The 109132-nt window shown below is 42.8% G+C and overlaps 1 protein-coding gene and 1 pseudogene across 2 annotated transcripts; both read left to right on the top strand.

The window, feature by feature from the left end:
• Nucleotides 1–14055: 14055 nt before the first annotated feature.
• RNF130 (ring finger protein 130) lies at nucleotides 14056–101058 on the top strand. 2 transcript variants are annotated; one of them, XM_064480181.1, is made up of 9 exons: nucleotides 14056–14341; nucleotides 40559–40753; nucleotides 55841–56091; nucleotides 78463–78534; nucleotides 80402–80484; nucleotides 88673–88769; nucleotides 90920–91124; nucleotides 94323–94416; nucleotides 100871–101058. In XM_064480181.1, the coding sequence occupies exons 1-9, from the start codon at nucleotides 14095–14097 to the stop codon at nucleotides 100884–100886; spliced, it is 1260 nt and encodes a 419-aa protein (XP_064336251.1). In that variant the 5' UTR covers nucleotides 14056–14094; the 3' UTR covers nucleotides 100887–101058. The 2 variants fall into 2 exon arrangements, with proteins under 2 accessions (XP_064336251.1, XP_064336252.1); XM_064480182.1 differs by lacking the exon at nucleotides 94323–94416.
• LOC116148491 (rab-like protein 2A) lies at nucleotides 73214–78534 on the top strand (annotated as a pseudogene).
• Nucleotides 101059–109132: the final 8074 nt, after the last annotated feature.

The following is a 109132-nucleotide window of genomic DNA, read 5'->3' as shown; positions in this document are numbered from 1 at the left end:
ACATTAGATAAGACTCCTGCAGGGAGTCGTCCGTGGGGACTGTCCCTGCCTCCTGGTCACACTGAGCCTGCCTGTCAGGAGCCGGGGCAAGTGGCACAGAAGGAGTTGGTGGCCTTGGAGACATACGATGGCAAGGCCAGGGCCAATGCCCACGGAGCTCTGGGAGTCCTGCGCAGGAGGAGGTTATCTCCAACCCCAGCCACAGGGAGACAGGACACTCTGGAGGGGGCTCCCAGCCCACCCTCAGGGCCCAGGCCTTGCAGGTCACCTGACTCCATCTCCTTATTCCCAAACAACTCAGTGCAGGGCCTGTAAGGGAACCCCAGAAGGCTGAGCTTCGGGAAGCAGCAGGTGAGGTAGAGGCCCCAGCCCCCTGCTTTATTTTCCCGCTGCATGCAACCCCTCACCCAGGCCCAGTCTCCCAGCTCTCTCTTGGAAGCCAGACCCCCAGTTCTTCCTCTCAGTCACGCCCTCCCAGCCGCGCCCCCTCTTGGCCACGCCCCTCCCGGCCTCTCCCCCTGGAGTTGCAGCAGCCCCCACCAGGCTGTGCGGAGCATGAAGAAAGATGTTGGAGAAGCTGTACAGGGCCTGCAGCACAAACTCCGGTGGTCGGACGGCAGGCAGGTCAGTGCGTGGCTGCGGAGGGGTGCCTACCCCCAGGCCCGCGGTGTCTCCTGTGTCCTAGCCCTGTGGCCTCGCAGTTGCTATTCCCACTGCCCGGCAGGCCGCCCCTCAGCCTGCTGTCTAGTCGGAGCAGCAGCCTCAGGGACGAAGGCCCCTCTCTGGGGAGGGTTCCCTGACGTGCATCCTCTTCCAACACGTCTGCTCCCTACAGCCTGCCAGCCCTGCGGCGGCCCGGTGCAGAGCAGGCTTCAGGTGAGGATGGTGACTTGAGGCCTGGGCTCACCCCCAGCTGGAGGGGGTCCAGGGAAGGAAGGAAGAAGGCAGCCCACGGCCAGCCTCGCAGAGAACACAGGACCCAGGGGCTCAGGCTGAGTGCACTTGTGTCAGGGTCATCCCGGAGGCCCTGGCCTCCACCTCTCTGAGCAGCCACTGGGAGCCAGGCCGCCGGTGCCCCAGCCAGGAGGAGGGCCTTCTCTCAGTAGCAATCCAGGTGGGCATCTCGCTGCGCCCTCTCCAGGCGCAGCCTCAGAGCCCAGAGAGGGATGGCGCTCTCCTCACAGCCACACAGATGGTTCCTTAGTCACGTCCAGGACTCATGGCCTTTCCCTGCAGAGGCCCCTTTGTCCTCCTGCTGTCCTGGCCTCAATCCCTACAGCCAGCTCAGATGACCCACAGGGGACACAGCAGGTGGAACCCTTGCCTGTAGGGCAGGTGTCAGCAGCACAGGAGGTGCCCAAGAGTGATGCCCATGAGGCCCAGCCTGGTGCCAGGTGACGCAGAACCCTGCCACACAGCACAGGGCCTGAAAAGCCGCCCAGCTCAGGCACCCAGCAGGCACCTGGGCCTCAGGGCTTCGGGATAGCCGGCAGCCCCACTGTGCCCAGGAGGCCAGGGGCGGGTCACCGCTGTGGTGTCTCCTTTGTTGCCTAGCGCTTTTTCTGTGAGCCCTCCAGGGAGGGAGCAGTGGGGATGAGGGAACAGGAAGACTTCCCTGACTGGGGTTTGCTCCAGAGACCCCTGGACCTGGCTGGGGTTCAGAATCAATTCATCTCACATGGGTGATCCGTGGGTCCTCTGAAGCCCCTGCACCCACATTACTTCCCCAGTCCCTCATTCCTTGTGGCCAGCGACTTATCCCAGGAACCTGGCCACATCCAAGCCTCTTTGGAGGCCTGTCTGTCCCACCTGACAGCCCTCCAGGGCAGGACCCCAGATAACCCCAGGGTGGTTCTCAAAGGTGTGTCCAAAGCTGTCCCAGGGTACAGCACAGACCCTTTCCCTAACAGCTCAGAGACAGCCAGCCACCAGCATGACCTCTCGCCCTTCAGATCCCTCAGGCAGGCATCAGACCTCAGGCCACTGGGCTCCCCATGCTGCAGGGCTCATGTGAGTTTCTCTAGGGAGGGGCACCCCGCCCACAGCACACCCCCAGCAATGCCTCCTCCTCCGGTCTCTAACTCTCCACCACTGATACACCCCATCCTTTGATCAAGGGGGCAGAAGCGGGCAACTCAGTCAAGAGCCACATTTGGGGTGTGCCTCAGCTGGAGGCTCCATTTCACCCCAAACTCAAATGCATCCACCATGATGTCAAGCCCCAGCCCTGCGCTTTTTGTACACAGCCTAACATATCCCACTAGATGGGTACTGTCGCCATCCCCCTTGGCAAGTGACAAAACGGAGGTTCAGAAGGCAAAGCCACTGCCCAAGGACACCCAGCTCACAGGGACATGCCTGCTTCTGAGGGTTCCAAGGAGCTAAGGGGCGGTCCAGCTGGCCTCTGGGTCTTCCCACAGCACGGACACGTGACACTCATCTTTCCTCCACCCCGGCCCTGTGAAGCCATCTGGTCCTGGACTTTTTTTTGCTGGGAGTTTGTTTATTACTGGTTCAATTTCAATACCAGTAATTGGTCTGGTCAGGCTAGCTATTTATTCCTGATTCAGTTTTGGAAGGTTTCATGTTTCCAGAACTTTTTCCATTTCTTCCAGCTTGCCCGATTTGTTGACAGACAACTCTTCATAGCATTCTCTTATGATTGTGTCCCTGTGACGTCAGCTGTAATGTCTCCTGTTTCATTTCTTATTTTGTTTATTTGGGTCTTCTCTCTTTTTCCCTTAATGAGCCAGGCTAAAGGCTTAACCATTTTATATTTTCAAAAAAAAAAAAAAAACGAGCTCTTGGTTTCGTTGATCTTTTTCTTTTCTTGGTCTCTTTTATTTATTTCTGCTCTGATCTTTATTATTTCCTTCCTGCTCTGCACCTCTGTGTACTATTCCCACACTGCCCCCTCACAGTCAATCCCCAGGTTCTGTCCAATCCACTTCCTTAACACTGTCTGTTCCTATCACTTCTACTCCTGCCAATCATCCATCATCCAACCATCCACCTAGTCGTGTCTCCCTCCCTCCCTTCTTACCATCTTCCCCAGTTCCTTGCTGGTCTCCTTGTCCTCGGGACACCCCAGGAGGAGCATGAGAGTGCCCTTCTGTGATGCTATGGCCAGCACCACAGGCTTTTGCTCTCCAATTTTGCCAAATTTCCAACAAAACTGTATTGAAAAAAACACAGGTGGCCAGTTCACAGGCAGTGGCTTCCTGGTTTAATTTTTTTAAATACTGAATTAAAATATTTATCTTATTTACTAAATTTTTTGGTGCCCCCTTAAAATCTGTCCCTGGGTTGCAGCCCTGTTGAGTTATCCACCTGGAATTTCACAGAGGTCAAGGCTGGAGCTGGTGCTGCATGGAGGCACCAGGGATGTACCCTCCTTCTAGCACCCCTAACCCAGCTCAGGCATGAATCTGCAGAGCAGGCAGTTCCAGCCACCCCAACCCTAAAGCCACGCTGGGCCTCCTGCACCATGAGTGCGAGGTGTCAGATGCGTCACTGAATGGTAAAGTCCCTCTGCCACCTTCCCCCGACCAGTTGCTCATAGATCTGTGTCCCTTTCTCCTCCATGATGCCTGGGATCTATCCCTTCCTCTCCATAAAGCAGCCGGCCCTAGGGACTGGCCTCAGCCCCGCTCACCTGGGGTTCTGAAGGGCATCAAGGGAACCGTGACCTCTCAGCTTAAGAGTTTCCCTATAATCAAAGTTGCCCAGATACCCACTGCTCAAAACAACCCCTTCCTGCAGCCAGACATGAGCTTCCTTCAGCCTGCTGCGTGGGCTGGGGGTGGAGCACCCACAATGCTTACACTCTGGAGGGGGACTAGGGCAAGGGCACACTCTACCCCCACACAAAATGTGAGATAGCGCCTCAAAATTCAGTCATCAAGATGAATAATATTTTAATGCAGTATTTTAAAAAATCAAAACTAAGGCAAAAAATCCATAGTGAACAAAATATCAACATATGAAAGACAGGATTTGATGTTCCCTTTTGCCTCAGAGCAGCAGAAGATTCCATCTTTGATTTTTTTTAAATATTACATTAAAAATGTTGTTTATGCTGACAGCTGAGGTTTGGGATCTCCTTCTTCTATTTGGTAACTGAAGTAAGTACTTCACTCGCTTTACCCTAGCCCTGGCCCTGGCGGGTACAATCAATAAATAAGCACAGTAATAATTTCAGAAAGTGATCAGAGCTCCAAGTGATAAGAACAGAAAGTGATAAGAACTTTCATTTCCAAGAGAAACAAAAATAGACATCCACGCAAGAACACGTACGTGAACATTTACAGCAGTGTACTCATAACAGCCAAAGAGCAAAAACAACCCAAAAGTCCATCAACTGACGAATGGATGAACAAAATGCAGTCAGTTCATACAATGGAATATTATTCAGCCATTAAAAAAGATTGAGGTATTGCTAGATGCTACAACATGGATGAACCTAGAAAATAATTCTCTCAGTGAAAAAAGTCAAACACAAAGGGCCACTGATTGTATGATTCCATTTATATGAAATGTCCAGAACAGGCAAATCCACAGAGAAAGGAAGGAGATTAATGGTTGCAGGGCTGGGGAGGGGGGTGAGGAGAGAATATGAATGAGCTTGGGATTCCTTTTTGGAGTGGTGGGTGTTATGGGACTGAGCAGTGACGGTGGCTGCAGAATTTTGTGAATACTCAAAAGCACTGACTGTATACTTTTTACATGGTGAATTTTATGTGATATTTTATATTATATTAATTATATCTCAAGTTACAGAAAAATTAAAGAAAGCAGGATGATGAAAAGATTCTGAATGGTAGGGTGTTAGGGCAACAGAGATGTCCTCTCTGAAGTGAGGACACTCGATGCGTCCTGAGTAACAAGGAGTCAACCTTGAGTGTTCCCGACAAAGGCACCAATTCAGACCAGGGTCCTGAGGCAGAAACAACTTGCAGTGGGGTCATTCATTCATTCATTCCACAAACAGTTGTTCAGCACCCACTCTGTGCTAGGCCCTGCTCCCTGGGGAAACAGCAGGGAGTAAAGCCCCCTATAAGGTGATGTCAGAATGTGAAAGCAGGGACAGTAGGGAAGCGGGGAGAGTTTGGGGTGGGAAGGGCTACATTGTATAGGGTGGTCAGAGGAAGTCTCACTGAGAAAGCGACATTTGAGCAGAGTGGCAGGTGGAATGATGGAGAGTGACAGCAGAGAGGTGGAGGGACCCAGACTGTGAGGGCCTGAGGCCATGAGAGGACTGGGGACTGGACTGTGAATGCACGGGAGCCGCTGGAGGGTGTTCGCAAAGGACATGGGTGGATTCGTCTCCAAAACATCAAGATTGCTCTGCCTGCCTCGGATTCCATGCTCCCAGCCCCCACATCAGCAAAGCTAGACAGCAAACTTTATTTAGCTGGTGGGTTTATTTTCTAAAGGAACCCTTCTGTCCCCAAGGTCCCAAATATGACACTGATTGGAGCTAAGCTGCTTTGGGTGTGGGGATGCCTCAAAACCCTGTGATGGACTGTGGCCAGGGTTCTCAAGCCCAGCAGCTTGGTTTTTTTAATAGAAGGATAGTCAGTTTACAATGTTGTGTCAGTTTCTGGCGTACAACGTAATAGTTCGGTCATACATATACATATATGTATTCCTTTTCGTATTCTTTTTCATTATGGGTTACTACAAAATATTGAATATAGTTCCCTGTGCTGTACAGTAGAAACTTGTTATTTATCTATTTTATAGATAGTAGTTAGTATCTGCAAATCTCGAACTTCCAATTTATTCCTTCCCACTCCCTCCCCACCACCTTTAACCATAAGTTTGTTTTCTATGTCTGTGAGTTTATTTGTGTTTTTTGAATAAGTTCATTTGTGTTATTTTTTTTAGATTCCACATATAAGTGATATCATACGGTATTTTTCTTCCTCTTTCTGGCTTACTTCACTTAGAATGACATTCTCCAGGTCCATCTATGTTGCTGCAAATGGCATTATTTTATTATTTTTTATGGCTAAGTAGTATTCCATCATAAAATATACCACACCTTCTTTATCCAGTCATCTGTTGATGGACATTTAGGTTGTTTCCATGTCTTAGCTATTGTAAGTAGTCCTGCTATGAACATTGGGGTGCAGGTGTCTTTTTGAATTAAGGTTCCCTCTGGATATATGTCCAGGAGTGGGATTGCTGGATCATATGGTAAGTCTATCAAATATTTATTTTTCACTCTTCCACATCCTCCATTCTCAGTCCATGGGGTTGGGTCAAGGGGACTCCACGTCTGCCTCCATGGGTGAGCATGTGGAAGGTGTGGCCAGTCAGAGCATTTATCCACTTGGTCACAATGGTTGGCTCAGTGGTGAACTCAGACCAATGAGACTCGGAATATGGAATGGAAAGTCCATTGAGAAAGACAAGAATTTCCTCTCCTACTATGCCCTTCTGAATCGTGGGATTCTGAGAAGACAGAATGGACCCCCTGGACCTGCTGGAGGTCATCTTGCATCCATACAAGGAGAGCCCACCTAAGAATGAATGAAGGCAATCAGGAAGAGAAGGCTGAGAGGGGGCCAGAGGAAGCCCCGCTCTGATGATGTCAATTTACTACTGCAGTCACTTGTGCCTGAGCTTAGACCAACCCCCATACATTCCATAAGTGACCAGATAAATTTTTCTCCACATTGAGCTGGATTTCTGATACCTGCCACTAACATGGCCCCAGTCAGTACATAGCACCCTATGCCTGCGGGGCTACCGGCCTGTTGAAGGGCCCTCCCCAAACGCCCTCTTCACTCATATCCCAAAGCTCAATTCCTTCTTCATTCTTAGAGTTGAGTCCCCTTAGTCAAGAGGCCTAATGTGGAAGTCTTTAAAAATGAGCAGGACAGGAGAGATGTCAGGATGCTGAGGCACCTAGAGGCTAGGCGCAGAGTGTTTCTGTCCCCACTTTCTCTATTTATGTCAGTTAGAGCTGCTGCCAAATGCAAATAATGGGACGTCTTCCAGCCGTGGTTTGAACAGAGAAGCATTAAAGAATGCAGGACATGGGCGCTTTCACCCTTGTTTTTCCACCACCCTTCGTGTGTGGCTTCCATCCTCATGACCCCATGTGGGCGGGAGAAAGAGGAAGATGTGGCAGCAGCAGACCTTCCCTCCCAACACACTAGCCAGAAAAGCATCTTGGCTAGAATGTGCCCTGAGGAAGGGATCTTTGATTGTGTGCTTGTGTATTCCAAGTTCCTAGAATTGCTGCTCAGTAAACATGAACAGAATGAATGAGTGAATGGATGGATGGATGGATGGGTGGATGGATGCCCCTACAGGAAAACTGAGTTTTTATCTCCTATAGCCCCTAGAGTGGAGTCAGACAAGAGGGGAGGGGTTGGAATGGTCAGCGGGTGATACCTTACAGCATCTGCCACCCATTCCCCACACTGGAGTGGTCTCCTGGCATTCCCTACGAGCCTTTATCCTCCACAGGTAGAATCTCTTGGCAAATTCCTTTTTTTCTGAAAGCAGATCTGAGCAGATATCTGAGCAGATCTGGATACCCCAACCCCAAACTTTCTTAGGAGATTCTTACCCACCATGGGACATATGTCTCACTGAGAGATGCGTTCTCCACGTTAAGGCAACATCTCCTAGGGCAAAAATGATTGGCAGGAAAGAGATGTAACTATGACTCCAGCAGGGGGACCGGGCTGGCCTCTTCTGCCTTCAATAACGACATTAAAAACCAAGCTGGCACAATTTTTAAACAAGGACTTATAGGAGTATTGCCAGCGTGTCCAATGCTGCCGCAATATCCCATATGCTGCAATGATGTGAGATTTATCTTTAGCAAAGACGCACACAGTCAATAGACCAGATTTATGTCTATTTTTCTCCCGAGGGCTGGGGACAGAATCATTAAACGCATGGAGAGTACTAGGCCTATAAAGGAGAGTTTGACTGAGGGTCGCCTGGAGCAAGCACCCCCAGCTCTCCCAGTCTCCCTACACTTGGCTCCACCTGCCACAATCCCACTATTGCTAGTAAGTTCCTCAGTGGTTTCTTAATGGCTCATAAGAGATAGCTTTTTGATCGAGAACACATTTTGCAAATAGAAAAAAATGGAAAGTAAAACCAATCACCCATCATCCTCCCAAACAAACCAAACTATTTTCATTTTGCCTGTTCCCTTCCAGGCCTTGTTCACACACGTGGACTTATGTCACAGACGACCAGAGATTTATTTTGTATTCTGCATCTGCACTCAACAATACATCATAAGCATTCCTCACATTGCTGCAGCTTATTTGATAGATTAATGGCTGCAGAATCATCCTCAAATGTATTGTACCATCATTTGCTTGACAAATACATGAGGTTATTTCCAACTTTTTGCCCCTATAATTAACGCTGTAATAAACATCCTTGTGCACAGTAGTTCTGTTTTACTCTTCTTGCCTTGAATGCTGGTTTAAAAGCAGCATGCAGGCTGGGGTCAGCTCTGGGCGGGCGGCTTGCACTGCGCTGCTCCACCTGAATCCGCAGACTGCTGGTCGGAGAAAAGTCGCTCCAGTCTCTCGGGTGACCACAGATGCGCTGGAGGCAGCACGGCCTCCCGGCTGGATGACATGTCTGAGAAGAGAGACTTGGAACCCCACTTTCTCCTTCTGGAAGAAACCAGCGCTGTTTACCTGGCAGGAAGTGGGACCAAGCAGCCTGCGTGGTTTTCCTGCAGCAGACAGAGCTCCCCTTGTCTCCGGGGCCACTGGGCCGTGCCAGCTCTTGGGACCATTCCTCCTCCACAGATGCCCACTGGGCAGACTGACGGTCAAGGTATCCAGCATTTCTAGGGTCGAGGTGTAGCCTCCCGACTCAAACTAGACCAGTCAGATGCTTTCTCCCAGGGGGATGCAATGCGGACTTAGCCCCACAGCCATTCCCTGATGAAGCCACCCCTCTGTTCCTGCTGCCCAGACTCCCAGAGCCACCTGCGTGCTGTCCTTTCTGGGCAGGCCTGGCCCTGCTGCCTCGCCTTCACCAGACTGAGCTGCCCTGCAGCCTTCCAAGAGTCTCTATCTGTATACATCTCTCCTGCTTGTGAACAGAGGTTCATTCCGGATACAGTGATGCCCCCTGTCAGGAGGGCCCTGAGTATCCCAGAGACCACCACTCCAGGTCAGCCCAAGGACCAGGAGGCAGACAGGAGGGCCGGCCTGCCCAGGCCAGCTCAGCCCAGCTGCCATCTCCTCTCTCAGCTCCTTCTGGCTCAGTCATTCGTCACTCTGACCAAATAAATCTTGACAAAAGTTGAGGCAGTGCCTTCGATCCTGATAAAAGACTTCTACCCCAGCAGCCTCAGCCCACTCAGCATTGGCCCCAGGCCTCACCCAAATTCCTGGACAGAGCCTCTGGCTTCCTGGCCTGGGCCACGTACCAGGAAATCCAGGTATCATCTGAATCCTTAGCCTGGCATCAACGTGCAGGAGTGAAATGAGTGAGGGTCCTGGAGCCCCCGGGCCCGGGCTTCCACTCTGGTGATGCCAATCACTCCTCATTAGTTGGGGCAACTTCACTGGGCAAAGAGCTCACTTCTCTGAGTATCAGTTTCCTCATCTGCAAAGTGGGCCTACAATCCCTATGTTTGAAAGTCCTCAGGAGAATTAAATTCCCGTCCCTGGACCATGACAGATTCCAAACCTGAGCGGTAGTGTCTCTCATCATGCCTCTGTCCATAGGAGTTCTCACAGCATCACTTCACATGACCCCAAGCCCACTCCCACAGACGGAGGACGGCCAGTGCTGCAGGCCCCTTCTCCCCACGTCCCATTACTTCCCTAACACCATGCCACCAGGAAAGGGGGGGGAACAGCTGCTTCCATCCTATAGTGGACCTCTCAAGGTAAGAGGAGCTGGGGACACTTCCATTTTTTGAGGTTCCTGGCACATTAAAAATGAGGAAAGTTTCAGTAATTGTGGTATAATTTAAGTATCTACACCAAAAAGTATGATACAATAGAATTCATGTTATTGATACAATAATTGTAGAAAATCCAACACATTTTCTGGTGAACTCCAAGTGGTACATTCTGTGGCAGGACACCAGCTCAAAGGTGCAGGACGAGCATCTACTTCTTAGATCTGCCGGAGCTGGGGCTGTAACCTCAAAGTCTGAATTTCTAGAAAAAGACATAACCAACCCCAATGCAGAAACATCATTGGATCCCATTCAGAGAAAACGGGGTAGGGCGGCATTTTTAGATATTAGAGAGCATTTGAATAGGGTGGGATATGGGCTGATTTTACAGAATTACTGTTCACTGTCTTGGTCATAGTAATATCACAGAACAGCTCAAAGAGATAAAAATGGTTCAGGAAAACCAATTAAAAATAAAAGGAATGGGTAAGCATTTATGACAAAGTGTGAACCATGGTTCAGCCCAAGTGGTGGGGTACAGGGGCTTCACTGTGTTGTCTTCTAACTTTTGTTTTACTTGAAGTTTTCAGTTAAGAAAGGCTAAAAGTTTTGGATTACCGACACAAATGTATTGTACATTTTTCTAAATAAAATGCTGTTAAGCTGTGCCCCTGCTTGCTGTAGGGTTCCTGGTGCCTGAGTGTGCAGGACACTGGCCAGCCTAAAGGTCTACCCCTTCGGGGACGACCTGTTCTGGGTGATGCCTGTGAGAGGGCAGCCACTGGAACTCTTCACAAGTCCCTGTGCCTCCAGCAAGAAGTCAGAGGGAAATGGGGGTGGCTGCAGTAGCTACAGCCTCCAGGTACCTATCATCCAGTTTGCATCTGTCAGAGCTAGAGAGGGAGAGGTCGTTAGGAACACTGCACACTGGGAAACTGACCCCAGAGGGGACAGGAGCTTGCTGAGGTCACACAGCTGACATGTAGTCAAGCAGGGATTTGAATCAGTGGCATTCTGGTAAACCACGCTCTGAAAAATAAGAAAAAGAAAGAAAGACAGAGGGAGGAAGGAAGACAGGGAAGGAGCCCTCATTTATAACGTCTACCAATTTCTGTGGTGTAAATATTACTCTACCATGGCTAATTTCAAGTTATTAATGGTTTGACAAATGGCTCTCAAAATTCCTGAACATTTCACAATCAATGCCATTGATTTCAGCCCAGTCCTGGGCATCTGTCTCTGAAGCCCCTATTCTTTTCTCTGTCAGCATTTCCTACACTTTGGTCCTTTGCACATCACTTTTAAAATTTTGCCACATCTGTGTTTCACATGACTACTATTTATTAAATATTTCTCTCTCCAATGCCTCAGTTTTTAAAGACAGGTGACATTACTAACATTGAAAGTGATAGCACTTGCTATCTAACGAAGAATAATGTTAAAATGAACATTTAATTATTAAAATAAAAACATTCTTTGCACTTCCTAAAATAGTGCAAAGAATGTTGCATGTACTGGCCCAAATAACCCAAAGGCTGCACTCTGGGAACCTGGGGGCTGTCCTTCCCCCTGTCTTCTGTAAAGGCCATCATGTGAAAGGAGCATGGCATGTCACTGGCCCTTCAAAAGGAGGAGACAGCAAATCTGATGTGAATGTAAAAATGTGCGGCCAGTATTTGGAAATGTCTCTTGTACAGTCTTTTTTTTTTAAAGTATTTACAACAGCTTTATATGTAATAGCTGTAATAGGAAACCACTCAAACATCTATCAACAGATGAATGGATAAACAAGTTGTGGTACGCCCCTACAATGAAATGCAGTAAAAGGAAATGTGCTATTGACACAACAATATGGATTGGTTCTCAAGATCATTGTGCAGAATTTTAAAATTAAGCAAAAAAAAAAAACCTACTGTATGATTCCATTTTTTTTCCCTTTTCAGTTCTCTTAGGTAGAATTATCACAGTCCAACCGCACACACACATTACAGTGCATGTAAGTACATGCAGACTGTACACTGCAACTTTTTTAGTTTACATATGTGTACTGATCATTGTTTCTAAGAACAGATTTGAGCTTTTGCTTTTTATACTTACATAGTTATCAAAGGAATAATGATTTCATTTATATTAAATTCTAGAAAATGCAAACTAATCTATAGAGAATGACAAAAAGAGGATGAATGTCTGAGAATGGGGGTGCAGAGAAGTTTGGATTAACAAGAGATGAGGCACTTTTGGAGTGATGGAGATATATGTTATCTTTTTTACGATTTAGTTTCACTTTATTTTATTTTGGGGGGTAGGTAATTAGGTTTACTTATTTATTTGCTTGTTTACATATTTTTGAGGAGGTACTGGGGATTGAACCCCAGAACTCATGCATGCTAAGCATTTGAGCTATACCCTCCCCCAATCTTCTTTTAAACACCTTTACTGTGGTATGTTTCCTGTAAAGTAAACTACACATATAATCGTTTCTCATGCCAGGGGGCATGGGCACCCCACACTTTGACAGACCCTTGTAAAGACAGGGGAGCAGGGAGCATGAGCTTCTCTAGGAGGGTCAGGCCAGGGCGTGTTAAGTGAGAGGAGCAGAATAAGGAGACCCCCACCAGGGAAGAGCCCTGTGGGACCTAAGTAGCCCAGGGCTGTTTGGAACGGGAATTCCAGGGCCTCAAGTGCCTGAGCATGAGTACCTTGGTTTCAAGGACTCCCTGCCCTATGGGAGGGGTCCAGCTGTGAGAGGGCCAGAGCAGAGCCCGCGTTAAGTACAGGGCCTAGGGAGGTGGCCTGGTTGCTTCCTGGATCCAAGTAAATAAAATCCAGTCTCAGTGAGCCACGACATGGACTGGCAGACTAGGGTAGTGGGGATGGAAGGGAAGGAGCTGGAGGGAGAAATCGTGAAGACTGTCGCTAAGAAGGCGGCAGTGGACATCGGATGTGTTGGCCGCACTGCATCCATACCCCTTCCCTGGAAACAGCGCCTCGGCTTTCCTTTGGGAGACAGCCTCTCTCTGGGATCCTCGGTACATTTGGTTGGGCAAGGCTGACTCCACCCCCTTTCCACTTTGGGAAGCAGGAGATCCAGGCCTCGCTGGTCAGCAGATGCCGTCCTTCTCCCCACCTCGTGGCAACAATCAGTATACCGCCCAGTATCACGGAAGCTTCTGAATTCAGCCGCACCCAAAGCTGCAATCATCCTTCCCTTTCATTTGTGCTTTAGAAGGGCGCACAGCCTGGCACGCTGTGTGTGTGTGTGTGTGGTGGGGCGACGCGGAGTCTCGCCACTATCTCCACCTCGTCCAGGGCCTCTGTAGGTTCCATCTAGTCTACAGAGATCTTCCCTAATTACTCAGAGGCCCTTAAAGATTCGGGTCTAGGGAGCCCCTGATATTTTTATACGCACAGAATTCTACCCCGTCCCCCCGACTCCGTGATATCAATTACATGACTTGGACTTGATCAGCTGAAATGTGAACTCACACAGATATTTAATTTTAAAACTGATTTCCAAGTTTTAGCCTTTTTTCTTTTGCATTCTCGTCTAAAACTTCTCCACAGGCCCTTGGAAAGCCTCCAGGCTCCGGCCCCTTGCGCATCACGCCTGACGTACAAACATGGCCGGACGCGGCGCTGGAGAGTGACCGGGAGGGCCCTCGTGCAGGCGGGCGGGAGCGGGCACGGCCTCGCACGCATGCGCACGTGGGCGGGGCTGCGCCCAGGCCTGCGCGCAACCACTCGGTGGCAGGGGGCGGGGCGGCGGCGAGCGCGCGCCTGAGGCGGCAGCCCGGCCAGCGGGACTTTTTGCGCCCAAGACCTTCTTGTGGGCGCATCTCCCACCCGCGTCGCGGCCCCGCGAAGTGTGCCCAGGTCGGTGGGACCGGCCCCGGGGTATGGAGAGGGCCCGCCCCCACAGCCGTGGAAGGACCTGGAGGAGACGAGCGCGCGAGGCCTGACCCGCCGTTCTCGCTGAGGGGCCCATGGGCGCGTCCCCGCGGCCGAGCCACCGACGTGAGAGCGCCGAGCGCCGCGGCCTCGGCGCCGAGAACGGCCGTGCTCGAGCCCGGCCCCGCGCCGGCCGCGCGCGCGCGCTCCCGCCGCAGCGCCGGCCGCGCCCGCCCCGCCTCTCGGCGCCGGCCCGGGAGCCCGGTCCGCGAGCGGCGGCGGCGGCTGCCGGAGGGACGATGCGCGGTTTGGCGCGGGCGGGCCCGGCCCGGCTCGCCGCGCTCGCGCTGCTGACCTGCAGCCTGTGGCCGGCGCGGGCTGACAACGCGAGCCAGGAATACTACACGGCGCTCATCAACGTGACGGTGCAGGAGCCCGGCCGGGGCTCCCCGCTCACGTTCCGCATCGACCGCGGGCGCTACGGGCTCGACTCGCCCAAGGCCGAGGTCCGCGGTCAGGTGCTGGCGCCGCTGCCTATCCACGGAGGTGAGTGCCCGGCGGGGCGGGGAGGGCGAGGCCGCGGCGGCGGCGGCGGGGCGGAGGTCCCCGGGCCCGGGAGCCGCAGCCTGGGGTGCGGGGGCGGCGGTCTCCCGCTGGTCGGCCCGCTCCGCGCCGCTTGGCCGCGGCCCCAGCTGGGGTCCAGCGCCCCGCCAGGAGCTCCCCTACCGGCCCGCTCCCGGAACGAGGCCCCCGACGCGCTCCTGGGTCCTGCCTGTCTTTTCGGAAAGTCTCGGAACGCTCCTTTCGGTCTCGGCAGCTTGTTTACGGGAAGGCGCCGAGCTGCGAGTGTGCAGGGGCCGCTCAGACAAAGGAGGTGGCGGGGAGCGCAGAACCGGCCCACGACGGATGAGGTCTTAACCTGCGTTCGGAACCCGCAGGATAGTTGCCGAAATCCCAGACCTAACGCGGCGTTGACTCTCGGATGGGGAGGCCGTTTTCTAACGTGGAAACGCGCCGTTTTCCCTCAGTGGCTAGTGGACGGGGATGGGAGAGGAAAACGGGCATCTTCCCTGCTGCTTTTGGCTCCTGTTCTGCCCCAGTCGCTTTACCGTAATTTGACGCCTGAAAATCTCACGCTGTGAAGAATCAAATACCAATTGGAACCTGTAGCCAAGTCTTCAGGTCAGCCGAGTCTACCGAAGGGAAAATTGGTTAAATTTTGAAGAGTTGTTTTTGAAGCCGTTTGATTTATCCACATGTCTTCCTATAAAGGCAGACTCTGTTTAACTATTTAATGTTAGACATGTATTTGTATGGATTTCTGGTCATATTTTAAAGGAAACTTTTCCCACCCTGGAGGATGATTTTGTTTGTTAGCCCACTGCGAACTTTTTGGGAAATATCTACCGACTTCTTCACCCCCACTCACCCTAAGAATGCTGAGAGGGGATTTTTTTTTAAACTACTATTCGTATTGAGATGACCTAAACTAGGCAACCTAAATAAGGCAACGGTGTTTGTTTTTATGCTCTAAAATATTGAAACATCATGCCCCTTCTGAGATCTGCATTGGAATGCTCAAGTGCTCAGCTGTTTTCTTCTTTAGGGCATTCTAGCTGAGGAAGAAGAATCAGATAAGGCTTTCACGGCAGCCTGTCCCCAGTTTACACCTGCCTTTTAAAAGTTCATTTTTATACCAGTAATCAGGTGCTTAGAGTACATTTCTCACCTCTACTTCGTTAAAAACGGCAGTTTGGGTCTCAACTTCCCCACAGAAATAACTTTGGCCTCTGGTTCATTCAGTAAATATTTGCCTGTTCTGTGCCAGTCACTGTGGTTGGGACACATAATGTTGCCAAACTAAGGCACTGACAATGGTAGTCTATTTTCTGGTGCGGAGATCTGTGAGGGTCACATGAAAGAGGAGGAAGAGGAAGAGAGAGAGGCAAGCTGTTCTGGAGCAAGAGCTGGCCCTGTGCAGTATTTTGAAATCTGTGGTTTGTCTTTGGGGCTTGGTTTCCCCTAGGCACCCCAAGGCCACCACCCTCACTTTTAGGTATTTCCCTCCCAAGTGGTCCATGTTGTGCAACTACTTGTTGCTTTGCCTGTCACTTCAGACAAAAGCCCCAACTGTCAGAGAGCTTGTTTTAGGTGTTTGGACAGAAGGGTGTTGGGAACTATGACGTGTGGGTGAAGGTTAGTTCTATTCCCCTGTCAGTGGCGAGGTAGCATTAAAGGATTGATTAAAGGTTCTGGTCATAAACTGACACTAGGAAAGTAATTCAGCCTCTTAGATTCATCTGCAGAATGGAGGGATGAAATGTTTACCCCATAAGGTTGCTGAGAGGCTTAAATGGTTCCTGCATTCTTAAAAGAGGAGACTTGTTAACCTGCGTGAATCTCTAAGTTGGTGGCGTTTTAGACATGGCATCAAGTGTGGACACACTGGGGCGGTGTGTGGGGACTGAGTCTGTGGTCCGTTCCCCGAGCGCCTGTCTTGTCTTCCTCTCCTCTGTTCTCTCGGAACTCATTTTGTATCGGCACAAACATGAGATTGCCCCAGATTTTCTCATGGTGTTGGTGATGAGATCCTACAGGTGGTTTGAGTCTGGCTTTGTGCTAAGGGGTCTGCACACATAGGTTCTTTTAGTCCAGCAAATACTAATTGAAAACCTGCGTACCAGCCACCATCCAAGGTACTGAGGAAGAGGGAGGGGCTCCAGCAGTGAACAAAACAGATAAAAATCTCTCCTCTTCCTGAAGCTCACATTCTAGTGGGGGTTTTTTTTTTGAGTCAGTTTTACCTGTAAATTGTTTCTCAGCCTATGAATTAACATGAAATCCAAGACATTTTTTTTTTGCTTTTGTAGCAGGAACTTAGGAAAGTATTTTAAAAACAAGAATGGTGGTAGAAATCTGCTAAAATCTTTCATGTTTAAGAAAATGGCTATGTCAATTATACCTCAATAAAAAAAGAAAGTGGCTTAAAACTGGAATATTTAGGTATTTCACCCTATATATTCTTGATTTAGTCAGTCTTAAGTGTTTGTATTTTTAGAAAGAATAATGCATTCCTCATGACTTTTGTGCTCTTATAATTTTAAATAGAAGGGAATTCTTAACATGTTTATTGAAGATTTCCTGTGTGTTGAAACTAAACAAAGTGATGTTCAAATTAACCAAAAAAAAGTTATGAGACAGAATTCTTGGCAAAAAAACAGCTATGGTCAGTAGGTGGGAAATTAATGAAAATTCATTTTGAGAACAAGTGTTTGGTAGAAATGAATGTAAAGACAAAATTACAGTTTTCTGAGAGCTTAACATGATGACTCATTTTAAATCCATGACTTGGTTTGTGAGAGTGAAAACCTTTCTTGTTATTTTGCGTTGTTACTATCAATTAGGCATGTATGAATCACTGAGCAAGATTTATTTGTCCTATACCTTTAAAGGATAAATTGGCAATATTTTCCTTAGATGCTGTGGTATTTTAAAAGTACGTTTTAGAAAGTGTTAAACTTTATAAAATATTTCATGAACAGGTGTTATATTTTGAAAATATATTCTTTGTCATTAAATAGAATGCATGTGTAAATGGAGATTTGTTTGTTTGGTGGTAACAAATTTCATATTTTTACTGACAAAGAATTCATTTTTAGAATGGGCTTTTGAAGGAACATGTATTTATGCACAGATCAGGGTTGCTTTCTTATTACTAGCTTACTCAAAGCATGAGCTTAGATCTGGAAACAAAAGTAAGCTGGTTAGTATTTACTGTGGAGCAGACTTTGTAAATGTGCTCTATGTGTGTGCACACTGACTTTTTGTTTGAGCCTAGGGTGGGGGTTGGGAGAGGAGAAGGCCGGGTGTTGATGATGTCATTTTGTATGCAGATGTGCTGGTGGGAAGAATTTGGTAACAGCCATTTTTTTGCTTTGCGTAGAAATTTTCAGGATTGGATATTTACAGCCTTGGAGAACAACTTAACCAAATAATAAACTTTTTTTGACCATCTTGCTGACTGTAGAGATGCAATAACATTTTTTTTAAGTCTTAGGTTTTTATGTTTAAAGAAGTGATTCAATCAAATGAATCCAATTAAACCTGAACTTGGTTTTTTTAATTCTGATAAAGAGTGAAGGCAATTGATGTGGAAACAAGACCTTGGATGAAAGGGGCCATGTAATGTTAGATATCATGGTGGTGAAGACGGGGCTACTGGATATAATTAGAGGTTTCAGAATATTCAGAGAAAAAGTAGATGTGATCCTGGAAGCAGAGAGTCTGAAAGGAAAAAGAATTCAGAAGGAGTTGGAGGCTCTAAAAACCAAATTTTGACATAAATTAGATAACCAAGCAAGAAGGTAAAGGAGATATATACAATAAATTATGTTTGTATTAAATTTTGACCGTTTAGAATTTAACAATTTAGAAAACGTTTTTGCATACTGTATTTTCCTTTGCTTTTAGACGTCCATTAGCATATAAATACTTGAATGTATTTTTTTAAATGTTTGATCTCCCCACCAAATCCTCATCCTGCTGTCATCCTATTTCTCTGTTTCTCTTTATGGCAAAGTGTTGGCTATACTCGCTGCCTTCAGTTTTTCCTCCTACTATTCTTCACATTGTGAGGGTCTTTGCTGTGCCAGTGATTTTGATAAAGGCACGGCATATTTAACTGAAATATTGGACTACAGGATCCTTAGGATCTCAATGTGAGGAATGGTGGGCAGCAACAACCTAAATAGTTAATAGGAATGAATATGTAGTATTGAATTTGGGTAAAAAAAATCAGCTGCCATGAAGGGGGTTGAGGAGGGATAAGGCTTAGAGCTGCATGTCACAGGACAGAGCCTGACCGGCTCAGTCTAATCTTGCGTGCGTTTGAGCGTCTGGATCCTTGACAGCACTTGTCCCACTTCACAGAAGTCACGCGCACACGCGCACCTTTCGTTCACGTTTAATTCTGAATATGAGTTTTAAGAGATGAGCAAACTGCAGTGCATTGTCTTGAATATTATAAAAGAGAAATCCTTCCTTTGAAGGAACATTAGATGGCTTCTAAGATCCCTGCATCTGAACAAGGTGTGACTGTAAAGTCCTAAGACACATCATTTTAAACAAACCTCTAGAATATAACTATTAATGAGACTGACAAGGGTTTAACTTCCAGAATACAGAAACAGCTCGTGCAGCTCAATAACAAAAAAGGAACACTCAATCAAAAACTGGGCAGAAGACCTAAATAGACATTTTTTCCACGAAGACATACAGTTGGCCAACAGGCACATGTAAAGATGCTCGGTATTGCTAATTATCAGAGAAATGCAAATCAGAATTACCCATTAAGAAGATTGTTCTTTTCACATCAGTCACATGGGTATGTGTGTGTGTACATAGGATATATACACACATATTGTGCAACAATGAAAACATAAATTTAAACACTTAAAATTTGTTTTGTGAGATTATCTTTTTGATTGAACAATTTAAAAATATGTGCAATGTAAACTGACTATAGCTCAATTTAAAAAATAATTTTTTAAATGTGCAATGTATCAAATCTTTGTCTTTTCTAAATAGATTTGAATTTTGACAATTGAAATTTTTTTTTGAGGCAGTATTCTTTTTTTAAGTGCTTGTGAACTTCCTTTGTGGATAATGCTCAAAGAAGTCCAGTAGTGTTTTGGGCCACATCCACATCAGGGGGATGCGTGGATAGTCCTCAGAGCTAGTTCTTTTAAGTATAGCAGTCTTGACTTATTTACAAAATGAAACTCTTTTTCAAGATCATCAACGTTTGTTTTATCATCCTTAGAGTAATTTTACGCACTAGACAGTCATTATTTCCCATAAATCGGACTAAGTATGGCTTTCTTTACTGTTGGAGGCAATTTTGAATAAAATAAAGGGGACCCTTTAAATGTCAAATGAAATAAGTTAAAAAGTCCTTAATAAGCACCTACTTTGTGCTTGTGTTATGCACGTTCTGTGGTGCGTGTGAAAGAGTTGGTATGTAATTCCTACCTGAGAGAACTTGGTCTTGTTGAAGAGCTCAGCCTTGTCTGGATGGCACAAATAAGACACACCGTTGTAGAAGATAGTTCAGGCTGTCTGCAGGCTCCAGCCAGGGGGCCAGCCACCCGTTACTGTAAACAGAGTTCATTGCAACACAGCCATGCCCATTCATTCCCATGTCTGTGGCTACTTTCAAGCTACGCCGGCAGAGTTGAGCGATTATTACAGAAGCCTTCTAAGCCTAAGCTCCTTTAAGAAAACTTTTGACAACCCCTGCTCTAAAGTTTCATTTATTACCTTAGTTTTTCCCATGAAAACTACATTATGGATTTATGGGTGAGAATTTAACTCCCAAGTTGTCCCAAACTCTGAGCTCCTGGAAATTAGGGACAATGTCTTCTTTGTTTCAGCTAAACACCTAGGACTGCCTGGCACTAGCAGGCCGCTGTAATATGTGATTTAATCCTGTGGTGCTTAGTCTGGTAGTGAAACTGATGGCAGGCGTCGTTGGAAGCTGTATGGTAGGATAGGGGATGGTGGGGTGTTGGTGGACAGAATGTACTATAGGGCCTCTGTTGTTATGCTCAATCACAAGTGGTACAGAGACCAGAGAAATGAAAAGTTACTTGGACTTGGAGTCTAGAGAGGTTCATTGAAAATGTGGAAGTTGAAGTCAAACTTGATTAGTTTTATTTCCAGCCATAATGGAGTAACAGACAGCAGCTTTACCTTCTTACCTCAAGTGCCTGGAAAACCTGACAGTTATGAAACGGCAACTTTAGAAATCGGCCAAAAAACAGCACAGGACAGTGTTCCCTGAGAGAAAGGGAGCAAACAGGAGCTCTGTGACTGCCTCGGCTTACCACCTGGAGAGCTGCTGCGGCAGCACAGGGAGGGGGAAATCCAGAAAGAGTCTGCTGGTCTCCCTGAAGCTGATGAGACAGAGTTCAGAGCTCAGGGAGGCCAGCGCAGCTGAATGGGCTTGAATGTGTGAGGAGGGAACTGCACAGAGAGCTGTAAGGGGTCCCCTCAGGCCTTTGGTTCGAGTACTGATCTGCACATTTGGCGAAGAACTGTCAGAAATTAGCAGGTGGAAGAATTCTTGGAGTTCACACAAAGCTGAGAATGGTTCATATTCTCACTAATCAGAGTAGGAAGACCTAATGCACAGGACGTGAAGCGAGGCCAAGTTAGCCCTGGAGGAAAACCTGTTCTGGACCCATCTCCCAAAGCTTAGCAGCAAACCCGAAAAGGATCGGATTGATGCCAAGTAACTGGTCCTGAAAAAAACCCCAACAGTCTTTGAAGGAATACAACAAAATCTAGCTCCCAGAACATGAAACCCAAGACTAACATTCAATCAAAAATTACCAGGCAAGCTAAGAAACAAAAAAATATGACCCATAACCAGACAGAAGACATCGGTAGAAGCAGGCCTGGAGGTGGGGCAAATGATGGAATTGCAGGTAAGGATGTTAAAACATATTATAAGTATACTCAGTTTGTTCAAGGAAGTAAAGAACATAAACACGTTAAGGAGAGAAATGGATCTGAAGAAGACCCACGTCAAACTTCTAGCAATAAACTCAAACCTGAAGGAGTGTAGGATTTGTTTTGACAGAGGAAAGAGGAGAAAAGGACACTGAAAGGAAGTTTCCTGCTGTGGAGCTCTTTGTTCATCCCCGGCAGTGATGTAGTTAACACGTAATTGGGTACATACTGTGTACCAAGAGTGATGCCAAGTACGGGGCATGGATTATCATGTAACCCTCGTAGCAGCTCCAGGTGGTACTCTATCCTTGTTCTGTGGGTGAGGTTTAAGGCACTCCAGTCTCTCACTTGGTGCTTCTTTTCTTTATAGCACCACACGTGATTGGAAGTTATGTATCTGATTCTGTTTGTTTCTGCAGGCAAAGATGCTTCTCTGTGTCCACTCTTGTATATTCAGTGCTTAGTGTGGAACCTGAAACATAGGAGGGTGGCACTGGGTAACTAGTGTAGGACGAATTGAAGAAAGTGAGGTGACCCACAAGCAGTGAGCCCGTGGGGATTCAGTGCCTCTGGGGCTTGATGTAGGTCTGTGGCTGCAGAGTCAGATTTCAACCACTTCTTTGTACTGCTTCCCGTGTGGGTTTAATGAATTCTGATCTATCCACCCAGTGGGATGTTACACAGCCATTAAAAGGGGTCGTTGTGATTCTGTCCTGCGGAAGTAAATACATAGTGATCGAACTGTGACTGTGTTAAATACGCTTACAGTGGGTAGGGACTCCAAGTAGTATGCAGGAGTAAAAACGATTGTGTTATGTTGATTGGATCGTGGGTGACGTTTCTCGTTTTCTTTTCTCTCTTTTTTTTTTTTTTTTGAATTGTTCATTTTTAATATGAAACTTTCTTCATAGGGGAAAAGTCATACTCTCTAAAGGGTATGTTCTCTACCCTTATACTCTGAAGGGTAAAGTAAGTCTCTACAGGTTGATTTTTTTTTTTAAGTTTATTTCCTAGCGTCAAGAAGAATGGAATGAATGCCAAGCAGTGGTTAGGATGAGTAGAAAACTGGAAGATACTAGGAATATATTGAAAAGGCATGTTTTCCCCCAGTATGAACAGAGGACTCTGAGACCAAGAATACTTGGTCCAAATGTGAAACGAGTGGAAACGTGGTGTGGTTTTGAGCAGCTAGTGGACGCTAGAGTGGGAAATGGAGTCCTGACTCGGCTTTTCTATAATATTTTTATGATGATGATACTGTTGCTTGTATTGTTTTTGCTGGTTTTCACCGTTTGAAATCAATCCATAGTTAAAGCGTGAAAACTTAATCACGGGCAGCCCCAGCTTTTCCAAAGTTCCCTTTTGCCACTTTGCTTTTATAAAACACCTACATTACTACCTATTTTTGCTAGCCGGAGGAAGTCTGAAGAGGATTTTCGCTTTTATGAAGAAAGGCAGGAAGCAAAAATAGCGTTCAGTGTTTGTCTTGTAGCCAGACGAGCTGGCATAGAGGCAGCGGCACCCAGACCCGTGAGTGCGGCCCCACCAAGCTCCTTCCCCGGGAACGACACTCACAGCTCAGCATCGAACTGCCGTGGCTGTGAACCTTGTCTGTGAGCATCTGTGTGCTATCTCGATTTATTTTGTGCATCCTTCAGGAGATTGTGGCCTAAGGTAATGGCTTCTTTCCTTTTCACCGTTTTGGTTTACAGGAGGTTTCACAGGAACACTCTACTTTTGTGTAGCAGGGAAACCTGTATAGTTGCAGAACAGAAAGGAAATGTTATCAACCTTAAGATTATATAATTAAAAATAGATGACAAAGCTGGAGAAATGGAAGAGAGAAAAGAGATGTTAGGGACAGGTGAGGGCTGGTATCTTTGTCTCATCTCACAGGTGAAGAGTCAAGAGATAGTCTGTAATTGCAGAAACTAGAAAAGTTTAACCACAGTGGAAAGTAAATCAGGAGAGAGGAAAGATGGAGATGTGTAAGTGAGCAGAATCCTAATTTGTGACATAAATTCACAGGGAATGGCTAAAGTTGAAAAGCCAGGAAATGATTGCTTTAAGCCTTTTCGGAACTGGTGGAAGGTGACCACTGGAAGAACTGTAAAACAGATCGTTGAAAGTGATTGCTTCTTCACAGCTACAGAAACAGTAAAAAGAGCGCGGTTGCCAGGGGTTTGGGGAGAGGGAGGGAAGGAGGGGTGAGTAGATGGAGCACAAGGGATTTTTAGAGCAAATGAAATTACTCTGTAGGACACTGTAGTGGCGGCTACATGTCATTGTGCATTTGTCAAAACCCATAGAATGTACAACATCAAGAGTGAGCCCTAATGTAAACTAATGATAATAATGTGCCCATGTTTGTTCATCGATTGTACCAAATACGCCACACTGATGAGGGATGTTGAGGGTAGGGGAGTATAATATAAATGTGCGGGTGGGGAGGGCTGTGTGGGAACTCTCTATATTTTCTGCTCAGTTCTGCTGTGAACCTGAAACTTCTCTGAAAAAATAGTCTTATTAATTAAAGTAATTAATTAATTAATTTTTTAAAAAACCTAAGATGGTTGACATTCTTCCATTAACCAGCACTTTTTGGGGAGGGGGGTGGGCATTTCAGTTTTCTGATTTACTTAATTGACTGCATTTAGCACATAATTCTTTGTCTTATCATAAAAGATATAATCACTTCTTTGGTGGAAAAAAGCAAATATATTGTGTTTACTTTGTTCCTGATTTGCTAGGTTGAGAACCTTGGCAAGGAAGGAGAAGAAGCAAGTCTTTATGGCTTGGCCATAGTGTGTTAGTCTTCTGTTGACACTGTAGTCAGTTACCTCACACTAAGTGGCTTAAAGCAACACAAATTATCTTACAGTCCTGGAAGTGGGAAGTCCTAAATGGGTCTCACCCGGCTAGAATCAAGGTGTTGGCAAGACTGCGTTCCTTCTGGAGGGTGTAAGGGAGAATCCGTTGCCTTGCTTTTTCTAGTTTCTAGGAGCCACCTACATTCCTCGGCTCACAGCCCTTTACTCTGTCTTCAGAATGAGCAGTGAGGCATCTTCAGAGCTTTCTGTGACTCTGACCTTCTGCCTCTCCCTTCCACAATTAGAAGACCCTGTGATTATATTGGGCCCAGTCACATAGTCCGAGTTATTGTCTTTATTTTAAAGTCAACTGATTACCGACCTTAATTCCCTCTTGTCATGTAACCTAATATATTCACAGGTCCCAGGGATTAGATGGGGACATCCTGGGCAGAGGGCATTCTTCCTCCTCCCACACACAGTGAGCCCGTGCAAGCATCCCACGATTACAGCGTTTTCTTCTGAGTGTCTACAAATTGTTCCTTTAATAATCATTCCTGAAATTTTGCTAAGGATTAATAGTACCCTAGCTAGTCCATAATTTGCACAGTCCATCTCTATCATTTTGTAAATATTGGTGTGCTGTTTACACAGGTTAGTTTTCTAATCTCTGTTCTGTGATTCCTCAAAGATCATTATCAGTGATGCAGTTTCTCATTTGCATGTTGTCACCAGGCTAATTCATCTGCATCAGAAATCCTAAACTCATGAGGGGCAACTGCTTCAGATGCCCATTCAGCAAATGATTATTAAACACCTGCTGTATGGCAGGCAGGACAGGAATGCATGCTGCGTGGTGCAGGAAGCAGGGTGAGTCAGCACCTATGTGTTGTCGCGTGGTGAAAACAGACCTTAAGCTGATAATGACAGCAGCAAATATTTAATCATTATTATTGGGGAGAGTATCAGGACGCTGAGCACGTGAGAGCATTAGCCCGGTCCAGGGCGGTCGGGGAAGGCTTCTCCTGAGGGATGAAGTTTAACCTGAGACTGAAACCTGAGCAGATACTAGGTTAAGAGGGGCGCAGAAAGGAAGGCCATTCCAGGCCACAGGAACATACGTGAAGACCACAGGCACAGAAGACCCTTGGTGTGCGTGAGGAACTGAAAGGAGCTCAGAGAATAAGGGGGAGAGGTGAAAGGTGGGTCAGTACTTCCCAGGCTGTGGTGGGACTTTGGACTTCACCTCAAGAGGAACAGAAAAATGTCGCAGGGTTGGTTGGCTTGTTTGTTTAATTTTTAATTATAGTAAAATATATTTAACACACAGTTTACCATCTTAACCACTTTTAAGTGTATGGTGCAGTGGTGCTGAGTGGATTCCCATGGTTGTACAGCCTCCAGAACACTTCTCACGCTGCAAACCGAAACCCCTTACACAACTCTGCGTTTCCTTTGCCCTCCAGCCCCTGGCAGCCACCCTGCTGTCTGTCTCTGTGAATCTGAGTACTCTAGAAACCTCATGTAAGTGGAATCATATAGTACTTGTCTTTTTACAACTGACTTACTTCATTTAGTGTAACGTCCTCAAGGTTCATCCATGTTGTAGCATGCTCCCCCAAACTGACTTACAGATTCAGTGTAACCCCAAGAAAATACCAGCTGGCTTTTTGCAGAAATTGACAGGCTGATCCGAAAATGTATATAGACCCAGAATATTCAAAACAGTCCTGAAAAAGAACAGAATTAGAGGGCTCATATTTCTTGATTTCAAAACTTACTACGAGACAGTGTGGTACTAGCTAAGATAGACATACGGATCAGTGGAACAGAACTGAGATCCAGAAATAAACCCTTATATTTATGGTCAGTTGGTTTTCAACAAAGGTACCAATATAGTTCAGTGGGGAAAAGAATTGCCTTTCAACAGAGGGTGCTGGGACAGCTGGATAGCCAAGAAGACAGAGGGAAAGGGAGGAGACGGAGAAGTGTATATTACCTGAGAAGTTAAGCGGTTCCCTGCCTCTGCCAGTGCTGAGGAGGATGGGACGCTGAGGGCTGGAAAGTATTCTTTGCATTTGGTGATGTAAACCAAAGTCACTGGAAATTTGGAAGAAAGCAACTATGGCATTTTAAAATTTGCAAATCCCAGGGCAAAGAAAACTGGGTAATTACAAATTATTTTAATGGGATGATAGAGTATTTGAAGAACCCAACATGAATACACTAAATGTAAACAGCAGTTTTGCTGAGATGAACTGAGAGTACGTAACAGGGAGACCTATCCTAAGGATATATTTGTTTTCTTATAATCTCTGCACCCATTTTCAGTGTCCTTTTAGCCTTGCTCTGATTGTCTTGAGTTCTCGGGTTATTCTCCTTTATAGGGAGAACAAAAGCAAAAAGGTTTTGAGAAATGTTTTCCTCCGTTGTCTTGTTAACCCCGAGTAGTGGACCTGTTTCTTTCCTATTCTTGCTCTGAAAAAACTTAAAAAAAAAAAAATCTTTTGGACAGGGGATAAGAGAAGCCCCTTTTCTTGTTCTTGTCATTATTGGCAACCTTCAGCTCTTTCTGAGCTTTTTAAAAGATTTTGGGAAAAAAAATTGTGGAGGGGGAAATTTCTGTAAGTCTATACTGTCACCCTGCATTTGCCTTTACTTTGTATAAGTCTTCCTTAAAGTTGAATTTATCTTGTGCATTCTTGTTGGTTTCTTCTTTTCTTTCTCATCAAGATTATTTGTAATTACCCAGCTTTCTTTTGCCCCGGGTTTTGCAAACTCTAAAATGCTAGGTTGCTTTCTTCCCAGGTCACTTCACAATCTGGGTCTGTGTTAGGTTCTGGGTAGCTAGACTGTGTTAGTGTCCTCTGGTTATCCCTAGCAGTTATCCTATGGAAGATGAACAGTAAAGCAGATCAGGAACTTGCTAGACATTTGGCTTTTAGCTGAGTGAGATTTTTGCAGTTTTGGAACCCCTGTCAGGACTCTTATCTTGTCTGCCAGTTTTGTGATCTGTTAAGAACTTTCCTGTTCACTCTGTTTGGCCAGTTGACCTTCATGTGTTGCCCCATCAAAGTCTCATTTCCTTCTCTCAGATATGTTCTTGAGTTCTTCTTTTCACTTGGATTTTCTTGAAGAACATACCTTATCTTGATGTAAAATAACTGCTTTAACACTTTCCCCTCCAAATAGTAGTTTCTTAGGTAAAGTATACTTTTCCATTATTACAGGCCAATCTTGAGACCCACTTCAACACATCTCATTGATTATTTTATATACTTAGGGTAAACTTTAAAGGTTTTTCTTATTTTTTATTGGTTTATGGACGTCTCGGATTATGAAAACTTTAAACTTCTGGTTCTCATTTGTTTTCTCATGTGAATAGACTCTCACTGTGTTATTTTTTTTCTAGTTGTCCTCCATAGGGACTGATTTCATGGCTTTTTTTTCATGTTCTCCTCTCTCCTTCAGTTTTGCTTGAAGTCCTTTGATCAGTGGTCAGTCAGCCTTTGGACAAATACTTCTGTTAGTGTGAGCTCCACTATTCCTAGCCCAATTTTTTTTTCCCCATGAAAATGAGTCATCTCTTTTAACTTGCATCTCATTAACAACACTTAACTACCACCTGGGAAATGTAAGGGCTAGTGGGGAACTATGAAATAGAATTATGCATAAAACAAGGACCCTAAGATGAAAAAAAATGCTTTTGCTATTGAGTTGTATGAGTTCTTTATATATGTTGCATATGAACTCCTTAGCAGATGTATGAATTGCAAATATTTTCTCTCGTTCCATTAGTTGCTTTTTTATTTTGTTGACGGTATCATTTGCTGAATAGAAGCTTTTTAGTTTGATGTAGTCTCACTTGTGTGTTTTGGTTTTTGTTGCCTTTGTTTTTGATGTCAAATCCAAAAAATCATATCCAAGACGAATGTCATGGAGCTTCCTGCCTATGCTTTCTTCTAGGAGTTCTGTGGTTTCAGGTCTGGCATTCAAGTCTTTCATCCATTTTGAGTTGGTTTTTGTGCATGGTGTATGAGAGTGGTCCGGTTTTGTTCTTTTGCATGGGGTTGTCCAGTTTTCCCCCACCATTTATTGAAGAGGCTGTTTCCTTCCCCCATCGTATATTCTTGGCTCCTTTTTAGTAAATTAACTGACCATGTACGTGTGGATTATCTCTGGGGTCTCTGTTCTGTTCCATCAATCTGTGTGTGTGTTTTTATGCCGGTATCCTAATGTTCTGATTACATACTTTGTAATGTAGTTTGAAATCAGAAGCATGGATGCCTCTAGCCTTGTTCTTCTTTTTCAAGATTACTTTGGCTATTTGGGATCTTTTGTGGTTCCATACAAATTTTAGTGTTATTGATTCTGTGAAAAATGTGGTTGGAATTTTTATAGGATTGCATTGAATCTGTAGATTGCTTTGGGTAGTGTGGACATTTTAACAATATTAACTCTTCCAATCCATGAACACAGAATACCTTTCCATTTATTTGTGTCTTTTTCAGTTTCTTTCATCAGTGTCTTAATAGTTTTAATTGTATAGGTGTTTCATCTCCTTGGTTAAGTTTATTCCTAGGTGTTTCATTCTTTTTGTTGCAATTGTAAATGGGATTGTTTCCTTAATTTCTCTCTCTGATAGTTTGTTATTAGTATATAGAAATGCAGCAGATTTTTTTTGTATGTTGAATTTTTATCCTGCAACTTTACTGAACTTGTTTATTCTAACAGCTTTTTGGTGGAGTCTTTGGGGTTTTCTATATATAATATCATGTTATCTACAAATAGAGACAGTTTTACTTCCTCCTTTCAGATTTGGATGCCTGTTTTTTTCCTTTTTCTTGACTAATTGCTACGACTATTACTTTCAGTACTATGTTGAATAAAAGTAGCAAGAGTGGGCATCCTTGTCTTGTTCCTGATCTTAAAGGAGAAGCTTTTAGTTTTTCACTGTTTATTATGTTAGCTGTGGGCTTGTCATTATGTTGAAATACATTACCTCTCTACCCACTTTACTTTGTGGAGAGTTTTTATCATAAGTAGATACTGGGTTTTATCATATGCTTTTTCTGCATCTGTGGAAATGATCATGTGATTTTGATCCTTCTTTTTGTTGATGTGGTGTATCGCATTGATTTGTGGATGATGGACCATCTCTGCATCCCTGATCACAGTGCACGTTCCTTTTAATATATTGTTGAATCCATCGTTCTTACATCTGAAATTACTTTCCAGGTAACCCGATCTTTGTCAACACTGTCTTTTTGTCAGAGTCATTAGTACTAAAAGTAGTAGTACCAGAAACAGGAAGTGATAAACAAATTAGAAGTGCTCCCACGCCTTTTACTTTTCTGCCCAAGAATTAATAATGCTTTCTGAAGTTGCAAACCCTCAGTTATAAAATGAAGAAGTTTTGGAGGTCTCGTGTATAGCATGGTGACTCATTAATAATGCTGTATCGTACACTTGAAATTGGGTATAATAGTAGATCGTAAGTGCTTGTGTGTCCACACACACACGGAAAGGTAACTGTATGGAGTGCTGGATGTGTTAATTGGCTTCAGTGTGTGTTCACTTCACAGTGTGTAGGTGTAACAGATGACTGTGCTGTACACCTTAGATGTGTACAGGTTTTGTTTGTTAATCATACCTCAGTGAAGCTAGAAGGGAAATAATGCCTTCAGGTGCTCCCCTGGGCCTTCGATGGGGCTCAGACATTTTTCTATACACCAACAGAATGGAGTCACAGTCAGTGGCTTTGCTCTGTTTGGGTGGGCTCTTGGTGACAGCCAAGAAAATGAACACTACTGACTGAGCTGGGTCTCTTTCTATCACTTCCCTGTTTTCAGGAATTTCAGCCTAACGGATTTAGGTAGATGATGACGCTAGCAGTAAGGAATTCCACGCAGATCACCTTTTGGGCCGGTGGGGGGAGGATAATGACTCCGAGATACTCAGTATTCATGGAGAAGTACCTAGCAGTTGAAAATTCAATACTGAAGCTCAAGAGAGGTTTAGATTTAGACGTCATCTACATATAGGTGATGGTTGAAGCCACGTGAATGGGTGAGATTGCCCACTGAGAAAAGAAGGCCTGGGGCAGAGCCTCAGTGAGCGCCTCGAGCAGAGAGGCCAGCAGTGGGAAAACGAGAGTGATCAGAGCCGTGGGAGGAAAGCCTGATGGGTGGGAGCCAGCGGAAAAGAGAGCCTCAAAAAGGTGTGCTCGGTGCCGTGATGCTTCTATGGAACGGGGAGGGAAGTGGGTTAAATAATTAGCACCTGCAAATGTCGTGCTCTGATACCATGACTGTATGAGGACCTAGCAGTGATTTTTTAAGTTACTTTGATTTTTAGCATCTCTCTTGAATGGAGTATTTGTTACATCCATTGTAATAGAAATTATTTCTGAACATGACTTTTCAAGTTAAGTGATTTGTATTAGCCATCATTTGAAATTACTCTTAAGATGCTTTTTATTATGTCTTGGAGAACATCCAACAGATAAATATATATAAATTCTAAGGATGTAAAAAATAATCAAAATCCATTTGAGATCTACAGTAACTGAGTATAGAAGACAAATGATAATGGAGAGCTATTGACAGTTAAACTTGCTGACAGTTCAGCTTTGTGTGACTCTTCTTGCAATGTTGATTGATATATCCAGCATTTTAGGTATACAGAATATATTTTATTGTTCCCTTCTTCCTTAAAATTCTATATTAAAAGGTAATTTATTGTAAAAGTTTCTTTCTTTAGAATATACCTGAAGAAGTAAAAATTTCCAATTAATAGAAAATTTTAAAAAACATTTATTTTACTTTTTTTAAGTCAGAAGTAAAAAGTATACACAGTAACATTTGAGCCTACACAATTAAAATGTTTCATTGAGCTGCTTCTCAACATAAGAAGCAGAAGATAATGGAACAATATCTTCAGCGTGCTGTCAGAAAAATAACCATGTGGATTTTTTTTAACCTCATTAAGCTATCATTCAAGAATGAGGGCAAGTTAAAGAAGTTTTCAGATATGTAAAGACAAGCGTAACCTAAAAAGTAAGTTTACCCTGAAATCTTAAATGAAAGAACTTCTAAAGGATGTAGAATAAGTAAGAAGGAGGAAACACAGAGGGGAAAAGTGGAATGTGAAGTGTGCTGTGATGGTTAATTTTATGTATCACCTTGGCTGGGCAGCAGAGGTCCCAGGTATTTGGTTAGACATCATTCTGGGTGTTTCTGTGAGGGTGCTTTTAGGCGAGATTGACATATAAATTGGTAGACCGAATAAAGCTGATTTCCCACTCCCACCCCCATTGTGGGTGGGCCTCAACCAATCAGTTGAAGGCCTGAATAAAACAAAAGGGCCGATTCTCCTCCAGCCTGACTGCCTTCAAACTGGACATTGATGTTTTCCTGCCTTCAGCCTCAACTGAAACATCATCTCATCCTGAGTCTCACTCCTTCCAACCTTTGGGCTGGAACTCCACCATCGGCCCTCCAGTGTGCTGACTTCCGATCCTAGGACCCGTCAGCCTCCATAATCACATGAGCCCGTTCCTTAATAAATCTCTTTATACACACACTTATCTTACTGGTCTGTTTCTCTGGAGAACCTTGACTGAAATAAGGACTGAGAAGCATCTGTAGGCAAAGTTTAACAAGCACTGGCTATGTGAAACATTGAGTATTAGGGAGGGGATAATTAGATGTAAGGTGCAACTGCGTAGCGGGCAATTACACATCAGAGGGAAGGAGATGGTCAGAGCTGCATTCTGAAGAGGGGTGAATGGTGGCCTGCCAGAAGACAGGTCCATGTCCTAATGCCTGGAACCTGTAGTTACACCTTGCAGGTGTAATTAAATTAGAGATCTTGAGATGAGATCATCCTTGATTATGTGGGTGGGTCCTAAATCCAATGATAAGTGTCTTTATAAGTGATGGAAGTGAAGAGGCAGACACAGAGGAGGCCATGTGAAGGCAGAGGCAGGAGTGATGCAGCCACAAGCCAAGGTCACCTGAAACTGCCAGAAGCTGGAAGAGGGAAGGAAGGATTCTCCACTGGGACCTGCATAGGGAACATGATCCTGCCAGCACCTTGGTTTCAGACTTCTAGCCTTCAGAACTATGAGAGAATTAATTTCTGTTGTTCAAGACCCCAAGTTTCTAGTACTTTGTTTTGATAGCTGTTTTAAGAGCCTTGTGTTCGTCAGGAAGAGGACAAAGATAGTGATTAAATGTCAACTTTTTATCAGGTATGCATGTTAGTATTTAAAAGGTACCTTCAAAAAAACAGAACTTGAGTATATTGATGGAAGAAGAGAGGGAAATAAAGACAGTTTGATCCATGCATGCGTTCAGAAGCAGAGAAGAGGAGAAGTATAAAGGAGCTTGAGAATAGTAAGAACAAACTAAAGTAGTAACAACTGATCTGAATGTGTACGTTAAACAAACTAAACCAGGCAGGTGAGACTCCCTTCTGCAGTCTAGTGAAAAAGAAACCTGTGGGCTGCTTCTCAGAATAGTGATGAGTACAAAAGTAAATGGGATTAAAGGAAACCAGGTATCCTGAAACACAAGTATCAGTGTATTCAAAATATTCGTAACATAGTAAAATGTGGGCTTTTTTTTTTAACATATAAAGTAACAAGCTCTAGGGCTGGATTAAATAACTTTAATTACTAGTATTTTGTGATACATGCAAAAATCAATGCAATTGCTATTAATTACAAATTATAGATGTCTTTTTGTCTCCATTGATAGATGAAGAAAATGCTAGATTTCAGTTAGTGTTTAGTGAAAGTAAAGACGATTTCCCTGGCATCCTGGATTCTAGCCGTGGATCCTTGTCACGAACCCTTGCTCTGGATGTTAGTCTTCAAGTGAAGCTGTCCTCTCCTGGAAAACTACCACTCTGCTCAGGTGTGGGAGGGAGGCAAAGCACTGGCGTCGCAGCTGCCTCCCTGTGTCAGGGGACTTTCCCAGGAAGCTTTCCCCTTAGGTCCGACCGTCCTGCTGGGCTTGAGTTGCCAGGTGTGGATCCTGGTGGGCTGAGTGCCCCTCAGCTGGGAGAAAGCCCCAATTCGAGCATTGCCGCTTGACTCTCACGAGAGCATGGGTGCTCCAAGTAACAAATCCCTGCTTAGACTGATTGCAAGTAAGGAGGACGTTAATCCCATCTCAGAACTGGAAGCGCCAAGGCAGGGCCACCTCCAGGCTTCAAGGATTCAACAGTTGGCGTGTTACCAACGATCTTGTCCCTTCCATCAGAGTTTCAACTTTACCCAGAGATTGAGCCCCTGTTTATCGTAAAATGGCTGCCAGCAGCAGCTGGAGTCACAGGTTTCCTGATTCACATCCTGTGGCTTCTCCTTCATATGTTACTTTTGTGTGGCTCATTTTGGTCTGTCTGCCTTCACCCTCCTAGGCTCAAGTAGGTGTCACTTGAGGCATATGACTGTGTAGAAGTGATGCCCGAATTAAATAAGGTCTTTGGTTTGGGGGTGGGGTTTTTTGGGGGGCAGCTAGTAGAATCTACCTCGAACCCCAAGTTGATCCCATGGCCTTGCCTGGAAATGGGGCAGAGCAGGCAGAAAACACATACATTGGAGAGTGACTGCCTTACCCTTGCCTGTGCCTCCCATGCCTCCTTCCACGTGAACCAGGAAAGACATTCCAGAATATCTGTGAGCTCACCAAGGCCAAGACCTGTCTCTGCGCAGAACGGGAGGGAGTGACTCTCCTCCCTGTGTGGAACTTTCCGTATTTCTCTCTTGAGTCTTAGCATTCTGATTTAGTTGTATGTGTTGGAAACTGTGGATTTATATAAGTAAAGTTTGAAGAATAGTTTCTCAGAAAAGGGCTGATTGGTATGAGAAGTTAGTAAGCATCGTTGTTCCAGTAAGTAAAAAAGTCTGCCCTCCACGTAGAGAGAATTCTAGCTCTGGAGAGTCTCAGGCCTGCGTCCAGATGGTTTGAGGGCTCAGGAGCATCAGCGGTGAAGAATCTGGTGGAGGGAGAGGAGTCAGTCAGGAAGACTAGGAAGGAGGGCCGTTGAGGAGGAGGAGGAAAGCCAGGAGGATGAGGGCTCTGGGAGCCAAGAGAGGAGGGTGTTCAGCTGGGACAGAGGTTGCGGAGAGGTCAATTTGGAGGAGGGTTAAGATTTTTTAGCGTCCTAGGATGTAGCAACACTGAGGTTATTGGTGCCTCTTACAGCTCTTTCAGTGGAGAGGCTGGATGCAGAGATTAAAATGGGATGAGTATAAAAAAGACTAAAATAATGCCATTTGCAGCAGCATGGATGGACCTAGAGAGCGTCATTCTAAGTGAAAGAAACCAGAAAGAGAAAGAAAAATACCATGTGATATCACTCATGTGTGGTATCCAAAAAAAAAAGGACACTGTAAACTCATCTACAAAACAGAAACAGACTCGCAGACTTAGTAAACAATCTTATGGTTAACAGGGAAAGGGGGTGGGAGGGTATAAATTTGGGAGTTTGAGATTTACAGATGTTAGCCACTGTATATAAAAATAGATTTTTAAAAAAAGTTTCTTTTGTATAGCACAGAGAACTATGTTCAATATCTTGTAATAACCTTTAATGAAAAAAATATGAAAATGATTATTTGTATATCCATGACTGGGATGTTGTGCTGTACACCAGAGATAGACACACTGTAATTGACTGTACTTCAATTAAAAAAAATATGACGAGTAATGGGTGGACACCGAGGAGATGAGAATAATGAATACAGGCAACTTATGACAACAGCAGAGTAAAGGGGGTCTTCTGAGAGATCTTTTTCCTTGTGTATTTTTAAGATGGAGGAAACGACCATGTTAAAATGAGAGGGAAAGAAAAATAGGGAATGATCATGAAAACAGGTCCTGAGAAATCAGGACAGTCTAGATCATTTTTGCAGGTGATAATGATAATAAATCCTGCCATTAAAAAATATAACAAATATCTGGGGTGGGGAGAGGGATTAAAAAATGGAACAAAGTTAATAGGGACATTGAAATTTACAAATAGGTTAACAGAAAATTAAGAGGAAGAGTAAACATTTTCAACAAGATGAAATAACTGATGATGGTAAAGTAATAAAAAGAAATCAGATGTTTAGATTTAAGTGAAAATGTAGAAGTAGTAAGAGAATCAAGTTTATCCATGGAACTAGATGAAGGGATGAAAGCTGGACACTTAAGTCCAGTGGCTGAACATATAAAATTAAGAAGTTGGAAACAAAAATAAAGAATTGTATTTTTTTCTTTGAATCATTAAATTAAAATGTAACGAACAGAAAATAAAGACAAGGTGGAAGCAAGAAATCTAAAGATGAAAGAGATTACAATTTAATGTGAAAATAGGAAAGCAAGTATCAGAATGTACTTGACAATGGAAACATCTAAATTTAGGGTAACTAGTTAGGCCCATTTTTATTTTTACTTCTTTTGTAAGAAACAGCTGACAGAACATTACGTGTCAGAACATTACCACAGGAAACAGAGGTCCCTGGCACAAGCCTTTTCTGCATATCAATTCTTGCTTAATCTCCCACTGTGTCACCCTCTTACTCCCTTCAGCAGGTAAATTAAGCACCTACTGTATGTCAGAGATGTTGGAGGACATGCTAGGTCTCACGCCCTAGCAGAGACTCAGAGCAAACAACCAGTTACAAATATAGTATGATAAATGCTAAAATAGATGTAATCTCAAGGTACCATGGAAACACAAGTAAAGCACCCAACTCAGCCTTAGGAGACCGGGAAGGCGTTCCAGAAAAGATAGTTTGGCATAACTCTGAGGCTTAGGAGGTAGTCAACAAAGGAGTGGTAGGATTGGCATTTCAAGTGGAGGAAGCGAGATACACAGCCTCTGGGAGCAAGAGTCACACTAGGGCAACTACACTGTGTGCCTAGAGAAGCCACTGACCTTCTGTCAGTGCCCCAGCCCCATGTGGCTGAGGGCATGGAAGGAAACATTACCCACACCACAACATATGGGGATCACTGCTTACTAGATGGGGTGTTGGCATTTTTAAGAAATGGGGTCTTATTAAGTGAAATGAATCAGAGTAGAGAGCTTCACACTGTTTACAATAGCCAAGTCATGGAAACAGCCTAATGTCCGTCAACTGACTGGATAAAGAAGTTATGGTGTGTTTATACAATGGAATACTACTCAGCCATTAAAAATGTTAAAATAATGCCATTTGCTGCAACATGGATGGGCCTGGAGATCATCATTCTAAGTGAAGTAAACCAGGAGAAAGAAAAATACCATATGATACCACTTGTATGTGGAATCTTAACCAAAAAAAGGACACAAATAAACCTGTTTACAAAATAGAGACTCAACAGACATAGAAAACAAACTTATGGTTACCAAGGTAGGGTGGGAAGGGATAAATTGGGAGTTCGAGATTTGCAGATACTTAGTATATATATGAAATAGGTAAATGACAAGTTTCTACTGTATAGCACAAGAAACTGTGTTGAATATCTTGTAGTCACCTATAATGGAAAAGAATATGAAAAGAAATATATGTATGACTGAAGCATTATGCCGTACACCAGAAATTAACATTGTAAACTGACTACTTCAATTAAAAAATTTTTTTTAATAAAAAATAACAAAATGGAGCGCTTCAGGCTGCTTTGGGGTGAGGAAGGGAGGTTTTATTTACTCATTTACTTACAGAACCCTTTAAACATTTGCCTTTCCTTTGTGCCAGAGTATTCTTCCTCTTTTCCCATTACAGATGGGATCTTCTTTTAAGAGCTTGGTTATTTTGAATTTGTATAGTGTTTTAGTTTCAATCATGTATCATTTTATTTGATTTTCACAAGAATTTGAGAGAAGTGCTTTATCTTTGTTCTGTTTTCTTATGCTAGTCACTTCTGCACCCCCTCCTTTCTGCCTGAGCTTTTTTCAAGGGCTTTAACTGCCAACTTCCACTAAATCTTTACCATTATGTTGCTCTTTTCCTTTCCTAAATTTCTCTTAAACTATAGTATCCTCTTTTTAATTTATATTTTTAAGTTTTTTTGGGGGGGAGGAGTGGTAATTAGGCTTATTTATTTACTTTTAGAGGAGGTAACTGGGGATTGAACCCAGGACCTTGTGCATACTAAGCATGTGCTTTTACCACTTGAGCTATATATATACCCTTCCCCTTCCTTTTGTAAATTCTAAGCACTCTTCATGTTGGCACTTGAAACTACCTTGTTGCTATTTAATTTCTGTGCTAGGCATGCCCCATTGATACATGTAGAGGTTCTTGAAGATTCAAGACCAAGGTTTTTGGTTCCATTGTATTTCTCTGGTATTCAGTATGTTGCTGGGCATGGAGGTTAATATTCATTCAGATGAGGATTCCATAATTGTTCCTGTACAGAATTGTTTGGTTCTTGTCAAGGAGTAAATAAAAGTCCCATTACTATTTCTGGACTCATCAAGAAAGGCCATATAGAAAGAAATTGAAGTTAAGTTTTTCTGTAATATACAATGTTTTCAGAATTACTGAGGTATAATTGACAAATAAAATTGTAAAATACTTTAATATTTTATATCACCTATAATTTCACATTTTCATTGTGGTTTTTAATGAAAAAAATTTTAGTGGTTCATAATTACACAGATCTTTTATGCCATACTACTGTCTTCACTGAATAAATTGCTTCAAGTATAAGCAACTGGTATTAAATTTTGAAGTAGTACCACTTAATCACAGTTATCAGTCCTCTTGGAAAGTTGTTTTAGAGCTGTTAACATTATTTTCATTGTTCAAGTTTTTCTTAATTATGGGAAAGAATAGATAAATAAAATAGCATATCATGGTATTGGTTATGAAAACCCCTTATTTTCTTTTTCTGAAAAATGAAAACTACCTCCTTGAGCAGGAACTTGAATTTCTTTTATTGCGTATAATGTTCTTACTGATACACATGTTTTCAGAGACCTGTGAACGATGATTTGGGTCAGTTGAGGGGAACAGGAACATTCTTTTGCTCATGCAGTCTGTTGTTGGAATTTGCTTTGATGATGCAGTTGCTCTCAGAATCTGTTCTTAGTGGGTGGGGATTCCTTTAGGAGAATTTTAAAGTCAGCTTTCAGTGTGTTTGATTTTGCTTTGTGGTTGCACCCCGTGATGTGTCTTTTCAGTCTCAGACATGGTGTGTTAGCGAACTGTTGTTCGTCTAAGTGGACAGGGATACTGTCACAGCAGCAGAGGGAGAATGAACCTTGGGAGTGGTAGCTGTCAGGAGCCAGGGGTGTGGGGCGGGGGTGTGCTGCTGGGCTGCGGGTAGATGTCACACACATGCCTGCAGAAGTCCCCATGGCACCAAACTGGATCACTCGGACAAGGTGGGACGACACTGCGAAAACTAAGGGCAGGAGAGTTCATTTTTCATGCTCTCCAACGGTAGAGGAATATTGTAGACTTTTTAACGTTTATAGCCCTGGTTAGGTAAGAACTGTATTTCAGTCTTTATAAATTAGTAAAAAAAACTGAAGATCAGAAAAATGACAGTTGCTCGGATGGTCTAGAATTTGAATTCCAGGTCTTGCTGATTCCGTTAACTGTGTTGTCTTCTCTTTACTATACCATGAACGTGTAGGGAATCATGGGGGGACAGGATAAGTCACAGGAAAATGAGTGAGCGTTTCACAGAAGACAAGTGTACAGATCTCTTTATATATTCTTGAAAGTTTTCCCAAGGCAGTGAGGTTATCATATCACATTGCCTAAATGCTTATGTTTTCAAACAGCATAATTATCTGTGAAACAGATACTATTGAAAGTAAACAGTCTGTTTCAGGATTTCAGAGTTTCGTTATGCCATGTCTGTCAATAGTTGACTACTAAAATCATGACATAGGCTTTTTTTCTCTGTTTAATTCGACTGAGAAAGGACTAAAGTTTCAGAGTGCAGAAACTGTTTAAGGAAAAGAATGAGTCAGAGTTGTCAACAATCATGACAAATTGTGAAATCGTTTATCCCCCACTTGCTATGTATTAGCAGACCTCTGGTAGCAAGTACTTTCATTGCCATCCATCCGTCACCACGATAGTCAGAGAATTGGGGGAAAGGTATTATTGAAGTGGAAACGATAGATGTAACATTTCTCTGAAGTTAGGGGCACCTCTGTGTTTTATAGTTTAAGTAGTCTAAATGTTTCATTTCTTTTGCCAAGCAGTGTGCTTCCAGGGGTGTAAAAGGCAACCATTGCCCCACTGGTGTTATCTTTTCATATACTTTATTATTGATTAGTATTTATTTAATATTTTCGTTGTTTATTTACATCTAGTAACACCCTTTTGTGGAGTGTTCCCCTTCCTCCCTCCGGCTCAGCCCTGGAAGTACTGGCAGTGACGGGCTCCAGGAGGCTCGGGCCCACCGTCCTCTGGCACCACGTACGCACAGTCTTCAGACTAACATTTTGACTTTCGTCCCCCTTCTGAACCGCCCTTCCCTTTTCATTTTAACCTGTTACAATTGTGAGGATGGGGAGTGGAAAGAGCAGCCAGGGGCAGCTTCCTAAGACTTGCTGAGTGCCGGAGCTACGGTTACCAAATTTGCAGAATCAAAAATCGAGGCGCTTGCCCTGACAAATTTAAGTGTACTTGAAACAAACTGTCCCTCCAAATATAGGATGGTGACCATGGAATTTGTTGTCCCAAGGGATAGTTTTGGTGTCTTTGTGTGTCTGGTTAGACAAGTGGATATAGTTAAATATGTATCCTAAAGTAGAATTGTAGAGTAATATGTGTCAGTAAATATAAATTAGAGGAGTAATCTGTTGATTCTAGGTTCATGTTATTCTGGCTAATTTAAGCTTCCAGACAGCGATCTGAACTTCTCTAATTTCCTTAGACTCTTAGAAGTTTGTTCAATCATATCTGAATTTCAACAATACCGCTTGACAACTGAACCGAAGATGAGTTTGCCTTCCTTGTTTACCCCAAGCAGAATCAGTCTCCTTGTGGTAATGGTGGGAGGTGGGGATCAAGAGATGAGTAAGTGCAAATGAGTGAGCAGAAGTCAGGGAACGTCAGTCACTTGGGTTTCTGGGCAGCTCTCCATGCTTGCCTTCTCTTCCTCGTCTCCACCAGCCTACACTGGATTTTATCACTCTTTGATATTTTTGTAAATCTATAAAGTCAGACAGTTTTTCACTCTTCCAGTTTGCATTGCAGGTAACATTTTAATGGAGCGTCTCTCTCCTTGTGCAGATATGGATTCAGAGTCACTGCACTGTCCTCTGTGGATGTATTTTATCGCTCTGCTGGCAGTGAGCAGCGGGAAGTGCTTGAGAGCTGTGTAGTATGCAGAGAGCAGTAGAGCGCTTTGATGAAGGCTTGATTGATTTTTTTTATCTTTACTTGAGAAAAAACTAATGTCTGTGTTTTTTACCCCCCTTTTCATCTGTTTAGTTGCTGATCATCTGGGCTGTGATCCTCAAACACGGTTCTTTGTCCCTCCCAACATCAAACAGTGGATTGCCTTGCTGCAGAGGGGAAACTGCACGTTTAAAGAGAAAATATCGCGGGCTGCTTTCCACAATGCGGTGGCTGTAGTCATCTACAATAATAAATCCAAAGAGGAGCCAGTCACCATGACTCATCCAGGTAAACCGGAAAAGGAGATGCTACATTTTGTTTTTCCTCCTAGAAATCATTGCTTTATAGGTAGGCATTCTACCTCTGCTGAAACCGTATCATTTCCAACATTATTCTATGATTGTATTTGTTTTTGGTATTACTGTTTGTTGAGTCTCATATATTTTTCCCTTTCGTTGTGCTTTTTTATCTTTTTTTTTTTTTTTTTTGAGTAATGACCATAAGAGCCTGTAAAACTTGAACTAATTAACTGGCTGTGATTGAATCCTTACTCATTTTACATTTCTGTATTTCACTTGATAACTTTGAAAAATAATATAGATTTAGAGTCACTCATCCAAGGTGTGTCGTGGGTTCTTAGGGACTGCCTGCTTGAGAGGGGTGCTTTTCATCTTGTCAGGGTAGATGTTGAAACTGACTTAGTAATTATTATTATAAGAGTAGTAATATTTCTTCATTTCTTTTGGAAGCATTTAGGATATTTCCAATATAACTTTTAATAACAATAGTTAGAGTTTATTGAGCACTTATTGTATATACGGCAGGCTCTGTGCTGTGAGCATTTTTGGTTTTTAATAGACTTTTTTTAAGACCAATTTTAGGTTCCCAGCAGAACCTGGGCCTTTTTCAGGCTGGCTTTTTTCACTTAGTATACATTTAGGTTTCCTCCCTGTCTTTTCCATGACTGATGGCTCATTTCTTTTGAGTGCTGTTTGTCTGGATGTACCAGTTTATTTATCCCATCGTCTACTTAAGGACACCTTGCTTGCTTCCAGGTTTTGGCAGTTATGAATAAAGCTGCTGTAAACATCCATGTGCAGGTTTTGTGTGGACATACATTTCTGACTCTTTTGGGTAAATACCAAGGAGCACATTTGCCGAGTTGTATGGTAAGAGGATGTTTAATTTTGTAAGAAACTGTCAGAGTGTCTTCCAGAGCGGCTGTACCGTTCTGCACTCCCACCAGCAGCGAGCGAGAGTTCCTGTTGCTCCTTATCCTCACCAGCATTTGGTGATGTCAGCTTTTGTATTGTGGCCATTGTAGTAGGTTGTTTTAACTTGTGTTTCCCTGGTGACGTGTGATGTGCAGGGGCCCCTTGTTTATGTATTTTCTTAGACAGTCCTCACCATGACTGTGTATGGGGTGGATGCTCTCCCACCTTGGCAGACTGGGAGACTGCAGCAGGTAGGGGCCAGGAGGAGAGAGGCTTAGATGCAGGGTTTTTGATACTCTTTCAGTTCATCAGTCTGTTTCTTAAGTTGAAACCTGGATAAAGTTTAATTCTGCATTCATAAAAATTTTAAGATTAATGAAATTTATCTTTAATGAATTAACTTTGTAATCATATAGTTAATATTTCAATAATCAATCTTAGACAGTTATCTTGCAAAGATCTGCTCACCCTAATTGAGGGTTATTGATACCCTTGTATTTTGATAGAATAATACAGACAGATTTATATTTTATTGATCTGTGACTTTTTTTTTCTTCCCTTCAAATTAAGCCTTTTAGAACTCAAATATGTTTCCCAAATTGCAGAAGTAACACATGCTCATTGTAGACAGACCGAAACTAAAGAAAAGCACAAAGAATAAAATAGAAAGATTTTCAGTATCCAGAGATTACTTTTTATTTCTTCAGGGAAACCAGAAGGAAATCAAGGGGCAGTCTGATTTTGCAGAACCTCGATGTGAAACACTGGATTCCAGACAGTGGTTTGCTGCTTAGGTCTCAGAGCGGGTGCCAGTCTGCTCTCCTCAGTTGTGTTAGAGGGGAGAAAAAACTTTTTGAAATTTTGGACCTAATCATTCCTTACTGATTTCTTCCTACTGAAAACATGAGGGAAAATGAACTCAAGGCCCCTGCAGTCTTCACAGTGCCTTTTTGTACCTCTTTGACAGTGCTGTCCCTTTTGCTTTTGTGTTGTCATTGTTTGCATGCTTAACTGGCAGCAGAGAGAAGACTGCACATTTCTGGAAGTTAAAATTTTTGCCTCATCTTTCTATCCTCTGCGGTAGTCATAGAGCAGAATACCTTGAACAAAATAAGTATGTGCTGCATGGAAATGATTTTGTGCAGACACTTAGCTTTGTTAAGCTTTCTTTGCATATAAGGATATATTTTATAACTAATTTTTAAATTCCACATTGTTAGTTGTAGGTATTTTATTTTCTTGCTTTGTCAACGAGGCTTCAGGAGCCTGCTCCTGTTTGTTCTAATGAATGCCCTTCATCTGGTGACTGAAGGACGTGTTTTCCCGGCGCAATGTCCGTGACATCATTGACAGGAAAGACCGCTCAATTTGTGGTTTTATTTGTTACCTCTAGTTAGCAGAATACATTCTTTGTAATGTAGTCAGCGGATATGTGGTAGTATAAAGGGGAAGTTATGGGCTCTTGCATAGTTTAAAATAATGCACATTTGTCTGAAAGTTAAGGATTTATTTTTCTGGTTTTTAAAAATTGATAAAGACTTTACTGTTTAACAGTCATAAATTGTGTCAGATCATTGTCAAGTTGGAGATCTCTTCTATAGTTTTATTTGTATGTCTGTGGACATCCTTTTCATTCTTAATAGGACAATGAGGTAATTTAGATAAACATGTAACCAAATAATAATGTTGCTTTTCTATCTTTATGTCAGTTAGCAGTGTCAAATGTTTCTTACTATTCCTTTAGCTGGTTGAATAGAATTAGTTAAATAACTTCACCGTTTTTCCACTGTATTCTCTTTTTTAAAAAACATATAGCTCTGTATTTATTATCTAACAATCAAAAGAAAAATATCACACTTCTGTAAAATACAGAATATTCACTTTGTGAATATTAAAAAGTCCCACTATGAAAACAAAGATGCATCACATTGCAAAATATCTTTAAATGTCCGTACTTTGGGCCACTTAATGCAAATCTGTTATTTCATTCCAAAAGCCCATCAGGAAAATGAATAATATAATAGTCATACTATTGTTATAACTGTTTAAAGTTTTTAGGTTCTGATTAAATATGGATTTAATCACCTCGGCAAAGATTGAGCCTGCAGTTTAAATGTACTGCCGTGGCAGGAAATAGAGTTTTAATTGTATGTATCTTTTTGCCTGAGTTTGTAAATCTCTCTTCTGTATCTTCCATATGATCCATACACTTTTTCAGAAATTCATGATTATCAAGAAAAGGCTAAAACTGAAACAAGTAAGCAGTAGCTTTTCTTAAATAATAGCTTTTAAAAAAAAAATGACTGCTGATGATTCTGATTTAAAACTTTTCCGTATGCTTAAATGTTTCCTTTCCTTCTCTGAACCCTAAGTGGAAGTGGGGAGCCCTCCCTGTGCCGGACACTTGGGGCAGGCCGCCTCCCAGCCTTGCTGTCTCACTCAGCCGTTGCAGGCTCAGTGCCCTGAGCAGGTTGCTTGGACTCAGCAATCGATTTGCCTTTCTGTCTTGCTTGTGCTTATCCCTTCTCTCCAGCAGCAGAAGAGGAGGACGCTAAAGTCATGTAAAGGGTCTGCATGGGTTTAGAATACTGGCTTAGAACTCAGTTCCGTCGGTTACAGGACGGAAGACATTCTTTACTTGATAGCTGTTCTTACTTTGATGACCTGGATTCACAGTTGCAAGCTCAGAGCTCGTCCCAGGAGCACAGCTGCTGAGGGAGATGATACAGCCTGGCTGTGCGTGTGAGAGGCCCGGGGAGGCTCCATGAGGCCTCCTGAGGTTCTTGAGTTGAGGGTTTTCAAGGGGGAGGGTGTGAGGGACATTGGGGCAGGGTCATTCTTTGCTCTGCAGGACTGTCCTCTGTGTTACGGAATACTTAGCCCCCAGGCCCATGCCTGCTAAATGCCAGGGGCTCCCTCCATGTTTGCAGCAATGTGAAATCCTTCCCCAGAGTTTGTAGGCAGACTGCCTAGGAGGGCTTTTCTGCCCCTATTAAGACCCACTGTCAGACTCGAAGTCCATGGATCCTTTATAAGAGGCATGAGAAGAGACCCTTTGTTGGCGAAGGTAATGGGAACAGCAAAACCGATGAAGGAAAAGGTGATAGGCTTTTGCATTTACCCACAGATCAGCATTTCTGGTGTTCTTTATTTCTTTCTATAGTTCCAAGTTCCATCTGGTGTCATTTCCCTTTCAATTCAGATCTTTTTTTTTTTATCATTTCTTGCAGTGAAGATCTGCTGGTGATGAATTCTCTCATCATTCACTTATCTGAAAGTGTCTTTTTTTTTGCCATCATTTTTCAAGGACATTGATATGGAATTCTGGGTTTCAGCACTTTAAAAGTGTTGTTTCTTTGTTATCTAGACTCTTTTTTTTCTGATGAGTTATTTCCATTTGTGGAATGAGTTGTTCCCTTTTGTAGCGTGAGTCTTTTTTTAATGAACTTTTTTTAGACCAGATTTACATTTACAGAAAAATTTCAAAGATAGTACAAAAAGTTCCCATAGACCCTACACTTAGTCTCCCCTGTTGTTAACATCCTGTATTAGTATGGTCGGTTTGTTAGAATTAATGAACCCACATTGATGCAGTATTATTAACTAAAGTCCATACTCTATTCAGATTTCCTTAGTCTTTATCTGACGTCTTTCTTCAGTGCTAGGATCCCATCCAGGATGGTCCAGGACAGTGAGTCATTCCATCTCCTTAGGCTCCTCTTGACTATGACAGTTTTGAGGACTTCTGTTCAGGTATTTTGTAGTGTCCTTCAGTGGGATTTGTTTGATGTGGTGTTCCCGATCAGACTGAGGATGTGGGTTTTGGAGAGGAAGACCAGACAGGTAAAGTGTCATTCTCATTGCATCACATCAGAGATGTGTGCCGTCACCTCGAATGACCACTGTTGACGTTAACCTTGGCCACCTGGCGGCTTGTCAGGCTCCTGCACTGTGAAGTTCCTCCTCTCTCCTCCACACAGCTTTCTGCAGGAGGAGGTCTCTGTGCACAGCCCGCACTTCAGGAGTGAGGAGTCAGGCTTCCCCTTCTCAGGATGGAGTATTACACGTTGACTTGGAATTATTCTGCATGGATGATTTGTCTCTTCTCTGTTAATGTGTTCAGTCATTTATATGTAGCAATACGAACTCATGGATATTTATTTTATACTTTGTCTTGAAATATGATACAACTTTGCTTATTTTTTTTTGCTCAAATTATTCCAGCTTTGGCCTTTGGGAACTCTTTCAATGGACTTCTGTGTCCTTTGACATATTACCATGGGTGTTGGGCTTTTGGTTTCTTGTTTGTTTTGCTTTTTGAGCACTTCCTTCCTTTCTGGTGCTCTGAGGTGCTCCAGGCTCGTCTCTTACATATTTCCTATCCTAGCTCTAGGATCAGCCATTTCTCCAAGGAGCCCGTAGGAGAATGATACGAGAAACCAAGCTCTGGGTATTAGGTGTACTTGTTACTATTGAGGTTTTGTTGCTCTGGGCCTTCTTAGTTGGCAGAGCAAGGAAATATATGTGTGTATACAGATAGCTGTGTATACACATGCCTGTAAATATTTCTATGTCTGTATTAAGCATGAGTTCACACTAGGTCTGTGACTCTAATCCGTTACCGCATGGATTATTCTAGTTTTCTCCCTTTGCTTATCTGTTAACTCCCATTCCAAAAGTGAGAAACCTGGCTGCCACCACCTACCATCCGTTTTCTTAATTGTTCCTAGTTCACTGAGCTCTCAGACTTAGAAGTTTCTCTTGAACGTAAATAACATATTGTAAGGCCTTTGGAGTGCTGGTGCTTGGTGTGAAAGCTCACGTAAGTTACTTTCATCTCAGCTTACATCTTCCCTGGCTAAGAAAAGAGAAAGAAGAATACCGTATGATATCACTCATATGTGGAATCTAAAAATAAAAAAAAGGGCACTGTGAACTCATCTACAAAATAGAAAGACACTCACAGACATAGTAAACAGTCTTATGTTTACTGGGGAAAGGGAGTGGAAAGGGATAAATATGGGAGTTTCCAATTTACAAATGTTGGCCACTATATATAAAAACAGATTTTTTTAAGAAGTTTCCTCTCTATAGCACAGAGACCTATGTTCAGTATCTTGTAATAACCTTTAATGAAAAAATATGAAAACGAATATATGTATGTATATGCATGACTGGGACATTGTGCTGTACACCAGAAATTGACACATTGTAACTGATGGTGCTTTAATTACAAAAAAAAATCTTCCCTGCTAGAATGCCTAACTCTGTACTTAACTTTTCTTTTTCCACCATTAAAATGTTTTTATCAAAAACCTATAGGAAAACATAAATACAAGTTTCTTAACTTGAAAATAACACAAAACTAGGTAGATCTTGGAACTTATAACAACAGAAGGAAGATATTCATTAAGTCATCCTGCACATGCGTTCAAAAAAATTAGTAACAAGGGTTTATGGAGACCTAGTTTAAGTAACAGTTCAAGTTGAGGACTCCTGGGGACCTTCAATCATGTAAGCCCAGCACGCGCTAACGTGTGCCATGGCTGCTAAAAGCTGTTGAGGGCTTAGCCTGTATCCCTGTGAACATAATGTTCAGATGAAGGGAGATGTTAGTCTCATGCGGCTCCTGATATTGGAAGCATTGTATTCACTCTTTATTGAAAGAATTGAACAAGACATTGAAAAATAATATCCAAAAAAAGAACAGGATGGAGAAAGTCTATAAGCAATGTTTTATCAAACACAATTTGGAATTTGAGCATCAAAATAAATAATGATAGTAAGTATTTCAGCCCATTAAATAAATGAGGAACCATGAGTTCATACTGATGGAATATTTATCTAGTCTCAGCGTACCTCTGCACAGAATACTTAATAATTACTAAGAGGGAAAAGAGTAACTTATCAGTGGAGATGCCTGGGGGCCATCACTTTTACCAGATGGTCAAAGTGAGCTTCACCAGCAATAGGATGTGTCAGAACTGTACCACCTGGTGGTAGCCACCAAGAAGAGCACAGCGTCACTTCTGTGATGTTGCTGCCCGAGGTGCACAACCTGAACCTAGCCACGAGGAAACGCCAGATGAACCCAGAGGGACGGGCATTCTGCAAGTAACTGGGCTGTAAACTTCACAAGTGTCAAGGCTGCGAGCATCAAGCCAAGTCTGAGAGACTGTTCCAGACTGATGGAGACTAGTGAGACGTGACTGTTAAATGCAACGCACGGTTCTGATCTGGACTGCTCTAATGGACATTATTGGGAAATTGGGGAAACGTGAATGGCCTCTCAGATTAGACAGTAATCATATATCAGTGTTAATTTCCTGATTTCGGTGGCTGTGCTCTGTTTATAAGTATTTGTTTGTTTGTAGAATACACACTTAATATTTGGGGTGATGTGGCATCATGCCAGTAACTTACTCTTGAGTGGTCTGGAGGAAAAGAGGTTTTATTTTATTTCCAACTTGTTAGTGTTACTTTTTAAAAAGTGGATTATTTGGGATTCTGGGAATAATTAGTATGGAGAAGAGACTGAAATGGAGTCCCAGGGAGGGTGTCTTTGACTGTCTGAAGAACTGTTGTGTGGAAGAGGAGTTTTCATCGATTCTGGAAGTGGTTCTTATATTTGGTGGCATTTTAGTTTATCGACGGGATTTTTTCCCTTCATGATATGTACAGTAATGATGGCATTTTACACAATCAGTGAAATACAGTTTATTTATTCAGTGGTGCTTCTCCAGAGAAGAGAACGGAGAGTCATGAATTGGCATTTAGGAATCAAGATTTTAGTTTTAAGAAAGACCGATTTAATGCTTAAAACTACCTGTGGATAGAACCAGCTACCTAAAAGAGTCAGTAATTTATAGAGAGGGTTCCTATAGTATGCTGAAGATGACCCCTGAGAACTCTTAACTAAAAGTTAGGTGACTCTCTGGTGTCTGGTGATGTCTTCCTAATATTTTGCCTCCCTACTTTTCTGCCTTCCTTCATGGAGGAAGAAAGTGGCTTTCTTTTCCATGCTGGTCTTTGCTCCTACCGTCTTCTCTTTTTTATGATGTGGAAATCACAGAGATGATCTGATGAGGGCATATGGGCAGGAGATAGTGTAAGGAAAAAAAGAAGCTGATATTGGGGTGCTGGGCATTGAGCCTCTGCTCTGCTTGTGTGAGGCTGACCAGCTTCCTGCCCAAGGAGTGAAGGACAGGGGTTCAGTAGCCCTTGTTCTTCCTGAGGACAGTCTGCAGGTCAGCGTCGTCCGGGATTATCGAGTGGCTCTAGAATGGCCTGGTGGCTCATACACTGAGCTCCCAGGTGTCAGCCTCGTGGCAGGAGGGTTAGATTCAGGCATCAGCACAATTTCAAGTTAGTCAGTGTCATGAACCTAGTAGGCATCGACTGGATACTGTGGTGCTGGTGTGGTTGTGAGTACTGCTGCTTTCAAACCGGGGCACCTCCACAGTGACAGAACATCACCTTCATTCTCGTGCTCCACGCCCTGTGTGCCTCCTTCACTCCCCTGCCTGCTGTCACTGTCAGGGGCCTGGACTCCTGGCTTGCCTACCCGCACACCGTCCTGAGCAACTTTGGAATCCATATGGGAAGTGAACACCCTGAACCTAAAATTCTTCACTCAGGGCCTTTGACCTTTCTGCCTCATGAGGACCCTGGACTCCTCCCTCCCTCTGGGCCTCATTATCTCCTGTAATTTTTACATCTCTTGAGTCTCAATTCCAGTGTCCTGTTCTCTGACTGTTGCTTCTTTGCTTTCTCTCCCTCTCCTGTCATTTGGTTTTGTTGAGCCTTCAGTTCCTCAGGCCCTATGTTTTCTCCTGATACCTTCCTCCAGGCTTCACTCTATCATTCTGCTTGGATCCCATGAGCCAGGATTTCCGTCTCTTTGATCAACAGTTCCATTTGGTCAATAAGAAGTGTCTATCATCATGTGACTATCAGGTACCTCTGTGTCCATCTGGCTCCCAAAATGCCCTGAATGTCAAGTTAAGGAGTTTGAACTTTTTTAGTTGACAGAAGGGACACATCAGAGGCTTTGAACAGAGAGATGACACGACAAATGTGTGTTTTAGAAAAAACCACTGGCAAATCTCAGCAGGAAGCCTGTAACAACCTGTCGTCCATGTCTGTCAGAACTGTTGCTGGATTCATTTCATAAAAGAACGCCGCGTATCTTTTTCCCCCCTTGAATTCTTTAAGGAGTCAGTGAGAGAAGAATGGGTACTAGGTGTGAAGTGAACGTATTGCAGAGAAGCATCTGAGAAGGACTTAAATTTAGTCAGTGGAAGCGAGAGTGAAGGCCTCCGACCACGAGTGAGCAGATTCACCCGCAGGCTCGCGGGGCTCGGCCAGTCTGTGCAGCCTGCCCGAGAGGGAGGTACAGAAACTCTCTGACTTACACCTGCCTGTCCCCGCAGCAGCGGCCATTCTAGAACTTAAAGACGCCTTAATCCCTTTCACTTAAAGTATGTGCTCTGCTTTACATAGAAAGAGGTCATTGAACTCTTTAGGAATAACGGATGTGCAGGCAGCCAGTGTGGGAATGCTGCATCCCCCAAAATCTTTCTTATGGGAAATTTCCTCAAATGATCTGAGAGCTTTAACATTCCTTAAAACATTGGCAGCTGATTTGAGCTTAGCAAACGAGCTCATCTGTTAAGGCTCAAATCCTGTGCTAAGTGGGGTTTTGCACAGGGATGCTATTTTCTAAAAAAAAAAAAAAAAAAAACAGGTAAGCTTAGAGTACAAAAGTGAAAAAGCTCACCGTCAGTTCACTTTCCCCACTTGTGACCTGGTACCTCAGACAGTGCGTTTGTTCTTTTCCAGCATCTGCCTTTATAGTTAAGGTGCCAGCTGCCCGGCTGAGCTGGGCTTGTCTTGAGAGTCTTCATTTCCAGGATGGGGGCCTGGTTCCTGATACTTCCCAGCCAGGGGGGGCTCACTGAGCTGCAGCTCGAATCCTCGTGGAGGCCTAGACTGATCAGCAGGTGCCTGAGTGTTCCCCGAGGTGATGGGAGGAATGAGAGAGAGGAAGCAACAGTCCCCGAGTTCTGTGGTAGGGGCTTTCTGGCTTCCTCCAGAGAATGCTTTCCTCTACTTCCTATGAATAGTAATAACACAAGTAGGATTGGCTCGGGAAACTGTAGCACTTACTGAGCATCTGCCGTGAAGCCTGCAGGTAACACACCATTTTTTGAAAGAAAAAACAAGTTCAGAGAGGTCAAGTGTCTTGCTGGAATTTGCACCTAGACATTCTGACTTCAGAGCCCAAAGGAGGTTAATTCTGAGGTCAATTTTGTTGTCTCCTGAAAACTGATTTTATAGTCAGGGTTATAGCAGTATTATTATATTTTTCCATTTATTCTTTTTTCCCAATTAAAAAAATAGAATATAATGTGTATGTGCAGTCAAACTGTAATAATTCTACCTAATAAACTGAAAAAGGAGGGGAAAAAATAGAATTGCTAGGTGTGGGGTGGGGGGGCTGTTGGTTACAGAAAAATTGCCCACCCATCATTTCTATTTATTTAATGGGAAAAAAGATAAGTAGAAAAATATGTTAATCCTTCTGATTACAGAACCACTTCACAAAATGGTGAAGAAATTACAGCATTAGAAAAATCACCATTTTGCAGACACTGCTGTGGTAACCGGTTCAGATGGGCATTAGCATGTTCTGAGAGCACTGCATGAAGGCTTGTGGGGGACTGGATATTTTGAAAGCATCACCCCACAGATTGCGTATTAATTAAAAGGAGAGAAGCATCCGTTTATAGTGGAGGAAAACGGCAGGAGCCAGGTGAGCCAAGTGATAAAATGCGCCCCCTCCGATGAAGTGAAAGCCCGGCGCATGCTTCCTGGCACAGCGCCGTGGGGGGCACCGCATCCCCCTGGTCCCGTTCCTGCCAGAAATGTTCCCTTTGGAGGCCTGGGCATAAGGAAGCGGTCAGACAAATCCAGATTGAGGGACATTTTTCAAACATGTGGCCCGAACTCCTCAGAAAGGTCAATGTCGTGAACTTACAGAAGTGACTGAGCGACCTGCTGTAGATCGGAGGGGACTAAGAAGACGAGACGGCCAAGCACAGGGCCCGCAAGGCCTGCCTGGGCGCTGGGCGCTGGGCGCTGGGCTCACCTGAGCAGCTCTGAAAGTCACTTCTCCGGGCAGAGGTGGTCGACTGTGGGCTGTACGTTGCAGAGCAGGGTTGTAGCAGAGTTCAGTTTCTTGAGCATTACAAATGAATCGTGTCCTTGTTCTTAGGAGATAATGCTGAAGTATTTAAGAAGGAAATGGCATGATGTTTGCAGTTTACTCTCAGTTGATTCAGAAATACACACGGAAAAGTTAACGTGTTACCAGTTGACAGATCTCAGTAAGAGGTGCATGAGTATTCATGTAGTATTGAAACTGTTCTGAAGGTTTGAAAATTCTCAAAAGAAGAAAGAACAGAGTTGTTTATTAGAGTGTCCAGGCTCAAGCAGGGGAAACGTAGATTCACATTAAAGAATAACAGTGGGGGAGGTTTTCAAGAAAATAAGTGAGAGCAGGGATCACAACTAGGTTTTTACTAGGTTTTCGCTTGTCTCTGGTAAATTCATCCTGGCAGCTGGGCGTGTTGAAATGCATGGGATTCTGAGGCCACATTCATGATTTATTAGGGTTGCTTGTCAAGAGCTTAGGACGTGAGAATGTTGATGGATATTCCAAATATTTGTCATCTTTCTTTGAATGTTTACATCATTACAGTCTAAATAGTTCTCAACTCTTTTATCAGTCGCTTATTGATCTAACCCTAATTTTATCCTGAGTTTATATTTTCTCTGACATTAATATCCCCCACCTCTGCCCCAGACACAGGACCAAAGCTTCACAAATCTTTAAAAGTCAAGTGTCTGGGGCATCCTTAAGTCGGGGTCTTTGAACCCAGGTCTGCTTTATGGAGGGAAAATGAGGAAGTCCATGAACCTCTCCTGAAGTTGGGGTGGGGAGGGCGTTCTTCTAGGAGGGAGAGTCTGGTTAAGTGGTTACGACCTTAGTGCCTTTGCTAGTATGCTGATGACACACTGTGATTAATGTCCATTTTGTTTGACCATCAGTGTCTCCATCTCCTTTCCTGTCGCTCTTCCCAGGCTCCTCCTTTGTACTAGTGTCACGAGACCCCCTGTGTTTGGCTTCTCCCTCTAGTCCCTTTAAGATTCTTCTTTGCCCCTTGAGGGTAGATGCAGTTTTCATGTAATCGAGATTGGGTGTAAGGGAACAGCCCTCCTGTGTACATCTTCTTTAACTACTCACACAGAAACCTTCACCTCTGACACTTCTGGTCTCTAAATGTGTGTGGGGTCTTCCCTACACCAGGCAGTTCTCAGCAACGCTAGAACACTAGCTGGGTGTCCTGTAATTCAATTTGATTCTGACACTGTCTTCATGGGGTTAACATCAGATCCCACAAGCGAAGGGCTCAGTCCCGCAAGACTCTCCCCCTCCCCCACCACTTCAGAAGCCGGTTGCAAGTCACAGGTTGTCACCTGTAGTTCTGACGCATGAGCTGTAAGTTGAGGTTCCCACAACCTCCTCCTCCGGTTCAAAAATTCGTTAGAATGGCTCACAGAACTGAGGGGGAAACTTAACATTTACTGGTTTATTATAAAGGATATAAAAGAATACAGATGAGGAGCTACATAGGGCAGAGTGTGTGAGAAGGGGCTCTCTGGCATGCTGCCCTCCCACCCCCCTACTTTTGGGATTTTTATGCAGGCTTCATGTAGGTACGATCGATCCTTAACTCAGTCTCCGCCATCTCCCCTCCCCAGGGGACTGGCAGATGGGGCTGACAGTTCCAAGCTTCTCATCATGGCTTAGTCATGCCAGACCCCATCCTGAAGCTACGTAGGAGCCCACCAAGATTCAGCTCACTGGAACAAAAGGCACTCTTGTCACCCAGGGAATCCCAGGAGACTTAGGAGCTCTGAGTTGGGAACCAGGGGCAAAGGCCTGATATTAGGACAAGATGTACTCCCAGTGCTGTCACTTAGGAAATTGCAAAGATTTTAGGAACTTTGTCCCAAGAACTAAGGACGGAAACCTATGTCTTTTCTAATTTCGCAGCAGGTAATTTTCTACTCTCTTTGAAAGGTGAATGTTAAGGAGCCTCTATGATAACATATGCTCAATAAATATTGAAGGGATGATTGAAATAATTAAATGCTTCTTTCCCACACAGCCTTCCCTTTGAGATTAGATGGCGCTCGTTTAGTGTTGTTTGAATGAATGAATTGCGTGGACTGGTCCCCTTGGCTACCTGTGCAGCTTTCCCAGCTCCTCTTCCAGCTTGAGTCTTCGAGAGGGAACCTCAGAGCTGATTTCTAAAACTGTCTGTACCTGGTGTGATTATAAAGCAACGAGACTGATTGTCATGTGTTGTTTGTGGGATCCGTCTCAGTTACTTTATAGCCATACCTCGTATCTTATACCGCAGATCACTGCCTGTTGAACAACATTTTAAAAGCATAAACTTGAGGTTTCTAAATGGAAATTTAAAATGGTTTAGCATTGTTTTATGGTTTTTTCCTAACTTACTGGTCAGAACACTTATATCTGAAAGATAAATAGATGTTAACTTTGTTGCTTCCTTTTAATTTTGCAGTTTTCTTTGTTTTTGGATTTTTAATCAGTATTCTGATAAATTGCCGATAAATGGCACAGTTTTGAATAAGATTATACAAAGGTATATGTTCCATTGGGTTAGATTTTTCATAAAACTTTTAATAATTAAATTTCTTTTCAATTGCATGTGGTCTTTTGATTGCACATTGTATGAGGACAGTCCTTTTAGTTAAATACAATAAATGAAACATATATATCAAATATTTAGTAATACTTATTCATTGAAGAAGTCTTTGATAGGACAAGTTTTGGCAGTTTTGTTCTGTTTTGGTGTTTTACATTTATATGTACAAACCTTATTCAAATGTAAATAAGTGATTATAATTTTTTCTTTCCCCAAATAAAATGTTTCTCCTCCTTCCTGACCCCCAGAGTCTTATGGGCTCTTTGAAGAAGGCGGTTGTCAAAAGTTGCATGTTGCCACAGGCAGCTGCACCTTCTGAAAGGGCAATCACTGACAGCTGGATGGGTCATAGAAAGGCTTCTCTTTTTGCTTAAAAGAAAATGGGAAATTATTCCCTTTGTACAAGGGGAAAGGGTTAGAAATTTCATGCTGTGCATAAGAGAGAGAGTCGCTTGCCTTTGCTGTATTACTGCTTCTGGAAATTATGTAAGTGGAAGAATCAGGGGGAGAACAATTTACAGACATTCTTACAATTCATTTAAGTGGTGAGTGGCTGTCGCAGAACCTCTGGACAGCTGTTAGACTCAGGCGTGACCAGTCCAGAACGTGAGGCTTGGGCATGTCTCAGGAGGGGTTTAATTTCCAGAAGCGTTCTGGGGTAAACTGGAAAGGAACCTTCCTCCAGTCTGGTCTACACATAGGACCAAAGTCAGTTTCAACTATTGGTGATTAAAGACGCCACAGCTTGGCACTTTGCTGTTACAGCTCTCTTACCAGATTTGTGTCCGAAGTCAACGATACTGTGAAACTGTATACTTTGTACCCCTTTCTATTCCTTGCACAAGCTCTGCACACAGTAGGTGCTCCATGAATGTTTGTAAGATTAATGCAAAAAGTACCAAATTTTGTACTACAAATAAGTTTTTCTCTTTTTCATAAGGAGTTGGGACCCACTAAAGAACATTTTAAGACGGAAAAGGCTTTACTGTGAAAACCTGCCATGATTTTATCATATTTCTGTTGCTGTATAATACAGTGTTGTGTGCTGTCTTTTATCACATTTGGCTGATTAATAATCTGTTTTTTTAAATATAGTTGTAAGACAAATTAACACGGCTCTTAACACGGCAGTCATTTCATGCTTTAAGTGTGTTTAAGTCTTAAGTAGTACACGGCAGATTTCTGTCCCCCTTGGTGCCAGCATACCCAGCTGCAGCTCCACTGCATTTGAAACGTTGAACCTGCAAACCCTTGTCGGTAGCAAACTGCAGAAGTTTTTCTAAGTAGCGCTTATGTATAGCTGATGTTCTGTAAGTTGTAAATGTCACTTGAGTATGTATATTTATTTTACGTTACAGGCACTGGAGATATTATTGCTGTCATGATTACGGAATTGAGGGGTAAGGATATTTTGAGTTATCTGGAGAAAAACATCTCTGTACAAATGACAATAGCTGTTGGAACCCGAATGCCGCCAAAGAACTTCAGCCGTGGCTCTCTGGTCTTCGTGTCAATATCCTTTATTGTTTTGATGATTATTTCTTCAGCCTGGCTTATATTCTACTTCATTCAGAAGATCAGGTACACGAACGCTCGGGACAGGAACCAGGTGAGCTCCAAGTACTCTGCAGTGACTGCTGCTTAGAACAGGTGTCACACTCACGCTGCACAGACGTGCTTTCATTTAAGAAAAGCTGTGACCCGTATTTTACTGTATTGAAAACATACCTACTTAAGTATTTTAAGGATATTTTAAATGCCTAAGTGGGGAAATTGTTCAGTTCATGGTGATCACTTGGAATATTCTAGGTAAATGTTTAGCTTAATACCATAATGTGATCTACCTAATGGTAGTAACTTGAAGAAATGTGACAAAGTTGCATTTTTAAGCTGGTAACATTTGTAAGTGACGGGAGAGTTGGGAGGGTGGGGGAGGGAGATTTTTCACTGTATACCTTTTTGTTTCACGTGAAAAATTTTCCCCATGTGAATTTTAAACTGTGTAATATCAATTCAGAAAAAAAATTATTAAAAAATAAATTATCTGTCCTATTTTAGGCTTAGCCATGGGGTGATGAGGAGGTAGGAAAGAACCAATAGAAGACATGCATCTAGATGGTCATCCTAGAAATTCCATTGACCAGCACAGCCTGATACTAGGTGAATGTCACACAGGACACAGGAATAAAGGCACAGGAAAGACAGCGTGCTGCCCTGGGGTAGAGGCCTCGCGGCCAGTGTTTCGGTCGGTCTGTTACTTTGATGGGCTGCAGACCCAGTATCTACCCTAGAGCCAGGGGTGAGGTGTTGGGTCTGTCCCAGTCCTAGGCTTCTCTCCTAGGGCCCTAAGAAGTGAATTTCTTAGTGGTTTGAAGCCAATTTTTATGTAACACCATCCTCTCCTCAAACAGTACATCCAGCTCCATGGGGATGGGAGATGGAGGGTAAATACTCATTATTCCTCCTTCTAGTGAAAGGAACACAGACTCTGGTATGGAACACCTCTGAATTCAGATCCTGACCTTAGCACCAATTTGCCGTAGTCCCTCTTGAACAGTTTTTTTAGTGTCTCAGCTTGTTTCTTCATCTGATAATAGATTTTAAAAAAAAATCTGAAGGCTATAATTTATTGAGCATTTATGTACCAGGCTCTGTGCAGCATCCTTTACTTCTTTAAAATTTTTTATTGTGATAATTTTTATTATTTATAATTTCAGACTTAACAGAAAGTTGCAAGAATAGTATGAAATACTCCCTTGCCCAGATTCTCTAGCTGTTACCATTTTACCATATTCCCTTTTCTGTGTGTATAGACTCTTTTGTAACCGTTTGAGAATAAGTTTGAAATAAGATGATAATTCCCTTGAGATCCATCTAAATACTTCATTGTGTATTTTCTAAAAGCAAGACATGCTCTTACATAACCACAGTATGATTATCAAAATAATGAAATTAGCATTAACACCATTATCTGATCTCCAGACCTTTTCTAAATGTTTAAAATTGTCTTCATAATGTCCTTTATTGCAGAGAAAACCCTGGATTGATCCAGTCAGATCGTATGTTGCATTCAGTTGTCTGATGTCTTTTAATCTGTTCCATGACATTGTCATTTTTGGAGAGTGCAGGCTGGTTGTTTTGGATTTGAGTTTGTCTGATGTCTGATGTTCCTTCATGAATAAATTGAGGTTATATGCATTTTTGTCAGGAACCACCAGTCCTTTATATATGCTTAATTATTACTTTGAGATAATTGTAAATTCACATGCGTTTGTAGGAAATAATACAGGGAAATCCCATATACGTTTCACCCATTTTCCCCTCAGTGGTAAAATCTGGAATAACTATAGTAAATATCACAGCCAGGATATCAGCATTGATGCAGTCCATTGGTCTTATTCAGGTTTCCCCAGTTAAACTTGCTGGTGTGTTGAGAATAGTTGTGTGTGGTTGCAGGTGACCACCACCACTGTCAACACACAGAGCAGTTCTCACAAGGATCCCTTGTGCAGATCCCTTTATAGTCACAGCCGCCTTTCTCTTACATTCCTACTCCTCACTGCGCTGAGCTGTTCCCCACTTGATCATTTTATTGTTTAAAGAATTCTATATACATGGGATCCTGTGGTACTTAACCTCTAGAGTTTGGATTTCTTCACCTAACATGATTCCCTTGAGAACCTTCCAAGTCGTTAGGTCTGTCAATAGTTTATTCCTTTTTATTGCTGGCTAATACTCTGTGGCTTGGATGTACCATAATTTGGTTAACCAAATTATTTCCAGTTTTTGGCTATTATAAATAAAGTGACCATGAACATTCATGTACAGGTTTTTGTGTGTACATTAGTTTTCATTTTCCTGGTGTAAATATTCTAGAGTGCAGTTTCTGGATTATTATGATAAGCATGTATTTAATTTTGTAAAACACTGCCATACTCTTTTCCCAAGTGGCTGTGCTGTTCTCCATTCCTGGTGGAAACGTTTCCCTGATAGAGTTCCTCTGTGTCCTTGACAGCGTTTGGTGTTGTCACTGTTTTTCATTTTAGCCATTCTGATAGGCCTATAGTAATACCGCTTTTGTGATTTTTGATTTGCTGTTCTTTAATGGCTATGGGCGTTTACCGTCTTTGGTGTGCTAAATGCCGCCTCTTCAGTGAAATGTTCATTCGTGTCTTTTGCCCACTTTCTACTGGGTTCTTTGTTTTTTGCTGTTGAGTTAAAGAGCTCTTTATACATTCTAAATAGAAGTCTTTAGTCAGAATTGTGGTTTGCAAATATTTTCTCCTAGTTCATCCCAGGGACTCTGGAAGAGCAGAATTCTTTAGTTTTGATAAAGCTTCATTCATCAGCTTTTCCTTTTAGGTATTGTGTGCTTTTGCTGTTAAGCCTCTTTGCCTAGCCCTAGATCATAAAGATTTTCTAATTTTTTTCTAAAAGTCTTAACATTTTACAATTACGTCCATGATCCATTTTGAATTAGTATTTGCATGAAGTGTGAGGTTTAGTTTGTGACTCATTTTTCGGCTTATGTTTGTCCAGTATTGCACCTTTGTCAAAACTCAGGCATGTCTGTGTGGGCATGTGTCTGGGTTTTCTGTTCTATCCTGCTGATCCCTGTGTCTGCACCTCTGTCCACACCACACTGCCTTTGATTATTGGCTATATGCTATGCCTTAGTATTGGGTAGAGTGATTCCTCCCATTTTATTCTTATTTTTTCAAGATTATTTTATCTATTCTAGGTCCTAGAGTCTTTTCATACAAACTTTAGAATAAGCTGTGTCTCTCCCCTACCCCCCCCAAAAGAAAAAAAAAAACCACTTTCTGGGATTTTGATGTGAATACATTAAATCTATTGATCAGTTTGGGGAGAATTGATATATTTACCATATTGAATCTTCCAGTTCATGAACTCTGAATGTTTTTCCATTTGTGTAGGTCTTTTTTAATTTCTTTCATCAGCATTTTATAGTTTTCAGCATACAGACTCTGTACATATTTTGTTAAGTTTATACCTAACAATTTTGTTTTGTTTGAAATGACTAAATAGTAATGTTATGGTAAATGGACTGTAAATGTGTTTTTAACTTCAGGTTTCACCTGTTCACTGTAAGAGTATCAAAATATGGTTGGATTTTGTATTCTGCCACCTTGGTAAACTCAGTTATTATTGTAAATTGCTTAGGATTTTCTGTATAGACAATCATGTTATCTGCAAATAGTGACCATTTTACTTCTTCCTTTCCAATCTGAATGCCTTATTTCTTTTTCTTGCCTTACTGAACTGGCTAGAACTTCCAGTACTATGTTGAATAGTAAGAGTGTGCATCCTTGGCCTGTGCGCAGTCTTAGAGGAGAGGACTCAATCTTTCATTGTCAAATATGTTGTTACTGTCACATTCTGTAGATGTTTATTACCAAGTTGAGGAACGTTTTATTTCTCGTTTGCTGAGAATTTTTCTCAGAAATGGGCGCTGGATTTTGTCAAATGCTTTTTATGCGTCAGTTGATGAGACTATATGATTTTTTGTTTTCTTCTTTAGCCTGTGGTGGATTGCATTCATTGATTTTTGAATGTTGAGCCAGACTTGCATACCTGGAATAAACTACACTTAGTCTAGTCTTGTATATCTGGAATAAATCCTACTTGGTCATGGAGTATAATTTTTTGCGCATTGCTGGATTCAGTTGGCTAGTACTTTGTTGAGGATTTTTATGTCTCAGTTCATGAGAGATACTACTCTGTAGTTTTGAGAGAGTTGCAAGAAGTTAATTTCTTTCATGGTTAAAAGACTATTCATATTGTCTGTTTCATCTTTATTGAATTTTGGTTATTTGTGGGTTTTGAGGAATTGGCCTGGTTTTTAGATGTCGTCATATTTATGAACATAAATTTGTTCATAGGATTTCCTTGTTCTTTGAATGCCTGCAGTGTCTGTGGTGATATTGCCTGTTCATTCCTGATTTTAATCATGTGTATCTTTTTATCTTTGTAAGTCTTCCTAGAAATTTCTCAATTTTATTAATTTTTTAAAAATGCAAGCTCTTTAAAAATTTCATTTCTTAAAGATAGGAACTTAGATTACTTTTCTCTTTCTAATGTAAGAGTTTATTGCCATTTCTCTCTCAGCACTACTTTAACTGTGTCCCGTCTACTTGGATACCCTGTATTTTCATTTTCATTCAGCTTTATGTATTTTCTTCCTCTGAGATGCATGTGTTATTTCGAAGCGTGTTGTTTAGTTTCCACTTGTTTGGAGATTTTGCTGTTGTCTTAGTGTTACTGATTTCTAGTTCAATTCTGCTGTGATCAGAGAAATACTCTGTATGATTTCAGTTCTTTTAGATTTGTTGAGACTTATTTCATGATCTAGGATCTGGTCTGTCTTGGTGAATGTTTTATAGGTGCCTGGGGAAAATGTGTATTCTGCTGTTGGGTGGAGTGTTTTATAGATAGATGTCAGATCAGTGCACTCAGCTTGCTTCTGAGGTGGGGGAGTGAAGGTCACTTTCCCAGTGGGCCTTGCTGAAACCATCGTGGGAGGAGGGGTGCAGTTTTCCCATTGGCATTTGGCTAGAGTAGGAAGGGTGCAGCGCACTCTCCCTGGCCCTTCGGCTAGGGGAAGCAGGCTGTGTGTGTGTCGGCGTGGGGGAGATGGCGGGGTTCTGTTCCTGTTGGCTGTTGCAGATTGGAGGCTTCTGCAGCACCTTGTCTGGGCTATGTGAGAGGCCGGGGAACTCACCTCTAGGCGTTCAAGTCTCAGAGTCCCTGGGCAGCCCACCTCTTCTTTCTACCTTTCGGAGATGCCCTGTGCTCGTCTGTTGTGTTATGTCCAGGGCTTTTCTGGATGTGAGCTAGAGGAAGTGGCAGGAGTGGGGCTACTCCATCATGGCCCAGCTGAGAGGCCCTGTAGCATCTCACGCAGTTTGTGACTCAGACACAGGGTTGAAGCGCTGAAGGGATATTAGATGAAAGTCTTAACTGACCTAAAAATAGGCCATTTCATAGAAAGGATTATTGGATATGCATGTACGAAATCAAATTTACAGCCTTCAAATAGGATGTACCAGTTTTATGAGATTTTTGACAAAATGTGTAGACGTGAAATCGAGTTCTGATGAAGTGAAGGAATAAAGGGTCAGATTAGCACTAACAGAAGAACAGCATTTGCGTATTTATCATCAGAGCACCTGACAGTAAATTCTGTCTGATGTCGTTTGAGGAAAGCAGGTGTCAGCTGAAGCTCTTTGGCTTCTTGAAGGACAGCAGCTCAGCCCTGGAGTGCTCCGCCCTCTCTAACCAGTGACGTTACCTTCGTTTTTAAATTTAAAGTTTTAACCGATATAATACATGAACGTGATTTTTAAAAATAAATCGCACCGCGAAGTCTGGTTCCTTGCCCAGTCTGTTCCTCTTCCTAAGTCTCGTTTCCCAGCAACAGATCTCCTCTTTCAACACTTTTATCTGTTCCTTCTGTTACTAACGTCATATAATGAAGCAGCATGCTATACGCCTTTGTTTTAATAAATTAAAGATGTTTTTAAAATATATTGCCATTATGACAGACTAAAAGTAAAATGATCATCAGTAGCCCTGAAAGGGTGTTCTTGACATGAAAACCCGGTAATAGTGAGTTGAACATAGCACAACTCAAGGACCTTGGAAAAAGCGAATGATTTGTCCCAGGAGCCTGCTCTTTGACGGTGGCGCTTTAATTAGCGCCCAGCGTGGGGCCTGTGTTGATGAAGGACTCAGCGCAGTCACCATCTGGCGCAGACCACCAGCGGGAACTGGCTTCCCAGCGTCTGTTTCGTGGCTGGCTGCGCACAGACTTCCAAAAGCATCCGTCTTCAGACTCCAGTGTAGCGGAACGTAGTGCTCTGACCTTTGTTCCTCCTTCCGTTTTTTCCTAAGGTTGAGAAGTGCTTGATGAAATTTTTATGTGGCTTAAAAAGCTTAGCTTATTAAAGTTTAATAAAAAGGTGGCAGCAACTCAACTGGTTGAAACCTCTGGCTATTTTAAAAGAGAAGTCAGAAGTATTAGCAAAGAAAAAACAAAGTTTAAGGAGAGACATTTCCTCCCACAAACTGTCATCGTGAAGCAGTTCTTTCTACCGAATATGCTACCGAAGAAAGCCGTTCGTTGCAAATATCTTTCTAATAAGCACAGCGTAATGTACAAAATTGACACGATTTTACACGTGAAATAAGAATCTAATGCTTTGGCTTTTTAGTTTATCTTCCTGAAAACCTGTTCGATTGTATCTTAAGTACAGTGTTCAGGTACAGATAGCTCAGATGTGGCTGATGATAAACCTAAACGTCACCTTACTAATGAGACAGTGATTGTTATTTCACACAAGAGGATAGATGTTTGGTGTGTTTAATTGAAAAGGTGCCTAAGGTTTTTCTGAGAAATGTAAAACTTTTTCACAATTACATAGTTAATAATGCACGCTTAATCTCAAAGTAGTCAAGTTTGATTCCCAAACCAGAACAGTAAAATTTATATTTTACTGTAGAGGAATAAGGCAGTATAAAAAAATTCCATAACCTAAGACTGCCGAGTTTAGAAGGTGGTCTTGTGAAAAATTCCCTGTGAAGATGTATATGGTTTCTAAGGTATTTAAAACTCATTAAAACTTCTTGCCAAAGTGTATGTACCATACTCTTATACTTTATAAATATCTCAAGGTTTCTGAAACGAAATATGCTTTTAAATATTTTGTTAATTTGTTTATTATGTTTACTAGGGATTAACAATTCCAGAAAAGGAAAACAGATCTTTGAGCCAAGAGTGTATTATTTTTACCACTTTTTAAAAATAGTGCAAGTTCTCTGTCTTCTTTTTCATGTCCTGCTATTATGATCAGTTTACATAAATAAATGCCACTTTCTGTATATGGTGACTATATGGCCTTCTAAACATTATGTCAGGAGCTTAAGGTTTTGTTCTTCTAACACAAACTGTGCTCTTGAGATCAGAGTTGTCTCTGAGACATTCAAGTCTGCATCCTTGGGGTTTAACTTAGGGCCTAGCATGTGTCACAGTGACTCAGTTAACACTTAAATGGACTAAAGAATGAGCTTACATTCTATTGGGAAGGCAGACAGATGTAATCAAAATACTGTGTGATTGTAAGAGCTACTCTTTTTGGACAGAGTGATAATACTAGAGTGATATCACAGAGGAGGTGGTGACATTTGAGCTGAATTCTAGAGGATGAATAAGACTTCATCAGACAGAGACTGGGAGGAAAGTCAGGCAAAGGGATCCTTTTCCACAGAGCTGTGGACGGATGAAAGGAGAGACGGAAGAGTCGAATGGCATCAGAAATAATAGGAAGGAGACCTGGGACTGAACTGGTCCTGGGTGAGTGTATTGACCCTGAAAGGTGAAGGGCTTGCCTCTCACACTGAACAGTTTAGACTGTACTTTCTAAGCAGTAAGGAATCATCAGAGGGTTTTTAGCAGCGGAGTGATACGAGATTTTTTTTTTCTGATAGAAGAGGCTTGAGGAAAGAAATTCTTAAAGAGGAAACTATTGAAGAGCAAAGGAAAATAATATTAATAAAGCAAGGTTATGTGGAGAGCCAGAGGGAGGGATTGGAGCACAGACAGACGGTTACCTTGGAAAAGTGTTGGGGATACGTCTTTTCAGACAAAAAGGAAAAAAAAGGTAGTAGTGATGAGAGAGTGAATGAAAGAGAGTGCAGACTACAAGACAGTTTCGATCAGGGGAAAACTGTATTTACAGCACCTGGATTTCACCAGTGTCTAAAAGAAGAAAACCGTGTTACCTGCTGATACAGACCTAATTCTGTTCCTGTGGGAGAGTTCTGATGACTGAGATGAGCTTCGTTAAAGTGACCTGCCCTCAGTAGCTGTGAACCACCTGGCTTTGAGCAGATTATTCCTGTTAGATTAAGCAGTGTGAGTTGTTTTAAATTGTTTTCTACCAATTTAAAACTTTTGGACACTCTGCATCCAAATATAGAATAGCGTTCACACTGATATGTCTTTAACCAAGTGAAAGAAAGTAATCTGGGCCCTGATGATCAGTGTCGCTTCACATTTTATAATACGCGAAGTCTTTTAAGCATTTATAATGGAAAAAGAACTGGACCAGAAGGTCAGGAGACCTGAGGTTCTGGTCCCACTTGTGCTAACTTCAGATGGATCACTGCAGCTCTCTCTGGCTTTGGGTTTCCTCCTTTGTGAAACAGTGCGTCCCTGTGATTTTGTCCCTGTAATGTTGTGTGCGTGGCGAGGTGGAAGCTTGAGTAGCTTTTGTTACCTAACGTCAGAGGTACGGGGCATGTGAGGGGGTGGGTAGAGCGTTGTGGGAAGTGCTTTGGAAGGCAGGGTTGTGAGCCTCAGGCTTCACTGTGCAGAACAGTCATGTGGGGGCACTCCCCCCCTTCCTTCTCCTTCACTTTTGAAAACTGCAAATTCCCAAGACACCTCCCAGCTCCAGTCTTTTGAGGAAGTCTGCATAGGACATACGTACCAGCTCTCAATCTGGGCAAGTACATAAAATGATTATGAAGATTCCATGAGTCAGTACATGTGCAGGGCTTACCACAGCACCCAGCACACGGTGTGGACTGGGTAAATCTTAGTTCCTATAAATATCAGTATTACTCATATTAGTAAGTACCCAAGGTAGATTTAAAGCCCCACAGACTACATCTTTACAGTGATTTAATAGCATGGTAGTCAGATAAGGGAATCTTAAAAAAATGATCTTCACAAAAGGAATCTGTGCTTCATCTTAGATATTTTAGAGTCAGCAGGACGTAAATTGTGTTAAAAACCAAGAGGGGAGGAAGGGTGACTTTTAGACTGATTCAAGTAAAAGAACAAAGTCATAGCTGAGGTGTACCTGTCACAAAATATGGGAAATGTTGAGGGAGGTATTTAAAGCTCCAGGGATGATTCAGAAGAAGGTAGTAACACAGAAGCCAAGTTCGAAGAAAAATATTACCATGAAGATATTTGACATTATTATCAAACACAAGGAAGAGTCTTTTTTACTTTGCCACAGGAGGCTTTGAAGTTCAGAAGTGGAAGGGATGATACATCCAAATATTTGTGGGAGCTCTCTGACTGCGCACCACCTCACCCTTCGTGCGCTCAGATCAGCTTGCTGAAGCTGAGCGGCTCCCAGCAGCACCTGCTGCCTGCCCGTCTCTGGTCTCACGCGATGCCTCTGTCACAGCTAGTCACCCAGCTAGGAAGCTGGGACAGCTTCTCTGTTCTCTTGCCCCCGTTATCAGTCAGTCATTGGGTTCTGTCAGTTTTACCTCCTAAATCTTTCTTACTTTGTTCCCTCCACTTGCCTGACTGTTAATTGCCTAATTCAAGCCCTACTTACCTTTCTGAAGCACTAGACTCCACTGGTCTCACTGGTTCCAGTCTCTCCTGTGTCACATACATTCTTCTCTGGAGGTCAGATCTAAATTCTCCAGAATTCAGATCTCATTCTGGAACTCTTCTCTTTAAAATTCTTACATAGAATCTGATCTCTGCAAGATGGAAGCAGTGGGTATTTTTTTTAATCTTCCCAAATCTCTTTTAAAAAAGAAAAATACAAAGAGCAACTAGGAAAAACCCACAACAGCATCTCCAGTGATACCAAGCAGGGCATCTCCAAGAGCTCCTGGAACAGGAGTGGTCAGGCCAGACAGGCCAGCAGCAGCAAGAGCTGCACGGTAACTCCAGGAAAGGTAGCCGAGGGAAGGCAAGGAGAGTCCTAAGAGCCAGAAACCCAGAAATCCGAAGGAGAGGGCTTCCTTCACCCAGAGGGCAAACTTCAGCAAATAAATCTGAGAACTGGTGAAATAGAGGCACACCACAGACTCTACTTTGAAAACAAGTTGGGGGAAGACCCTGGAAACCCATTAAGGATTCTCAGGGGACACAGGACGATGGGGCAGACTCAGCCCTTGAGGCAGTCAGTAACACACATGAGCACACGTGCGCATACATACACTCAGCCCAAAAGCCAGACTCTTAATAAATATGTAGACGTTTCAGCTAAAGTCAGGACAAAACAGAACTGCCCGTATTCTGTTCTTCTATTCAGTATCGTGCTGTAGGTTCTGTCCCAAGCAGTTAGATGACAAAAAGCAACAAGATGTATAAGACTTGGAAAAGTATCTCTATTTTCAGCTGATACAAATGTCAGTCTGAAAATTCCAAAGGAATCAATGGAACAGCTACTACGAACAGGGTATAAAATTAACATACAGAAGTAATCAAAAGGTATAATGGGAGGGAAGGCACCATTTACAACTGAATGAACAGATGGACGGGCCAATCTAGGTATGAACTTTCAAACTGTAAAACTTGTATGAGAAAAACTCCAAAACACTCCTGAAAGATGTAGGTATATACTTAAACAACTGGAAAAGACACACCTTCTTCCTATTGAATGTAAACATTCAATACATTAAAGACATCAGTTCTCCCTGAATTCTTTCACAAGTTTAACTTAATCCAATAAAATCACCTTCAGGTATTTTGGGGGGTTAGATAGAGTACTTACGAAATTCATTTAGAAGAGAGTTAAAAGTCCATGAATAAACAGAACAATAGAACAAGATGCAAAATCCAAAAATAGACAAAACTGCATATGGAAATTTAACACAAAACATCATCCCAAATTAGTGGGGGAAAGGTGAACTTTTTAATAAATGATTGTGGGACAACTGGAAAAAACCAAAATCAGATCCTTTCCTCAGCTGTGCACCAGGGTAAATTTCAAATGAATCAGAGATCTAGTTATAAACAGTAAAACTACAAGTGTTAAAAGAAAACATGGGCTGAATTTTCCTTTTTGATGGAGAATTTGTAAACCTTTGAATTATAGCTCAAAATTCAGTAGAATAACAAAAATAAATGATAAATTTGACTATCTTTAAAGGAAAAAATAAAATTTTTAGAATAAGTGACAGGCTAGAAAAAGATATTTACAATTCATATTATAGACAGAGGGCTAATGACACTAATATATAAAGAAGACCTCACCTCCAAAAAAAGACTGAAAATCTGATAGGAAAAAAAAAATAGGCAAAAAGATAAGTAGTTCACTAAAAAGAAATGCAAATAGTTAACAGATGTTCAGCTGAACCATAAGTTAAATGTAACTTAAAACCATACTGAGACACCATTTCTAATTTATCTGTTTGGGAAAAAAGAATTTCTTAAGGTTTGACAACATACTTGCTTTGACAGGGTTGTTGGGAAAACAAGCATTCTCATATGCTGATGGGAGCACAAAATGGTACAGTTCCTGCGGTGAGGAAGCGGGGATTTGTAGTTATCCTGCAAAAGGCATGTGCTCTTGTCCTTTGTCTCATTAGTAACCTCACCCGTGAGAATGTAGCCTGATGGTAAACTTGAAAAAGTGAAAAATGATGTATTTGTTATACAGCTCGTTGTGATACTATTTATAATAACAAAAGACTTAAACTGTTCAAATGTCCCTCAAGTCCTGTTTGCTTAAATAAAGTAGTGCTCTACACATGAAATACTCTAAATGCAACGGAGCAGTGTATAGATGTAAAAGAGAATGGTGTTCTAAAGATCTCTGTATGTGCTGTGGGGTGACCTCTTGGTGCAGAACAGTTTTAGTATACCAGTTTATTGTAAGAAAGAAGGGGGACTGTGAAAACCCATAAATGTGGATATACATATTACATAGCTATATGTATACACATATATGTGCTTTTATTTTCAAAAGGAAACAATATAAGGATAAAGCAAAAACTAACAAAGAATTATTATTTGGAGGAAAGAGAACAGGGTGGAGGAGACGAGATGGGAGTGATACCTCCTTGTCCTGGTTTTATAATTTTAACTTTGGAATCATTGATGTGTTTTAGGTAATATTTTTTAAAAAGAAATGAAATCATCAAAATTGAAAATAAATGGAACCTAAATATATTTCAAGATGGTGGCATAAGCACATGGACAAAGCAGTTGTTTTAGGGGACCTTTTTTTGGACAGTGTGTATCTGCTGGGGTACATTCTGAGGATAAAAAATGTCTAAGCTGCATTTAGTAGCCTTGTTGTTAGTATTGATTGTTATTTTGAAAGTATTATATGTAATTGTAGGATAAAGCAAGTAATTATGTTAATGGTATTAGAAACCAAAATTTTCAGAGTAAGAGAAAAACATATTAACATTAAAGAAATTAAATAATGACCATATAACCTTATTTTGAATTGGAAATATAAGTATGAACTCCCGGTTTGTTTTTCTTTTTCTAAAAAGTACAGAGCTCCTCTGTCCATAGCAATGACAGTCCAGTAACAATGAGTACCTCTGTTTATAGAAAAGTTCCAGCTAGTAAGTGAATGACAGAATTGGAAAATTATTTTATATCCTTAATAAGATAATGAATCTCAGCCCTCACCCCATTCCACCCTCAAACTGCTCGAAGGTTGTTTTTAAGTACCATTTCCCACTTTAAAAAAATAAATAAATAACAGGGATCCTTGGGGAAAAGGCTTTTTCCAGGTTTAAGGCAGCAGATGTGTAAGAGGGATATTGTACCAGAAAGCAAGGAAACTATTAAAGACTTCTGTCAAAGGACTTGAGTGCCCTCTTAAAGGAACTCCCCATATCCAACGATGAGACCAAGCAATCAGGGAGTGATTACTGCAGTTGATTGAAACTAGAGGTTGTTAGTGGACCAATTTGTTATTTTGAAAATCACTTAAAAATTGATTCATCTGTTTTTCTGTACAGATTATATTGCGTAGTGGCCAGCTAGTGGTTGAGGGAAACTTCTTTATAGAAGAATTCCAGCTAATAAGTGAATTACAGAACTAGGAAATCACCGCTTTGTGACCCTCCGGGAAGTGACGGGTTTATAGTGGTCAGCCGGGATGCTGAAATCAGGTGAAGGACTGATGGGCGCTTCGTAATGGATGGATCAAGCTCTGAGGACCATCAGGCCCTCCTCTCCCCCCGCGACTCGGCACCGCCGCTGATTCTGAATCTGCAGAGCAAGGCCGCAGCTGGAGGTTTAGCCCCGCCTACTTGTGGGCTGGGGCTTGTGAGACACTCTTTCACCTGGTTTTGTTGAAGGTGTTTGGGGACTTGACTTTTACCCTTAAAATTTCTCTGTGCATTTTTAGAAGGAAATTTGTTAAGATTTTGAAATTCACCCTGATAGCATCACCTTGTCCCTGTTGAAGCCCACTCCATCAGGCTTTTCTTCCTGTCCTTCCACTGAACAGCTCTTGCCAGGGCCACCATGACCTCCACTTCCATCTCCAGCAGTCAGGTCTTAGTTCTTTTTATACTTGGTCTCAAACTTCATGCATCTGTCGGTTCTCTCAGATCTACCTTCAGAATGTGTGCTATACACTAACACTGAACAATCCAGAAAGGAAATTAAGGAAACAGTTCCATTTACAATAACATCAAAAAGAATGAAGTACTTAAGAATAAACTTAACCAAGGAGTTAAAAGACTTATGCTGAAAACTACAGGATGTTGCTGAAACAAATTAAAGATGCAAATAAATGGAAAGTCATACTGTGTTCATGGATTGAAAGACTTAATAGTGTTAGGATGTCAATACCACCCAAAGTGATCTGCAAATTCAGTGCAGTCCCTATCAAAATCCTGATGACTTTTTTGCAGAGATTTAAAAAAAAAAATCTGTCTTAAAAATTCATACAGAATCTCAAGGGACCCAAATAGCCAAAACAACCTTGAAAAAGAAGAACAAATTTGGAGAAAGACAACTTTCTTTGAGTTAAGAAAAACAAACTTCTTTATTTAATAACTTACAACAAAGCTACAATAATCAAAACAGTGTGGTTGTGGCATGAAGATAATGGAATGTCATTTAGAGCCCAGAAATAGACCTTCACATATATGTTCAAATGATTTTTGACAAGGGTGCCAAGATCATTCAATGAGGAACAGACCGTCTTTTCAACAGATGGTACTGGGAAAACTGGATATCCACGTGCAAAAGAATGCAGTTGGATTATTACCTTACACCATGTACAAAAATTAATTTGAAATGGGTCAGAGACCTTAAGAGCTTAAACTATAAAACTATAAAATCATTGGGGAAATGCTTCATAACAGTGGATTTGGCAGTGATTTCTTGGATATGACACTGAAAGTACAAGTAATAAAAAATACAGATAAATTGGACTATATCAAAATTTGAAACTTCTGTCCATCAAAGAACACAGAAAAGAATGAAAAAGCAACCTACAGAATGGGAGAAAATATTTCCAAATCATGTATCTGACAAGGGGTTAATATCCAGATTATATAAAGAACACCTACAACTCAACAACGACAACAAAAACCCTGATTGTTTTAAATGGGCAAAGGACTTAAAAACACATTTCTCAAAAAGAGATCTTACAAATTGCCAATAAGCGCATGAAAAGATGCTCAACGTCACTAATTATTAGGGAACTTCCAATCGAAACCACAGTGAGATACCGCTTCACAACCATTAGAGCTAATGTCAAAAAAAAAAAAAAAACAAGCAAACGATAAATATTTGTGGATGAGGAGAAACTGGAGCCTTTATGCATTGCCTACAGGAATGTAAAGTGATGCAGCCACTGTGGAAGATGGCATAGCAATCCTCAAAGTGTTAAACGCAGAAACACCGTGTGAGCCAGCAGTTTCCCTCTGGGTATATACCCAGAAGAACTGAAAGCAGAATCTCAATGAGATTAGTTTATACCTTTGTTCAATAGCAACTGTGTTCATAGTAGCCACAGGTGGAAGCAATTTGGGTGTCCATCAGTGGGTGAGTGTATAAAGAAAATGTTTTATATATATAAATATACAATGGAATATTATTCAGCTTAAAAAGGGAGACAATTCTGACACATGCTCCAATGTGGATGAAGCTGGAGGACGTTATGCCAAGTGAAACAAACTAGTCACGAAAAGGCCAATACTGTGTGATCCCTGACTTACGTAAGGCACCTCAAGCATCAGACTCAGAGAGGGAACGTAGAATGTTGGCTGCCAGGGCCTGACGGCTAGGAGGAGGGAGTGCTGTTCAGTGGATGTAGAGTTCCAGTTTGGAGATTTGATGCATAAATACGTGAATGTACTTAACACTACTGAAGTGGACACTTAGAGGTGGTTAAGATGGTAGATTTTGTGTTATGTGTTTTTACCACGGTTAAAAACTTTTTAAATTTGTAAGATCTTTGTCTACATGAAGAAATATGATGACAGTGTATGGTGGGGTTATAAGTACGTATAAGTAAAATGGATGACAACAATAGCACAAAGGCTGAGAGGGAAGAAATGAACGAATGCTACTGGAAGGCTCTTACGCTGTATGTAAAGCGCTATATCACCTGAAATCAGACTGTGGTGAGTTAACGTATACTTAAACCCCAGGGTAACCACAAAATAACACGACAAAGAGTTGTAGCTAAAGCCAACAAAAGAGATAAATGGAATTTTTTTTTTAAATACTCAACCCTAAGGAAAACGGAAAAAGCAGGAAAGGGGAATAAAGAACAGGTGGGACAAACAGAGACAAATACCAAAATGATGAACATAAACGTAGTCATATCAATAACCACGGTGAAGTATATGGTCCAGACACCAATTAAAAGAGATTCACAGCATGGGTAAAAAGCAAGACCCAACCATACACTGCCTGCAAGAAACCTACTTTAAATATAAAAATACAGATGGATTAAAAGGATGAAGAAAGCTATAACATACCAACACAAATCAAAACAAAGCTGGAGTGGCTGATTAACATCAGGAGATTTCAGGGCAAACTGATTGCCAGGGATGAAAGTTACTTAATAATAAATGGGCAGTTCAAGAGGACATTACACTTAAACCTTTATGAACCTAATAACAAAACTTCAAAATATATGAAGCGAAAACTGATAGACCTGCAGTGAGAAATAGACAAGCCTGCAATTATAGTCAGATTTCATTACTCCTCTCTCAATAATTGAAAGAGTTAAGTAGACAGAAAATCATTGAGTATGTAAAACACATAGTCAACTAAGTTGACTTCATTGATGTTTATAGAACACTCCATCCAACAAAAGCAGAATATACATCCTTTTGAGGTGCTCTCTGGGACATAAAACAAGTCTCAAATTTTAAAAAGATATCAAGTCATGGGGAGAGGGTAGAGCTCAGTTGGTAGAGTGCTTGCTTAGCATGTGCAAGATCCTGGGTTCGATCCCCAGTACCTCCCCTTTAAAAAAAAAAAAAAAAAAGATTTAGAGTCATACAGAGTATGTTCTCTGATCTCATGGAATTAAGTTAGAAATCAATAACAGAAAAATCTCTGGAAAACCTCCAGATATTTAAAACTAACTTGTAAATAACCCATGAAATAAAGAAGAAATCAAAAGGGAAATTAGAAGGTCATTTGAACTTAAAGAAAATGAAAACACAGTATATCAAAATTTTAAAGATGCCACTAAAGCAGTTTCTGTATTAGAGAAGAAGGTCTGAAATTAATACTCTCAGCGTATACCTTAAGAAACTGGGGGGAGAAGACCAAATTAAACCAAAAGTAAGCAGAAGAAAGGTAATAAGAAATGTCAGAGCAGCAGTTGGTGAGCTAGAAAACAGGAAAACAGTAGAGAAAATCAGTCACACAAAGAAAATAAATTGATAAGCCTCTGGCCAAACTGATCAAGAGAAGAAGGGAAGGCACAAATTAGCAACATCCAAAATAAGAGATGACGTCACTACGGAACACAGGGGTAATGAGGAAACCTTGTGAACAACTTTATGCCCATAAATTGGACAACTTCTATGAAATGAATGAATTCCACGAAAGTCACTAGTGACCTCGTTCAAGATAAACAGATAAATTTAAGGAAGTTAAATTTGTAGTTTTAAACTTCCCCAAAAAGAAATCTTCATGTACAGGTGGTTTCTGGTGAGTTCTAAGAAAAATTTAAGGGAGAAATAATAATTCTGTACAAACTCCAGAAAATTTAAAAAAGCAGAAGTATTTCGCATTTCATTCTGTAAAGCCAGCATCATCCTGATACCAAAACCAGACAAAAACATTACAAAACAGAAAGCTACAGGCCAGAATAACTTCTGAAAATAGATTCAAAAATTCTAAACAAATTTTAACAAATCATATCCAACAATATACAGTAAGAATAATTCATCATGACCAGGTGGCATTTATCCCAAGAATGCGGGTTGATTTAACATTCAGAAATTAATCAATGTAACTTACCATATTAACAAATAAAGAAAACCATATGATGTCAGCAGATACAGGAAAAAAACAGTTACCAAATCCAGCATCTATTCCTGATTAAAAACTCTTAGCAGGGTGTCCCAGACAGTGCAGGGTCTTGGAGGGGGAGTAGGGGGCAGCTGGCCAAGCATGGGCTGACCTGCAGCATCCCCAGTCTCTCCGGGACGGCCTGAGTGGACAGGCCCCCAGACGGCCGGCTCAGCACGTGGGACTCACCTCTCTGAGGCCCTCTGTGGGCCCCGAGCCAGAGGAAGACCTGGCTGGGGGAATGATAGGCTTCTCCTGGCTGAGCCCCTCTACGTCTAGAAGCCAAGGGCCCAGGACAGAGCCAGACCCTGTGAGCTGAACCAAGAGAAGTATTAGGCTGATGACAACGTGAAGATCGTCTGCCTAGGGAGAGCACCATGGGCAAGTCCAGATTCATGGTGAGATTTCTCATAGATGGATTTCAGCAACATCAGCTGTCCACGTACACCCTGACCCTGTGTAATAACACGGCCATGGTGGACGGTAAGACCATCCTTGTGGACTTTGAGGACACAGCAGGCCAGGAGTGGTTCCAGAGCACACACACCTCCTACCACAGGGCCCTCGCCTGCATCATGGTGTTTGATGTGCAGAGGAAAGTCACCTACGGGAATCTGAGCACCTTGAGAAATGGAGCTTTGGAAGTTCATGCTGGAGATCCCATGCATCAGGTGGCCAGTAAAATTGATGGTGACCCAAAAAAGCTTCAGTTTTGCCTGGAAGTTCTCCCTGCCCCTGTACTTGGCCTCAGCTACTGATAGTACCGTCACAAAGCTTTTCAACGATGCACTGCAGTTACCTGTGTCTTAAAAAAGAGCACCCTGTACACTTCATGGACGAGGTTTTGCAGGAGTTTCAAAACTTTGGAAACAGGAGGAGGAGGATACACTCGACTGAGAAGCAGTGGGGCAGCAGTGAGAGCCCACTCCCTCCCCAGTCAGAGAGGGGATCTTCCTGCCGGCTTGTTGGGAGTGGAGGCTTTCCCTTCAGCAACTCAGTGGAGAAAGGACAGCCTTTTCAACAAATGGTGCTGGAACAGGTATATATCATATGGAAAAAAAAAAAAAAGAACTTGTGTGTCCATACCTTGCACCATATACAAAATTAACACAAAATGGCTCAGAGGCCTATATATAAAGCAATAAAACTTCTAGAAGAGAAATGGTGAGGGGGAAGTTTGTAACCTTGGGATAGGCAAAGATCGCTTAGATGTGACACCAGAGCACAGTCCACAAATGAAGAATTGATAAACTGACTTCGTTAAAAACTTCTGCCAGAGTGAGAAGACATATGCAAAGGGAGCTATGTCTAGAGTGTGTAAAGTACTCTCAAGCCAGTAACAGACAATTCAGTAGTGGGGCGGGCAGTGTGTAGCTCAAGCAGTAAGGCACATGCTTGGCACGCACGAGGTCCTGGGTTCAATCCCCAGGACCTCCTCTAAAAATAAATAAACAAGCCAACAGACCAACCTAATTCCCTCCCCTCCACCAAAAAGTAAAAAAAGTAAAAAAAAAAAAAAAGGAATTCAGTAGAGAAATGGGCCAGAGATTCTAACAGACACTTCGCCAGAGAAGATACACAGATGGCAAATGAGTACATGAAAAATGCTCAACACCATTGGTCCTTAGGGAAATGCAAAGTACAGCCCCAGTGAGGTACCACTGTGCACCTGTGGGAATGGTTACAATCAGATGATAAAGACTGGCCATACCATCTCTATCGAGTCACCTGTCTTTTTGAATTAGAGTTCCCTCTGGATATATGCCCAGGAGTGGGACTGCTGGATCATACGGTAACTCTATTTTTAGTTTTTTAAGGCACCTCAATATTGTCCTCCACAGTGGCTGCACAAGTTTACATTTCTCACCAGCAGAGTAGGAGGGTTCCCTTTTCTCCACACCCTCTGAAGCATTTATTATTTGTAGACTTTTTAATGATGGCCATTCTGACTGGTGTGAGTTGATGCCTCATTGTAGTTTTAATTTGCATTTCTCTGATTAGCGATAAAGAATCTGAAAAAATAAATAGGTACGTATATGTATAACTGAATCGCATTGCTGTATAACTGAAACTAATGCTGTAAATCAACTACACTTCAATAAAAAATAATAATTAAAAACAACAACAAAAAGACTGGCTATACCAAGTGTTGGCGAAGGGGTAGGGTTTTCATACACTGCTGGTGGAAATGTAGAATGCTACACTCACTTCCAAAAACACTTTGGCAATCTCTTTAAAAAGTAACACACGCCTGTCATGTTAGCCAGCCTTCATAGCCGTTGGCCCCAGAAAAAAGAAAGTGTGTGTCCTTACAAAGACCTGTACACTGTTTGTAGAAGTAAAGAATGTTATTTTTAGCTTTATTCATTACAGCCAAAACTGGAACACAATACAGATGTCCCATCAACAGGAAAAAGGATAAGTAAATTGTGGCATATATGTATATATATATATAGAGAGAGAGAGAGAGAATATGTACATCTAATATATACACATATATTAATATGTAATATGAGATATAATAGTGATATGTAATAGTGAGCTATTACATAGCATGAGAAAGAAATGAACTGTTGATGCATGCAGCAACATGGATTAATCTCAAGATAATTGTGCCGAGTGAGAGAAAGCAGGCACAGCATAGCACACGCACCATCATTCCATTTATATAAAGCTCCGCAAAACACAAACTGCAGTAGCAGAAGGCAGATCGTGGGGGATGAAGCAGAAGGGAGGCCAGAAGAAGGGACTAGGAAAGGGGCACAAAGGAATTCGGTAATCATGGTGGTTTCATGGGTCAAGTTAAACATCACATTGTACCCGTTATGCAGTTTAAGTCTATTATATCTCTCTAAGGCTGTTTGAAAAAATATATGTGTGTATATGATAGAGGGGACTCGGATTAAAAGCATCTGGAGACCTAGAAACCAAATCCCATGTTTGGACTTCGTATCCTGATTCGAGCAAGCTGACTATCAAGTGAAGTTCTGGGGACAGCTGGGGAAATAGTCTGAGTATTAGATTATGTTGATGATTGTTAATTTTGTCTCGTTAGACAATGGCACCAAACAAAAACCCGTATCTGTAAGACATAGTTCACTTTGGGTGGCGATGGGTGAAATCATACAGTGCTTGTGATATGCTTTGAAATCCTCTAGCACAGTAAAGGGGGGGGTGGAAATTCATGAGGACTATAGGTAAAATACTGATCATTGAAGCTTGATGATGAATACAGCTAGAGGTTCATTATATTTTTTTCTTTTGTGTGCTTTAAAATTCCTCCTAAAATTTCACGTCGTTTTTGTTTTTGTGTTTTCCTCGGGATAGAGTGCAAGGTCTCCCTTTGTTTCAGCCTCCACCGTAGTCCTTCGCCCTCACCGTCTGCCTCCCGTCACGGTTTGAGGTCTGTTATGTGCAGGGTGGCCCTCTGTCCCAGGATGTCTGGGGCAGTCATGGTCAGCACCTGTTGCTCCAGTGTAATTATTGTAGGGCTCTCTGACTCTCAGAGCATCTAACTTGGACGATTAAATGTCACTCTACTTATGTCAAACTGTTAATTACCTTCACCTACCTGTGCTTCACACCCACTTGTCTTTACTGGATTATTCCTTTGTCCAGAATCCCCATTTCTACCTCAGTGAGTTCCTTGCCTAACTCCTTCCTACTCACTTTTCCTAGCTAGCTAAGCTCAGGCTTCGTTTACTCAAAGCCTTCCCTGGCACTCCTCCTCCGCCCTGCCCCGCCCCACCTTACCAGGGTGCCTCCTTTGTGCTGCCACACCGCTCGGGCATGCTCTGCTGTACAGCACTCAATTAAAATATGTTTACTAGTCTGTGCTCCAATTCAGTTAGCGTTTCAACGTCTTTTCATCTTTGGGGTCCTTGGTGTCTTAACAGTGCTGGCGGTGTCTGCAAAATGCTAGATGAATTCAGCCTTAGCGATTTCCTGACCGAACCCTCTCAGATAAATGAGAAAAACCCAGGCCTGGGAAGGTAAATGCACCTTCCTGAGATCCCAAAGCAGTAGCAGGGTCAGAAGGAGAGCTCACAACTGCATCCCTTCTCCCACACATGGTGATGTGACAAGCAATTTTAAGGGCGCATTTGATGTTGTCCTTTCACAAAGACGGAGCTTATGTATCTAATGGTGGTCGTCCTTGGAGCAGAACAGAATAGCTGTCGGGACCCTGGTAGCAGCTCTGACATGTACAAGAATTAGATGTTGACAGTGCTGTAATATTTCAAATGCTTATTAAATACAAAATGCAGTGGGGATTATGACACCTGGCTTTTTCACTGTGTACATTTACTCACCAGAATGCTAAACCTAGGGGGAAACTGCCAGTTTTTCTGATTTTTTAATTGTTTTTTAAGAATCTTCTCACGTGATATGACATGGAAAGTAACGTAGGGTAATAGGGACTTCGTGCATTTAATTTTCTTAAAATACAGGACATCATCTAAAGTACACAGACGTTAACTAGGCTTATTGTGGTCGTTTCAGAATATACACAAACGCTGAATCATTATGTTGTACACCTGAAACTAATGTAATGTGTATATCAATTACTTTAATTTTTTAAATGTAATAAAATAATTGTCAGCTGTAATATCAAGAAAAGAAGAAGAAGAACGCCGAGAGATCTTGCATTTTAATGTCTGTTTTTCTTTGCAATTTTCATAGCGTCGCCTTGGAGATGCAGCCAAGAAAGCCATCAGCAAATTGACAACCAGAACCGTAAAAAAGGGTGACAAGGTACAGTGGTGAAATCACTCTCGATGCTGTACAGACAGCGAAGCGTTTTGCCTTTGAATCGGGAGGGAGGGGATGTGCCCTGACCGTTTACTTGGGTCTTGTCTGTTGGATTATCCTTCTTCAAGCGTGCTAGCTGAGCTCTGTTCTAACCAGCTTCTCTTTGAAGTCTTGTTCTTGGCATGCCTGCCATGTGGAGGCCCTCTGTTCAGTTCCCTGATTTTCCTGGACTTAAGTGCTCTTGTCATTATAGCTTCACTGGACTACTTACAGGTTCCCTAGCTGTGGTGTCCAGCAGTTTTCTTTCGCTGAAGCCTGGCATCCTTCGGGGAAGAGCTCTCCGTAGCCAGGAACGTGCGTTCTCTGCCTGTGCTTCCCGCGAACTCGCCTCTGTCTGGTGTTTTGGTTCTTCACCGGTTCACTAGAGAACTGGCGGCCCACATTTCAAGGGAGTGGTGGTTAGCAAAGTGTTCTCCGTACGGTGGGCTAAGCAGGTTGAAAGAACACAACATGGGGCCTGGTGGCTTTGGGGACCAAATCAGAGCAGCAGTGATAGCAAGAGGCTACCTGTGGCCGAGACCACCGGCTCGAATTCCCCAGTCGGATCTCAAGTTGCAGTAGAGCCCTGCTTCTGCTCTCTAAGGACAGCATAGCAGCGGGACGTCAGACCCTGTGCTCAAGGTTATCTAGAGTGAAAACACTGCACCTCTGAAGGGATAGAACCAAAATTGTCTTCTGCCCCAAAACCAACTCTGATTTTTTTTTAACAAGGAGCCCTGGAGGGATAATTACAAGTGATTCTCCATCCTCTTAAGTTTTACCACGGTTTTGACTTTTCTCATTTTCCTTCCCACTGCCGTGACACCCCACATCTGGTTTTCCATGACACAGAAGGTTGGAAGCATTTTCAGTGAACTTCATGGTACACTGGGGAAAGAAGAAAGTAAAAATCCTTACAGAAATATAGGCAGCGTTGGAACAGCTGCACTTTAACCTCGGAGGAGGGGTCACCCGTATAAACGCTTTCTTGACCTGGTGGCCTTCAGCTGCCACATGAATCTGAATGTCCACAGAGCTGGTCTGACCTAACCATCCTGCTTTGTCCCCTGTGCTAACACGGAACCCTCTTTCCTTATTAAAGCCAACGCTGCTAGTTTGTGCCTCCTAGACCCATCGAGAGTTGTCCCACTGCGTTTCAGTCCAAGGGTGGTGATGTGGCAGTCAGTCTTGCCTTTTCTGGCTCAGGCTCCTGGTGGTGCTCCATTTTATGACAGCTCTGGGGAAGCCTGCCTCAGCCCAGAGGAGGACGGAAGTCAGTGACCCTGGGTGACCAGACACCTGGCTGACTCCTCCTGACTCTTGATAAAGACCTGGTATAGAGTTGAGTCCATGATGGTTCCCCACCCCAAATCTGTGACCAGACACACAGCTCCCATCCTTGGAGGGGGGTGGTCTCTGGATAACGGTCTTTTGGGGGCTCTCCATCTTTTCTGTCAGCACTTAGCTATGTGGTCCAGTGAGCCTCCTGATGAGAATCCAGTGAAACCTGCCCAGACTGGAACAGTGATGCAGCAGAGTGAGAAGACAGGAGGGTCCAAGGGGACAGCTGATTTGAATCTTGAAAAAAAAATTAGCGTCTTGTTCTAAGACATTTCACAAACAGAATTAGTATTAATTGTTACACCATAGTAAAAGCAAAATAGGTATGATTTGGGCCAATACAGTTAAGCAAATAGAAACATACTACATTTTTGTTTACAACCTTCCCTTTATAATCACCTGTGTATCATCGTTGCCACAGGAGGACTCTTGGCCGCTCAGGCACCTCTGGCTGCAGCGTGTGACTTCTGTTCTGTGCCTTTCATTTCAGGAGACAGACCCAGACTTCGATCACTGCGCAGTCTGCATAGAGAGCTATAAGCAGAACGATGTTGTCCGGATCCTCCCCTGCAAGTACGTCACCTTTTCTTTGTTTAAAAAAGAGCGATACTAATGTGACTCGTATGCCTCCCTCGTTTTTGAGAGCCACCTCACCCACGGCTTTTCTGGCAGCGGGGGGCCCGGCTACGCAGGCAGCGAGCTGGACCACCGCAGCAGGAACTGACTGCGGAGCCTTCTCTAGTGGAGAAGCGGGCACAGCCGGCGGGCACATCAGGGGCTTGAAGGCATGGAGGTCGGGAATTTTTTTATTTCTGTGACTTGTGTGGGTTTCAGAACTAGCCACTGTTCCTCTTCTTTTATTTTATTTTTTTTATTGAGGTATAGTCAGTTTACAATGTGGTGACAATTTCTGATGTGCAGCACAATGCTTCAGTCATACATGAGTATATATATATTCATTTTCAGGTTCTTTTCCACTGTGAGCTACTGCTATACAGTATAAACCTGTTTATCTGTTTTATTTATACCACTCAGTAGCTGCAAATTTCGCACTCCCATTTTATCCCTTCCTACCCCTGCCCCACCCCCAGGCAACCACAAGTCTGTTTTCTATGTCTGTGAGTCTGTTTCTGTTTTATATATAAGTTCATTTGTCTTTTTTTTTTTTAGATTCCACATATGAGTGATATCATATGGTATATTTCTTTCTCTTTCTGGCTTACTTCACTTAGAATGACAATCTGCGGGTCCATCCATGTTGCTGCAAATGGCATTATTTTATCATTTTTATGGCTGAGTAGTATTCCATTGCATAAATACACCACGACAACTTTATCCAGTCATCTGTTGATGGACATTTAGGCTGTTTCCATGTCTTGGCTATTGTAAATAGTGCTGCTGTGAACATTGGGGTGCAGGTGTCTTTTTGAATTACGGTTCCCTCTGGATATATGCCCAGGAGTGGGATTACTGGGTCATATGGTTCTCTTCTTTTAAATCAGAGTACATCACTAGGCCCTCCAGTAAAGCCCCAGAGGTGTTCGCTTGGCACTGGGTACCAGAACTCTAGGGCTTGACTTAAATATTTCCATGAACCTGTGCTGTGTAAAGTGGGGGGCACTGGTGTGTTGCTGTGTACCTGCCCTACGTCAGGTACTCTGCTCTGTTCGGTTTACATTTACTCTGTCCTGTAAGAGGGTCCGTGTTTCTCTCCCCGTTGTCCATCCAGTGAAGGATGGTGAAGTCCATAATGGATCTGCCGGGGTCACACAATTCAGAAATGGCTGGGCCAGTACAGAGGTCTGCCTTTGTATTATTTTTGCTTTTTACGTGGGGCCACGTCCCTCCCTCCAAACGGAGGTATTCGCCTGTAGTTTGGTGCCCTAAAAAGAGCAGATGTTCTTTATAAGCGCGTGGATGTCTGACACGGTGCTGTCCCAGGCTGGGGAGTATGAAACAATAAGATGCACAGTTATGAGCAGTGGCTGGAAAACCATGAAGTCACCTGCGGAGGAGCCTCAGACAAGAGACTTTTCCTCTTCTTTCTCCCCTCGCCTTTAAACACGTCCACACCACTCCCGCCTTCCAGTAACGCGGAACGTGTGAGTGAGCCAGACATCCGGTGGTCGTGGTCTCCGTGAGGCTGCTGGTATTATCTTATTTATTCACAAAGTCATGTATTTACAGCCTAGAGAGAGCTTTAAAAAAATCGTTGAACTTAAGAATAATTTCATATACTAAAACAGAAAACCAAAATTCTAGAAGTCAGGTCATTCTAGTTTACATATAAAGGGAAATCTATAAAACTCAATGTACGCTGTTCTATAGAAAACTAAATTGTGTAATTACCAGTTTTTCCAGTCTTAAAGCATGAGGCTAAAGGAAATACAGTTGACCCTTGAACGACGTGGGTTTGACCTGCACCTGGAATTTTGTCAGTGGTAAATTCTGCAGTCCTGCGTGGTCAGCAGTTGGCTGGATCTGCAGATGCAGAACCGTGGATACGGAGCGCTGATTACAAAGTTGTATGTTCATTTTCAGCTGCATGGGCTGTCAGCACCCCTGACCCCCCACATTGTTCAAAGGTCAACCCTACAAATCAGGAGAACGATCAAGAGGAAACATTATAAAGCATAATCAGCTTTCACTTGCTTTTACAAAGTGTTTTTACCTGCACAGATGTCTTCCGGCACTGGAATGACTAGGAATAAGCCAAGTCTTTCCAAAGTGCCTTCCTGTCTCAGTCCAGGGTCCCCTGGCACCACCTGGGCAGTGAAGGCCCCCACTGCCAGCGGTGGTTATTTGCAGGCGCCAGCGTCTCCCTCGGGGGGGCTCCTGCTGGAAACAGACTGTGCTGGGACGTTTGCTGCCTGTTCTCTCTGACCCTCAAGCATTGGGTTTTGGAAAGTTTCATTCTTGGTTCTATTTTTTCCTTCCAAACCCGACTTTGCCTCAGAATCAGTGGGGAGCCCTGGGCGTGTTTATTTCTCATTAAGTGCCTGGGTGACTGATGCTGCAAGGCCCCACCGTCTGTTGAAGTGCAGAGCTCTGCTTGGTCGTAGCCCTTTTGGTGGCTGCACCTCCCCGCAGAGGAGTGGCCTCAGCCTTCATGTTCATGGTCCGCTTTTGAGTATTAGGATTTGGCAAACTTGACAGTGTTTCTTTGCACTTGTAGTTAGGGCACTGCTCACCTGGCTGACTTGAGTTCCGAGATCCTGGTCTGGACTGTCCATGCCCACTGCCCTGACACCCCTCTGCTTCAGGGCAGGCGGCAGCTTTCTCCGTGTTGCACACCCTGCCCTGCACACATTTCCCCTCCCTGAAATTGTGACAGCAGCGGGATTCTCAGGTGTGGTGAAAACCAACTGGGCGCGTTGTGCAGCGTTTTGTGTGACCCAAGTTGACAGCTTCTGACCTAGAGCAGACTCTCCCCGTGGGCACAGTTGACATTTGGTACCAGATAATTCTTCGTTGGGCATGTTCGGGGGCTGCCTGTGCATTGCAGGTTATAGTATCCTTGGCCCCACTCACTAGATGCCAGTAGCGCCCCACACACACAGCTGTGACCCCCACGGATGTCTCCTGACCTAGAGGAGGGCTCCACTTAAATTCTCATCTTTACTCCAAATCTTCCCAAGCCTGTTTTCCAGGGGTGGCTGCCTCTTGCTGCTACTTGCTCTGTTCCTCTGCCTGAGATACCCTGCCCTTCCTCTTTGATCTGCAGGTCTTTTTAGCCGTGCAAGGTGTGACTCTGCTACGTCTTCCTTCAGCTCTGGTTCCTCCCTGAGACGCGGAGCAGACCTCCAGCCAGGCCTGGAGTGCCACCCCGAGCCCCTCCGTCCCCCTGGCTGGCTCTCCCCATCCCCTAGCGGCGCTGCCAGCGGTGTCCCTTCTCCTTCCACACCTTCACGTGTCCCTTTCTTCCTCACTCTCATCAGATAGCGTCACCACCCACTTCACAGAGAAAAGAATGGCTCTTGGACACCTGAGCTCCTCTCAGCCTGATGACCCCAGGCCCTCGTGTGTGCCTGCCCCACACCCGCGCCTGCAGCCTTCCCTCACGTCGCAGTGAAGGAGACAGTCTCCGTGGTTCTGGTGTGCTCCTTCCACCTGGGCCTCCGCGTGCCGACACCTTCCCTCCCTTGGGGACTGTGCTCTGCTGGATCTGTGTTCCCTCCAGCTTTTATTCTTTCAGCACTTCATCGTGCTCAAGCATTTTCTGTCCAGTTTTCATAACTGTCTTTCAAACCCACCTCCAGAGCTGTACCACCCACAGCCTCTCCCCTTCACAGCCAGAGCCCAGAGCGGGTCTGCACCCAGTGTCCGTTCTCCCCTGGCTCAGGAAAGAAGAAAAGCCCGCGTGCCTCTGTGTGTCTGTCCCTGCTTCTGTTTAACGAGCCTGTCCGGAGGCTGGGCCGAGACTTCCCGCAGATAGCACACCCATCGGGGACTGCTGGCTTCTTGTTGCATGACCTTTGCTTTTCACCTTCTGTCACATTAATTTACTGTGGACAGATGGCAGCTGGCATCGCTTTGGGACCTCCTACTTGTGTCAGTTGATTACAGTTGATCATCCTTTGGACGTTAGGCAACACAGGTTAGAAACTAAAAAAACTATCACCTTATTTAGACCTCTTATATTTAAAGGTCAGCCACAAAATATTTTTAGTAGTCAAAAGTACTTTTCAGAAGTAGAGTGCTGGCTTGGATAAGGCTTTGTCTAAGATGCCACTTCGGGAGCTAAAAGGGTCAGTCATTTGTCTGCTGGCAGAGGCGTCACCGTGATGCCCCCGCCTCGGAGCAAGGGTCTGCTGCCAGTCCCAGCTCGGGCGGGGAGAGTTCTTGTCTCTGACCTTTGATAATCCTGGATCCTTTTACGTTTGCCAGCTCCTCGCACAGCACCAAGAGGCTGCAGAGCTGTGAAAAGCACTCACCTTCAGTGTAGGCTCCTCTCCCCGCTCCCCCCACCCCCCCACCAGTGTCCTGATCACTCTAGTTTACAGCATGTGTGGGAAGTAGGGAAGGGCGAGGGCAGCCTATTTCCATGTAACTGGTTTTGTTCCTTTTGTTTGTTTGGGTTTTTTTTGTTTCTTGGTTTCTTTTTTGGCGGGGGGAGGTAATAGGGTTTTTAAAATTTTATTCATTTATTTATTTTAGAGGCGGTACCGGGGATTGAACCCAGGACCTCGTGCTTGCTAAGCACGCGCTGTACCTCTTGAGCTACACCCTCCTGCCCCCTCCTCCGGGTCTGTTCCTTTTATGTCCCATACGTTTCACATTCTGTATCCCGAAGTATTTCTCGTGGGAATAAAGGACTTTTGTTGAAGCTCTGATGAGCTTGTCCTTTTCATGCTTCACCATTCATCAGCACATCACCCCCTTTCCACCCCTGTACACCGCTTGGCCCAACATATGCCGTGCCCTTTTCTGCTTTTATGCGCGTTTTTATTGTTTTGAGCCTTTTATAACAGCGGGAAGGGACTTCTTTCCAAGGTCTGGCTGGCCCCAGGTGCCACCCTCTGAGGCGTCCGTGGATGCCTGAGGTATGTCTGCAAGCTGGGAAGAGGTCACTGGTGCTGGGCATGCTCGGGGACTCTGACCATTCATCAGGGCATCGTGTGGAACGTTGACGTTACTTTGCCTGAATTTGTGTTTAATGATACTTCCGTTTGCATGTCCCTGGTGCTTTTTCTTCTCTTTTTTTTTTTCCTTTTTCAGTTTTATTAGGTAGAATTATTACAGTCCAACTGCACACACACATGGTATTGCATGTAAATACATGTAGACTGTACACTGCACCTTTTTTTTAGTTTACGTATGTGTACTGATCATTGTTCCTAAGAACAGTTTCGAGCTTTAGCTTTTTAAACTTACATAGTTATCAAAGGAATAAAGCCAACTATAAAATAAGAATCAACAGAATGTGGTGATCCAGTCATAAAGGACAGTCAGATGTGCTGACACATATTCAAGGAATCAGTCATCTTAGTTGTACATGATAAGTAGTTCATTTGTGTGCTTTTTCAAAGGATCACACTTACGGTTTTTCGCTTGCTGCCCCAGACAGCCTCACGAGGGGGGTGGCACACCGCCTTCCCCACCACGCCTTGCCCCCCCTCTGCCTGCAGCTTTCAGACGAGACAGCTGGGAGTGAGGGCAGCAAGTCGAGGCTCAGACAGCTGTAGGAGCAGGACTCCGCTTAGAAGGAGGGGAAGGCCATGTTGAGCCCGGTAAAACGGGAGAGCGGAGGAGACAGAAGCAGGAGTGGAGAAAGTGGGTGATGAAGAGAGGTGTCAGTGAGCGCAGGGAGCCGGTCAGCGCATCCCGTCACGACCGGAGGGAGGGGGATGTGATGGGCTTGGGTCAGAAGGGCCAGCGGGTGAAGACGACAGCCGCTGGGTTTTGTTTGCAGAAGAGAGAGATGTGCTGTGGGAATCAGACTGATGGTCTCTGGGCCAGGTGCCGGAGCTGGACTGTCGAGAGTCAAAGATGGCTCTGGCGGGGGGCGCAGGGGGAGCGAGGGCGGCTTACTGGCCGGGGCTAGGAAAGCCATGGGGTGGACAGAGAGTCCAAAGAAAAGGGTTTTTTGGGTTTTTCTTTCGGATTTTGAGTTAGGTAAAGAAGGGAGACTTTCTCAGTTTGTCCCTGAAGAACAGTTAGTCTCCGTTTTCCTTCGTGTTGGCGCCCCCGCAGCAGGGCACCAGACCCTTTCTTTTGGATCAGCACACCTGCAAGGGGACGGCTAAGAGCCCCAGCATAAGAGAGATGCATCCATGACGAAGTTGAAAGGAACAGGTGAACAGAGAACAGCAGCTTACGCGGCTTTGAACGTTAAATACGGGATTATACCGTTTTGCTCTCTGAATAACCAGTAACAGGAAACAAGGCACGACGGTAAGGAAAGGGGAGGTGGGAGCGCTGGCGAGGGCGGGCAGGCGAAGGCAGGCTCCACGCCAGGCCGCCGCTGCAGCTTAGCCGGGGGTCTCTGCAAGCGGCCGATCCAGGCCAGCCGCCCCTCGCCAGAGTGGCCACATCAGTGATCACACGACCTTCTCTCTCCTGCCACTGGTCAGCTGGCTGCACTCCGTCGTCCAGACTGCCTAAAACTGGCTTGGAGCACCTTCCCAGCCGCCCATCCCCATCCCACACTGATCAAACCCTCAGTGGTCCGTGGGCCTCCCAAAAACGTATGCCAGATACTAGAGGGGGCGCCCCTGTAATGGGGAGGGTCTGTCATTTATGTCAGACCTAAGGGAGTCTGCGTCTCCAGGAAGGACTGAAGGCCTCGTTCTAGTCTTGGTTAGACTACAGCCAACACTGGGCACAGTCCCCAGCCGGCTGGGGAGCTACGCCGTCTCTGAGAACACCCTCGGTGGAGGTCCTGGGGCAAGGAGCCTTCTGCCTTAGAGCACTCTCATTCACGGATGTGAGGAACGGGCAATGGACGTGACAATGCCTCATGTGTACTAAGTCAGTTTAGGTCTTGCCTATGATTTGGTGACTTTCACCCATTAAATAAAAACTTTCAGGTTTAAATAAAGGCCTTCAGGGATGATGAGATCTGGTTCACTGCGTTATCTACGAGTTTCAGTACTAGACTGATACATTTAGTTGTCAGGGTCTTTCTTCTTACCCCAAAGAAATGGGCATAAGGCCACCAGGTGACATTGGGTGGGTACGTATGTGTTGTTGGGGTCGAAGCTATAAACCCAAATGTTTCTTCCAAATCCCAATTAAAACTGAGTTTTCTAGGTCTTTTGCTTTTTAAGATCAAAACTGCTCTTTAAAACAGGTATATATAACTACTTGTAAGCTATATACGAATTACAAATTAAGAGGCGTACCATGGTTCAATTTGATGTTTTTCTCAAATTTTCTTGTATCTTATGCCAAGACTCTGATGATAGCTCCTCCAAAGGTGCCCAGCTGTCCTGGCGCCTGCCTCGGTCCCTGCTGGGCCAGGACCCTGGGGCTTCCGTGCGGTTTCATTTCGGCTACTCAGAACTGCCATGGGGAGGTAGTGAGAGTGAGAAATGACTTCCACAGCTCCCTCAGAGTCTTTTCTCCATTCCAGAGGGCACCAGCTCCTTTTTTAAGAATGCAGAACCCTCCACGACTTACTTCCACCCACAAGGGTGTGAATTCCTTCTCCCCTGAGTAAGAGCGAAACCCCCCCATCCTCTCTCTCCGTTCATTTCAGCTGAAAACGGCTCGCTGAATGTTAGCTGATTCTTAAACACAGTTTATCCCTAAAAACAGCCCCTACCACCCTGGAACTTTACAAACATTTAACATCGGTTGCTTACAAGCCTTTTTAAACACTGTTTTAAATGACATTTAAACAGAGGTCCATGAAACTAGTAATTACATGGAGAACTCTTCCAACTCCTGGTTAGTATCTTTTTGAAACTCCATTTTTCTGCTTTTGCTGTTGTAGAAAACAACTGATGTATAAGGTATAATTCATTTTCTTCATCCTTAATAAATTTCTGCATTTCCTCAAATCTCTTTTGGAATTGGGCAGAAGAAAAATACTTCTTACCAGTTCTCATTTATGCGATTCTTTCAGTGTATGACGTTGGGTTCAGGAGATTTTCTTCCAGGTACGTTGCAATACATCCCCAACATTTGTCTCTTAGGGCCTGTGAGTATGTCCTAATGGGGAAGGAAACAGAGTGACTAAAAATTCCATTTCTTTGCATTTTGGCCTAAGAGTTTTTCAGTATATAATTTGTCATACAGTTCTCCACTTTTTTTACAGGCATGTTTTCCACAAATCCTGCGTGGATCCCTGGCTTAGCGAACACTGTACCTGTCCTATGTGCAAACTTAATATTTTGAAGGCCCTGGGAATTGTGGTATGTTTCCTGTTTTGTGAATACTTTCGTGTAGTGTTATCTCTAAGCATGGCACTGACATGGACGAGTGGATGGTTCAGAGTCCCACAAGGACACACTGACTTCCTTTGCTGTATAGCCTTGTGAGCCTAGCACTGACTTTTTTCCCCACGTCACTTAAAGTCCAGCCCACTTTGGAGAACTCCTGGCAGAGAAGGTGAAACACTGCTGGTCCACTTCAAAGCGTGCGTCTATTGGGTGGTGAGGGTGTGGTGGAGAACTGAGACAGAGAGAAGGAGACCATTTTCCTTCATTCCAGTATCTTTTTTTTTTTTTTTAAGGAATTTAGAATATAGACTTTTACACTGGCCAATAATAGTTTTTCTGAGGTCAGCATGATGTAAGATGAGGTCATCACTTATGTTCCTTCGTCTTGAATGTGGTTTTGCTCCCCTGGGCATGGGTCACTGCAGGCCGTGACCTGATCAGTGCCAGCCCCAGGCAGACCTCCAACAGCCTGGCGGGGGCCTTGGGCGGGGGCCGTGTGGAGCAGCACTGCAGCCCTGGCCGGGCGGGTCAGCCGCTGACCAGCCAAGGACCTTGGAGGCTCCCTACGGTTCCTTCCTTGAGAGGAGTATGTATCCAGGATTATTGCTTTTTAGAGGCAAAGGAAGTATTTTCTGGTCTCAAAAAAAGACTGAACAATCTTGTAGAGCAAAACATTTGTTTTGACCCAACAGATGAATTTCCTCACTGTAGCCTTGCAGATCAAAGTAGTCCTATCTGAAAAGTGCCCTCAGATGGCTGTTGAGGTGTGATCCAGTTGGGCAGTGACGCTGATCCTCCATCTCCAGAGATCAGGTCGGCGATGCTGTGTTTAGCACAGTGTGCCTCCGCCTCTTCACCACCGACACTTTGGACTAGACAGTCCCTTCTGGGGGGCCGTCCTGTAGACTGTCCAGCAGCGTCCCTGGCGTCTACTAGTAAATGCCAGTTTCACAACGCCCTGGCCACACAATCAGAAATGTCTCTGGGCCCGGCCAGGTGTCCCCTGTCCACCCCCACGCGAGGGGTGTATCGTAGAGCATCTGCCATAATGCCTGGTGCGTAGCAGACACTTGGGGAGATACTAACTTAACTGCTTCTGTTGCCTCCAGCCTTCTTGGCTGTTGTTTTGTTATTTAAGTCCTATTCTTTGAAGGACCAAGACATACTCTTTCCTTCTGTTTTTAATGAAAATTGTTCTGAAATGTATTATAAACTGCCATGGTTCCTTAAATATGAAAAACGTAGCAAGCCCTCTTCTAAATGAGTGTCATTATTAGCCTCGGTTATCACACCGTGCTGAGATTCTTTAAATTTGGGGTGACAAAGAACAGAACTGTTTTGCCCAGGAGGCCACTGCCCTGGGTTTGGCTGGCTGTCACCTCTCTGTAAGCATAAGCTTCTCTCAGCCACCCTTCCCAGCTCTGCTCCTAGTACGCTGTCTGCCGTTGGCTGAAAGCACCGACGGTTGCTAAGGAAACCAGGTATCCATGCTGTTAAATCAGAAGACTAGCATCCATTCACTTTTTCGCTGGTAAGCTTTGGCTCCACGGCAGCTCTGTACCCCTCCTTCAGAATTAGATGCTTGGGTTTTGCAACAGATAGTTTTCTCAGAGTTCAAGACTCTTTCGATGTTGATTGGCTCTTGGTTGTATGCATTACTTATATTCAAAAGTAGGAGATATTTAAAAACTTGACTACCAGATGGACGGGGCATTACAGAGAAGTTAGTAGGATGAAAGGGGTATTTACTGTTACCTGCGTTAACATAAGAGCCAAAGTGATACACCGAACTGTTTGTCAGCTTTATAATAATGATAATGAATCACTTTGCCTGTGAGCCTTGTCCATAAGGGGTTGTCATTTCTTTATAAAGATGAAGTATCCAATTTTCTCAGTTCTGCAATGAATTTTGGTTTTCCTTTGTACCATTTTTGGGGAGAAATCATGTTTCTTTTAAAGAAAAACTCTTGGATGAGAGTGGAAAGTGTAGATGAAGAGAAATGAGAGGAAATCACATAGAAAAAACTCGGTAAAGTGTTTTCAACAGGGATGTTGAACTTTAAGAATTTTATAAAAGGAATTCTTAATCTTACAAGTACTTTTAATCTGGAAATGTTTTGCAGCCAAATTTGCCGTGTACTGATAACGTAGCATTTGACATGGAGAGGCTCACCAGAACCCAAGCAGTTAACCGGAGATCAGCCCTAGGTGACCTCGCCAGTGACAACTCCCTTGGCCTCGAGCCACTTCGAACTTCGGGGATCTCACCTCTTCCTCAGGACGGGGAGCTCACTCCTAGAACGGGAGAGATCAACATTGCAGTGACAAGTAAGTGGGCCCTGTGCCCAGGACACGGGACGGCTTTGCTGCTGGTGTTCAGTGTGTGGTGGAGAGCTGAGGCCGTCACCAGGGCCAGTGGTGGCGTCTGTAATGGAGAAGGGAATGGGGACTTGCTAAAGCAGATAATTTGGAACAAGGAAGCTTTCTTTATAATAAGAAGTGTGTGTATTTATGTGTCATGAATAGGAATAACTGCCATTTGATGAGTGGTTGATCAGAGGTCTGTCTTAGTAGCTGTTTATAAGCCTGATTTGAAATGCAGACAGGGATGTGATGTTGAGTATCAGCAGCAGCTCAGGTGTGTGGTGTCGCTGTGAGCTCAGCGCTCTCTAGTTCCCAGGTGGCAGGCAACTCAGTGAAAAACAAATCCAAAATTTGAACCTGAAAATTCACAACTTTAGAAACAGCTGAGATGGCCGGTTGCTGCTCACTGTATTTTACACTTTTTATGAAGTTTGGTATCTTGGCACTTACCTCTTTGGTATAATTGGACAAGAGGTAGGGGAGAAGCCAAAAGATAATCTGCCCTAAAAATGTTCTGGGCTGGTTATGAACGTCATGATTGTTGAACTGTTGACAAGAAGGAAAGTAATACGAGTGTTTTGATGGCCTTGCCTAAGTGTGAGTGGGCTGGCGGGCGTGCGAGTGGGCCTCGGGGACGCTCCCCCGGGACAAGCAGCTGGTTTCAGTTCCATTCTCTACATGTTGCTTCCATCTAACCACCTCTCACCCGTCTTCCTCGCCACCTCTCTGGTGCTGCCTCTCGGTGCTGTTGCCTGCCTGTAGCTTCGAGCCCTAACCCTGGTGGGACTCCTCTCAACTCTGCAAGTCAGGAAAACAGATAAAGCTGTTCCCGGAGTTTCCCGAACCTAGTAAGACTCATGTGGTCTGTTCAGTCTAACCAACCAAAAGGTGTTAGAAAATGAGTTCCCAGGTTTTAGTGTCTCGCTTGTCTAAACTCAAGGAGACCTCACTCAGTTGTAAAGCAAGTAAAAGTAGTCTTTGACACAATTTGACTCATTTCTTACCATTTCCCAGAGATTTGTTTGTTTAACAGCATCTCATGTTTTCCTGTTTTGGCATTTAGGAATTACGGGTGAGATTTTTAAAACCTGATCTAGCAGTAACAAAGGAGCCAGAGGGTGTCTGTTCGCTCCTGCGTTTCGGGAGGCCCTTCGTTGGTTGACATTTATTGAGCACCTGCTACTACATTAAGTGCTGATCCTATTACATTTTATATATAAGTGTCCTTTCAAAACCTTATGCCTTGATTAAAATATTACTTCGTGCATCAAATTAATCACCATTAGCAGACTTTATGCACATTAATCAGTGAATTTCATGTGGTTGCACTAGACCAGTGCTCCCTCGACTTCAGTCTCCAGCCCTGTGGTGCCCTGGTAGCTACCGTGCTTCTAGCCAGCGTCCACTGTGTGCAAGGCACTGTGCTAAACACCCCCGGGAGGACGGGGGCCACCGAGACCCCGGCCGCCGTGGGTCGCTGCTGATGTACCCCTGGGCCGCTGGGTATTATTCTAACGGTGTTTAGTCTAACTTTTTGGTCACACTGATTTTTATAGCTGAAATGCTACGCAGGTATGGATGCTACATTCACAATCAGAAACAGACATAATTGAAGTCCTAAAAGTTAGTCTGCTCATCACGTATAAAAGTCTAAGAAGAGAAAAATAAAGACTGCTGTGTCAAGGGTCTTGATGTCAATGACTAGTCATCTCTTAATTTTTTCTTAAATGCCAGTGTACATTTTTTTCCTAACTTAAAATACATGTGGGTGAAAATGGTGGATTCTGCATGGGTTCTTGAGTGTTTATTTTGACTTAAATAAAAACCTTATATGTTCACGCTGCTGATGAGGAATTTGCATTCCAAGAAGCAGCAGCTGCACTGTTACCTAAAAAGAAAGAGTTTGCTATGCATTTTCACGACATAAAGCAAAGTGGACAGACAAATGCTCACAGAACAACTCGGCATCCTGGAGTCCTGAAGACCAGTTCTTCCTCTTCTGAAGACCGCCACCTTTACAGTCCAGTAGAAGTGTGATGCCCTTTTTCTGGGAGTTCCCAGGCACACACAGTGTTGCACAGAGGCAGGATTCGTGGAACCAGCCTGAGAAGCACCCACGTTACGCACAGCTTTCACATACAGACATTTGGCATTCCAAGTAGGAATGTCTTCTCTCTGCGTTAGCGCAGGTGTGTGGGGCATTTCGCTGTGTGACGCTTTGTCAGACCAGCCCTAGCTCGTGTGTACTCTAGGAAATATTTTATAGTTAAGACTTTTTAGGCACTCAGATTGGCTCTCGGGTTATTTTTGAGGTTCTCAATAAATACTGTATCTGATCCATTACCTTGACAGTACAGACTCTGAAAAGTTAAGGGAAAACATGAACTGATTTCCTGGATCTAGAGAGAAACAAGACAAAAACCCTTAGAGTTCTGTGTACCAGGGGTTTTCAGCTCTTCGATGGGCCATGGACCTTGTGACTCACCTGCCCTTCCTACCCCTGCTTCACAAAGCCAGAGCAGCCAGTGCTGCTTCCCCGCCGTGGGCTGGTGAGGTAGTCCTCTTCTGGGCAGGAGACACCAATAAGAGGCCCTTTTTAAGGAAAGACTGCAAGTACCCACTCGTAACAGAAGAGAAAGTAGACGTGAACGCCACGGGAGGCCGGCCTGCGGACTGCTTGGAATATCACAAGATCTTTGGGAACCGCTGCTCCATATTCCTAAAGCCTTTCTCTAAGAATGAGTGACACAGCCATGCAGCAGTGACCAAATGAAGAAGGAAAGGATAACTATAAATATAGCTGGTCTATTTTGCTGTTATTTAAATTAACAGTTTAAAAAATCTCATGTCCATGAGCAATTTTATATATATTTTTTTACTGCACACTTTTGGTGGCCACGCTTCTCACAAACCTCAGGACGTCAGCGGGAAGAAATGTCTGGGCCGTGCTATCCTTTCTCCCTCGCAGCTTTCACCTCTACTTCCACTAACCTTCTGCACTTAGTAGCTCTCTGGCAAACCTCCTCCTGCTTCACTTCCTTGGGCCAGTCTTGGCTTACACCTCCGTTGACGTCTGCTTCGTTGCATTTGAGGGAAATGTTGGCATCGATTTGACTTAAGCCTTCTCCCCAGAGTGACTTCCTCCCTTTCCTTTGTCAACAGAAGAATGGTTTATTATTGCCAGCTTTGGTCTCCTCAGTGCTCTCACGCTCTGCTACATGATCATCAGAGCCACAGCTAGCTTGAATGCTAATGAGTAAGTAACAAATTGTTTTTTTGGATTGCATGTGCCAGATGACCCCCCAGAAAGTATGTTAGAGTAATTTTCATAAAAATCATGAGAACTGACGTCCACCAGTTTCACACTGATCCAGATGCGATCATACCTAGCAAAATAATTTCTTTCACAAATGTATATTTTCAGTCCGTAACACTGGTTGGGAGTTGACCTTGCTCAGCAGCAACCGCTCGGTTGAGAAAGGGTCTTGGGGCTGTCCTTGGCCACAAACTTAGAGTAAATCAACAATGGAACAAACGCCAGGGGACCCAGTACGGTCAGAGGAGGCAGAGAACGCCCCTTCCGGGCCGCTGGCAGGAGAAGCCCCACGGTCCTGGGTGCTCATCACACTTACCTGGAGGCTTGTGGCTTTTGGTGGATGCTAGCACCTGGGCCTATGCACAAAGGAACACGGATGTTTAACCTGTGAGAAAGAAGCAATCGGGAAGACCTGCTGTTTCCAAATATTAGAAAGAATGTCGGGGTGGGTGGAAATAAGCGTAAACTATATTTCCATAGGGGAAATTGAGGACCTAAGGGTAGGTTCCAGGAAGGCCGAGTTTCACTGCAGTGAAAGGAAGAATGCCTGTTAGCAAGGCTGCTTACCGTTGAGGTGGTTTGCTGTGGGGGCAGGGAGTGCCCGGGACTGGGAATGCAGGCGGGAGCTGGGTGTCGCTTGTCGGGGCTGCCGTAGGTGAGGCGTTTTTTAGAGGATGGAAAATTGGGCTGGATGACTGTTAAGGTCCATTTTGATTCAGTGGTTTTCCAAGAGTAGCTTTCTACAGGGTATGATATAGAAAAGGTTTTTGGTTTTGTTTGTTTTGTTTTAAATTTGGGGCATTTACTGTAGGATATTATTCAGTCCTTTCTTTCAACCATTATTCATGAAAACTGATTCAAGATGAAAGCATCCCTGGGACACGGCCCAAATCTGAACTTAAATCGGTGGAATCCATGTGCTCTCTCTGTTCACTTATGTCCTGGCATTTTAATTGATTAATGACAACCACCCACGCTCATGTAGTTGATTTAACTGAATGCTCATAGTCCAGGCAAGTAACCTCCACTCCATTGACGTGATTTTATTACCTCGAACCTGATCTGCTGGCTAGATGTTTATGTAAGAAGTACCCTTTGACATCCCTGACATATCACGTATTGAGGATGTCTTGGTCCGTGGACATTCCTCAGCCTTCAGATGAGTAGTCTCTGCCTCATCCAGCAGGTCGACAGCTAGTTGCTTCTGTTGGGCCCCCCGATGAGGTTTTACTTGGACATGACACAGCGTTAATTGCTCAGGTTCCAGAGTCAGACGTGCCTGGATGTGACTCCCCGCTCCTCTGTGTTTACTTGTGAGAACTGGGCGGCTGTATTTACCTGAAGCTTGTTTTAGTTGTCCATAAAACGGGAATAACGGCGGGAGTGCATCACAGGGTCGTTGTGAGAATTAGCACATAAAGTGCTTAGCACAGTGCCTCGTACATATTATGTGCTCAATAAATGTTAGGCAAAACAATTCCTCTGAGAGTCTTTCAGAGTTCTGTGAAGATGGCCATCTGCCTTTATCATTTGGCAAGTGAATTTCATTTTCTCCCATGAAATAGACTCATGGGAGCTTGTGACTACCTGTGATTCAAACCACAATTCAGAGGGAAATATTTGTTTCACCTGCAGTCACTTTGCTTACTCCCATGCTGATCCATCAGACTAGATGAGGGGCTTACAGCCAGCCCACTTCCTAAAAATTTCACAAATGACTGAAAACTAGTCACAGCAAGTAGCTGCTCACTGGGCACTTTTACAGAATTATTAAGTCATTTACTAGTCAACCTTGCTGCCTGCCAGTGGCAGCAGAATCTGCCAGGTGCTCAGTTCATGTATCAGACATTTTAGACAACGTTCAACAGGCTTGTTACCCATTATGAATTGGAGTTCGGTGCGTAAGTGCCTGCGTGACTCAGAATCTATGTCATAGGTCTCAGATCCATGTCTCAGTCCAACTCTTCTCTAATCAGCCTTTGTAAAGGTTTGAACTGCAGTTGTTTACTTGAATATTATTTCTGTGCATTCAGTCAAAACCACGCTGAAGGACAACTTCCATGATCCCATTTAGAGAGAGAAATTGAGAGAGAATGAGAGTGTGTGTCTGTGTGTACTCATGTGGATGCATGAAAACATGGTCACCAAAACATTAATGGTGGTTATCTTAGTACAGTTTTGCGTGATGTTTTCCTCTCCTGTTGTGCTTTTATGTGTTGGTTTTTCTTTTGTAACCTGAATTACTTAATTTTTTAAAGGGCATTTTAATTGGGATAAAAGAAAGTTAATAGCCACTCTTACTCAATATCTCTTTCCCAAAAGTGATGAAAAATTCCTATGCGATTTTAATTCCAGCGAAAATTTTATTTCAGCAAATAAATTTATAATTATTCTTCATTAATGAATTCTTTTAAATCTATCTTATTTCCCTTTTTGCCTTTACTGAAAAATTAGAATGAGATTGCCTTTTCAGTTTCATTGCTCTGCTTCGGTTTTCTAAATAACCTCGTCCATTTGTAAGATAATCTTCTGTATAAATAGATTCCGTCTTTTCACAAGTCAATGATCTGTTTGGAAGTCAATAGTAAATTCCACCTCTGTGCATCCTACCTACCATTACAGTTTACTTTTCTGACAGTGTTACGCTGAGCCCGTGTGTTGCGATGTCAGCGAGACCTTATCCCAGGCTAGTCACTGGAGAAACCCCGGGGCAAGAGAAGCAGCCTGGAGCCAGCAGGTCCAGGCTCCGCGGGCTGGTGGGCAGCTGCTCTGCTGGGGCTGGAAGCCCGCCCATCTGCCGCCCGCGCGCTGCACGTGTCCCCAGGGCTTGATGCCATTGGCTTGATTCAGAAGCCAATCAGAAGTCCCCGTATCTGGGGCCACGCCCCTTCTGTTGTGACGAAATGCTATTTAAGAACTCGACCATGACTAGCTGACTTTTTTAATACTGCAAACAAATCTCGTGACTTTTGAGACTTTGCCAATATAAAGGGGCTAGTAGTCAAAGAAGCAGATAGAAGCAAGGTAAATATATTTACATGTATTAGCTCCCCGTCTGTTTATTTCTTGGCTCCTAAGTAAGCAAGGTTATTGAACTCCAGTTCCTAACCGACGTTTTCTGCTCTACTTCATTCCTCAAATAAACCTTGTTAACCCCAACATTTACCAGCTTATATTTATATAAATCTACTTTCCCCTCAGCATAACAAAAGTAAATATTTTCATCATTGCTTTTATTTGAGGAACAAGTTGTCAGATTCGCGGATGACGAAGGAGAGGTTTTGAGTTGAATGGGAGGTTCAGCTAGGTGTCCTTCACAGCCCTTTCTCAGCTCCCAGATTCTGATGCATAGAAACCATGTTCTGAGATTTGCAGGAGTGTAGCCCAGGCGTTCAAGATGCAGAATAGTCCCCTAAGGGGAAAATGAGTCTGATGCGGTTAACCTGATGAAGTAGCTGGAACAAATGTGAGATCCTCTGGCATAGCCAGGGACCAGGAAGCCCCAGCTCTGCAGCAGGACGCCGCACTTGCGTTGTCTGCACCGGTCTTCTTGTAGAGCTGTCCCCCTCTGAGATTTTGTGGTGGAAATGTAGGGGCCAGCCCAGAGGAATGGGTGTCTGTTATTCTCTGCTGAGTATTTCTGACTTGTTCTGCTCAGACTCTTTTGAAAGGAACATCGACATATTTCAGTATAAAAGGGTCTGAAAATGTAATCATTTGATACCTTAGGAATGCTTACCTTAGAAATGAGGGGAGTGGGGTGATATGAGAGGTGTTTCCAGGTATTTGAAGGATTTTCAGAGGTGAGAACAGCTACTATTTGCTGCAGGCCTACCAAGAGGGTACTCCTGTGTTGGGCTCTGTTACTGCCCACGTTGCCCCATTTAGTGCCCGTGGTCGTCCCACGGTGGCTGACCGGCGCATGCAGAGGGTGATGCCTGCTGTGAGGTTCTGGAGCTCGGGGGGTAGATTTCCTCCTAATGTAGGAAGGAACTTCCTCCAGTCGGAGCTGTTCACCCACGACATGGGCCATCTTGAAAGCTGACAAGCCTGCCAGGACCTGCCTGTTCACACAGAGGCCGCCAGGCTGCAGCTGTTCAGAGGCAGGCCCAGGGTCAGGTGGAAGGAAGTCTGACCCCTCCCAGTCCCACGAGTCCCTCCTGTCCTGAATGGTCCCAGAGCCCAAGGAGAGAGGCTGCCTCTTTTAGAACCTTCAGTGTCAAAAGCGTTTTTAAAACTTTTTTTGCAGCCACCTCCTGCTGTAAGAAAGACACTTTACGCTGTGGCCCAGCACTCCCGCATGTGTACCTGAAACAGAAGTTTCACAGGTTCCCTCACTACCTGCAGTATCTCTGACCTCTCTTCCCTGTGCTCTGTTGCTCACACTGATTTTATAATCCATTAGTAGGTTGCAGCCTGCACTTTGAGAAACACTGATCTAAAGAATTTTGAATTTTGAATTCTCAGCCGGGTACCTCTGCTCACACGGGCACCCTTGCCTGGCTGTTCACTCTCCTGAGACAGCCTTTTTTGTAGCAACACCAGCAGAGATGTGCCCCCAGTTTGATCATGAATCCTCTTCTCCCTCTTAGCATCTTCCCCTTTTAGCCACTCTGAGCCTGAGAGATACACACAGAGGAGCAGCCCTAGGCCAGAGGGGCCAAGGGACCCCCAAGAAATGCCACAGGAAGAAGGGCGTGGGGCTCACTCCCAGTGTCTCTAGTCCCAGCTCTTTCCTTCACACTGCTTGTTTCTGACTGCTCCAGGGGGCCGTTTAAGGGCTCCAAATAATGTGGCTGAAGAAGACAAATTTGCTTTTCTAAAAATGTGATGACAGAAGGAAGATTAAAGCAATGGGCCTTTTGATTGAACTTCTGTACTGGCTTTGACAGTAGTCATTACTTTTTCTGAAGTACCTTTAATGTTTGATTGCATTATAATTTCTTAGAAAGGCAGCAAAAAAAGCAAGATGTAAAAATCTTGATTTGCTCATTCAAAGTCCTTATATCTAAGATCCAGTTTTTCTGAGCAAATATTATAAAAAACCATGTATTTTCTTAAATATGAGCTACAATAAAGTGTAGAGCTTTACCTGAAGCTGCTGTGAGCAGCCTTCATGCCTGGCCGTTCATTCATTAGGCACCATCTCCCTGGTACTCCCAAGGCTCCAGGCCTCGCCCCGCAGGAGCCCTGGGGAGAAGGGGCTGTGCCCCTCGGTGCCCTGCACCGCAGCGCTGGCTGAAGTGACAGGAGATCCAGGGAGTGCCTGCGGGCCCAGCGGTGTGAGAGGAGCGCAGCCACTCAGCATCACACAGACACGAGGAACCGCCACTTCTGCAAAAGGCTTCCTGGAGGGAGTGACTTAGGGACAAGGCCAGGCGCAATTAAGGCACAAGGGGTGGGGAAAGCAGATCAGGTCCAGGGAGCTGTTTGGTTTGATGTGCCTACCGTAGGTGGTGGTGGGGGTGGTAGGTAGACTACAGAATTTGGATTTTATTTTTGGAAATAGCAGGAAGTGTCTAAGGCTTTTCAGCAAAAAGAAAATTCCTGGTGACCGAGAAGTTGCTTTGACGAGGTAGTGACAGGAGGCAGGAAGGTAGGTTAGGTGAAAATGTGGAGCTGAAGGAGGAGGTCAGGGGGATGAAGAGGAGATAAAACAGGAGATGCTGGAGAGTTGTGTGATGCCTAAGGATTGGCTTGAAATATGGACCTGGAACTGAGCATAGAGAAGAGAGAGCAGAACTGAAGTTACAACATGGGAACCACAGCAGTGAACCAGACCACATAGGGTCCAAGCCAGGGCGATCTCCCGGTGCCAGGCTGCAGCATTAGCCTGAGGGTAGCACAGGAAACAGAGAGGTTTCAGGTCCCTTCAGGCACCTGACTTAGGGACACACACACACACTTAAAATCTGGGGAATTCCTGTAAGAAAACCAGACATCTCTGGAAGTCTGTACTGTTCAAATCTTATTTTAAAATAAATAAATGACAAACTAGTTTGAGGTATGAAGGGGGAGCATACTATAAAGACAGCAGCTACAGATTTCAAGACGCTCAGCATTTAGAACGTGTGTTCAAACCAGGAAAAGTTGTAATTATATATATGTCCCTGCATTTTCAAACAAGATGCCATTAGCCCATACTTTTCCCTGCATTCCTTTTGGGAGTAGGAACACACTTTTAAGTGACTGAGCCCCTTGACCTCAGATCGGAAGCTGCTGGGTTCAGGAAAATGCTAATGGCTTACTGGCTTTACCAGATACTGGGCTGGGAAGTAGCTGGGGACAGCCCCAGGCCACCCTTCAGTTAGGATCACTTTCTCTGTTATTTTGAAACATTGACAATGACACTCTGACTAACTCTTGACCTCTCTTTTTTCCTTTTATTCCATAGGGTAGAATGGTTTTGAAGAAGGAAAAAACTGCTTTCTGACTGATTGCCTTGAAGGAAAAAAGAACCTATTTTTGTGCATCATTTACCAATCATGCCACACAAGCATTTATTTTTAGTACATTTTATTTTTTCATAAAATTGCTAATGCCAAAGCTTTGTATTAAAATAAATAAATAATAAAATTAAAAGACTGTTATCGAGTGTCATTCACGGTCGTATGGTTGGAGGGCTGATTCTGAGATCACGTGCTCAGCTTCCATCTGTGTGCACTTCAGAGACAGAAAGTGCTCACCCTCCCCGTGGGAGGGACAGTGTTTCTGCTGTGTTTTCTGTTGGCTCCTGCTGTGCCCAGATAGGACCCAGGCTTTGGGGGCATCCTGTGTGGTGATGCCCCCTCGGGCTCTGAATTGAGTGGGTTACTCCATTTTATTTTCTTCAAGGTTCACTCTCTGATAATTTCTTCTTTCTTTCTTTGTGATTGATCTGCCTCTGCCAGAACAGACAGTCACAGGACATCGAGTTGTGTCACTTGCCTCTGTGTCACTGGTACCTAGTAGGGTTCTTTTGCACATAGTAAGTGCTCAATAAATATCTGGTGGGGTGAAAGGATGAGTGTAAGAAAGTGTTTCCAAAACACACACCGATTAGTAATAAATTATGTCTGTCTAAGATTTTTTTTTTACCTAGTTTGTACTGAATTCTTTTAAAAACAGCAAACTCTGTAAAGTTGGATGGAGCAATTTCACATGTGTAAATGAAATGTGTTTTGCATTATTTTTGAGGAAGATGTTGGAATATTTTGTTCTATTGAATCATACACTTGAAGGATTATCAGTATATGTAAATGTTCTGAGCAGTGAATTCTCAATCCCCAACCCCAGCATTCCTGAAAGATGAGAATATTCCTGTCTGTAACAGGTTCATTACAGCAGTCCTACTCAAATCAGTAAGGGGTTGAAGACTTTGTTTATTGAGATATAATTCACACACCATATTTATTCTTTTAAAGGGTAAGCCATTTCAGTAATTCTTGGTATATTCACAAGGTTGTACAACCATTGCAACTATCTAATTCTAGAACATTTTTATCATCCCCAAAAGAGCCTTATTTATACCATGAACTGTAACCTCTCACCCCTGTCACCCCCACTGCCAGCCCAGAGACCGCTAATCTACTCTCTGTCTTTGGATTTGCCTGTTCTGGGCATTTCATGGGGACAGAATCATACAATATGTGGCCTTTGTGTCTCACTTCTTTCACTTAGTATAATGTTTTCAAAGTTCATCCAGTTGTAGCATGTATCAGTGCCTCATGCTTTTTCAGGGCTGAATACTATTCCATTGTATGGATGTACACCACACTTCGTTGATCCATGCATACATTGGTGGACATTTGTGTTGTTTCCACGTTTTGGCTGTTATGAATAATGCTGCTATGAACGTTTGTATACACATTTTTGTGTCAACATACTCTTTACAGTTCTTTTGGATAGATCCCTAGGAATACAATTGCTGAGGTGTATGTTAACTCTAACTTACTAAAAAACTACCAAAGTGTTCTCTAAGCAGCTGTACAACTTCTTCACATTTCTACCAGCAATGTGCAAGGGTTCCAATTTCTCTACATCCTCACCAGTGCATATTATTTACCTTTTTTTAAAAAAAATTACAGCCATGTCTAGTGGGTGTGAAGTGGCTCCTCATTATTGTTTTGATTGCATTTTCCTAATGAGTAAGGATGGTGAGCATCTTCCTGTGCTTTTTGACCACTTGTATATCTTTATAGAGAAATAGATCTAAGTCCTTTGCCCATTTTTTATTGGACTTTTTTTTTTTTAAGCTTTTTGTTGGGGGAGAGGTAATTAGGTTTATCTATATCTATATCTTTTTTTTTTTTTAATGGAGGTACTGGAGATGGAACCCAGGACCTCATGCATGCTAAGCATGCACTCTATCACAGAGCTATACCCTCCCCTTTGGACTTATTTTTTTATTACTGAGTTGTAAGGGTTCTTTATATATTCCAGATACTAGGCCCTTAGAAAAACAGTTTGCAAATATTTTCTCCTGTAAGTTCCATTCACTTTCTTGATGGTATCTTTTGAAATACAAGTCTTCTGTTTTGGGGGTATTTTAATGGAGTCCAATTTGTCTTTTTTCTTTGGTTGTTTGTGTTTTAGGAGTCATATCTAAGAACCCATTACCTAATTCAAGGTTGCAGAAACTTCCAAGAGCTTTATAGTTTTAGCTTTTATACTTCAGTCTTTCATCCATTGTGAATTAATGTACGTATATGATAGGAGGGAGAGGTCCAAATTCATTCTTTTACCTGTCAATATCCATTTGTCCCAGTACCATTTGTTAAAGAGATTATTCTTTTTTCCCTGTTGAATGGTCTTGATAACTTTGTCAAAAATCAGTTGAGCATAATGCATAATATATTCTATTTTATTGATCTCTATGTCTGCCTTTTTGCCAGTATCACATGGTATTGATTACTGTTGCTTTGTAGTAAGTTTGAAATCGAGAAATGTGGATTTTCCAACTTTGTTTTTCCCTTTTCAATATGAAATTTATTAATTTTAAAGTAGCAGCAGAAGACTGATAGTGTCTTGACAGAAATGATAAAAACCAGAAAACAGTGTAATGAAATTTTAGGGGGGAAAAAACCTGGCAACCTAAAAACCTCAGGAAAAAAATTCATCAAAAATAAAGACGAAACAAGGCATTTTCCAATAAACAGAAACACCAAGAGTGAGTTCTTCAGACAGAAGAAAAATTATTCCAGATAAAAACATGGAGATGCAGGAAGATTCGAGAGCAACAGAAAGAGTAAATATGCAGACAGAATGATAATTGACGTACAGAACACTAATGTCTTATGAAAGCTAGTCAACATTAATTGCACAAAAGATGGGAGAGGATAAATAGAATAAAAGTACCTTAAGACACTTGCATTTCCAGGAATAATTAAAATTTAAAAATAAAAATAATAAACATAGAATGGGATAAATATAAAACAATAAAATGATAGGTTTAAATCCTAATATGTCATTAATGAATGTAAATGGATGCTTAAATACTCAAAAATTAGACTAGATATAAAATTTACATACAAACATCTATGTTTGTGTGATATTTCTTTAATATACAGATACAGGAATGTTGGAAGTAAAATGATAGGAAATATATATATCATGTAAGTATTAACCAAAAGAAAATTGTTATATAAATAAAAGGCAAAATATGTTTTAAGATAAAGAGGGACGTTTCATAATGATGAAAGTCCGTCGTGAAGAAACTAGTTCTCAATTAGTGTACCTAATATGTCTTCAAAATATATGAAGGAAAAATTGACAGAGCTAAAAAGCAAAATAGACAGTTTCACTATCATAATGGGACTTTTAAACACATCTCTCGTTAACAAGCAGAAAAATACTCATTACGGATCTAGATTTGAACAGCACAATAAGTAATATGTAATTGACTATAGGATATATATTATTTTCAAGAACACATAGATCATTTACTAAAATAGACCATATTCTGGGTGTTAAATCAAATTTCAACAAATACGTAAGAATTGAAATCATGCAGAGTATGTTTTCTGACCAGTGGCATTAAGTTAGAAATCAAAAACAAAAAGATAATTGAAATGATTCCTAAATTATTGGAATCAAATAATATATTTCTTAAAACACTCATGAGTCGAAGAAATTGCACTTGTTTTTAAAGTGTTTTAAAATTTAACTGAATGCCAATAAAATCACAATATATCAAAACTTGTGTGATGCAGCTAAAGCAATGTTGGAGTGAAATCTGTGGCCTTAAGTGCGTGTATTAGAACTGAAGAAGGGCTAGAAAATCAGTGTTGTAAGCATTCGTCTCAATTAAAGGACAACAAACTGAATCAAATCAAGGCGATAATAATGCTAATAAAATAATATAGTAGAAAACAAATATACAATAGAAAAAAATCAACCAAGCATGAAGTTGTTTCTCTGAAAAGAATAATAAAACTGACAACCTCTGCTGATCAAGAAAAAAGACTCAAATGACCCATAAAAGGAGCAGAAAGGGGGACATCCCTACAAAGCCTACACACATTAAAAATAATGATTATAAAGTTCATAAAAACAGAAAGTCGGATGGTGGCTACCGGGTTAGAAGGAGGGGGTGAAAGGGAAGTTGTTAAGGGGGTACAGATTTCAGATCTGCAGGATGAAAAAGTTCTGCAGATCTGTTTCACAACAATATGAATATATTTGACACTACTCAACTACACACTTAAAATGGTTAAGATGGCAAATTTTATGTATTTTTTACTGTAATAAAATAATGAAAGTATTATGACAACTTATGTTAGTAATCTCTGAAATGTAAATGAAATGGAAAAATTCCTTGAAAAATACAAAGCACCAACACTGAGAGAAGAAACAGGAGATCTGAATTCTACATCTAGGTAATAAATTAAATCCCTGGTTTAAAATACTCCTTCAAAGAAAAACTCTAGGGGTAGGGGATTAAGAGTTACCGATTACTACGTATAAAACAAATGTGATACAAGGATACAGTGGGCAGCATAGGGAATATAACCAATATTTTATAGCTTTAAATCAGGTATAATCTATAAAAATACTGAATCACTATGTTGTACACCTGAAACTAATATAATGTTATACATAATATTAATATTATAATATTGTATATACTTTAATAAAAGTAATAATTAATTAAAAATTTTAAAAACTCTAAGCCTAGATGGTTTCACTGGTGAATTGTTTATAACATTAAGGAAGAAATAACAACAGTCTTACACAGATTTGTCCAGAGAATAGAAAAAGGAGTACTTCCAAGCCTTTCAATGATACCAGCATGACTTTAACACCAAATCATGACAAAGACAAGAAAAGAAAAGTACAGGTTAATTCACTTTATGAATATAGATGCAAATATTCTAAATAAAATATTAGCTAAATAAATCTGACAATGTATAAGTAGGAAAAAATACCAGGTTAGATTTATTTTAAAGTGCAAAGTTGAAAATCAGTGTGATTCAACACATCAACAGAATAAAAGTGGGAAGCCATGTTTTTATCTTAATAGATATGGAAAAGGCATTTGCTGAAATTCAACACCCACTCCTGATTTTAAAAGAAAAGAACTTTTAGCAAACTAGGGAAAGAAGAGCACTTCCTTATCTAATAGTGAGTATTTTCAAAACTTCAGCAAACATTATGCTTAATGATGAAATATTTAAAACTTTTCCCTAAGGTTGGCAATCAAGATACCTCCTTGACTTCTCCATCAACATTTTATTGGTATTCTTAGCCATGTGATAAGACAAGAAAAAGAAACAAAAGGTGTAAGGATTGGAAAGGAAGAAATAAAACTATTTACAAACAGCATAGTAGTACATGTAGAAAATCCAAGATTCTGCACATCAGCTCTTAAAATGAGTGAGTAAATTTAGCAGGGTCAACTGTATTTCTATATGCCAATAATAAACAATTAAAAATGAAATTTTCAAAATGATACCATTTACAAAAGCATCAAACATACATCAAGTAATAAGGAATAAATCTAAAAGAATATGTGTAAGAGCTCTGCACAGAAAACTATCAAGCATTATTGAGAGAAATTAAAGGTGACCTAAATAAATGGACATGCTAAGTTGACAGGTTTTTAAGACTGGATAGTATAAAGATGTTAATTTTCCCCAAACTGACCTATATATTCACTGCAGTTTCAGTCAGATCCCTGGAGGGTTGTGTGTGTGTGTGTGTGTGTGTGTGTGTGTGTGTGTTAGAGAGAGAGAAACTTGAGAAGCTGCCTGTAAAATTTGCGTGGCAATGAAATGGACCAAAAATAACAAGGCAGTCCTGAAGAATGATAAAGTGGAAGGATTTTACGGAACTGGATATTAAGGGTTTTTATAAATGTACAGTGATTAAGACTGTGAGGGGTTGATGTAGGGATGGACAAATAGCTTAACAGAACAGAATATGGTCCCCAAAACAACTATGCATTTTTGGACACTTGATTCATACGAAGGTAGCTCTGTGTAGTAGTGGGGATAAGGATGGGCTTTCCAATAAATGGTGCTGGGTCACCTGCAAATCTATAGAGAGAGAAACGAATCTTGATTCCTACTTCACACCATTCTCAAAGATGAATCTGAAGTAGAGCATAGACCTAAATGTGAAAGGCAAAACAATCTTCAAAACCTTGGGATACGCAGTTCCTTAAACAGGACTCAGCTCTAACCGTAAGATAAAAGATAGGTAAATTGGTCCACACTAAAACTGAGAAACTCTGTTTATCAGAATACGCTTTTTTGGAAGAAGATAACTTGTAATACTTGTAACAATGTAATAACTCACACATATTACTTACGTAAAGTCCTAAGAAGTAATCCTGACAAAGGACTCATACTCAGGACGAAGAAGGGGAAGACTGACAGCCTGACAGAAAAATGAGCGAAAGAAATAAGTGCACATTTCAAGATGAGCAAGACGTACAGATAGCCCAAAAGCACGAGGAAAAGTGCTCACCCTTTTCAGTCATCAGGGGAATGTAAATTAAAACCACAGGGAAATACCGTTATATACCCACCAGAAGTGAAAAAATGAACGAGTCAGAAAACACCAAGTATGAGTGTAGATACAGGACAACTGGAATTCTCATCTACTTGGGGGGAAAGATTGGAAAGCCGCCGGTGTCTGCTTGGACTGCCAGGACTCGCGTGCCCGGAGCCAGCCACCCGCCCTGGTGCAGCCCAAAAGAGCCGTGTGTTCATGTTTACAAAGGAGAGGCGCAAGGCTGTTCCGAATAGCAGTGTTCACAGTGGCTCCCAGATGGAGACAACAACGCAAATGTCCATCAGCAGAAGGTTAGACAAAGTGCGGGGCAGTCACACGACAGAGTATCAGGCACGGGAAGACAAACAAACCGCTGCCATGTCCAGGGACACGGATAAGTATCCCAACATAGCCTTGTCCAAGAGGGTCCAGACGCAAACGAACATACGCTCTTTTCTGTTCACTTTTATTTTCTGTTTCTGTTTATGTAAAACATGAAACAGAAAATAAAAAGTCTGAAAAGGTCTGGATTGTGGTTTTCTTTGGAGAAGAGAGGACCTAATGATTGACATCAGCAGAGGTCTGTGTAGGGTGCTGGTGGGTGCTGGTCCTTTTTTTTTTTTAGGTTTCTTTTTTTTTTTCCTTGAAGTGTAGTCAGTTAGAGTATGTCCATTTCTGGTGCGCAGCATAATGTCCCAGTCATGCATATACACACATATATTCATTTTCATGTTCTGTTTCATTAAAGGTTATTACAAGATATTAAATATAGTTCCCTGTGCTGTACAGAGGAAATTTGATCTTTATCTGTTTCTATATATGATGGCTAACATTTGCAAATCTCAAACTCCCGAATGTATCCCTTCCCACCCGCTTTCCCCCAGTACCTGTAAGGTTGTTTACTGTGTCTGCGAGCCTTTCTGCTTTGTAGATGAGAGGGTCTAGTTCTGGATCCAGTGACTTCATGGGTGTGTTCTCTCTGTGGGGATTCACTGAGTTATATGCTTATGACTTGTGCACATCTATATATACGTTATACCTCAATTAAGACGTTACTTAATAACATTATGTAAACAATAACAAACATAATGACCTATTAATGAGTAGACAGGGTGTGTTTCCAGGTGTTGAAAAATATGCTGTGCTTTCTGCTTCTTTTTTTTTTTAATTTAGCTGCTTATGTGTTCCTCTCTTGATATTGTATTTTTCTCAAGTAAACTGGTTAACAGCTGAGTAGATTACTGACTAAAGTCTGACCCACTTTTTATTACCAAAGATTTGGTGTCAGCTGATCTGTTACTAACACAAAAAGTTAGGTCATTTCCATCTCTGGTGGCTTTAGTTCTTCCTGCAGAAAAGGAAACCTCTTCATCTTTTGCTGGGTGTCTTTTGTTTCTTTGTTTCTATTTTTAAGTCTTTAACCCTTTAGCCCTGTTGGATTATGCAGCTTCCTCTGGGGCTAAGTAATACTCGGCTGCCTGAGCTCAAACATCCCACCTCTTACTTGGGACCACTCTTGGAGGGCTGCTTTGTGCAGACAGCAAGCATCTTTGAATTCATCTGAGTTTTTTAAATGCAGATATTTTTAATATAGGAAAGTTAAAAAAGAAAATAGAAGTGGTCCTATTACTCACAGTAGTGCATGAAATACTTTCATTTGATACTTGTCTATACTCTTTGT

The sequence above is a fragment of the Camelus dromedarius genome, chromosome 27 (assembly GCF_036321535.1).
Source record: "Camelus dromedarius isolate mCamDro1 chromosome 27, mCamDro1.pat, whole genome shotgun sequence".
Lineage (NCBI taxonomy): Eukaryota > Metazoa > Chordata > Mammalia > Artiodactyla > Camelidae > Camelus > Camelus dromedarius.
This window is presented reverse-complemented; position numbering and strand designations above follow the sequence as displayed.

Coding starts and splice junctions, on each gene's coding strand:
- RNF130 (XM_064480181.1), top strand. CDS start 14,095: ATGCGCGGTTTGGCGCGGGCGGGCCCGGCCCGGCTCGCCGCGCTCGCG. Junction 14,342..40,558: donor GCCGCTGCCTATCCACGGAG/GTGAGTGCCCGG, acceptor TCATCTGTTTAG/TTGCTGATCATCTGGGCTGT. Junction 56,092..78,462: donor ACGCTCGGGACAGGAACCAG/GTGAGCTCCAAG, acceptor CAATTTTCATAG/CGTCGCCTTGGAGATGCAGC.